The 134,574-nt window shown below is 34.3% G+C and overlaps 5 protein-coding genes across 12 annotated transcripts; 2 read left to right on the top strand and 3 right to left on the bottom strand.

The window, feature by feature from the left end:
* Positions 1-8,527: 8,527 nt before the first annotated feature.
* Positions 8,528-24,863, top strand: LOC119080322 (phospholipid-transporting ATPase ABCA1). 2 transcript variants are annotated; one of them, XM_037188600.1, is made up of 22 exons: positions 8,528-8,701; positions 8,765-8,858; positions 9,069-9,201; positions 9,275-9,501; positions 9,622-9,762; positions 10,564-10,703; positions 10,909-11,121; positions 11,849-12,742; positions 12,819-13,009; positions 13,465-13,603; positions 13,663-14,353; positions 18,251-18,423; positions 18,796-19,760; positions 20,463-20,643; positions 20,714-20,974; positions 21,648-21,749; positions 21,823-22,013; positions 22,093-22,255; positions 22,847-23,059; positions 23,491-23,979; positions 24,481-24,600; positions 24,660-24,863. In XM_037188600.1, the coding sequence occupies exons 1-22, from the start codon at positions 8,603-8,605 to the stop codon at positions 24,741-24,743; spliced, it is 5,904 nt and encodes a 1,967-aa protein (XP_037044495.1). In that variant the 5' UTR covers positions 8,528-8,602; the 3' UTR covers positions 24,744-24,863. The 2 variants fall into 2 exon arrangements, with proteins under 2 accessions (XP_037044495.1, XP_037044496.1); XM_037188601.1 differs by having other exon boundaries at positions 22,096-22,255.
* A 3,483-nt stretch (positions 24,864-28,346) lies between these two features.
* On the top strand, positions 28,347-120,780 carry LOC119080325 (calcium uniporter protein, mitochondrial). 2 transcript variants are annotated; one of them, XM_037188604.1, is made up of 8 exons: positions 28,347-28,675; positions 58,527-58,623; positions 104,977-105,205; positions 111,672-111,777; positions 116,436-116,537; positions 117,464-117,667; positions 117,740-117,998; positions 118,095-120,780. In XM_037188604.1, exons 1-8 carry the CDS (start codon positions 28,574-28,576, stop codon positions 118,112-118,114), a joined length of 1,119 nt encoding a protein of 372 aa, XP_037044499.1. In that variant the 5' UTR covers positions 28,347-28,573; the 3' UTR covers positions 118,115-120,780. The 2 variants fall into 2 exon arrangements, with proteins under 2 accessions (XP_037044499.1, XP_037044498.1); XM_037188603.1 differs by having other exon boundaries at positions 117,740-120,780.
* On the bottom strand, positions 60,684-98,409 carry LOC119080324 (protein javelin). Its single transcript, XM_037188602.1, has 7 exons — positions 98,354-98,409; positions 66,186-66,439; positions 65,926-66,124; positions 62,978-65,351; positions 62,377-62,916; positions 62,100-62,310; positions 60,684-62,035 (listed from the first exon to the last, which is right to left on the bottom strand). The coding sequence occupies exons 1-7, from the start codon at positions 98,392-98,394 to the stop codon at positions 61,077-61,079; spliced, it is 4,578 nt and encodes a 1,525-aa protein (XP_037044497.1). The 5' UTR covers positions 98,395-98,409; the 3' UTR covers positions 60,684-61,076.
* Positions 120,781-125,088: 4,308 nt separating the features above from the next.
* Positions 125,089-126,953, bottom strand: LOC119080326. Its single transcript, XM_037188606.1, has 5 exons — positions 126,823-126,953; positions 126,618-126,768; positions 126,362-126,553; positions 126,052-126,283; positions 125,089-125,267 (listed from the first exon to the last, which is right to left on the bottom strand). The coding sequence occupies exons 1-5, from the start codon at positions 126,902-126,904 to the stop codon at positions 125,154-125,156; spliced, it is 771 nt and encodes a 256-aa protein (XP_037044501.1). The 5' UTR covers positions 126,905-126,953; the 3' UTR covers positions 125,089-125,153.
* A 2,421-nt stretch (positions 126,954-129,374) lies between these two features.
* Positions 129,375-133,965, bottom strand: LOC119080327 (synaptotagmin-1-like). Of its 6 annotated transcripts, none has more exons than XM_037188608.1 (9): positions 133,857-133,965; positions 132,257-132,450; positions 131,978-132,187; positions 131,302-131,542; positions 131,051-131,136; positions 130,855-130,986; positions 130,009-130,143; positions 129,861-129,945; positions 129,375-129,793 (listed from the first exon to the last, which is right to left on the bottom strand). In XM_037188608.1, exons 2-9 carry the CDS (start codon positions 132,308-132,310, stop codon positions 129,705-129,707), a joined length of 1,032 nt encoding a protein of 343 aa, XP_037044503.1. In that variant the 5' UTR covers positions 132,311-132,450; positions 133,857-133,965; the 3' UTR covers positions 129,375-129,704. The 6 variants fall into 6 exon arrangements, with proteins under 6 accessions (XP_037044503.1, XP_037044502.1, XP_037044505.1 ...); XM_037188607.1 differs by having other exon boundaries at positions 133,515-133,868; XM_037188610.1 differs by lacking the exon at positions 133,857-133,965 and adding an exon at positions 133,588-133,850.
* Between the last annotated feature and the right edge of the window lie 609 nt (positions 133,966-134,574).

The following is a 134,574-nucleotide window of genomic DNA, read 5'->3' on the forward strand; positions in this document are numbered from 1 at the left end:
AGTAATTTGAACGAATTGCTATTCGGATATGCCGATGCGAGTTTTGCCGATAAAAACGCAAAGCGAAAATCAACCAGCGGAAGTGCTTTCTTTGTTAACGGTGGCCTGGTAAGTTGGTCGTCAAGAAAGCAAAGCTGCGTAGCTCTATCATCCACCGAGGCAGAGTTCGTCGCATTATCAGAGGCCTGTCGGGAGACATTGTGGCTACGAAAACTTCTGGAAGGCATGGGAAAAACGATCGAAGGTCCAACTGTTTTGTTCGAGGATAACCAAAGCTGCCTTAAGTTCATCGGCGAACAAAAGGTCTCGAATCGTACAAAGCACATAGATACGAGGGAGTATTTTGTGAAGGACTACGTGGACCGGAAAATCATCGAGTGCATTTATTGTCCAACGGAGCAGATGCTAGCCGACCTACTGATGAAACCTTTACCACCAGCGAGACACAAACGACTTCGGGAGATGTGTGGGTTAAATGATTGAGGGGTTGTGTTGAATGCAATCATTTAGTGTCCCCCAAAACTGCAATCGATAAGCACCTGCGTCAATACTAAATTCATCGCCACTATACACTCTTGTAATTTATCTATTCACTTTCTGTTTGACTGAGCTATAAGAAGCAATAAATTCTCTTTGTTCAACATAAAGATTTGTCGGTTATCATTTTCCTGATTATCATCATCGACTGAAGTATACCATTGTTTTTGCAGAGATGTTTACTCATTGACAGCCTATCATCGACTTATGTATACCATGTGTTGGCAGAGATGTTTACTCATTGACAGCCAATCATCGACTGAAGTATACCATTGTTTTGGCAGAGATGTTTACTCATTGACAGCCAATCATCGACTTAGGTATACCATTCTTTTGGCATAGATGTTTACTCTTTGACAGCCATTCACCGACTAAAGTATGTCTTTGTTTTGGCAGAGATGTTTACTCTTTGACAGCCAATCATCGACTGAATTTCCTTGATTTGGCAAAGATGTTTACTCTTTGACAGCTCATAAATGATTGAAGTTAGTTTATAGCATATCAAAAACTAAATCATTGTATCGGCGATAGTGATTTAAGATGCTTAGGAAGTTTAAGAATGAAAAATAAACTGATCAAAATTACATTGCAAAAATTGTCAGTCAAGGGACCTGACCCACCCAAAAGGTGGGATCTAGTTTGTTGCAATCATTTAGAATAGTTTTAGCTGATTCGTTTGAAATCAGTGCCACAACTATCAACTAATGACTTAGTCAACAAATTAGTTACAATTTTAACTTAAGTTGTTCTTTCTTGCTACTTGGGTAGAGGTTTTTCAAGGTTTCTCGCATATATTTACGGAAGTGTACACTGCACATCAATTAAATGCAAGTAAGTTTATAATGTTTCACCGATTTTCATTCTTATTTTTATTTGAATGGTGTATGAAGACTGAAAACGTATCCCATTATGGTAGAGGAGAAAGATACGAGAAAGTGTCATTATAGGAAAATTTTCTATTTTTGGAAATATATTTTCATTTTCTAGTAATAAGTTTAAGTTTAAAATTATGGTTTTATTCGTATTTGTCAATTACACGCTAGGCCTGGCATTTACTTTGTGCAGAAAATGGGCGATAACATACGACTCTAATTTACTGACACTGCCACATTCGTGAACATAAGTATAATGAGACTAAATGACAACAATGATTGTTGAACAATCCCCACCCAATTAGATGACAATTAAAATTGCAATTTAACGAAACCGGAAAATGTGAATTTCTTCTGTTAGAAAATGATAACTTAAATTTTAATTCACCAAAAATAAGTCGAATTTTAATTTTGTATAGGAAATGTCTCGGTTGATTAACCAGTGAAATTGGTGACTGTTAGTGCCATTATTAACTGCAGAGAAAATTATACCTTTCGTACGTATTAAAGTAACAATCATTCCACACACAAATCTGTCAAATAAAACTGCATTAGAAATTAGTATAGAGCGTATACAGAACATATTCACCTACATTATTGTGACAATTCTATCGGATACATGCCGGAACCAATGTGCCAGAGAGCGAAATCACTGTCATGTTATAATTACTTTCTAGTTATGCTTGATTTCCACTTACTAAAAAGTACTTCATGTGAGAAACAAAATTGAATTTTTTCAATTTTTGCTTTGTGTACTTGACGGCTCGCTCTCTCACGTAGTACTTATTGTTGAGTGGAAACAACGCACTTCAAGCATGAGTGGTACTCTAAATAGGGTACCAACAGCCAATCACAGACTAAAGTATGTCATTGTTTTGGCAGATATGTTACTATTTATGTTTAAAAAAAATGGAGAAAAAAAAATAATACCCTGAAAGCGACCAAGTTTTCTCAGCTGCCTAATACTTACCCTGAAAGCGACCAAATATTTCCAGCTGCCCGACATTTGAACATTGGACCTATAATCTTATTACACCAATAGTTTGTCCTAAAGTCCTTGCCGAAAATCTGTGTCCACAAATCAAATAATTTTCCTTGGTGCTTAATCACTATAGTTCTCTTCTTTCAATCAATTGCCCTCAATTGGTCCTTAAATATTAGGGGGGACCCCTGGGAAAATAAACCTTTATGGCCTCCTGATAAAAATTGTATATGGGGCCGATGCGATCCGAGTTGGTTTATGGGTCGCTCAAGGACGAAATGTGTGAAAAAACACTGAAATTTTCCACACATTTTTTCCATTACTTTGTATGAGAAATTTTTTTTAACGACAATATCAAACTTTTTTGGTCCAGACAACTTAGATTAGATGCAAAAGCAACAAAAATGCGTTGATTCCACTTTTTGGAATTTTTATATCGTCTGGGCACACCTAACAATATCGATATAGACAAAAATCGACATATAATTTTCAAGTAATACAAAGTCAGGCGAGGTCACTATTTAAATTAAGTGTTAGGTGTTGTTGTAAAGGTTATGACAGTGGCTTTCTAACGAGCCCACACACAATAAGTTTCAAGTTGGTGTCTTGACGTAACAGTCATTTGAAAATTGCCTGAGTTCACGACCCTGACATTTTTGCACCAAAATCGATTTCTATATAGCTTCAAAAAATTGTTTTCGAAAAAATTTCTTTTTGCAATGAAAGCTTATGTCATAAGCTCTCGTTAGACATGAATATATCCGATGCACATCCCATAAATGTTTTGGAAGAACCCAAAGACTGAGTGAACAGATTACGAATCTATGACTGACTTGGGAGCTGCGAATGCACTTACAAATCATTAAATCGGTCGCTTTGGATTATTCTGAAGTGAAATAATCCAACTCACCTTAAGAAGTGACCTCAGCATCTGTTAGTTACGTTCAATTTTTCATTAACCCTCATTTTCGTGGTTTTTCACATATTTCGTCATTGCGCGACCCATAAACCAACCCGGATCGCTTCGGCCCATATATATTTTTTATCAGTGGGTCATATAGGTTCGTTTTCCCCGGGGTCCGCCAACTTTCTCGAAACTTTTATTTTCCCATACGATTCTGGACCCCCCTATTAAATATAAATCACCTTTGGAATCGCCTAATATTTAAATGACTGAAAGTTATTTGTAAACTAAATTTTGGTAAAATAAACAATAAAAAGAATATTTCACTTTCAATTACTCATAAAATATGTTCTAAATTTGTCCTCGAAATCGAAACAGTTTTTAAGTTTCCGTTACATTATTTTAAAGCATGTCAAAGAGTAGGAGTGAGCATAAGTAGCTATCGCAAGCTTCATTTTAATCAACAATAGAAGTTTTACCAAAATCGGTTTAGATGATGTAAGTAAATACGTATGTAGGGAAAACCTCTCAACGCACAAACCTACGACTATATCTTATCGTCCGCTTCTAATGAGTGAAGCTTATTCAATTAATTTAGACAATTCAATGCACAGATATCTGACGATTCTCGGTACTTAATTGTTTCAGTAATTCGGAAATTTGTTAATGAAACTACTAACAAAAGAAACAATTAGGTATTCAAAGTTGCATGTACCAAGATTTATTACAGTCTGAAGTAGAGTTTCAATTAAAAACTATGCTATAATTACAGACGATAATTGTTGAATAATTAACATGAATTTTTCATAGTTTTGTGTAGTAACACCAGATTACTCTTACTTAATGTTCCGGTTTATATCATGTTTTCGATGCCATTCCGAAAGTTCAATGCTGACGCATTTAGTGAATAATTATTTTTGAATTTAATGTCAATACAAATACAAAGTTTTAAAATGTCATTAAGTATACTTTTGCCGGTGTCACAAAATTTGTCCGCTACGAACAAAATGCCGAAAAAAATATGTCTAGTATATTCAAGGTAATCATTAACATTCCCAAACGAGATTTTTACGAATATTGTAAGTGTGTAGTAATGTTGTTTTTTTTATCTATTTGGTTGATTAACATGAGATTCAATTGACATTAATCACTTTTCTCCTGAAATATCCACAAGTTATTACCAACTAGACTGTAAACTTTGCGGAGGTCACGCAGATGCAGATTCGAAGACGAAGATTGAGATAGACCGCACTTTTGAAAATAAATAATGTGGATTTCACAAAAAAAATTACCTCCCGCAACGCACTTCAAGCATGAGTTTTACTCTAAGAGAGTACTAAAACTTGACAGTGTATCTAACAAATTTTTGCACTCTAAAAAAATCTGGAAAAAATGTTCATACAAAATAGTACTCTATTTGGCAGCTGTCGAAGCACCCGAAGCACTTTTGCTTGAAAAGCGTTGCCTCCCGTGTATCTCGTCGTATGAAAATTGTGTATAGAAAAATTGTTTCTCTATCTCAATACTAATTTCTGACACACGTTAGAGAGATAATGTTCCAAAATTATGCTTTATGAAAATGCGTATAAACAAGGACGTAATTAATCTTCCATATCCTTTCAAAAGAAACAAAGCAAATCAGCAACAAGATTAAAAAAAATAGAAAAATCGTTAGCACCATGTCAAAACATAGTTAAAACACTCGGTACAACCAAGGCCTCCCACTTTAATAGTATCATCTGTACAATTCAATATGTTCAATAGATCCATTGAAGTGATATCAGTACGTGTACTCATCAGTACGTTTTTATGGTCGATTGCGATCAGGTGTATTTCACTGTTGTTTTTCCATTTTCCATATTTTGCTATAAAACGAAAAAGTAATTTTGATTCTAAGGTTTTCTTAGTTTCAATTTAAGAAAACGGACAATTAAATTGATAAAATTCGAATAATTCAATTAATGCGTTTGAGTGTATTTTCAAAGTAATTAATTTACAAATAATAAATTAAATATAAGGTAGTAAAGTGTTGAATGAAAAAGTCAACAAACAAATACGTTTTGTGCGTGTTCAAAGCAACTATGAATGAACATTCATTATAACAAAGCGAATCTCCGTAATAATATTCCGTAATTTAATACATAATTATAGTGAATCTATTCTTTCAAATTTAAATTAAATCACAACGACTAACTTTTTGTTCATATTTTTAAATCGATCTATTTAAAATATCATAGCACTGCTTCCAGCAAGTTGGTGAAACTGTTGCAGACTTTTCGAAATCAACTTTAACCACTGTAAACGAAAATTCTTTCAATCAATTACACATAAACTGTTCACTACCAAATTACACACATTTTCTAACTACACATTTTTCAATTTAAAAAAAGAAATGTCCCGAAATTTTAGTACTGACGGTGCTAACAATTTTATTAGGGGCCATTCATAAAGTGCGCAGATCTATTACATCTTTTAGATCACAGATTTTCGTCGATAGTACATCCGTAATTATAATAAAAAGTAAAAGTGCAGTGACCTGAGTGCATTTCGTATCCAGGCAAGAAGCGTAATTTTTCGGTTAACTATTATTTACGAGGCTGATTAGATTATATGTAAATTTCACAAATAAAAGTTTTCATCGCTATTTTCCTTTAAAAAAATGCCATCAATCATACTCACACTAACGACCTTCGTAAAACCGTATTAGCACACAAAGCAAGTATAATCGTATGAGTGGACCAGCTGGTAAAACACCTAGTGTTAAATTTAAAGTTTATTCGCATTGAATATCTACAATATATCTTAAAATTTGCCGGCAGCTAATTCAACGTGAAGTTTTTTTTTTGGCAAAGCAATTGTTCTAGAAGTAGATAACCGTCTGTTTTAGGAGTACATCCGACATGTATGTATACATCAATAATTTTTTGTTTTTACAGAAGTCGTACGAAAGTCTTGAGTTTGTTTGTTTTATGAATAACCAAACAGAAAGATCAGAGTGGCAAGTGTTTTCTTATAATTTTTTTTTTTCTGAATATTTCATCGTTTTTTGATCATTTAAAAATCGTGTGAAAATTGATAACGAATTTAAAATGTATTTTCAATACTTGTAGTATACATAAGTTGTATGTAGTAAACAACGAAAAGGGTAAACCATTATACTTTGTAATGCCCTGAGGTATGTCAATCATACAAGAACCAGATTAGGCGAGTGCCTAAATTCTTAAAACTCCTGAAATATCTCAAATTCTTAAGTTCTCAAATTCTCAAAGTTCTGAAAGATAGGTTAAGACAACCACGAAGGCTGGTGACACCAAATTTTATAAACGCACTCTCTCAGATAGTTTGAGAAATCAACTTGCAGAAAATATTTTATTGGCCGCTCGCGTAATTTGTGTGTCACCGCCTTCGTGATTAACTCAGGGGTAACCTGTTCTTTCACAACCTTGATTTTCATGACATTTTTTTCATCTGCTGGTACCTAGTAGAATTTGACCTTTTTCCGCAACACCAATTAGGTAAAAAAAAATTTTTTAGGAAAAGGCTCGCTGCACGCGGTGCGAATACATCACATTCTATTTGCACGGTGTGTAAATAGCCGAAGTATTATAAAGAGACTATTTGAACACGTCGCAATACAAATAGAGTCAAACTTATTTAAAGGAAACCAAATTCATTCCTTCTATAAAACTTAACAATAAAGAAGTGATACCTCCTTCTACAAAATGTAACGATAAAGAAGATACTTCCTTCTAAAGAATGTAACGATAAAGGAGTGTTACTTCCTTCTACAAAATGTCGTACTTTTTTTTACAAAATGTAAAGGAGAAATATTTCCTTCTACAAAATGTAACGATAAAGGAGTGATACTTCCTTCTACAAAATGCTGCGGTAAAGGAGGAATACTTCCTTTTACAAAGGGCCACGAAAAATGATGGATACTCCATTTTTCAAAGTGATACGAAAAAAATTCTCCATTTTATAAAATGCTACAAAAAAGGAGTAATACTCCCTTTTACAAAATGTAGCAACGAAGGACTTTTTTAGAATCAAAAGTTAATTAGTTTAAGGATTAGGTTAAATTAGAATAAGTGTGTGGAAATTATATTGCACCTAAGCCTCAGATTGACCTGTCGCATGGTAGTTGTTTTATACAAGATAACAACAGTACTGCTGTAGCTTTTATCTATTTAGACATAGGTGTCGCCACCAACTATTATTATTATTACTATTATTACAAGTCATGATTACGTCTATTTAGACATAGACGTCGCTTGTAATTGTGAATTGTTTCTTGATTTCTGGTCAGGATTCTTTTTTTTATGTTTTTACGAATTTGTTACAGTCAATAGGACCTATTAGCATACACTAATTGTAACCCTATAGATTAGGTAAAAACCTTTAAATATTTTCGACGCTGGGAGTTGATTTGAATCGGTTGCTCTATCGATTGAGCTATTTTGAGTCCCATTTTTAATCTGCGAAAGCATCTTCCCTCTTCCACCTCCTATATATTATAAAGTTTCCTGGCGACTTCGAATTAATTAAATTAATTGAGGTCGCGCGTAGAGATGTGCGGGCCGACCTATTTTCAAAACCCGACTCAGCCCGGCACAGACTATTTTTTAAGGCCCGAGCCCGACCCGACCCGAGAATTCGTTATCGTTATAATAATGTAGTCTCACAAATATATCGAACACTTGAAAGTAAGCTTACGCTCGGACTGTACTGCTTTTTCATTAAATTTTGCTAATATAAGAGTTCTCGCAGCACATCTTACTCTTATGGGAGATTAAATACATTTTAACTAAGAGTAATTATACCTAGAGAGGAAATTTCGAACAAAATTACGTAAAATATGTGGTCCCAACATCAAATACGAAATTTGTATTGGTATGTGTGTTTGCCCTCTTAATTAAGAGGGCAAATTGAACTATCAAAAGCGAACGTATACATGTATTGGTGTAAAATTATACGAAATGTGTATCTTATACAAACTGATGTTGGGACCACATTTCGTCGTACAAACTTCCTCTCTAGGTATAATTACTCTAAGCATTTTAATGTGTCGGGGCCGAAAATGAGGGATTTTCGAGATTTTTTCTCGGGTTTTTGACCCTTTACATGAAACTTTTTTTGAGTATCTGTTTTGGACGATTGATTTTAGGCAATTTCGATACACAAATAACTATTTGACATTCAACAATTAACACAAAATTTCATTTGTTTCAGATGTGTTGAAATGATGTTGAAATTATCTTATACTCGAATCAACTAAATTCGTTAAGTCGAAAGTCCACAAATTACCAAATGATGTACGGATTACAAAACTATTTCAAGAGTATAATAAATGCGAAGCAAATAAGGGCATTATTGTGGAAAGACTTTCTAGTTCGGATACGACAACCAGTATGAAAACATTTCTTTTAAAATGAGAGGACTGTCATCTAAATATTTTTCGTTCTTAAACAGTGGATGACTCTATTGCAGTACATGTGGCCACTTATTATATTCTTAGCGCTATATTCTTTGCGATTCAAATATGTCAGTGAGATCGTCGAAGATTGTAAGTTGCATTTTTCTGTATCTTTGTACGATGTACGCTTTTGAACCATGGGGTGGCGTTGGAGGAAAACGTGGTTCGAAGTCGAGTTACAAATTTACATAATTTTATGTAGTCCAATAAACCTCGGGAACCATTGTAGCGTACGTCGTATAAGAATAAGTATCATGGTCCATTTTTAAAATATTCAGAAAGTAAATTTGTTATTCGAAGGTCAATTTCCCACCAGACAGCTGCCCAGTAAATACCAAATGTTACCATTTGTCCAATCATACATCTGTACAATAGACAATAAGTGCATGAATGCAACGGAATATAAGGAAACATCCAAATTTGAAAATGCGCCGTTCGTAATTTACTTTTATTGAAGAAAAAAATTTCGAGATGTCAAAAATTCTCTCATCGACCTTTTTTCGTAGAATGACACCCTTACTGAATATTGTGCAGATATTTATCAATGAACCAATACTAATGGAAGCTGTGATCAATCTACCGCAAGAGAGAAACTTTATGGGAGCAGTAGCGAAAATTTACACGCACAAAAAGTTCAAAAATTTACAGCACAATATAAACATAATTAAAGATAAGGTGCCAATGTTTATGGAGTTAATTGGAACTAGTTTCGACATCAAAAAGTTGTGGTCAGGTAAGAGGAAAGCTGATTTTATGAGATGAAAGATGAATCTGTTCCGGTCGATTTTCGAAAGAGTGCCGACCTGCTACTGGCATGATGGAAAAAATATTATGAGAATATTGTTTTTTAAAGACGATTCAACATTAACATCAGCTGGCAAAATATTGTGTGGCAAACGATTTGAAATTGGGATTGATAAGAGTAGAATAGTTCAACGAATTTTTTCTAACACAGACGACAGTTTCAATCAAGATGAAGTTGATTCAATGCCAAGTAAGTGAAACTAATTTGATCATTACAGTTTTTAACATTCAACAGTATCGACATATTATAAATTTCTTATTGCTCCAACTTATCCATAACGAGTTTATATGGAGAAATGAGAGAAATAAGCAAAATAAGAGAAATGAGAAATTTATATGTCGACACTTTTGAATGTTCCGTGTTGGGCTGTATTGTCTGTATTCAAGGGAAAAGCTATCGTACCTATCTTCGTAGACGAATTTACAATTTGGATTAGTTGTTTTTACTTGCCTTGGGGAAGGCTAGTTATAATTAACTTGTCTTCAGTATAGATGACATCTGCTTTGTTCAGTGCTGCTAGCTGATAGCGGTAATGCAAATGCATATATATATCGAGTTATTCATGATTGAAATCTCCTGGCAGCACAGAAAAAGTGAACGTCATTCACGAACGAACCCTAATGGTGTAAGCTACATACACTTTTCATCTCATTTTTTAATTTTTCGTTTGTGCGAAACTAAACACTTATCTCGTTTTTTGTTTAATGTCCCCGCAGCAAATAAGTTATATCTGAAATGGAACACTCTATTAAGAATTAAAAAAAGATTAGCCTTACATACAGTGAACGACATCTCAAATGTCTCACTGTCTTTTTTTCAGAGAATGTCATTGTGAATTTGCAATAACACAATAAAATTCTCAGAAAAATTTGACAGTGAGACATTTGAGATGTCGTTCACTGTATAAAATTTTGTTTTTAATAAATATCGAAATTTCACTTTAAAAAAAACGAACGTACCCCAGAGACCTAACTATTCTTTATAATGCAGCGCCTTATTGCAAACAGTTGTATCGAGATGTGGCAAATTCAACTACTGGTAAAATGACTTGGAGTCAAGTTAAGCCTATTATTCAAGGAAAAATTGTCTATGGACCGGGTAATTCAGTAACAGATGAAATAATGTCAAGGGTAAGACACCGCCCAATTTTGTTAACGGGACATCCATAAAGTATGTACGTGCTCGCTCAGGGGAGTCAAAACCTAACGTTATTTCTATATAAAAATGTGTACTAGGGATTCCCTAGTAAGGAAGGGAAAAAACGACCGAAAACACGTACGTACTCTGTGGATATCCCCCACAAGGAATATATTTTTCACCAAAAAAATATTTTAGGCAACCGCTTTATTTGAAGATGTAACAAAGTTGCAGCATTTCATTGGCGCCCTCAACGAAATAGTCATTTTACTGCGACGTGACGATGATTTTCAGTCGAATTTTAAAAAGTTGCTTAGCTTGGCAAGATCACCCTTCGTTCAAAACATAATCGGAGACAGTATAGATATTGACAAAGTTGAACAGCTATTTCAGTCACTACTATTTGACGATGTGAGTAAATCGAGTTAAGGTGGCCTTTCATCCGTTTTGCTTCCGTGTACTTGACAGTTGTGATTTCAAACAATATGCTCTATGATATGAAATCCCAACTGGAACTAACACGTAGTCAAAACGGAGACGAAAACGGATGACTGTGTATTAAGACTTATTCTGTAAGAAGTTGTCAAAAATATTGGTATCTAAAGTGTGGATTCACTGTGGAACGAACCGTCGCGTCAATCGTAATCGACTTGAACATTATAATTTATTCATTGCTCAGCATTTGTTCACAAACCCACAAACTTACAAAAAATTAAAACTGATCAGGCCCGTTTAGTCGAAATTTCTGATATAAATTATCTTTGTAAGGTTGTAAGGTATAATGCTACCAAGGTTTTATAAGAAACGGTTATGCCTATCACTTGGGCCGTCATCCCAAAAATTCACTGAACTTTGCTGTAGTTTTCATACGTAACAAAATCGTAGCGCAATTTCAGTTAAATGCAGTTAGAGTAACTGATAGCAGCCATGTTTTTTGCGGAACGGTCAAATGGCGATCGGCGTAACCTCTTCATTATACAACATTGAATGCCCCTGCGTCGCCGATTTTTGTTAAAGAAATCTGTTCTAGTGCTGGGCTCAGTGCTACGATTCAATACAAACACAGCACTTCCGACGATTGCTTTCGATATTTTTGACTGGACTCGATCGAATTCCATTTTATTAATTAATTTTGTAGAAAATTGCATCGACCATTCAAACAATTGTCAACATTTTGGAATGTTTTTCAACTGATCGCCTTGTGAGAGTTACAACTGAAGCGGAAATGGAAATACGAGCCTATGAATTGAGCGAGAAAAAAATGTTTCACAGCGGCATTTATTTCATCAATGTCAGCAGAGTTACGGATAGAGAATATTCATACAAAATTCGCATGGATGTAGACAATATTCCAATAACTTTGGAAAATCGGAATCGGTACTGGTTTCCGGGTCCGAGCTCCAACTTTCAGCTTGACATGAAATATCATCGTGGCTTCATTCAATTGCAGTATTCTTTGGACCAAGCTATCATCAAGACAGTTCGTTATCATGAAACTGTTAGACTAAATAAGGAAAGAGCAGAAATGACAACTATAATGGCCGATTACGAATATAGTACTGATAATTCAGCCGAAGCCAATTCAACGGAAACAACGATTGTCGTAGAAACAACGACGACGACGGAATCGCCGCCAGCGGCTAATGAGTCCGGAACGGAGCGGAATATTAACATATCAACAGTTAACATTGAAACATTTGAAGGAGTCAGTTCACATTTCAAGGACGATAGCAGCTCAAATCATGAGAGCGAACGCATATCCCGGCGAAAACGTACTGCTTTAGACATTTTAGATTTCAATTTTGATGATTCATCGGAAACTGAATCGGAATCAGAACCAGAGGAATTTCACATGGACGAATTTGAGATTTATACCAAACAGTTTCCGTATCCAAAGTACAGAAAAGACACGTACGTAACTTGGCTTTACTTAGCTCAAGCAATCCAACTGGCCTTTTTTTTCGCTTTGATCATTCAAGTGTCAGCTTCGGTTCGTCAACGAATTTGGACAAAGGAGAGCGGTAATAGCACGGTAAATATTTAGTACTTTTGATGTTAGCCCAGAGAATAGGCGGATTAAAATTATCCTAATTTTTTGGTTCAACTAGCTGATGAGAGTAATGGGATTGCGTAAATCATCTGAGTATTTATCGTGGATTATAACGAACCTGGTCGAGATATTTTTGGTTTTCACGCTCTGCCTTATTGTGATGTACATTGGGGAGCTTGTAATCGTAACGAAAGTAGTATTCATGTACTTCTTCTTAACTGTTTTCGGCATTTGCTTGATTTCTTTTTGGTGAGTAGTTTCAATTCATAGTTTGAACATAGTTTGCCGTATACGAATATGGTGCAATTTGATTTTCTCCAACCATATCGAAATCGGTCTCCTTAAACACAATCGTATGAAAATCTCTCATGTAATGGTTTAAAACAACGCCGTTTTTGTTACTCCCATCGGAAATAATTATGAAAGTATGACAGTCTCAGTTTCAAAGAGCAGTAACAATATGCAGCGAAACGCGTTTATCAATATACTAGCCCCCAAGCCTTCGTGGGTTGTTAAGGAAGATTATTAATAAGTAACGTGTTTTATCTGCCTAGAACGATAATCTCGCATTTATTCTTCTTGTGTAAAACTGTACATCTCGATATATCTGTTCTCGACAGAAAAAATACGCCTTCGACTCGGTACATAACTATAACTAGCAAATTATCGAAATAAACATTTTAGATAATCTTTTACAATTTTAGTTACATGGTTTCAACATTTTTCTCGACTGCGACAATCGGTGCTGTATCAGGAGTTTTTATGTTTTTTTCTGCATTCCTTCCGTACATCGTCATTGTAGCCCATGATGCTCAACTAACTTTCGGAAGTAAATTTTTAGCGGTGAGTATTCCAATACAATAGTAAATGAGTAACAAAAATTTTACAGAAATTCTGTTTAGAATCTATCGATTTCGACCGCCTTTTGTTATGCTTGGCGGCATATAATGCGCTATGAACTGCAACAGATAGATCTATCATTCGGTAATGCGTTCACCGGATCGATAAGCAATAACGACCTTAAATTCGGCATTTTTATGTTAATATTCGATACTGTACTGTATGCGATTATTGGTTATTTGTACGAACGTTTCACTTATTCCGATTTTAAATTTTACAATGTGCCGGTTAAAGATATGGACAGTAGCATTGGTGGGTTTATGAGAAATGTCACAAAGACATACGGTGAAACTAAACCGGCAATAAACAATGTATCAATTGTGTTTCGTCGTGACCATGTGACGTGTTTGTTGGGTCGAAATGGTGCTGGTAAAAGTACGATTATAAAGTTACTGACAGGACAGATAAAAAAAACTTCCGGTGAAATATACTTGCCACAGAACTTGGATCGGATATCCGGAAATGAGAGCAAGGAACGGGTTGGTCTATGTCCACAAAATAATGTTCTTATACCGAACCTTACGGCGAAAGAACATTTGGAATTATATGCCAGCATAAAAGTGCATGATCATTACAGTGCCGGATTGAAGGAAACGATGAAAAGTTTAGATTTCGGAAAACATGATAATTTCAAATGTGATAACCTTTCTGGAGGATTTAAGAGGCGACTAAATATTGCTATCGCTTTTATTGGTAACTACTAGTTTTACACAAATAATAGGAAATGAGTTAGCCGAAACTAAATATTTAGTATTGGGCGTCCTTTTGTCCTAATACGGGGGTTTTCGGTGTTTCAAAAGTATAGGGCTCCATGTATCTCAAAACTTTTGAGCGGCAAGGTCACCAGTTGTCAAGATGTACAACATTGTTTTGGTTTGAAATAGTAAATAGTTAAATTCGGCGGACATTTTGTCCAATATAGATCAGTGTCAAATAGCGGTCTCTTCCAAGGTAAATATAGTGAGGAGGTAATGCCATTCAGACGCGCGGCCTGGCACATAAGTTCGATGCCAGTGACATCTTTTTTTAAAATGGTCAACTACGATTTTCTTGTATTTCACAAAAATATTTTCACTATCTCACAACAGATGGCCCGACTTTCTATTCCATTTTTTGCTTTCAACGAATGAATTAGATGGCGTTTGGATCGAACTTTCGTGCCACCGCACATCTGATTCGGTTATATATGTGGCATTACCTCCTCACTATGTTTACCTTGGTTTCTTCTTTCAAAAAGTGTCAAATGAAATGTCACAAATCTAACCTCAAAAGATGTTTCGTTCACAGATCCGCCCCTTGAAATGTATGAAAATTTGTTTTTACATTGGATGCTGCGGAGGTAGTTCATTACATGAGGGATCAATGTTGAATTTTGTGATACGAGCCGAACTCACAAATGTGGTTATAAGCAACAAGCTTTGGAAACGGTTATTTTGACAAGTGTAGACGACACGAGTCAAAATAACCGTTTCCAAAGCAAGTTGCTTATAACCACACGAGTGAGTTCGCGAGTTCACAAAATTTATTCCGAGTGTAATGAACTACCAAGCAGCATCCAATGTATGCTGTTTTATTGCCTGGCCACCCGGAATATTGTTGTTACGAGTACATTTTCCCACCCAAGGACCTGAGAGTTCAAAACCAAAAGTGTTCTTGGAAAACTGTTCCAGCAGACAACTGGCAGACTCTTGAATATCAAAAGATTATTCTAAATTAATGTACAATTTCACAACATTTATATCGCGCTATTGCATTCACTGCCAGTCTAATTATAAACATAAAAAATACCGATACAACAAGACCAACAAAAATGGCTCTAGGACTAAATAACCCCGGACAAAATAACTCCGGACAAAATAACCCGGACAAAATAACTACCGGACAAAATATCCCCTGCAAAGTTGATGATGACCTGCAAGGGGGGATACTCCCCCCTTGACCCCCCTTAGCGGGGGCTGCCGCCCCTCGACCCCGCTTTTTTATTTTTCCTTATTCTTCACGGCCTGCGGCGCTGACACTTTTGTCAAAATCATGATCGTATTCGCATCTGCGATTTTGTTATGATGTGTATTGTGTATCGACTAAATTCCAGTACGATCTGAGTCAATTACAGTCGATCTGAATTTGCTCGATATAGTCAATATACTCGAGTATAGTCAATACACTCGTATATAGTCGAGAAATACTCGAATATAGTCAAGATATGCTATAATACAGTGAAGATATACTCGATAAACTCGAATATAGTCGAGATATGCTGTAATATAGTCAACATATACTCGAAGGTAGAAGATATTTATGTCCTCGAATATAGTGGATGTCCTCAAATATAGTCGAAAAGTCCTCGAATATAGTCGAAAAGTCCTCGAATATAGTCGAAAAGTCCTCGAATATAGTCGAAAAGTCCTCGAATATAGTCGATGTCGTCGAATATAATCGATGTCCTCGCATATAGTCGATGTCTTCGAAGGTAGAAGATATGTCATCGAATATAGTCGATGTCCTCGACTATAGTCGATGTCATCGAATATAGTCGATGTACTCGAATATAGTCGATGTACTCGAATATAGTCGATGTACTCAAATATAGTCGATGTCCTCGACTATAGTCGATGTCATCGAATATAGTCGATGTACTCGAATATAGTCGATGTACTCGAATATAGTCGATGTACTCGAATATAGTCGATGTACTCGAATATAGTCGATGTACTCGAACATAGTCGATGTACTCGAACATAGTCGATGTACTCTAACATAGTCGATGTCATCGAATATAGTCGATGTCCTCGAATATAGTCGATGTCCTCGAATATAGTCGATGTCCTCGAATATAGTCGATGTCCTCGAATATAGTCGATGTCCTCGAATATAGTCGATGTCCTCGAATATAGTCGATGACCTCGAATATAGTTGATGTCCTCGAATATAGTCGATGTCCTCGAATATAGTCGATATCCTCGAATATAGTCGATGTCCTCAAATATAGTCGACGTCCTCATATATAGTCAATGTCATCGAATATAGTCGACATCCTCGAATATAGTCGATGTCCTCAAATATAGTACAATTTACTCGAATATAATCGAGGTATACTCGTATGTCGATATCCTCGAATATAATATTCTTCGGCTCTATTTATATTCACAATTTTTTTTTTAAATATGTGTTTGGTAGTTATTTTGTCCAGGGTTATTTTGTCCGGGGTTATTTTGTCCGGAAGTTATTTTGTCCGATCACCACAAAAATATCTGTTGGCAACACTACTGTTTTGGTGACATGTTGACAAACTACTTCGACTGTTTTGTTTTTGTGAAGTGCTAGATTCATATTTTGCGTAATACTTGTCGATTTTGGTGGTGTTACAATAAATTTTGCTGTGAAGTGAAGTGAACACATGATAATAAAAGTAAAAGTGTTTTTGAAAATAAGTGAAAAGTGCAAAAATAAAATTGTTTGGCCATTGGTGTTCGCCGAAGCCGAAAAAATTGAAATTATGAATTTGCTTAGATTGGTGTGCACTTAATTCAAGTGACAAAGTTTGTGATATCAAAACTAAAATAACATCGCGAATATTGTTTCGATTTCAGTGTTAAAGAATATTTCATGTGATAAGTAATGAAAATCTCCTGATATGTAATGAATTTTCCTATGAATATTCCTTCACTTGTGATGTAATGAAAAAGTTCCCACATGTAACGATCGCTTTCCGCGGGTGAGAAATGTACGTGTAACAACAATATTCCGGGTGGTAAGGCAATAATAGTATATTACTTCCGAGGTTCCAAGTTGTGTATTTGATAAGTGGGGTGTTACAGCCCGATCCGAAGGGGAGGGCTGTATTCCCCACTTGTCAAATAACAACTTGGAACCTCGTAAGTACAATGCTTTACGTGATTAGGCAATGTAAATGAAAATGAAACATGCCGTAACACGTAAAAATATTTACACAATTTTTCATAACCGACCATAATTACTTTTAGGAAATCTTTTGAAAAGCAGTGTAAGCATTGCACCGAAATCGGCTACATTAATAGAAATAAGTTTTTTTTTTTTTTGCACAAACAGAAAGCACGACAGAGTAAAGTAAAACAGGAGCAGGAGCAGACAACGAAAATATATTCAAAGAAGGGACCTAAATCCTGTCATAATTGTTTACGTATTTGTTTCATGCATTTATATTAGTTAGCATTTTGCACCAAAATCAAAGGCCTACTTATGAATTTAGGTCCCTCGTCAAAATGGACTGCTTTTGCCTGTGCTACTTTACTCTGCCGTGTAAAATACGGACAAACAGGGTTAGTGACCTCATCAGTGAACTTCTACGATTTCCTCTTTCTCGTCAAAGCAACTCAAAGATGAAAATATTGCCTTCCCTTGTTATAACTAGCCTCAACTTTTCAATGATACCAAACATACATGGCTAATAACTCTACTCTTAGAACACTGTCCAACGGTATCCAGGCTCGACTTTTAAGGCCAATTTTTTTAAAGTTTAATTTCGGCTCTCATTATCCTGTCAATGTTTTGATTAATGTGTAGACAGCTCGACATTAAAAAATACTTCTGTAACGTCCATTTTTATTGAAGGAGCGCCGAATCTCGTCATTCTGGATGAACCTTGCAGTGGTGTTGATGCTAAAGCAAGGAAAGAGATATGGCGATTGATTGGTGATTTAAGAAAAGGTCGAGCAGTAATATTGGCAACACATTACCTTGATGAAGCGGAAAACCTGAGTGACAATGTCTTGATTCTAAAAGACGTAAGTGTTTTTCGCAAGTGGTTACGGACCGGTGCTGTAGGGAAATTATAAGTATTGAATTGGCGGTATTTCCACTTTCGGATAAACCTGGATATGTTGGCCTCATAATCGCCCTTAACTTAATTTTCGTATCAATTTCGCGTCAAGTGTTTAAGAGGTGATCAAACATCCGTTAAATGATGTACTTGACGCAACATTAATGCCACGAGAGTGGAAGAGTCGCTTACCTGAAATTATAAAAATGTGCTTGATTACGCCGTTTAAGCTCCGTTTATTGATTAAAGAGTAAACAGAGCGTAAACGTCGTAAGAGGAAATCAAGCATAATGTATAACATTTACGAACAAAAAATCTCAAAAATTGTGTCTTTTAGGGGGAAGTTATATCGGAAAACACATCAGAAACATTAAAAAACCAATTCACCAAATCGTTTGACATTCAAATCAAACTTAGCGCCAAGGCGGATCACCAAAAAACTGTTGAAGCGATTAAAAAGGATTTGGAAAAGCATGCACCCAGCTTCAATATCACCCAACAGACCAATAACGACTATTACATAAACATACCGTATTTCGATGCGAATAACGAATATATCGATTTCGAGCCATTGATTAAGTCCATCGAAATACAACAAAAACAACAAAACATATTGCGTTTCCGTGTAATTAGTAAAGATCTCGTTGAAATTTTTAACAATTTATCTACCAAAGCCGAGTTGGAAACATTCACTTCCAACGGAAATGATCAAAATTCGATCGCCAATTGCGAAGAATTGGATAAGCCAGCGCAGGCAACGGAAAATGAACAGTTGTACAATGCAAAGAACTTGCTTTGGAAGCGCTTCACCCACTTTAAACGAAACTATCGTATGATCTTGCTCATCTTGGTTTTGCCAGCAATTTTTGAAGCCCTCGCAATGACATGCATGATATATCGACCACCTGGCGAATTTGATTCGGAACTGGTTTTGTCTCAGCAGCTGTACGCAAATTCCATTGAATTTTATACGTACCAAAATATGAATAAATTTGACAATAAAACGCGAAAACATTTGAAGTGTATGGATAAATGTGAATACTTCAGTTCGTCGGAGCGAGCCTTTTATTGGATTTTGGAGACGCACGACGATTTTATTGAACGCCGATACGGCGGCATTACGCTGAACGATTCGACACTGGCTGTGTGGTATAATAATAAAGGATACCATGCAATGCCAATTTATTTGAACGAACTAAATTCGGCTCTGTTTAAGTCGGAGATGGACAATGATTTGTACAAAATAACAACATCGAGTCACCCGTTAAAGCTAGGAAGGAAAGATTTGAGCGTTTCTTCAATGTGAGTACATTTGTTATATTGAATTTGTGAAATTCTGAACATAAGATGCATTGATATAAAAACTGAAGGGCTAAGAATTTGTCACATCGGTACTACCACAGCTCTGCTACTAGCATGAACATAAGAAATATTTGGAGGCTAATGCAATCAAAATAGGCCTTGCATTTTCTCGTAAAGATAGGAGTCATGATTTCTTTGTGTTAATAAAAACACACAATACATGCAATCGTACACGCATACATATTTGAAAATTTGGAGGCTTTTTGACGTTCCAAAAATGCGTGTTCGTGCTAGAAGCAGTGCTATGGTACTACTATAACTGTCTCAATATTCGGGACAAACTTTTATTTTTAGGGTTTCTTTGGTATAAGACAATCTATGGGTTCAGGTTGTCTTTCAAGCGCAGTGCAGTAGATTTCATTTTTTCAGAAACTATTGTCTCCTTCCAACGCACTTCAAGCAAAAGTGCTTCGAGTGACAGCTGCTATTTTGTATGAAAAATATTTACAGATTCTGTTACAGTGCCAAAATTTGTTCGGTACACTGTCCCGTTTCAGTACTCTATTTACAGTACCACTCATGGTTGAAGTGCGTTGCTCCTTCCCAAAGATGTCTGTGAAACAGCTTCACGCGTCAATTGTTCTGATTATGATCTAACTGATATGTGAGAGGCCTAAACAAGTATATATTTCTCTATTACAGATTGCAGCAAGTGGCTGATGCTGGAATTTCTATCGTTTTGGTTATATCTTTCAGTTTGGTGGTAGCAGCATCGTCCGTGTACATTGTGAACGAGCGAGTTTGTGGTGAAAAACTACAGCAACGACTGTGTAACGTTACATTTCGAACATATTGGGGAGTGTCGTTTTTGTGGGATTTTTCAGTAACTTAACACATTTTCCATTGCAACCTGTTTCGATTATTTATTTATTTTCTTAATTCATTCCATTCAGCTCTATTTTATTGCATTGCTGATAGCAATGGGAATTTTTAAGGCGTACGGCATTCCCATTTACACAGCTAGAGACAATCTTTATGGCATTTGTCTGTTGATATTTATGTTCGGATTTGCAATGATTCCTATGGTGCATTTGGCTGAAAAATTGTTTTACGATGCGAGCATGGCAAATATGTATATATTGTGCCTGAACATAATCATTTCGTTGGCAACTGCTATAGTGATAGTGCTCTTCGATGTTTTAGGAGAATCTGATGTGAGTAACGAAAAATCATAATTAATAGTACATTACTATGCAAGGGAAGTAAAGTGATATCTCGTATCCAGATGAGTAAAACATTTACTCATCGTGATACGAGATATCACTTTATTTTCCGTGTGTAGTACGACGTTTTACTATGCGAGTGATGTAAAGGCTATTGCCTATACATGTAATAGCCTTATTACATGCACCAGCATAGTAAAAATGATTTACCTGTTTCTAAATAGTTTATTATACTAAGGTGGAAACCACTAAAGGGATCTTGTAGGACAAATTTATTACTTAGTCGAATTTTAGGAGCAAATCCAACCGACGCATTTCAAGCAAGAGTGTTACTCTAAATAGAGCACTGAAACTAGACAGTGTGTCACATAACAGTAAAAACCATGTAAAAAACAAGTTCAATCAAATACTATTCAGCTGTTGACTATGGTAACTCTCGTTTGAAGTGCGTTGATGGAACCAGCGAAAATTATTTCAGTCTATTTGAGTCGACAGGGCATTAGCATTAATTAAGTGAATTTTCAATTATGCCCAACTAAATCAGAGTTTTCGTGGTTGCGGAAAATTATTAAGCTTGAATTAGTGAAACAAGTTTTTGACTAGTGGTTTCTCCCTTGGCATGCATACACGTTGCAGTTCTTCAATATCTTCGATTTACATTTAGGAATCGGAAAGAATAAGAAACTTCCTGAACAGACTGTTTTTGATTTTCCCTCAACATGCATTCGCAGACGGATTAATCGAAATTTGCAAGAATCATGTCATAGTAAGACCATAACATTTGATTGTTCTTCACTTATTTTCAAATGTACAACGTAAAAATTTTTATTTTCCTTTAGGCTGATATTTTTTCCCGATTTTACATACACATCTACAAATCTCCAATATCCAGCACCTTGTTATTGCCTCAAGTATTGTCGTCATTGATTTTCGGACTTGTATTTATGGCTCTGAATTATTTAATTGAAAGTGGCAATATGTATCAGCTTGTGCATCGAATACAACAATTCCGAAAAAAATTGGACGATAAGTATAAATACGTTCCCAATAACTGCCGAGTCACCGCTAGGTTTGACGAGTTTTTTTTTTTAATTTTTCTGAGTTTTCAGAAGTCAACTGCTAACTGTCGTTTCTAACAATCAAGCGACAACTGAAGATAAAAATGATTTGCAAAGACAAGACAATGTATTGGTGGTAGAGAATTTGTGTAAAACTTACAAAAGCTATCATAAAGCACTTGACAATGTTTCATTCAATATTGCCAGCGGTGAGGTAAGGATTCTCGTATTTTGTTTTTGCCTAGCCCAGGCCAAATTTGATTACTCGAGTACTTGAGTACAACTTGCAGAAATGGGAATTTGATTTAGAAGATTTCTCGATGATTTAAAAAAGGAAGAACAATAGAACTTGGTGACACGCACTGCACGCATGATTGGTACTCTAAGCCATTTCATATTCGGCAGCTATCGAATGATCACTAGAGCTCGAACTTATTAAAAATAGTAGTAAAAATGAGGGGTTGCTCACTTTGATTACGCAAAAATTGGATCTCGTCAAATCAGTGAAATTTCGTTGATTACACTTGATAAATTGCTATTACTAGTTGATTTATTATTATTAGAGACTGATTTAAGACGTTTGACTTGAGTTTTAAGTGGTTTATCACTTGATTAACAAATGGTTAATCATGTTAATCAGCTAAGTGAGCAACCCCTCGAGTAAAAATGTTTGTCATTAAATAGTTTGTGCCACTTTGATGTAACACTTTACTTAAAATGGGATAAGAAACAAAGGGTTTTAATAGGAAGAAATTTTGTTAGATTTGGTAATCCGTGTTGATTGATTATTTTCTATTCGATTTAGTGTTTTGGATTACTCGGTGTAAATGGAGCAGGAAAATCTACAATATTTTCGATATTATCGGGTCAGATTTACCAGTCGTCGGGATCCGTACAACTTCTAGAAAAAAATAGAATTTCTTACTGTCCACAAACAAATGCTCTGGATGGTCTATTGACTGTTCAAGAAGTCATTCACTTTTATGGACGAATGCGGAAAATACCAAACGTTGAACATGTAAGTACAGGAATATTCATAAAATTATACTGACCGAATAGGTCCCGTGTTCAAATCCGCGGCTGAGCAAGATGATTTTTCCTTCATTCCCTTTCTATGTAACATTTACTCGTAGATATTCTAACAGTCCGTTGCCAATTCGCCACGTTAAAAATATCGAATGTGCTATTTATACTCTATTTTCGAAAAGAATTCTTGAATTCGCAAAGTACGAAGTTTTACTATTAGCGATCCTCTCCCAAAACTAGTGCAGTTGCTAAGATGATTGATAGAAACATTTACAAGGCATCACCTGCTTCAATATTCCCCAGTAACTTTAAGACTGTGTTTTATATTGTCTTGTGGTATTGTGGTTTTATGTTCTACAAACGTACTCACAGCCGACAAAGCTTTGACCATGTTTATGTATGTAAAATGATTTTCACTTACAGCTAACAACAAAAACATTGAAATCGTTCCATTTGGAGCAGTACAGAAACATTTTGGTGAAAAATTTAAGTGGTGGCAATCGTCGAAAACTCAGTGTAGCTGTAACTTGTTTCGGAGATACTGGACTCGTGCTGATGGATGAGCCGACCAGCGACATGGATCCGGTCACCAGAGCCTTAGTGTACAAAACAATCAATTCTCTTATCGCCGCTAAGCGTTCGATAATACTAACATCCCATACAATTAGCGAAATCGAACAGGTGTGCCATCGTATCGGTGTGATGCGAGAAGGTAAAATGATTACAATCGATTCACCAGCGGCATTGAAACAAAGATTCGGTCAAAGTTATGTTGTGACGTTGTACTACGATCAAATTGAATCGTTGACCATTGAGCGATACTTATTGAAGAATCTGGCAGGCGTGAAAAATCTCACCATTCACAACAATTGTCTGCAGTTTAGCATAAACGTTAAAACTAGCCAATGTGAGGTAAGTGTGGAATTTAAAAATCGATTAGAGTATACGGCCAGCTTGAATCTCTGAGCAAGGGCAAAAATGGGAAGGGCAAAATAATTTGGGGAAAATTTCGATAATTCTTTTTTTATTTTCGTTTGATAATTGCAAAATAAAGGCTAGATTTGAAGATAAACTAAAACTAATCGAATCGGTCCAGATATAGGGTTGGAAAAGTGTGAGGGGGCTGGACGTGGTCAAGGTATCTCACATATCAATTGGTTTAATCGATAGTGCATTGACTATGGGTGGGCTCTCACACTCCAAGTGTGTGTAAATTTGTGTATATTTAAAGTCACTAAAGGATTCATTTTTGTCTTGGCTAACTGGTCGCTTATTTTTTATTAATGACACTATCGTCTGTTACCCCGTCTATAATGACAGCCGGAAATTAATACCCTACCCTTGCAGTTAGAAATAACTCATTGCGTGAAAAAACTCTAATCTGTACAAAACATTAAAAATAAATATTTTTAGAATTCTAGTGGTGCGAACGTTGAAAATCGAATATTGCTCAGTGATCTCTTTCGCAAACTTTATGTTTTCACTCTAGAACGAAGAGTTGCATACACAATATCTGAATGTTTGCTGGATCAGGTATTAAAACATTCTAAAGAAGTACACAACATTTATTTGCAATCGTGTCATTTTTACAGGTATTCCAACAAATCCTTGAAACCGAGGGCAACCATTCCTATAGTAATCCAGCATTCGCTTTTAGTGAAACTAAATTGGAATAGTTTTGTGAAAACAATTACCTTACCACAAACGATTTCTGTAAAAAAATTTAGTTGAACAACTCTGGCAGGCGATGCACATGTAATATGAACTGTACGTCTCAATAAAAAAAGTACTTCCGATTGCAATCTTTTAATCAAAGAAGATGGCGTTGCTTTGTCAAGTAACTTTAGAATCCTTTCGCTGTTGTCGTAGCTCCTCCCCACTCAACTGCGTACATATGTGAATAGGTCTGAAATGTAAGACTAAACATTGTTCTGTTAGACTGGAGATATTTATTGTTTTCCTAGTGATGCAGGTCAAGGCAATGTATATAAACCACCCAGGTCTAATGGTCTAATGTCACATTGGAGGACATAACGATTTTAAAAACGGATTCTGAGACACCCACTTTCATATTATTTTGACAAAAATAATGAGTGCGTTCAAGATAAATTGACAGATTTTAAAGAATCGGTCATACCTGGTATGTACTCTGCGCACTTTTGCATGTTGCCCAATCATCAATAGCTTTAATTGCCGCTATGATTACTTCTCAAGTACCGTTTCTGTGACTTTTTTATGTTTTTTTAGTGTAAGACTTAAAATTTCGATGAAAATCTATGTCCTTATAAGTACAGCCTTGAATTCAGGCGACAATATCATTTCAGTACATTTAAGTATTCGTAGCAGCAGATAGTGAGTACTTCGATTGTTTTTGGGTAGGACTTATGTTGAATAAGAGTAGAGGAAATAGGTGAGCCAAACACAAATTATTTCATGCATTGAAGGTCATATTTTTTTATTTTTTGGCTTTTTGAGTAAAAATCACATGTCATTGCACATTTTAATTTTATTATTATTATTTCTTCTCCTGATTTCACTTTCTGTTTTTAATTTTCAATATTCTTTCTCATTAACTGTTCCGTTCTTACAAATTTAATTTACAAATATATTATTATTTCATATCAATTATCTCCGTTTTACCTCCTCCTGCAAATGATATTTTTAATTCTATAAAAAATAATATCATTTTAAATTATTCTATGTATTTTCGTAGAAAAAATCGTAATAACAAAGAAACCGCAACTAACACTACAACGACTAAGATGTTGTTGTTAGGCCAATTATGCTTATAAAATACTACCTTATTAAAGGAAAAGTCCACTCTTATGCGGCAGCAAATATTTTTACACTCGCCTCACCATGAAAACACTGAATATCACGCGCCAAAAGTTATCGGAAACCACACTTTTTTAGTTCTCTCTCAGCAGACCTTGTAAACAGGTCTAGGGAAGTGAGCAATGTTTTACTTAATAGCGGCATTTCCTGTGGTTGGTTACGTTATTTGCCAAAGACAGAAATTTGATTTTAAATGAAAACGAAGGCGGAGCTTACTCTCCGTATTATAATAAACATCGAACGATCGACTCGTTCGGCTTTGTATCGCGTATTTTCGGTTTCGTTTTTATTCTTTTTCTTCTTCTACACATTTAAGTTTAACCTTGAAAGATGTGTACAAATGCGATAGAAATGCTTTGTATTTGTCTTTGTTGTTTGTGTATTTCATGGTGTGGCAAGTGTAAAATTTTTTGCATCACAGGATTGAAACCACTCAATCACAGTATATGTGTGAATTCTTATACCACGAGAATAGATTTTGCATACTGTAATTTCGTGGTTTTAATACGAGTGATGCAAATAACTATATACTATATACTACTTACATAGGCGAACATCGTTGTGTATTGTTGCAGTACTTGGTACTTCCTATAAAAAATTACACTAATAACACTACAGCTATCAAAAATTAGATATTATCACATTTTTGTTTTTTGTGGGATCTGATATTTCTTGTCCCAAACATTCTGACAGCTGTTATATTGAATGAAATATTTGAATTTTTTCCCAGTCTAAATTTTTGTCGCACACATGTAACGGCCAGTTTACTGGGATACAAACCAAAAAACCATTCAATATCTCGACTGTCAAATCTGTGGATCTAGAAATTATGTAGAATCTGTTGAAAACGAAAATGTGATAATAAGTAAATTTTTTTAAGTGTAATTAGAATTTTTTTAGGTCGCGGATCAACAAGGTTTTTTCAACAAACAAAATTTCAACCGCCAATATAAAATCAGCGGTACAATATAAACAATCCGTTTCTTCGCCAACTTACCATTATTTTCAACGGAGATTCTAAATAAAATATAAAATTAATTAAATAACGCGACACTTACGTGGAATTATCACCGAAATATGAACGTTTGCGAACTTTGTTAACGTAAGTACAAGATGCACTAAAGGATGATTCTTCTTCTATACGTCGGTTCTTCATTCATGCGTGCATTTGTACGATTTGTACATACGAATAAAGAACCGACGTATAGAAGAAGAAGATGAATCGTATTTTTCGCATCTGGTACCTACGTTAACAAAGTCCGCGAAAATTCAATTTTCGATGATGATTCCACGTAGATGTCGTGTTGTTTAATTAATTTTATATTTTATTTAGAATCTCCGTTGAAAATAATGGTAAGTTGGCGAAGAAACGGATTGTTTATATTGTACCGCTGATTTTATATTGGCGGTTGAAATTTTGTTTGTTAAAAAACCTTGTTGATCCGTGACCTTGAATTTTTCTAATTAGTTCAATTAGTTTCTAATTAGTGTTTTTTTGACTACTAATAATACTCAAAATAATCCCATCAAAACATTTTTTCTAAAATCCATAGGAAGGCAAATCACTTTTTTTGACGAAATGCCCCCCTACTATAATCCGACGGTCCGATGTTAACGCAACAATCAATTAGAACACCCGGTACCGACTGCTGAGCTGAGCCAGTTCTCTTGTAAGCCTTGCATAAATAACTTAGAAAAAGATAAGTAAAAAAAAAACTATGGTAGCCAATGAAAGTACAAACCAGGTATTATCTGTTTATACAAACCGAAGGAAATAGCGATATCATATAAAAAAACTCACCTTTCAATGATTTTCATTGAGAGGTGAAGTTGTTTCTATGAAATCGTTATTTCCTCCGCTACATACAAATTTTGACATTCGACGATACCTATAGAGTATACTTTCATTGATGGTAACAGCGTCTTAAAAAGGACAGACCTGTCACCTGTGGCACATGCGCCAATAAATATAAGTTAGGCTTACCTACGGGAGCAACATCAGGTATTTCTTTTAAATTTGCTGAAGAATTAATCTTACGCCCAAAACACGTAATACACACAAACAAAGGGTGAAACCCCAAGAAATATTATAAAAAGCCCTAACTCCGTCGAATTTTTCTTACAGATTTTTCTAAAAGACAATTTAAATGTTTTGTTAAACAGATTCATTACAGGTTGTGTGAAATGCCAACTTCATAAAAAAATATTTTTTTCTAGTTTTTTTTTCACACAGTTTATGTTTTTTATTCAAAAGCATACCCATACTGTACCTGTACAACTACCGAGTGAATCGTAATTTTCTGTAATTTTTTCGATTCGCAAACAATTTTAAGCAACGAAAGTCTCAAGCATCTCAAGATAACTTCAACGATACACCTGTTAACTGCACTGCTACATTAAATTGACGGCCTCGTTTTTGTAGCGTTTGCGCACTGGACTGCTGTCATGTCATTGTTTGCGGCATTTTCCATATGACAACACTATACTACAGAGCAAAAACGTTTCTCATCAAAACAATCTATTCGCGAATCGATTATACGGACCGTGTATTCTGCAGTTTTCTTTAAGAAAAGAGAAAATTCGTGAAAATTAGTGAGAGCCGGAAAAGTGAGAGAATTGTCGTGCAAAATTTTCATTTCAATTTTCAGTTAGAGTTTTAGTCGTGTTCAGAATGGCGGGCGTGTGTTGTGTTCGTAAATGTCAAGCAATTTTGAAAATTGATTTTAGGAATTTTGGATTAAAAACATTTGTGGCTGCTCAACAGAATTGCAACGTAAGTGAATTGAACAATTTTATTAACAAATCGGTCTGATTTGTCGTGTCCATTATCATCTAAGTTTTATATTTGAAAATTGGGGTGGTTTCGATTATGATGTTACGGGTTGTTCGTAGGTATACAATTTTCTTTGTATACTTAGCAAACCTAGCAGGTAGTCGGATTCAGTGCGGGATAATACACTCAGTGCGCTGAAGTGTTGCCCCCGGAATGATCAAACAAAATTAGTTTTTTTGTACGGTTATCAATGCTACGTGTCGGTCTGTTTACTTATCAAATAAACAAAAAATGGAAAAAAATAATGAAAAAACGAATTCGTACTTTTCGTCCATATCGTTGAAGCAGTTGATATAAATTCTATTTTTAATAACCGAAATATTTTGCAAGGAAAACTTTTTTGTGTGTGTTGTGTATAGTTCGCACACGGGTTCCTCAGTACTTAAGACGTAGTGACATCATGAAACGATAACATTCACCAAAAATTGTGCCAAAAATAACATTTGCCAGACTAGAATATCAACTAATAAATTTATGGTTTGGTGTTACGTTAATAAATCCGGTAAAATGTGTTGTTCGAATGTATTTTCCTGCCAACATAAAACTTCGTTCAGTTTTGACCTTTCTGCTCCGTCAAAGAGGAACGTAACAATTACCGAGAAGTCTCAGATGACACACTAAATGTTCAGTAATTTCATCAAAACTGATGAGTAAACTAAACAAAAACTTTTATTTGTCATAAATCATTGACTTCAGAGATTTGTTCCAACGAAAGTGAAACTTATCTAATATTTGCTTCCTTCTACAATCTACATCGTCCGTTCGTCTCATCGCACTTACCAAGTTATAATCGACTTACTCTACCGTAATTTACGAGTGAAAATTTATTGACCATATGAGACCAGTCTAGTATTACATAGATGATTTTATGTTATTATGACTGGTTCTCCATATCAAGGCCAACGATCGACGGAACTCTAAAGCTTTTCGTTTCGATTGTTCAATAATAATTTGGGGATTATATTCTCTATAAAAAAAGATCCATAAAGATGTACACATGACGATCGGTGAGAGAGTGGAATGGGAAAACAGGAATTCCAGTACAAAATATGTGTGAACTTGACTTCTTATCTCAAAGAATTATTTATTGAATGAATGCTTGCTTATCGAATTGAAGGTCAATTATATGGAATCGAATGTAATCGAGACACGCGATTCTTTCATCAGTGTCGATCCGGTCCATAAAATTTTGGGTCGGAATGACGAATTTCTCTGTTTATTTTTCGTTCTAACTATGCAAACAGCTGTTTGAATATTATGTTTATTATTTGCATTCTTTTAAAGTTCATAGTGTGTACGCTGTACACCGTACAGACATCTGATCTTTTTTTTTTTTTTTTTTTTTTTTTTTTATTAAGGCTAGTTGTTGCTCGTCCTATACCGGACCAGAAACGCGCACTGAGGCCACCGATGGGCCTATTGTGCTTACTAGTTATGGATTAGACATTTGCTGTTTGGCTGAATTTTCCTGAGCTAGCAATGTAACTCAAGATATCATGGGGTTGCAAAGTTCTAATTCTGTTGTAACCGATGGTGTAACCACCCAAGTGCTTCCTCCTTTGTGTGATAAAAGCAGGGCAGTTGCACAGAAAGTGTTCAGCCGTGTCCATGAGATCCCCACATAGATCACAACTTGGATCGTTTCGTTTACCAATGGTTGTGAGGTGTTTGTTGAATTCGTAATGTCCCGTCATGACTCCGATAAATCTTTTGAGTCTTGTTCTGCTTATGTTTAAAAGGTATTTGGTGTTTTTCTTGTTTATGCGGATACAATTTTTAGCTTGACGGCAGCCAGGTATATTTTGCCAGTAGTCGACGAACATTTTTGTTTTCAATTTGTTTATTCTATGCTTTATGTAGGACCTAGAAACTCCCGTTGCTGGTTCTGGGCCTACCAGATCACTTAGCGCCCCTATCTTTGCTAATTGATCCGCTCTATCGTTTCCCTCAAGGTTAGAGTGTCCTGGAATCCAGATCAGATTCACTTTATTTCGGTTGCTCAATTGATTCAAACTGTCGTAGCATTCTTGAGCCAGAGCTGAGTCAAATTTGGTGGATGATACTGCCTTGATTGCCCCCTGACTGTCCGAGCAGATTGATATTGTGTTGTTATCGATGTTTTTCTCTATAATTACGTGACATGCCTCTATGATAGCTCTTATTTCTGCTAAGTATATGGATGAATAGAATCCTAGTGGTGTACTTATTTCAATGTTTAGTTCTTTGCAATATAATCCTGCTCCAGCTGATTCGCATATGAGAGATCCATCCGAATAGAGCACATATCCTTGTTTTGGTGGTAATGCCCCCTCAAGCCAGTCCTTTCTTTTAGGAAATTGAGTTTCGAATTTTTTGTTGAACCTGAATGATGTGACTATTTTGTCTGATGGCATTCTCATGGAAGGTTCACTATTTAGTGCTTTTACCCAGACTCGTGTGTGGTCAGTCTCTCTGATTGGTGCTTTACCAATTCTATTCAACGTCGCGATAGCTTCATTAGTAATATGGATATGTAGCGGCGGTAAATTGAGCATTGCCTCTAGTGCAGCAGTTGGAGTTGATTTCCACGCGCCTGTTATGGCTAAACATGCCGTTCTTTGGAATTTACTCAATTTTTGTTGGATGTGCTTAAGATTACATCTGTGATTCCATAGAAATGAGCCATATGTTACTATAGGTCTAATGACTGTTGTATAAATCCAATACATGACCTTAGGCGATAGACCCCAAGATGCTCCATATGCCTTACGGCATTGCCAGAGAGCTATCAATGCTTTTTGAAGGCGTAAGTCGAGGTTAGCTACCCAATACATTCCACTGTCTAAGATTATGCCCAAATATTTGACCTCATTAACTAGAACTATCGGTGTGCCATTTATCATTGGAATTTTGAGTCCTTCTATTTTTCTTTTCCTGGTGAATATTATCATCTTTGTTTTACTGGGGTTAACGCTGAGACCATTTTCTTCGCACCACTCTGAGACTATATCTAGAACAGATTGAAGTAGTTCGCATAATATGTTTAGGAATTTTCCTTTGAGAAGCGTTGCTAAATCATCCGAGAACCCTTCCGTCTGAAAGTTATTGTCGTTTAGCTTTTTAATAAGTTCGTTTATTACTAGACACCATAGGAGAGGAGGGAGTACCCCGCCTTGAGGACAGCCTTTAGAAGCAATCACTGTAAGTGATAACGTACCAAACTGAACCGTAATCAGTCTACTCATTAGCATAGCTACTATCCACCCAACTAATCCAGGATTAATGTTGTGCCTCTGACAAGCTCTTTTTATCGCTTCGTACTTGACGTGATTGAATGCCCCTGAGACGTCTATAAAACATCCCAGCGCAAATTCATTGTATGAAAGTGAGTGTTCTATATTGCTAACAATGTTGTGAAGTGCATTCTCTGTAGATTTGCCGCATTGATATGCGTGTTGTTTCTCATGTATTTTAGTAACTTTGAGCGGTACATCTCTTAGATAACGATCAATTATTTTTTCGAGAGTTTTAAGCATGAAGGAAGTTAAACTAATCGGTCTATAATTTTCGGCAAGCGCGTAGTTTCTTTTCCCTGGTTTTATTATAAAGACAACATCTGATCTAGGTTATTTAAAAAAAATTATGAATGTGTGTAAATTGACTTCGTTCGATCACATGCCGGCATTTACATTGTTGAAAAGCTGGTTAGAGTCGTTCAAGGTTGTTCACAGTATTTTGAATTTCTTATTGCCGTTAACGAAGGAACATTTTGATAGTGGAATTAAGAGTAAATTAGGAACATCCGCTGAGAAAAGGGGGACAGGCAAGTGGATAAATTGAGCCTCTTGACTGGCTTGAATACATTTAAGTCGTCGAATTGAAAATAGTTCAAACAAAAAGAAAGAAGACGAAGCTTATCACAAGTTTTAGGTTGCATTTATTATGACGATAGTTTCAACAAAGAGGTTGATAATTTATGCATTTATTCGTCTAATTTTATCAAAAACTGGTTGTTTTAGTACGACGTAACCAGTTGAAATGAAATATTTTATCTTATTTGTTGTTGCTGTTCCGTATAACAAAATCGTTATTTTCTTCGACTCGGCGAACTTAATTCGTCTTGTCATTGAAGGAAGTCACAGAAACCATTTTTCATATTCAACAGAGAAATTTACAAAGAACCTCAGCGACAGATTCATTTCTTTGATACTTTGCCAATTATTCAGCAACATAAAAACATTATCACGTTTTCGCGTTCTTTCGAAACTAGTGTTGCATTGAATTCATTAACACATTCATCTAATTCACCCATTAAGGTTCGGTGGGTGCGGTTACTAACCCGAATCGATTACCAAAGCATTATGTATCTCTCTTCATTGCGTGTCTATGTTTCGCTGTATTTCAAATCCTGAGAAAAGATTTGAAAGTCTATTAGAATCTAGTACCTCGAAGACTGAGTCGTTGGACATTTTAGCAAAAGGCTTTGCATAGGAGAATCAATTTCCTTTTATAGACAAACGGTGTATCTTCATATGGCAGTGTTCAAAACCGTTATTTCCACTATCATAAATCTATTTTTCACATCAGTATGTCACTTTGTGACCCCTTTATGTACCTAATTACCCTACAGTAACAGTATACTTTCGAAAAATCAAGAATTTTTTTTTTCGTTTTTTGGGTTTTGGAGCCCATTTTTCCCTTGAGGAGTTTATAAATTTTCCTTGTTAAATATAAAAATCCTTAGGACGTTGCAGCTTGCATTGAGACACCTCAAACATACTCCTTATGGTCTTTTCTATGTTCCCCCACCTTTTGCCTTCACTTACTGCTGTAGAAATGTTAGAGACAACGATTTTATTTCATGAGGCTCTTTTGAAATTCTTTGGTTATTGATGAAAATGTGGATAAAGAGATCTGTTTTGCAGCGATTGGTGAGCAGCAAGTTTTGGGAACTTAGAAAAGACCATAAGGAGTATGTTTGAGGTGTCTCAATGCAAGCTGCAACGTCCTAAGGATTTTTATGTTTAACAAGGCAAATTTACAAACCCCTCAAGGAGAAAACGGGCTCCAAAACCCAAAAAACAAAACAAAAATCTTGATTTTTCGAAAGTCAACTGTTACTGTAGGGTAATTAGGTACATAAAGGGGTCGCAAAGTGACATACTGATGTGAAAAATAGATTTATGATAGTGGAAATAACGGTTTTGAACACTGACATGGCAGTTGAATTTATTAATGATCGGAAGTATTTTCACAATTTTGACAATACTTGTTAACTGTAACCTGTAACGACCTAGTTAACTTGGTTCAAACGGTAATCGTATAAAGACATAGTTATTCAATCTTTTACTTCTATTGTTCAAACTATGGTTCTATGTTTGCTACAAAATCTTGTACTTCACTAGTATTGAATTCATTTTGATTTATAAAAGAGAACACAAGTCAGCGTTTGACTCTTATTTTTGTTTTTGTTGTGGCTAACAGATGACTAAACGTTATTTTTAAATTCACTTAAGTTTTTTCGTTTTTGTTTTTCCAGCCGCTTCGTAGCCATTGAAAAAAAAAATCAATCGAATTTCGATTAACAGACCATTTCATTACCATTTTAATCATTAATAAGCACACGAAAATTGCAGTATATCATATACTTCACTGTTAGTATGCTCGTTATAAATTAAAGTATGTACGGAAATTGTAGATAGCTCATGGCATACTATCAGCACGAAAATACAACACAAAAAAAATTCGATAAAATTGTCGTTCCGAATGAACTCCAATTAAAAGCCACCAAAATGACTCAACATTTTATATCAGATAATTTCTAGGCAACTGTAATAAATCGGCTGTGAAACCAACACATTACAATTCGGAGTATTTTCCGTCAAGTGTAACATATGATGTGCATCCCATTATTCCCATCGAAATCATTTACGGTGTAAAAGATTAAAGAGCCACATTACGCGTCAAATCATAATAATTCCAGTGTGTTACGAATCTCGACGAATTTGTTATCAAATATTTATTGCTTGATTAAAATTAAACGACTTATTGGAATGTTACGATAAAAAAAATGATTGTGTTTTTCTTTCCAACGCAAACGGCACTTAGACGGGCTGTATTTACCTCGTATATTCATTGTACACATTATGTTTCTATTGTGATAAATTGATCCAATAAATAGAAGCCGGTTGTGGATAAGAAAACACAGATAAAATGCTCAAAAGGGTAGATTGTTGTTGGCGGTGTGCCTATATTGTCACATTGTCATGTTTGTGATTAAATGCCGAAAGCGTCTAATCATCACAATTAATGTTATTTAATGTCGCCATAACTAATACCAATTCGATCAATACTTTATTACAATGGGCTTGCCTTGAGCACAAGTTTTAGTTTACGTTAAAAAGTTCAGAGAAGTTTGGTTTTACGTTGATAATAAAGCACGCCGGACTCTGTTTTCTTTACTACAAATGTTGCCTTTAAACTTAAAAGCCTAACGAATGGATCGATTACAATGTAAACAAGGTTATCCATAGTATCAGAAAATTTCAAATAATTACATTCGTTTATTAATTGAAAAGATGGTGATTAGATAATGTCCATTCATTTTGGAATACGATAATGTAATCGAATTATGTTCAGAATGTTTTTTGACGATCGATTGAATCGATTGTTAGTGGTATGATGGATGGACAGTTTAAATGTAATTTTAAATCTTAATAAATGATTGGGTCCGCGTATTTACAGTTTATTCAGCTGTAAAAGCACTATAAAGGCATCTTGCATCTTTCGAATAGAACTTTTCTCATTAACATTTGAGAAACGGCATCAACCGAATCGTAACATATAGCGATTAATCTGTTACTTCTTTTGTTCAAAGTATAAGCTATCATTTGATACAAAATCTAATATTTCATTCGTTTGAACATATATTTCAGTATAACAAGACCATGTTAACCGGAAGTCATTGCTTATTCTTTTCATTTCTGTCTGCAACAGATGATGCTATATCTCAAAGGTTTCTCCCCTGATCTTTTTGATGAATGAAGCTATTCTAAAGAAGGAAGTTATTTTCCTTTGAAATAAATGACTGAAGGTCAACCTGGGTAGGTTGTTAGTCCAATTCACGAAGTGTTTTTCAAGAACCTGATTGATTTTTCACGTAAGTTCGTTAGGAAGTTTTTGTTGATTTACTTTTCAAGTGTCGGTGCTGAAAACGGGGGTTTTGCAGAAATTATCTCGGGTTTTCGGCCCCTTACATGTATACGCATCTGTTGTGGACGGTTGATTTTAGGCACTTTCTCCTTGTCGCCCTCACTTCGTTCGGGCTACAATCCGCGAAATTGCCTAAAATCTAACTTCCACAACAGATACTTAAATAACTATTTCAATTTCCGAGTCTATTAGATAACAGTGAAGAGAAAATCATGCGACTTTGATTGCTATTCCTACTAATGGATCCCATTGTGGACTTTAAGCTTATCTTAATAAACTTACATTTTGTTTTTTAAGAATCTTAGGAACTTGAATTGTACGTCATAACAACCAAATTGAGTTAATTTTCGTTATTGAAACCATGAACAGCTATTCTATCGATCATTATAAAATCCCATTAAAATGTACATAACAACCAGCCATTCATTAGACAAATAGTTGTTCAAGCTTTAAAGTTAATTAAACACAAAATCAGCTTACCCGATTATTGCAATATGTGAAGCACATTATAAGATGTTTTGTGGCTTCTAATTAAGATTTCGTCTTATCTAATATTAAGCTTTCATCCCAGATAATATTGTTCAAAACACAATATCGGAGAACATGCGAAGTGGAATATGAAAAGAGGCCCTTGAAGCTATAAAAAGTTATAGAGCCACAACGAATTCTTATGTGTGTAACTGAAAATGCGTTAAAATAATTAGAGGTATTCGGTTTACGACGATAATAAAATTATCTTACGCTGCCATTCTTAGCAAATCATGGAGGTGATCATGAATTACATTAATGCAAAAATGGATATAGAAAGAGATATAGATATAGAACCATTACGATGTTAAACGTTGTTGGTTAAAGTCGGTTTTGCTACGGGAAAAACGAATTTACCTAACTTTACAGTCGCTTCTCTCTCCTTTGGTGTTTTTAGTGATTTATTTATCAATTTGTGCAACCACCAGCAATATCCAATAGGAATTTCTCCTCTGTCCTCTTTTCGCGCATAACTGTTCTATCGGGCTAGCTGTTCGTTCCTCTGCGATGAAACAGGAATCATAAATAAATTAGAAGTCAGCGATGCAATATGCCTGAAATATTTCTGAATTTCTATTTTGGCTCGAAACTTTGATATTTGGACACACAAAATATGAAAAATTGGTATGCCATCGCGTGTTCGTGCATATTCTTCGGATTCATTATTGTACAACATGGTGTCGTGTGAGATATATGACAAAATAGTTAAACATTAAAATGTACGCATCGACTGGGTGTTTCCAACCAAATGTTTTCTTTTTTTATATTTTCTTTTCATTCAATTAAAATCACGAAAAGAAAAACAATCTTTTCGTAGAATTGAAAAAATAAAAGTAGATTTGTGTATATCGGTGACTGGGTTAGTAAATTGTCATAAAAATTTATTTTACTTGAAAATAAAAATCATGGAAAAACGTGTGTGGACTGCATACCGTATTTTGTGTGCTTTTTTTCAATTTACTTCTTCAAACATATTTTCGAAAAACTATCTAGCATCCATACACCGACATTCCAAAATGTTTGAATGGCAACAAGAAATTCCTTTTTTCGTTGGATTGTCGTTAAAAGTATGCTGCTGCTACAACCCACCTTACAATCCACCACAATGTTATCAGCTCCCTCAACAACTACAACAAATTGATTCGTATCACAAAAGGTGAAACGAATTCTCTGCGCCCATACATTTATTGAAACTTTATATTGACTATCACAATAATGAGATTTTTTTTTGTACACATAAATAGATAGGTACATTGGTTGGATATCGTGGGATAGGAAAACCCATTTTGTTTTTCTTTCTTTTTCTATTCTAAAATTATTGTGCTCGTGGGTGCACAAACAGTTTGTTTGAAATTTTTCTTCTCTCATGATTGACATAAACAACGCAAACATTTGAAAATTATTGCGAATTTTCGGAAAATGTGTGCGTTTGTGTGTTTGTTTGTAAAATGAGATAGTGTATGGTTGTGATTGTTGGAAATAGAGCATAGAATGACACATGAGAGTCTCTTGTTTACTGTTGACTAATTATCTGCATGAACAGAACACCCCTTTGATAACATTTGTGGCCATATTATCAACCTACTTTATGCAAACTTTTAGCGACATTTTCCATTGTGATTTTCGTCAAATTTAACTTCATGATTTTCTTTCAAAACTACAATGAGCAAAGTTTCTTTTTTGGGCAAATCTTGATGAAAATTCTTTTCATTTTTAAATTGCCTTTTAGTGTCAACACACTTTATACAGTTAAGAATCACATCGAGAATAACATGCTATTCAGAATTTCGTTTTAATACTACAATGAGTTGGTAACAGGAAGTTGGAAAAAAAAGAAACTTCACCAACGAAAACAGGGCATTTATCGTAATTCTCAATATTTTCTCATTCAATCAACACCATTGCGTGTTACAGTAATTAACCGGCAACAAGTTTTCCCCTTCTCCGCACAACAATTGTACTCTGCCATTGATTCAGCGATTTAAATCAAAATAAATAAAAAAAATCCGACCACTACAATACTCAGAGGCATATTATAGCTCCCCTGTTCTACATGCAATGAATACGATTATCATTAAAGAAACACGTAGTCCTTAACTCTTTAATTAAGAGTCTGAATTAACATCCATTTTCATTAGCCTTGCGTTGCTGTAGGTGTTTTTGTTGCGAACATTTTTACCATTCTTCCGTATTCGATGTCTTAATCTTCCACCTGATAGCAATCGGAAAAAATAGCTAAACACAACACAAGCTTTTATCCCGAATTGCTATCAGAATTTATGGCTTGATGTATGGTTCACATCATGGATTCCGATCTATTTTTTTCCTCCGGTTTTATTGAACAGAAAATGTTCCAGTTTGTTTAAGCGTTTGTTTGGGGTGGAGGCTGAACATATTTTGGGTATTTTGTAAATTCGGAGAATTTTAGATCAATTTGTAGATAAGTAAACGAGACACCTGTCATGTATGTGCTGCCGTATGGAGCAAAAAATATTGCATAACGTTTTGCTATACTGTGAGAGATTATATTATAGCGAGGCGACATAAGGTTTAATGTATTAGAAAATTTGACTTTTTGTTTTGAAGACGGTGGGATTGGGATGGGGAGATGATACAATACGTTACGAATTGTCAACTTTGTCGTTGAAAGTATTTGCAAACAGACCACGATCAGCTTTCCATTTTATCCCGTTCCAAGTTTTCACACGGTATCTTTTCCTTACTTTTAACCCTTCAGTAACCGCAAGTGTATTGCTATATAATAATTTAATTTATAATTTGATTTTATGTTGTAACAAATGGTTCTGCAATTGACTGCAGGTAGCTATTTCCTTTTTCACTCATAAAAAGGTGTCCTCTTTTTGATGCCAAATTTCAAGTAATTCTTCGCCAACTCGTGTATAAACAAATCGTTTTAATCGACACCTCTCCGTTGCCCTCAGGTTATTACTCCAAATTCACAGCCTCGCATACCACAAGACAGTTCACTTAAAGTGTAAATTTTGTAATTGCTTTCGAAATTCCCATAATTAAGGGATTATGTTCAAAAATGCATTAACGCTAGACTAGACAAAAGTTATATTTAAAGTCAGCCTTGATATACCGACGGCGAAATATTTATTGCAAACTGCACATAAATTCGGTTTTATTTCAGTCCCCGAGGAAACATGTATGAATAATTAATTGCTTTAAAATGGGAATGGCTTTTCGAAAACGTGTAATTGGATACATAGAAATTCTACGGAATCGGGGCTAGGATCACATATATATGACCGACATTAAATACGGCAGCTCCGACAACAGCATTATTATTAAATTGACCCAAATGTGTACGCTTTTAGAAAGAAGGAATATACAAAATTTACGAAAAGTTTATCTTTTTTTTATTTCTTGTGAAAATGTTATGCAGAGATAATATTCGAACACATAGGAAAATATCTGCATTCACTTTGCATAGATGGGACAAGAATACAAATATAATGTTGTTATGTTGTTCGGAAAAGTTTATTTTCACTGTTTCAAGTAAACTGATGCTTGGCATTCTCTATTTTTAATGAGAAAAAGTTTTTTTTTCCTAACATTTTCGGGCTCATGGGTCGGTCGGAAATATAGCTTGAGTATTGAATATAAGGTTGCTTGCTATTCACAAAACTTTTGCATTTACGGTTCGGTTCACTATTTTTCGTTCCGTTTCCATTCATTTTTGTAGATAGATTTTATTTGACTGGCTGGTAAAAATTGACGGTAAAACTTTTAATTTTCATTCTAAATTTTTGATTGATTTATACAAATGTACGAATAATTTGGACTGATCCCAAAAGAGGTACCTTTAGCCATCTAGGCGAGCCAATTCTTCGAAAATCGTGAGAATGTATGACCATACTTGTTGTGTTTTCAAGAGGATCATTGATTATAAGCTCCTAGCTACCCTGATACATTCAACAACGTAGATGGGATCAGAAGTTCAACAATAAATTGTTTGCCTGGTTTTCACTTCCTCTTCGTCAAACACTACCTCTCACTTATCATTCAAAAGTTGACTCTGAACGTTAACAGATAGGGTCAACATAGGGTCGGTAACAAATCCAGCATGATTTTCGTTGACTAATCCGAATGTAGATTCAAAAACATCCGTTCACTCATGTGTTTGTTATGTCTCGAAGTCTCGTAACAGTTGTATAATCCTGCGGCGTTATGGTGTTATCATAAACGGAACTAAACTCAAAGTCTATATGGGATATGGTATATAGCACATGCTTAGCATTATATTGGGTGTTCCTTCATCATCATCACCTAGTAAACTATGTTATCGGTTTTTGCAGTTAGATTTTATGTAAATTTCATATTTTGAATGCAAATCGTATTTGTTTATCTTCATGTTTAACCGTAATTGTGCACTGTGGGTGTTGTTACGGTCATTTTGAATGGTATTGTTGGGTTGAAGTGTAGATCCATTTTACAGCTCTTTTGAGTTAAATCAACATTATGCAAAACGTTCCAAATACGACCTATGTTCGTTGTCGCTAAACACAAACACTGATGGAATTATCACCAAGTATTAATTGTGTAAAATCTTGAAACGGCAACAGACCCATTTCATCCACCTAGGCACTAATTCAACGTCTCTCTTCAGCAAATAAGCAATTTAAATTCAATTCAATTTCAAGTGCCACCCAATTACACTTTCGTGAAATTCCTTGCTCAAACGTGTGTTTTATTTTATGTATTCGACTTGTAACAAGCCGCTGGATTAAAGTGTACTTTAACGAGAGTTGAGTCGACTTCGACTGTCTCTTGAAAGCATTGAAAATATGTGTGTGTGCCATTCGGCAAACACTCTCATTTTAATTAAGTTGTTGGTATACATTGTAGGGTTTTCAAACAACTCCGCGAAAAGAAAATTTAGGAAAATGCGTGCAGCTAATTAATGAGCTTAAATTTTCTTTTCGAGATGGAATTTGTTTACACAGAGAAATGTTGTGTTCTTGAAATAGAATTTTCCGTTGGGCTCAACTGCTCTCGTTGTTTATTTTGTAATTACTTTTGTCGCAATTTTCTATCGAGCATCGTATGGTATGTTTGAACAAGAAGAGAAATTTTGTTTTCCATCACAACAACTGTAGTCATAATTTTTGGCTCAACTGATTTGGTGTTGTTTTTGGAGGTTAAATTATCGATTACGATATACACGTCAGCGCTTTTGTTTAAACAAATTTAATGGTTCATGTGGCTAGTGCTGTAATTCAAGTGAACCAATTAACATTAAACGAGTCTGATGATCGTTTTTAGAGGATTGGTTGAAACTTAATTTAGTATGGTGAGGATAGGCAATCGAACTTACATTTTTTATGGAACACACGCGGCTCTAATTTTATAGAATTTTGCGATACGTCAATCTTGATTTCGTTTTCTATTTTTGATTCTGATTTTACTCTGGCCATTTAACTTGACCTAGTATTCTCCTGTAATTGCTAATGCAGTTTTAAAATGGTTTCTATTTTAAGTTCAAGTTGATTGCATTACGAAAACTGAACAGAAATGATATTGTATGGAAAATGCGAAAATGTTTTTCAGCTGATCCATTCATCCTTCCTTATAAAAACGTTTTTTTGTAGACCACGGCGCCAATCTGTTTGGACGCCACGGACACTTGCCCAAAATATACAAATACAGAAGGGGGTTCTGGTTACACGTACGCTATAAAACCGTTTAAAGACGTAAAAACTCTTTATTTTGTATGAGTGGATCAGCTGAAAAACAGGTGAACGAAATAAATCACTTATTTCAAAGCCGTACTTCATGTTGTCAAAATTGGTTTCTATTTGTTGAGTAAAATAGCGTTTCCAATCTTTTGTCGGACGTGGTCCGACTTTCATACAAAATATTTTTATTTTTTTTAAATACAGTTTGTTCTGGAGGTGTAACGGGCGGAAAGCGCTAAAGATCCGCCAGCTTTTTTGCTAAACTTTTTCATTTTACATTTTTTTTGTAATTTTCAAAACTCTGGCCTGGCGGAACGTTTGCAGTTTTCCGCCCATACAAAACAAATATTTTGGAAACGGTTCTAATACAGCGATTCTGGAAGAAAATGAATTTACTCGGGTGAAGTTGCCCCTCGCCCAACATCATAATCCCAGAGATACTTTTAGAATTAGAATTTCAGGTTGTAGTTTAGTTGTGTTTGAAATATCTGTGCCACAAGTCTCTGTGTCAAACATATCTCTGCATCTTCTGCTGTCAGAAAGGTAAGATAATTTTTACTGCTGGTTTTTAAAGTAAAATCAGGAAAGACATTAAACGATTGGTTAAAACTATTCGCTTCATTCGACCTTGGCTGAGAGATCAACCCAAAAAATCGCTTCGAACACCTTAAACCTAAACAAGACCTAAATTGATGGGCGTTTTCTATCATGGGTGGGTAGAAACACTACACTTTGGTTTAAATTAATCACTTAAAGTGCTTGCAAATGGGTTGTGGTTGTTTGTTGTTGCAAGCAAACTATTCCATTTTCAAATTAACATCCATATCACAGACATGTACTTAACAACCGACTGTAATTGTATTGTTAGAAATGCAATTTCTCAATGAGCAGTCGAATGTTGAGGCAATTTGTTGAAACTTGCAAGTTTTCTTTGTTCTGTGCTTTGTGTGGAAAAACTTTTCGTGAAAAGGTGATATTTTAATGAGAAATGTTGGGTTTCAGTATCATACAGAAGATCTAGCCAAGTACAGCGAATGATTTTATTGTAAGGTGTTAAACAAAGTTTAAATCGTTTTAATTGGAAGAACACAGAACACCCTTTATTGGGAATTGGAAACTAAATTGTATTTAAATTTGCTGTCTTGTCTGTTGCAACTTTATCTTTTTCATATTCTAGTCTACACCAGCTGACTAAATTCCAACAGTAAACGTTGAGAAAGAAAGTGACTTTTACTAATATCCGATAAGGGTATCTTCATTCTGCTTTCACAGTGCAAATTCAAACCATAAAAAGAGAATTTATGGAAACTTATTAGTTTGAGAAAACTTTTCCAAACATTTGCAAACTTAGAGAATGTCACGATGACATCTCTGCAGTACAGACTTAAGCTTAAAGTCTGCACATAATTTGGACAATTTATCCCTGTTACTCGAACGATGGATTAAAGAGCTTTTCGTCTTTTCATTCTCACATAAATGTTCTGACAGCAGATTTTATTTAACCGTTAAACTCTATACACACTGGACAGAGTCAGACTTGATATTATGACCTAATAAATTGCTCGTTCCACAGAGAATATAATTAGATATTCTGCTTGCAGCAGAGGTGGAAATTTTCGTTCAAATGCAAATATTCGATACCGATTGATTTTCATAAGAGCATTCAAACCCTTTCAATCGTGTTAATATTCGATTATGGATTATTCTATAGATTTTATATGCAGATGATTCTATATGCTAGTCTATGTTCCACATTGAAGGTGTTTACCGTTTTCATAAAGTTATTATTACGGCTGATTGGAACTTTTAAATGTGTTTAATCAGTCGAGTGTATTTCTCAAGTAAATATCGAATAAATTCGAATATATTAGCTTATTACATCAAAGTACACATCCCTTTTTATACCATCGCCATCGTCGTCATTGCAGATAGATAGAAAAAAAATCTACAAAATTGGGAACATACCACATGCATAATGTATGATGGTAACCCATATATTCGTATACTCATTCTTTTCAATGTTCACTGTAACCTTGTAATGTAACACCGACGACCATATAAATTGATCTGTTTCGTTCATGCGAACGCAAAATTAGAGCAAGATAAATGAATGGATTATGTCATGGTTCAAGTAAATATTCTCATGAAAATTCTATTACGTTTTTTTTTCTGTGGTCCTTCCGTCTGGTAAAAGGTATAGTCGAACATTTTGTTCATAAATTTTCGACAAAATTCAGTTCATGTTCGAATGTATATGAAATCAAAGCCATAAATAACAAAAGGAAATAATTTTAATATCAAATTGGATTCGTCGCATATGGCTGGTGAATGTCACGAAGCGCAATTTATTATTTCTTTTTCGTTAAATCATTTTTCTTATTTGTATAAAAATGTTCTTTCTACTTTCTGCATTTTCTTGCAGAAAAACGGAATAATTTTCTTAAAGGTATAGCTAGTCTAGTGTTGGTTTTAAAATGTTGTTTATCTACACTTTGTTGTACACTTTATCCATTATAATGTAGAATAGTTGTTTGGTTACCAAGAGGAGAAAAAAGGAAATTCCACCAAAAACGAAGTCTGCAATCAATGTGGATGATGAGAAGTTTTCATTGTTTTTCTAAAAACGTTGATTAAATGAACGGAGCGAAGTGAGGATTAAGCTTTATCCAACCTAATCGTGTACAAACTTCGCTCTTGTTCGAATTTTCTATTTTCCCATCTCTAAGCAAATAACTATTCTTCACCGAACGAAATCATCAATTAGTTATGACATTTTTTAAAACAAAATAAAAAAGTGTCAATTCAGGTGAGAAAATGTCATCCCATAGGAAAAAAAGATGAGAATGTAGAGTTTTCATTAGACAAAATGTCAACAAAATGACATTTTGCCAAGGCACTGTGAGTGTAGAAAATAATGGTATTCACGAGGGTATTCCGGTATTCACAAATAAGATAGTAATTTAATCGAAAACGTGAGGTTAACTTAACTTAACGGTGGCGAAACTTTGAGTAAGATACCTTGCTTAACAATAGAACAAATGGTGGAAATGGCACTTCTTGTGTGTTTCACAAAGTGGCAATCAAATGCAAAATCTAGTATTGACAAAAGGCAACGCAAGCGTCTCTTACTATACAGTCTCTTACTTCATTTGTTTACAATATCACGTTCAGTCTTTGATACAAATCTATAATTTCATTGGTCTACATCGCTTATTTTTGTGGGTATTTATCGATAACAGATGGATATCCGATCCGTTTAGAAACACAGACAGAATGGATATATATTTGCAAATAGTCTGATATGGAGTGTTTCCTACCATTGAAGGAAAGGGGAGGCAGTCAAAATCGGAACTGTTCTTCTGCCAATGTAATTTCGAAACGTCTTGAAACGGAAGCCTGTTTTCCTGTGATTTGATTCAATGATTCGGGCGAAAACCCACATCGCTGATAAGAAATTGCATTTTCTTTCTGAAAAATATTCCCACTTGAAAATCAGATCATCCAAAATCTGCATAACCACCACACCACACATATAGTTTACTGTACGCGTTGTTATTAAAGTAAAACAAAATATTGCACAATTTTCCTCAACAACAAGAAAATAAACTTAAAGTAAACTTGAGAGCAATAGTTGTTATATACCATACTCCTTCCGTTAGCTTAGATTTTTACGTGTTTTTTTAAGATTTTTCTTTCTGCACAAAGTTTATTATTTGGGATAATAAATCTGGTTCGTAGAGAGTGTGGATAAAATGTTTATTCAGGAGAGTGCAAATACGGTGTGGATTTGCTGCATTTTGTGGTGCAAGTGATTTTTTACACTTGTTTTTCTGCTGTTTATCAAACTATTCTACTGAAAATTTCTTGTTTATCGTGAAACGTAACAATAAAAGAAAACAATCCCAAAGTTGTTTAGATAAGTTGGATACATTCACAACCTCGTTCTTACTGAAAATTGAAATACGAACTATGTATAAACGAAATAAAGTCGCAGATGTAATGTATTCGTTTGTCTTAGCTATATTTACCTTTTATCAAACTAACGAAATTTATTTGTTTTTGCTCTTTGGGTGTACAAATTCAAAAACAATTTTCGAAATTGAAAATTCAACGATTCCTGTTGTGTTCGTCGTTGTCATCTGAATGTACGGATTCGAAATATTTTATTGCTCAAAACTTTCGACATTAGGTCTTGATAAAAAGAAGAAGAAATAAAGTAAATTCCTTTTTGTTTTCAAGAGATAAGATCTTGGGGATCCTGTGTTTGTTTTCGATTAAGTAAAGCAGGGGATTGACAGACGCCATGGATCAGATCAGCATAGTCAATTAGTGACACTTTTAGTGCTCCTAAAAGTTTGTTGAAACAATTAACACATCATGATAACACATAACGCGACAGATTCAAGTTCACTCTAACGACACTGTTACAATACTTTATCCATAATTCAATTTTTAACCGACGTTTGCCTTTCTGTTAATGCTCTTTCTCAGGCGTTCTCTCAATGTATCTTGAATCCGTGACAGTAACAACACTTTCCTATAGTCATTAGTAAGATTTATTTGGCTCCCGTACATTGTACATGTAAATTCATTTCGTTATGATTCAAAGATGCTTGGCAAAATCGTAGTTTATTCAGCTAATATTTGTGCTCAACAATATTTGCCTAACGAAAACACCTGCAGTGAAACGTGATAAATGTTAGCTTTCGGAAAATAATTGAAATACTCTCGACTGTAGTAATATTCGTTCTGCTTTAGATGTGATATATCTGCATTGGAGAAGTGGTGGAGCTAACGAGTGAGCTGACGGTTACTTTCTCAAGCATCTTAGCAGCGTTTTTTTTTTAATAGAAATAGTTATCATCCGACTTCAATTTATTATTGTAATTCAGACGCGAATGAACATTTCTTCCAGTCTACTACATCAAGGTTACCATCCATCAACTTCGTCAAATAAATGAACTTCTTCGCCGGTCATAATATATATCTAAATGATCCCCACTCACCCTTAAAGTCTGCATTAATTATAAATGGATCATCATTTATCCGGGCGATGATGAATTGTAGATTTTATATGAAAAAAAGGCAACTTTGCCACCATTTAAATCCGAATGAAAATTTTATTGTTGATTATCCTTTCCCTCTTTCCCTGTTCACATTTCACTTACTTTTTTATTACTACAAAGTTCATCATATTATAACACTATAAACCGGTGCTATAAACTTCATGACAGCATTTTGTGAATAATTTCCGTCATTTAAAAAAAATGAACGAAAATTTAAAATGAATACATTTCCTTAACGATTTCCATCCGATGCCATGTGGGACATATAGAGATGAAGTCAAAAATTCTAATTTAGTAAAATAGAGATTCGTTGAAGGTGTGTATATATTCAGGGAGACGTTAGCATGCATTGCTACAGTTCGAATTTTCGTCACAAGCCGCCAGTGATGCTTTTCCATTTTCTAGCTATCACCCAACAAGAACATTTGCATAATTTATTCTTGAATTTCGTTTGACTGAAAATGTCTTACTGAGTCTATGGAAATGAATTTTGAAAATCGCGAACATTGTATTAAGATTGGGATACACAACACAAACACATAGAGACAGTTTAAAGGTTGAATAACAATTTATGTGCGTGGTACGTTTTGTTATTGCTAACGTTTATATGTCGTGCCGCCACAAATATTATTCTTTTCCTGTCTCGTCTTTTTGAACGCTCTGAATTTTTCTTCACTCTTTCTTTCTCCATGCATACCATTAAATTATGTATGGAAAAACTGAAACTTATTTATGTTCACGTCATTATGATTTAGTCAAATTTCTTACGTGACAACCGAAAACAATTAAAGGGCTTTTTGTTAAAGGATTTTTTTTGGTTACAACTTTAAATTTCTTGTAAAGTTTTTCGACAAAAAAAAAATCAGAATTTAGTTGCCTTTACCATTGACGAGAGCATGCCAGGCAATTACACGATGAATAATAATTTGTGAAAGTGTAATTCATTTAAATACTTTTCATGATAAGAAACAAAAAGTGTTTGTTAGCGTTACTGCCCTTTTATGAAACCTAAGCACGTCATAGTACTGGACAAAAACGTTTATTATACCAAGTTCAAATGACTAGTATCGCCGACTAAATTTCTCTGTAAATAAAATACTTTGGCACGCTAATGTGCATTCTGTGAAAATAGCCAAGAATTTAAACAGTTACTAAAACACTAGATGTGCACAGGCAAGAGAGTTAAAGTAAACACTTCAATACGTACAAGATCATGTTAGCTTACTCGAAAATTTAATTGTAGTTTTCTAGACCGATAGCCTTTTTGCAGTTTGAAACCTAATGCCAATCGTTATGAGTTATTATTTGAGCGGCAGCCAGAAGGATCCTAATCAGGAAAGGACTTGTGCATGTGCAACTGTCACACATCGTGTTTAAACTTAACAACTCGCGTTTTTATGTGCTTATCGTTCTGCAGTTTTGTTGGTTCTACGTCGTTGTCTATGCTTTCATCAATAGAAACGTAAAGAGTGTAGTTGCACTCACTCTTACATGAAGAAATGAAAAGAGAGATGCTATTGTTATGTGTTGGAATGTATGTGGAACGAATAAAACGATGGAAGCAAACGAAGCGCACGAAAGTAAATTAAAAGATTGTCGTGATTATTCGACGCCATGAGTATCAAGGATTTCCTGAAGAAACGGCGAAAACTCATCGTTTATTCACGAACTCGCTGTTTCTTCAGAAATTACTTATGTCGTCGAATAATCAAGACAATCTTATTTTGAGCATAAAGCGCCATATAAAATAAAAATTTTATTGAAAAGTCAGTTGCGCTGAAGAAGCCTTTTATTTTTCTTTTATATTTTTTTATGTAAATGAAACAAATTGAACCGTTGGGTTAGCGAAAAAAAAATTATCACACAATCATCGACAAATACCACTATTTTCCCTTTTCTTCATTGCGTATCGCCTGCGAGAATCTAAAAATCGATTACAAAACCGTTCTATTCAAACAACTTGCTCCTTATTCGTAACAGTAAAACCGAATGCGATAAATATAATAATTTATTCATATGTCAAAACCACAGGAGTAACAGTAACACAGAAATTATAGAGAAAAAAATGCAATCTCGATGAATAATATTTTTTATTGCAGCGGAACATTGCCTTGTTTTTTTGTGGAAGTGTGGTCACAATAGCTAGCAATTTGATCACACAAATGAATAAATTACGGAATTGTTTTCGTCATTTGTTCGGGCTATAGTTGTATTAAAACGGGCGGTTTCTAAACGATTAACTTTATAAATTGTAATTAAACCCTTTATCAAACACTCACAGCAATTGTTATTTTGATAACTTTTGCTTTGTATTGTGAAGTTGCCATGGGGTGTAGCCGTACATGCTTACATTAGGCCTGTTCATTTTAGAGAAATAGTCTCAAATTCATCTGGCATGGTGTTTATCTGGTCTGGAAGACTAGACCCGTATTTTTTTTAGAATTTTAAAAAATAGTTTAGATCTGGGGAGCTAAGCATTTGTTCAAATGTACGAATGCGTTGGTTAGAAGAGTAAAAAATATATACACCATCATTCTCCTCTCTTCTAACCAACGCTTTCGTACATTTGAACAAATGCTTCGCTCCCCAGATCTAAACTATTTTTTAAAATTCCAAAAAAATACGGGTCCAATATTTTAGCCTTCCGGACCAGATAAACACCATTCCAGATGAATTTGAGACTATTTCTCTAAAATGAACAGGCCTAGCTTATATATTAATTTTATGGACCCAGTATGACGTAAATTCTATTTCAAGCTTTCAAGCATTTATGTATTTGTTACATTAATGAAAGCTTCATAGATTATCGAATTTAACATGTCAACGGTTGTAACGATAACGATAACGATGATAAAAATAATGACAAGTGTTAAATAATGACATGTTAAAAACTTGAAGTACAAGATTTGAAATCAACTGATTAAAAATACTTTAATCGATAGAAGTAATCGACCCGATAATAATATTGGTCAGATTCTTGCTGTCTGTAAACGGTTAAAACATACTCCACGAACATACGAGCAAGCGAATAAACATTAAAATCTCATGATTTTGACTGTGAAAAGTTTCTTATTATACTAGTTTCTTAAGGGCGGATCGCTTTGCATAGAATTTCCAATAAAAAATTGCAAATTAAATGTTAAAACTAACAGTGAACGTCAATTCACCAAGCACCAAAGTTATTGCCATAACATGAAAATACTGTGTGAAAATAACATCAAAGGAAAGTGTTGCATGATAATGAAAGATGTGCGGAAGCGAAAAGGTATATAGTCAGTTGAAAAGTTTCAGTCTGTTTGGCAAAGGAAAAAAAAATTATCATCATCATATTACACCATCGTGATGTTTTGTTTACCATGGCAGAATATTTTCATATTATATATTTATGTGTAATGTGAGCACTGTGTGTGTATGTGCGGGGGGATTTGCGCTTAAGGGTGTAAAGTGTAGAAACATTTTTATTACATTATTACATTATTACATTGTCTGTATCGTGATGTCATGAATATATAGGAACGTTAAATCTACCATCCTTTACGATACAACCATACATACCATTTTTGTGTAACATATGTAGTTATGATGGATATGTAGAGCTTTAAGTTGAATCTATAAGGCGCTCGCTCGCATGCGATTAATTTAATTTAATATTTAGAAAGGAAGAACAACATTTTTCGTGCCTTTTGATTTCAACACAATGAGGAGGATCAAAGCACTGACGATGGTGTGGTATTAACTTATTGTATGGTAATTTTAAACATTTTTGTTTGATAATTATTTTTTGATTACATTTATGTTGTACTACAAGAGTAGCTTGACTTAATATTTGTTTAAAAACTTTGTTTGTGTTGACAAAATGATAGAGTCAGTCAAATTTATTTTGCCAAAAAATCGTAAGACTTTTAATTATTCTGAATTAGTTCAATTATAAACGACGGCACTATTAACCCTATAAATTCATTTCTTTTTAAAAAAAATTTTTTGGGATGCAAAATCTTGTGAAAGATGCCTACAGGATGCAGCAAAGATGCAAAAGGATGCAAGCTGGGACAACAGGTATCCCAGTCGGTCTCATCGCATAATAGTTCTCTTGGGCAGGTAGATTTAGTCTTTGTTGTATGTTTTAAAGTGTGTTTTGATTAGAATATTGATCCAACTAAATACTGAATCTATTACTTCATCTGTCTCGTTTCAAAATGTTCAAAATGGTTGGTGTTATGGGGATATCTAGGGAAATTAATTCTATTGCATTTTTGGTGCATTTCGTCATCTATACTCACAAATGTCAGCGCTCTATTTATTGTGAACAGGCTTCACTGCATTTCATGGATATTCACGAGAATGAAGGTATTTCAACAGAAAATAGAGCGCAACGGAGGTTTTCTACAAGTAAAATTCTAACGAAGGAATTCAATGTTTACTTCACTCCATTTGTTTATTTAAAAAGTAAATCAAGGAGTCCATTCTTGCCATTCTTCACTGTGGAATTTTAATTTTTTCAATACATGCAATGACGTTCCACTTAACTATCAATCAGTCCATATAACAAATTGTGTCGCGTCGCAATCGCTCGTTGGAAATTACTTGGTAATAATTAATTACTCTACACTCTCAGATAGCTCGTAAACTTTCATTTCGCTTCTTCAACTTCCAAGAGTTGTTTCCTTTTGTCATTTTCACTTTCATGTTCTAGTTGGTACGTAAAGTTTCTTTATTAAATAGCAGCACTAAATAACGAAGTCATCTTAAGAAAGGAAATGGTAGAACAAAAACGAAGTGAAATATTGAAATAACTACGATTTGGTATCGGTTTTGTGACGCGGAAATGCAATGCATACAAAGAGATTCAAAATTAAAATTGATCACTTGATTGAGCACTCTAACAGCTAATCGAAAAGCTTTTTAGAGGTTTTATTAAATTCGATTTAGTGTTATATATACCAGCTTATGAGAATACCCATCCATTTTATATGATTTTAACGTGTTCGTTATAACGATAAATCAAGGAAAACTGTCGGAAAATATGAATTACGCTGATTATAGTAAACTAGTCTTTAGTACGAAGTTTACGCTGCACATCCATTTGAAGAGAACGGTTTGCTATTATCACCGGGTAAGCTTAATGGCGGCGCCATTGATAAAATTTCTTCCATAAATATACTCATAAGAACTAAACTTTTTGAAAGTATAGCTAAGTAAAGTCAGTTTAGATTTAGCGCTGAAATTGATGGCAATTTTTAAATTCCATTACGAAAATTGTGCGTTAGCTGGATTTAGTACAGCAAACCATCGTTCGCACGAGAAACAATTCAAAATGGTAAAACAATTCTTTTGTGAAATCTTTTCGTTGTAGACCATAAAACCAAATGGCTCAATACCTATACGAGAAAGTATTTTCGTTGAACCGACAAAAAAAGTTCTCCATCGGCATTTTGAATATGTTTGAGGCGTGCCTATCTCAACGGTAACTTTATACTACCGGTCCTTGCATTTCTTTTATATTTATTAAATGGCAAACGTTTTCCGAATTTTCTGAAAGTACTCAACAAAAAGAACCGATATAACGGTGTGTAAATCACACAGCGGAACGTATAACGGAATGGAGATGTGTTTTATCTACCATGCTAAAGCTGCTTCACCCGCTTTTGTTCAGTAAACGGTGGCTGTCTTGTAAATTTACCTCGAATGGGTACATTATTCCGAAGAATATTCTTTTCATCGTTCACCGACCATTGTATCAAATTGTTTCTTTTTGTGAGAAACACGAATCATGCTCCCTTAGACCCCATTCGTTTGTAAATATAATACAAGTACAGACAATGCAAGCAACGTTTCGGGTACTTCAATAATGGTTGCAAAAAGCATCCTCTTCCTTTGGAAGTGTTTACGAAACTTTATTCACGTAAACGAAGAAAATAAGCACAATGTTGGAAATGATGTAGGTTGGAGGTTCTCTTGTTTCGATTCTCATGTCAAAATCATTTTATACATTACCTCAAAGAGGAACAACACAATTCTGTTTGCGGCTTTCACAAAGAAAACATTTTCGCTTAGAAGTTTTTGCGGAAAAAAAGAAAAATAAATAGAAACGATGAAATTGTATAAATATTGCGGGTAAACAACTTAATTGGACGTTAATTCGAATTACGTAATATTGAAAGAATATCCTTTTAGGCCTGGTTTCGATGACATGTCTGTCGAGTGATACAAACTAATTTCTTTCGTAGTTATATTAAAAGTTCTGCTCATGACAAACGACTAACCAACCCATCTCATTTATAATGAGATAAGAAAGGGATCATTGTAAAAATAGACTCAGCTCACATTCTGATGGCGAGAATTTTTAATGAATTTTTTTATCGAATTATATTTGAGTGAGATGGCAAACCGTAGTCATAATCTCATCGGACTTTCTATCGCTGATACACTGATATATAAGACATTATTTCCCTAAAACATCTGACTGCAACGCTCATGTTCCATCTCTTGATTTACTAGAACAAACGGCTTCGTTTGTCAGGACTTAATTAACACTTCTCCATTTCGTTGTATGGCATTGATTGAGTGGAAAAGTTTCACGACCATGAAGTTGAGAGAATCACTCCCCTATTCATTTTTAGATTGATATAACATAACAAATTGAATAGCTCGTAATTATGCGCCAATTTAACAAGTTTCATTTGAACATAATAATAACAATCGACGGCGAATCTGATGCTGAAACTTTACATAATAACCGTAATAATAGAGAAAACGACCCGACTTTGAGCTAAAAATACAATGAAATTTATTCCAGTTTCGTTTTTTTTTTCGGGGATTTTATATGTTTCAACGCAATGAATAACGTGGTGGTTGCGGTGGTTATAATATGCCCAAAATTGCCAAACCAACGTTATTCATGTTGTAACATAAAAAGCTTGTGATATGATTGGATGGGAATGGTCTGGTCATTTCGTTGTTTCAAAACGTTTCGTTTCATTTCTTTTTAATTCTTGGACAGACAATGTTTTCCTGTAAAATCAACTAAGCTTTTTACGGATTGTGGTTCAGATTGTGCTTATCTCGGCTTTCTCTTTGAAATTAACAGAATTTCATTAATCGGAAAAATGCTGAAGTTGGCAGCATGTTTTTGATCATTTGCTGTACTCAAAAGTTGCGGTTTGTTTGGTGGTGGCGCCTATACTTTTATTATTCTACCTACATGAAGACGATACCATAAAATTACCTCGCTTGACCTAAATATAAAAAAAAGTTTGTTATACGACCGTGGACATAAAGTCCGATATAATTCTTTGACACGTAATTCTCAAGGGAACAGATGGATATATCAAGGGATATAATATGGATTTCCTTAAATGTAGTTATATGGTTTGTCACGCATACAGTTATATCGATTTTCTTAAATTCCGGAGAGAATATAACACAATTTAGGACACATTTTTGATTTGTTGCTTGAATTGATTGAACGACTATTTTCGTATGCACCGCGGAACGATATTAGCATTTTGTCGTATTCACAAAAATGTTTGCTCAATTTTATTACTGAAATTGAACAATCCATTACGGGTACATTATCGTTTTTTGTTACTTTATTCCCATAAAATCACATTGTCGTTTGTTAAATGGATGAATCAGATAATACAATCCTTACGTGCACATTTCCTCGACATCGTTTTTTTCTCTCTCTTAAAATCCTCGACATCTTTTCAAAATGTAATGATCATAACGTTAAATGGATTTCTAAAATACATGAAAGCACATTGGAAAATTTCTATAATACACTCACTCAAATAAACGATATCGAATTTTGTGTGCAACAATGGTACGGTGACGGAATTGAACGTTTGGGTTCTTTTTCATGTCAGCTCTGGTCTTGATATTTTCTTTAGTGAATTCAATTGTAGTTGATATTGTTCGTTTCTGGTGGTCGTCGTGGCTTGAAGTCTATTTTGTTAAGCTTATATATGTCTGGATTTGACCTACCTCGGATGCTCAAAGCAAAGTTAGTTAATTTAGTTGGTTCCTAACAGGATTTTAAAATCGATTACCTGAATTCCGAATCCAAGCTATGTTTTTAACAGCGTTTTTAGCAACAGTCACTACTTATTTAAAACTTTTAGAATCGGCGGTCATATACCTCCAGTTGTTGAAAGTATCGCCTGATGTTTTAATCAAAATCTAGTGGGTACGCACAACAGGCCCATCTGAGGCTTAGGTGCAGGCGTAAAAGCCACCCACTTATTCTATCTATCTATCTAATCAAAATCTATTACTTCAATAGTTTTAACGTAGATTCTGCTAAATAAATCCAATTGGCGGATGTCGTTGCATTTTTTATAAAACACTTGTCAGGTATTCCTTGATCTGAACCTTGAAATTCAAGTCTGAGTTTAAAGTTGCAACTATCTGAAATATAAAAATTAATAAAAGTTCAGGTAAGTCTGAACATTAGAGTTTCAGGTCAACCTGACTTGTTCCCGACCCTTATTTTATGCCACATCTGTGCCACCTTTCTCATTGAATAAAATGATGTATTCTGTCTTAAAAGTGTATTCAAAAAAATAATTTGACGACATTCCAGCCCTTTTTCCTTTCAGATGAGACAGATGGTTCGGTCAGTTTCTGTAGACATTTAACAAAAGCGGAAAAATGTCCCAAAATTTTTTCACTCAACCTAGAAATTTCCTTTGTGTATCACTTTGTTGTCATCGTTCAAAAGAATTTCGTTCCCATAAGCCATTTTCTTTGTATAGTGTAAAAGCCAAAATTAAATTCATCAAATACCAAGTGCAGTTTTTAACCACAACAATTTCCTCCAGAAAAAACACATTTAATTCAGCAAGAGTTCAAAAAGAGCACTCCTTTTCTAAATTAGTACAGAACTGCCTTGGGCAATTTGAAATAAAAATCCAGTCAGATTACATGAGTTCTTTTATCTTTCCGTTTGCAGTTATGTATATTATGTAGTTTAATGTGCATTCAAAGTTCTAACGGAAAGTTAATTTAACGGTAGAATTTACAGTATTATCCATCGTTGAGTTCCCCAAGGAGCAATCCGATTTAATCAAATACCCAGAGAAATGTTTAGATCTGGTCATCTTTCATGGAGAACCTTAAACTATGTGCAGTGTCATATACACCTCATTTCTCCACTATATACTTTGTTAACCATGGGTGAATTAAGTGAAATTGTTTTAACTCTGAGAAAAACTAAAAGGATTTTTTGTGACCGTGAAGACCCCTGCCCTTTCTATTCTTTCCTCCTGTCTTTAAATCGTTCTGTACCACATTGTAAGTAAAAACAATTTAAATAAGTGCAGGTGATACTAACATGCAGGGGCGTTTTACTTCAATGTATTTCTTTCCTAACCATTGTAAGTGGTGACTTGAACAATACTAACTTAAATTGAATTTACAATTGTCTAGTTGTTGCTCTCCCATAATGTACATTATCCGAATCCTTTATGATTGCTACGTGGTGCACAGTTTGTTTCATATAGACAGAATTAAGGTTGAACCGCAAGTTACGAAATGTGTTTACGAGTTAACCTATTTAACAAAGAAGAAAAATTACTTGAAGTTCAAGAGCAATTTTCCGAATCCTTAATTCTCATGATGACGATGTTGTTACGCTACTCTGGACCACTTTTTTCCTTATTTTATTTTGAGATTCATAAAATCCTGACTGCTCGCAGTAAAGTGTACCATGAGTGTTTTTCATATCGTCTTTATGGTGTTCGTGTGCAATGTCATGACTCACAACAATACCTTCATTATCTTTATTAAACAGCAACACAGGCTATATGAACATGAACAATGAGCTTTATTTTCTGGAGGTTTTTATTAAACATCAGGTACAGTGCGTTGAATGAGCATTCAGACTTGTGAGAATTGATTTTTTACCGAATTGAGTGAATTTAACATAGCCTCTGATGTGTGTTCTGTACGCTTTGTATGTACAAAGAAATCTGTTTTGCAGCACAGTTATTGTTCAGAATAACTGAAATTGAACTTCATTTATAAACATTGCTGAGAACTGACCCTTATTGAAACCACATTTAAATGAAAGCAATCGCCCTTGGCATTTGTTTCGGTAAACTTTTCCAATGAATTTTCCATGGGGATGCAATCAATTATAATACTTGAACATTCAGCACATTTACATACTTCAAGACAGTGTCGATTCCCGAAACCAATTTAAATCAAACGTTAATTCCACCGCATTGATAAATGGTTTGTTTAACCATGCAAACAACTTTTAATTAACTTTGTCTGTACAACGAAAGTATATTTCGGGGGCATCATGTGCGTTGCTGTACAAGAACCGAATTTATTAGTCAATTCATTTCGTAAACACAAATGGTAACATATTGCGCCTATGAGATTGCTTCGAGAAAATTAATCGTTTTCATTGAATTAATTATGTACCGAAAGACATCTGCCGTGTAAATGATGTAACTGATGACAACATGTGGTAAGAGATTTTAAATTTCGTGTATTGATCAGACATTTGTCAATTAAGGAAATTGAACATTAAGAAGATTAACTGTTGCGACGAAGATTAATCTCCGTTGTACATTTGACACTTCTATCATAATTCCTTGTCATCTTAGTTAAGCACATCGATTGTATCAAACAGCATGACATACACTTCGTAAAGCACAACCCATCAATGGGGTTTTTTGTTAGCTATCCAACAAACATCTTGTTTTATCACCCTTACAAATTTAATGATTCCATGAAATTGGGTAAAAACTCATTGTCTTTTTATGTGTATATGCCTGAGCACTAAGCATTTGGAAAACAAACACATTTTAGAGCGTCAAGATAACCAAAGTGATAATGACACAATCAATTTTAAAGCAGACAGTGATGGTAGCTGGTTACTTGATATACATTGTTAGACGGACGTTGTTTTTACGGGATACAATCACCTTCTGAGCTTTTGAATTAGCTATAAAAAGCGCAAACAAATTATTTTACATTTATTAGGCATTCGAATGAGCTGCGGAGTAAATTATGTAAATTTTTGTATTCACTCTCTCATAAAATAGACACCAACAGCGTCTGCTTCAATGTTTCAACCTGAAGCTATTAAAAATGAATTTTTAAATTTTATCTCTGTTTGGCTGTGGATGTACAGCATAGCTGTTATTTACCAAGTATGTTAACTCGCCTTGTTCCGGAATGCATTTGTACTGTTCGTATATTTAAGAACATAAAGGATCTGAATATTTTATCTGTCCCCCCACCGTATATAGATGGTGTATCTCGAATTAAAATCGACTTATTTGTATTTTCTAGGAAACATGGAGTAGACGAGAACGGCGATACTGTTCAACGTCAACTGCAACAACAACAACGAACCATAAATCCGACGGTGTAGTTAATTCTAATTCCGGTAAGTGGTAAAATCAATTCTATCGCTTAATGTTCATTTCCATCAATTGGAAATTTAAATAAATAAAATCCGGTCATTACGTAAGAACGGCTGTATGTGTATAAAAGTTGATCGTATTTCGATGTGAATTTAAAATTTGAATAATTGTTCGGGAATAATGAAAATATAAAGCCAATCAATAAGAAATAGACTGGAAGGTAGTAGATTTTCATTGAAATTTATGAAAAAATCCACTTTGAATTTGCATATTTTATTGGCGTTCGTAATTCAATTCTAAAGTGGTAATTATAGTCTTCATTAGAGTTCCCACAGAACAGTATTTTATGCAGGAAGTTGCAAAAAGTGGATGTTTTTGTCACTAGACGTGAAGTTATCAAACGAGCGAAGCGAGATTAGTAAATAAATCGTGTGATGAAAACAGCCACTTCCGCAACGTGTTTGCATACAACATTTTTCTCAAGTCAGTGACGAAAAGTGAAACTTTCGTTGTCTTTTTTGAGAAAATCGTTGTATGCACCTCGGGAATAAATAATGTTTTAGGCACGCGATGGTTATTTTCAAACTCGGCCTACAAGACACCTAGTGTTATAGAAACATTCATCACTCGGCTCACAGATCTGCTTCTAGCATGAAGCAATGCCATGCTCGGCGACATAAATAACTATTATTCACTGACGTTACGTCGCTCAATTAATCCTGTCAAAGTTAACTTGAGTTAGTTAATAATAATTGTAAAATGTTAAATCAAAGTTTCCCAAATAAACCAACCAACCAACTTTGAAGTTATATTTTTTATGTCCGATTTTGATCAAGAAGAATTAACTTGTCAGTGAAAGCTGTCATTTACCTGTTACAGACGGCAAGCATATGACCAACATTACTATCGGGTCTATTACTTTAATCGATCAAAGTATTTTTAATCAGTTGATTTGAAATCTTGTACTTCCATTTTTTTAACATGAATTTTACTGTATAAAGGACCATATTAACCAGAGCTTGTTATTTTTTTGTCGTCGTTATCGATAACAGATGAATAGCCGCATGTGACAGTTTAAAGATGTCAGTTTTTATTTTTTAAATAATTTTGTTTTGATCGATAAATAATTTGGGTGTCAGTAACTTAGCGCGTTCACTACGCGACAAAAAAATAGATTTCTTGTATACCCTAGCTAAGCTGGGTTGTTAGACGTTTTTAGGTCGTTTTTAAGCGAATGGCGCAAGTTTGTTAGTCATTATAGAGACACAAGACGCTAGTGGTATGTTGACACTTACCAATATATCATCGTATTTTTAGTCTTTAAGGTGCATGTAATGTCCGTACTTTTTTCAGCGGTCAATTAAGGGAACTAAAACAAAAGATATCATTCTACCCAACAATTTGGTATAATTGGTTTTGCCGAGACAATTTTAGTAGTTTCTTAAAAAGCTAGAAAACATCGAACATTACTTTTAACATTAAAAACCCAACGATTCAGTGGCACGAAACAGGTGAATTTCTTAACCTTACAGATGGCGATCGTATCACGGTTACTGTATCTGTTACTTCTGTTGTTTCAAAATCTTGTACTTCACTTAATTCAAGTTTTAATATAAATTTTGCTTTATAAGAGGACACTAGATGTAACTCATCGCTTATTATTGTCTCGCCGCTGTAGCTAACAGATGACTAAATTATGTATTGGCGTACTGCACCCTAAAACTTGGATGGCGGAGTAAAACCCCTGCGAAATTTATTAATTTACGAAAACCTAATTCAAGCAAATATAAATTATCTACGGTACGGTGCCTTGAAGTGCGAAACATTTTTATTCGGAAAAGTAGTTAAGTTGACTCAAAACGGAAATTGTTTTTCCTAATGCCGATTATTGTCGCAACAATGTCAAATATCAATTATTGTCCTTAACCCAAAGATTAATAAGAACCGTGAACGTTCGAACAGATAAAGTAAATGTCTATTGACATGCACGCAAACATTGTTTAACATTCCATAATATTTACCGAACCTCATTCACCATAATGCTGAACGAGACTGCAACAAGTAAATCGTTCACAAAATCCGATTCAAGTTTAATGATTTATCATTTATTTGTTCTGTTTCTGATTTTGACATCAATAAATAATTAATTTTCATTTTATATAATAAATGTATAGGCTAGCGTGATCGATCGATAACTAATGCATGCAAGAGAATAATTTCATTTATTGATTTACTTTATGTTCTATGAATAGAAGTCAATAAATAAACGAAAAAAACACCAACCACCAAAACAAAAAGAAAATTTTTTTCCGTTAAGCTCTACATAAACTTACGTGTAGAAGTACTTTCGTTTCCACTCAATTACATTTACTCTACGTTCATTACTACCGTTAGCATCCCTTTTATTAATTTAACGTTGAACCGAATACAATATTACCCGAAGCTCTATATATATTCAGAAACATTTAATTTCCATTCATTTATCATTAAGACTATCATAACACTCGTTGTTCGCATTACTCGGATCATAAACTTGAAACTCTTCGAATTCAATTTCGTCGTACTTTGGTTTCTGTTTCAATTTCACATCATTGGCAACATAATTTTTCTCATCAAACTGACTTAATGTATTCCACTTAACCAGTTGCCGTGGGCTTTGTGTTGATTGTTGTTGTTGTTCCTGTCCCCCATTTGCGTTAGCTACATCAACCTCCCTTTTCGTCGAGCACACTTGAATCGTCATTTGCGTTTCATTATCATCCGTTTCGTTCAGCAATTTTTTCGCATTTCTAAAGCTCGTCGCATTTACTTGCTGATTTCCATCCGGTTCCGATAACACCTCGTTCGTGTTAACCTTTTTCGTTTCGTCGGATTTTTCTTTTGCGGTTTTATTCATGGCAAAAGCTAAATCAACATTACGATTTCGTGGCACTTTATTGGTTCGTAATGTTTCCGGTAAATGATTATTTTGATGAGTTTGGTTTCGTTGTGCCATTGTGGTGGTGCTGGTAGATTTGGCTGTATCACCAACCACAACAGGTGGCGTAAAGTTAATGTGATTATTTACGGTGACTTGTCTCAGGATATCAACAGGCCCCAAACGGGATTGTTGCTCATCAATCATCTGGTTATTGATTGACATGGACGTGTCGATTAGTTGTTCCGTTTCTATTCTTTTGTTCGGATCAACAATTTTTTCAATACACTTCGATTCGATGATACGAGGAACTTCTTTCTGATTTATTGCACCGGTCTCCAAACGATGAACCATGCTGCGGACTGACTCTTCAGCGTCAAGTGGTGCTGGTTTTGAGCGATTTTCTATTGCTGATATGTGCTGTTTGGTGTTACGTAGCTGCTGTTCGTCGATACCTGTTCCAGCTAGCTCTAGTCGACTGCTGCAACTGTTCGACTTTACCAATTTGAATTTCAGACCTGAAAGGAATGGTTTTTGTTCGCTTCAATCGGTTTTGGACTTTCAAATGTTTCTCATATTTACCCATATTGTCTGGCTCTGGTGTTTTCGGGAATACTTTTGATTGATGCGGGCAATTGTGAGGTTGGCATACTCCACACATTCGGTTCTGTCCGCGTATTTCCTTCATGATTGCCTTTGTCATTGGACTGATCTCGGATGAATTCTTATCAACTACTCGTCCACCAAAGTATGTAATTGATGAACCTGATTCACGAATCTTTTCCAGAACATCCTAAAAGTCATAACAAAACCAATAAGTATTTGTCATCAAAAACATGCCGATATTCAAATGACCAACCTGACTAACATAGTACGACTCGCACATATCGTAGCCATAAATATTTTCCTCGCTCGAATAAACTTCTTTGCTATCATCGTGGTCATTGCATTCACATGGTGAGCTCAGTTCACCGCTGGATATACCACTGGATACACTGGAAGAATCCCACTTTTTAGCAGCATTACCGAATGATGTGTCTATGGTTAAATATCGTAGGGCCTTTCTCCTCAACTTCTCATTACCGCGTACACCATTGCCGGATGCGGCGTCGTCTTGTTTCTGATAATTCCGTAGTCGTAGAGTTTCCTCAAATAATATTCGCGCTTTTCGAACCGTATCTGGATTGGGCAGCTCCTCGTCTAACAGTTCTTTGTTCACGCGAATTGGATGGTAGAAGAAATGTCTTTTTATAGCACTCTTGTTCGAATCACTTTGACGTCCTGCACCTCCTGTTATTTTGCAATGAACTTTTTGAGATTCATTTGTTTTGGCTGACGGCTTCTCGATTTTCGTTCGAATTGGCTCGATGATAACGACATTGTTACTGGCTAATAATTCCTGCAACAATAAGAAAATTTGGTAAATTTGACTCGAGTCGTAAAGAGGATGATATCCATACCTGAAAACTGTAGTTATGTAAGTACTGTAGAAGGCCATCAAACTGTGCTTCCTTCCTATTATGAGCTAAGATATTCTTCTGGAATGTATCCGACTTCATCACTTTGTAACGAACATGATCGAAATCCTGGGTGTCGGTGTTCTGACTTTTCACAACAGCTGCATGCTTTTGACCATCCAGTTCGATGATTTCAACACTTGGACAAAAACTTGTATAGTCTTCGTTGTCACGTAACTCAATCTTGCTGTTCCGATTTTGGTACGAATTTTCCAGATTTTGTTTCTCAACCGAAGCTATGTAGTTACGAACACTTTCGTTACGCATATTACTCACTTCATGATCAACTTCGTCCACATCATGATGCCCATTTTCTTCGATCAGTTTCGACCAATAACATCGCACCGAATCGACTTTTTCTTTAAACTCTTGTTTAGCTTCCGGTTGGAGATCTGTCGAATTGTTAGCACATTTGTTTCTATCAGCTAGTGAGTCAATTGCTTGTCGGGGAGCAACTGAGCAAACATTACGTTTCGAATCAACAACTGTTAAAATTTGCGGTCGAGACATTTTTGTTTGTTCTTTAAATTTAACTTTGTATGCCAATGACGAGTTGATCTCGTATGTGTCGTTAAGTTTTTCAATATGTTCTTCGCTCGATATGCGAATGGGTCTGGCGTTGAAAATGTTTCGACTTTCTGCTATTCGTTTCCGTAGGGTGTCTGTTAAATTCGCTTTAAATTCACTTCGTAGGTCTCTCTGTTCGACTGAGGCGGCTTTCTTCAGTGCTGTTTTCGTTATCTGAATCTGTTTACAACCGACTGGCCGAACGCATGGGGTTTTATCTTTGGTTTCAGTTTGATTTGACTTAGCCGAGCTTTTATCTTCTTTTACTGTAACAATAACGTGGGACTCAGAAGACTTTTGATTATTTAGCAATTCCTGATCTTTTTTCGGTTTGAATAGAACTTCTGTACAAATTTCTTTTACTTCTTCAACTTCCTTATCAAGATCCTCTTGTTCTATAATGTTATTCTGTGCATCAGTAACAATGATCTTTATATCGGACAATTTGGTTGTCACTGATTCTGATTTTAACAATTTATTGTCTACGTCGTTCAATTGCTTATGATTTCTTGCAGCCAATTCATCGACGATGATTTTCTTCTTTTTCAAATTAATTATCGCTGGTGGATCTCCTTGCACTTTAGGTGGCCTTTCAGTTATTTCGCTGTCAATGTCTATCGGTTTGATTGGTGGCGTAACTTCAATTACTTCAGCCTCTTTCAACGGCTCTTCAGAATGCAATTTATTTTCCTCAGCTTCTACGCTCTCCACCCTTTGTCGCAATCGTTTATGTGCTTTACCGAATCGTGATATTGAGTCATGAATTGAATTATTCGTATTACTGGCGCTGCCTACAATTTTGCAAGATAGACGCAGCTTTTCATCGATTCGTTCCGATGTGTGCAAACTTAATCCAATACTGACATCCGGTAAAGAGCAGTACTGATTGTCAATTAGAGTACCGACAAACGGTTCGGATGAAAAACGTTTTCCCTCTACTTGTGAATAATCCTTCTTTCGTGAATGAGGTGTCGTTGAAATGAAGGTAAGGCGCTCTAATGTACCTCGAGTTGATGTATCGGAAAATGATGTCAAATTAGCCTTTGGTTCTAAAGAAATAATCTTTGGTTTGGTTTTGCTGCTTTTGCTGATTTGGCTGTATAAACTGTCTAGACTTGGTTGATCTTCGTCGGGGTCGTTATAAAATTCTCCGTTTTGGTTCACATTTACATCAGGTAGAGGATCTTCAACAGTCTCTTGAACAACTGTTCGATCATTACTGTCCTCTGATGACAAATAAATTGAATCGTACGACACAACACTTTTACCGTCTTCCTTAAACTTTGATTTCTTATCGGCTTCGTCGTCGAAATCAGTGATTTTAACACGAGTCAGTGTCAAAGTGTTGGTATTATAAGTAAGCTTACAGTTGTCGTAAGTACTATCACAATCGTCTTGACTCTTGACGTCTTGTGAATCGGAGGTGAGATCTTCAGATTTCGCTGATGAAGTTACTTCAGTTTCGGTAATAGACTTAACGTCTGTCTTAGTATCATGTACTTGGATCTCTTTTATGTAAAGTTTAGGAGCTTTTTCACCCTCCACCGGCGACTGATGCAGCGAATGTTTAAAGTAATCAGAGTCCAAACTATCCAAGTCACTTTTATCGTTCGCCCAAGGTTGATCGATGACCAGTTTATCGCTTGTATCAAGTTTCTTGAGATTCGCGTAATAGTCGTCTGATTCTCGTGTTTCCGATGTTTGAGTGTCAACGCCGCTGCCACTGTCCTCTTCTCGCAATCGCTGTTTTCTGCAAAGAAGAAAATTTTAAAAAAAATTTAGGTATTTTTCCTCAGAATTCGTCGAATGTTACGTCGATTTTAATGCGTTAATTGCTCAGCGTGCTAACACCATCTAAGTATAATCAATGAATCGTTTAGCGTTTTGCTAACAAATGCTATCTGCGAACTGAATTCAATTTCAATAGGTCTGTTTCGCTTATTTTTACCTGCTTTATGCATGCACATTGACGCAATTATTTACATGGTTAAAATTTTATTTGCTACCTGCTGCTGACTCAAGATCTTTATCGAACCACTTATGCATGCAAATAAAACTCTTTCATGACGCATTGTCTTATTTTAGCTTCGATCGTTATATTATTACATAAGCAAAACAATTACGATCAATCGTTATGGGAAATGGTTCGGTTATACATCTTGACTTGACCTTCGTCCATTTAAATAAATTTTTTTAAATGAATAATCGCTCAATTAAGAAATCATTAACTTTGTACCAAAATGCATTACAAGATTCTAATCGAAAACACAATAACAAAAGCGAACGTGTCTGAAAAATATGTTTTCATTATCAGTGTTACATACCTGTTTTTGAAGAAACTTCGATTAACAAGTTTAGCACGAGGTATGAGCTGTGATCGTCTCGTACGAATGCCAGTTATTTGTAAATCGTTATAAGTTTCCTCACGTATAACAGCTAGACTACGCGTACGACGTAGACTACACGAATCTGGACCAACTGGAGCATCCGACCGCACTTGATCATAAATTGACTCGGAATGTTCTAGCGAGTAAAATTTTATTAGAATTATTCCTCCTCTATAAACTTAATCAGCAATTCTTACTGTTATCAATGGAACGGTTAAATTTGTAGACGTTTTGATAGTCTTTCCGCGATTCAATCCGTGAATACAGGTCATACAATCCCGAGCTGTAGTCTCTCGATTGTTTGGTAAAGGAATGTCGAGTTTGAGACGTTAGGTCGATGTTCGACAAAGATCGTTGCCGCCACCCGGATCCTCGGCCTGGTCCACTAGATATATACGTTGAGTCTGGTACACGAACGCGATCGACGTAGTTTTGTTTCGAGTCTGAATTTCTGTAAAGAGTGGAAAATGAAAATTAGACTTACTTTATCAGTCGCGGAACGGCATTTTTCTTTTCATTTGGAAATAAATATTCATTGCACTTAGTCATCGTCACAGTACATCTTTAAGCCGAAAATATACTCGTGTCGCCTAATCGAAAGTCGATAAATTATATAATTTTTATTACGAAACATGTGACGCGACGGTACTAATTTAACTCTATACCTTTTACAATGAACAATGATATCGATAATTTATTCCAAGTAATGAATGTCAGCCATACATATTAATAATGAGACGCACATGACATTGACCGCAGCCGTCGTCGCATACACTTAAATTTTTTTTATTCATTTGGATACACTTTTCAAAATGATTAATGACTCTTGACATGGATATGATGCCAACGCACTTCAGGACACCATTTTCTGCACATTGAAATTAAGTTTGGAGCTAATTTTTTTGCATCAAATTTATTTCTGACTTTGTGCTATCACGGTAAATGTTGCTTTTTTGGCTGGAAATGTGTATAAATAGAAATGACCTAATGAAAATAGTTCTTTGAACAAAAATTAGAGCAGTGGTGCTAATTGACCAATATGAATTGTAATGTCTTGCTTCGTCGAGTCGACTAATCAGTCTTGACTTAATAGTTTAGATTTTGTCATTTTGTCAAGTAAAACTCAGGGAACAAATAATTATTTTCAAGGAGTTCTGGAATTTTTTTTTTAGAAATTATTGTTAATTGTGTCTTATTATTCGTTCGTATAGCAACAGTAGGATCAGAGTATTTCCGAGAAAATTAAAGTTATACAAAAGGTTTTCATCTACATTTGGTAAATTTAAATTAACTTTCCTCGAATAAAACAAGAGAAAAATGTAAAGCAAACGAAGATTTTTTTTTCTCAGAGATTTATAATTCGTTAGTTTCTTCCGGCGGTACATCAACATCTCAGACAGGCATAAAATAGTCGGGAGTGAGGAATGCTTTTTAAGCAAAGGATGTGCGGTGTCGACAGCCTACATATCTAGTGAAATGAGGATACAACGTTTTTCTCAGTAAATTCAGTGAGAGTTTTAGTTTCGTCTACTGGGTCGAGTGAAATTACTTGCGAAAATCTATAATACATGAAATTGTTATCAACTCGGAAGTATAATGAAAAGGCGTGTCTACGAGTGATTATTGACCTCTTCTTCGCCTCGGATCAACAAAAATTCACACGTAACCTTGACTTTTCACTTTTCCTCCCTAGTTATGTAAATGACTAATATCGTAGCACCGTCACTAACTAGTGCCAGTTGAGCTAGTTTAATAAATTGTTAAATATTCCACTTAATGACTCCTGAATAATACAATCACAGATCGTTAATAATCTGTAAATCCAATATAGGCCAGTCCCTTGTGTCAATCCGCTCACATGACGTTTTTCGAGAGATTCCGTTATCATATTATATACAAGGAAAAGTTGTGGAACCAATTTTCTTTTTCGAAAATCGACTTTTTCAGTACATTTTTGGCGAACGGAGCTTATTCTGACACGAGGTCTTAAACTAATAACTTTATTCTGATATCTAGCTCGGGATATTTGAAGGTTTGAATATTTAAAATTTATTCTCAATTTGCCAATTAAAATCTGTTCTATTTAACTAAGTCTCTTACTAAGTGCTAAGTACCCACTTTTCGATGCGAGATAAAAGTTACCTCACTTTTATGTAATTCAAACTGAATTTAGAATGAAAGCGTCAAAGAAGGTATTTTTAATTGGATTCGTTTCCATTCAAACCAGGGGAATGGAGGTACAGAATGTGTAAGCACAAGATAATAATTAACTTTTTGTTGCTACAACATTCGTTTAACAAACAAAACTTAAGAGTATATTCCACCAACAACAACAACAACAACGAAAAAAAGAGAAACATCGTTGTATGCTTTACTTTTTATTTCTTATCGTTTTCTCATATGACAAAATAAATTAATTTTAATTCGTGTCTGAACAACGAACAGTCAGACTCTGTATCAAAGTAAACATGGCACAACACGGTTTATTTGGTATACGTAAATCTACCTTTTTCTCGGGCGATATGATGATAACAATGTCTAAATATTAGCTTAATTATTCAAAATTTTATTATCACCGAGTGTGTAGTTTACTTTATAATTACATAGACCGGAGTTAAGTTTTAGTTCAGAGTTAAAGGATGGAAATATTGTGTGTCACTGCATATATCATAGTCTTCAACCACCGGCGATGAATAATTATGGTGTTGAAAACAGCGGCGAATATATGCAAATGAAAACGCCATTTAATTAATAATTGAAAAGTTAATGATGAAATTATTTAATTTAAACATTTTATACCGAAACTCCACAGATCTCTAATTCGATGTAAACGATTCGAATCGAGTATTAGCGAAACCATTCAAGCAATAAATGATTAGAAGTTGAAAGGTAAACATACATGAACGGGCAATAATAAATCATTAAAAATTTATTTCTCAATGACAATGGAAAACAACATCATTAAAATGTATGGAGCGAAAAAAAAAACATTGCTTTGAACTACCTGTCGATGTGTTAACATGCAACAACACACTGTCTGTACGTATGATGTTGTTTTGCAATGTATTCCGAAAAATTTCGAATGAAAATTAACTAAAAATTGATTTATTGCAAGCAACAGTGAAACGTTTTATGTTTCTTACTTTGAACTTGTCAGATTTTTTTATTTTTTGTTGTGCTTGATGAGGAAATCCTTAACTGTAGAATTTTAAATAACACAAAAGCGTTGCACGTTTACGTTATTAAAATAGTGATATGTTTCCAGAAAAATATAATTTTCTTTTCTACGTTAAGATACGTCATGCCATCAATCAAATTGAATGTGTAAAGGAACAATACCAACTACAACTAAAGTGTAACGTTCACGGTGCTTTATCTAACGAATTTAGGTAAAGTATGTCATGTGCATGCAGCATTTGTACTTGTAATTTCTATGCATTTTTCTTTTTTTAAAGAAGGTATGGAAATGTTCAAATGCACTGAAATGAAAATATTCTTTATTTCCATAATTGAAGTTTCAGAAACGGTAAACGTATGGCGTTAAAATCTGCTACTTCTTTTGATTAACGTTTTTGCTACAAAATCTTTTACTTCTTTTGTTTTAATATTCATTTTGCTATATAAGAAGACAATAACTATAGCTCATCCCTTATTTTATTGATCGTCGTCGATAACAGATGCTGTAAAGGGTTTTTGGAGTATTTTTCTTCGACCAGCAAATGGAAGATAGAAGAAATGTCACAGAAACTTCGTAATATGTTTAGTAGTCGGTAAAGAACCACATTTCAAAGTATAGAATGCCTGATATTAATGAATGGAATATGGAAAGCAAACTGTAAGATTTCATCATACGAATTAGCACTATAAACTCCATTGTATCGCTATTGTCTCAAAAAACACACGCAAAAAATGACCAACATATTAACCCAATATTAACCAGACTTATTGACTAAACAGCTTATTCAAGTAAAACAATTCTCGAATGTGTGTAATGTAATGAATGGCTTAATTCGATAGTTTGTCAAATTTTAATTTTTTTCTTTCGTTCAATATATTATTACCACAAAAGCACAAACAGAATTAAAATACAAATAGAATTACCATTCCAAACAAATAAATTCTTGAAACTCACACCGTGGAATAATCGATTTCTATTGGTTTATACAACATTTAACTCGATTAATTTACAATGTTAAGCAATTTGACCAGAAATAATAGCCGGACGAAATCGAAACATTTACAATTGTTTTTTACACCACCGCCGACCGTATGGTAATCCACTTACGTTTTGTTACACTCGACATTGTTTGTAGATATTTTTTTTGTTTAAAATTAACGAGCTAATCCTGTAACAAGAATAAATGAGCTCTAAGCTCCACTCTAGAGATTTTTGAATATTCTTTCATAAATCCACTTTCTGACACAAGGACCAATTATACAAGGAACTCTGAATAAAATCGTATGAATCATACGGATGATTTCATTAATTATCCTTTTTTTATTAAATACTCAGTCCTTTCACAAATTTTTCCCCTCCTTCACTAAATTGATGATACAAACATTTTTCGTAGCCTTTCAATACAGCAACCAAGGTAACTGCTAATTAAACATCACAATCAAAAATTCATATCTAATTAAAATGATTTAACCGTCCGGTCCTGCTGACACAGTCGCTTAGATATATCATTGAGAAATATAAATGAAATTGACGTTTAATGTTCCATCAGATTTCTTGATTGAACCGAATTAGAATTTCATATTATTTCTGATACTTTTTAGCTTTAATTAGCTATAAAATGTGACATGTTCACCGTTTTGATCGGATCTTGTCTTTCCGTAATATAAAAATGGACTCATTCAATCAATTTCATCAATTTTTAGATTTTAAAACAAGCGAATAATTGATCAAAAGAAGGTCACATTTACTTGACATTATTTCGCTGTAACTTTTTTTTTTTGCTTGTTGCTTTTCAACTAAAACAAATTGTCGAATTAACACAGAAAATGCAAGGTTTATGAAAAGAGTGTATGAGTAAACAAAATCAAAAGAAAAAAAATTGCTTTAGCAATGAATTTTTCGGTTCGTTAAATGGTAACCTTTTGTGTGTATTTAAACCCGTTTAAAATCAAAATTTACAAAAGAAAACGTGAAAAATGTTGTCGGTTCTGTTGAAGAAATCAACAAAAATTTCGGAATCTGTTCAAGGTTTCCATCCTTCATAGAACTATCGTGCGTGTTTCTGTAGAGGAAATTATATCAAAGCATAACAGCTGATACCCAATTTACCATGTTGGAGAACATTTCGGCTGTGAAAGTTTCCCGAAATATTTTTTAATTAAAATACAAATTTTTCGTATTTAATTCACTGCTAAATTAGAGTGAAATTAGTTGTACAAAAGTTCTAGTACAAAGTAGCATAACTGTACACAGGCACAGGCACAATTTCAACTTTCATATTAAAAAATGTTTGGAAATTCTGATTTTAATAAAAATGGAATTTGAGTGCTTCACTTCTTTTTAGCTGTAAAGAGGAGTATGAGAAATGTGCAAGATTTTTTTTTTTTGCGAAATAACACACCATTTGTACCATGTAGAAAAATGTAGCCTAAATATCAACAAAGAAAGAATTTTCATTAAAAAAAAAAAATCGCAGGAGATGTAATTTACGTTAGCACAGCTTTTCTACTTACCTACGCCCGGAAAATATTCTTGCAATTTCGTTTTAAAACATTTACATCTCTCGTTTCTTTCAGAAAAAAATAAACAAAACTTTAAACTATATCACATCGAAAACCATTCTTTTTTTTCCTATCCAAAATAAAAGTGAAATGTATATCATTCATACACACAAAACAGAGTTCGTTTGCAGAGTTTAGTGAGGTAAAAATATATGTAGCATAACTTTTGTCGGTTTTTCTATATAAAAAAATACCCATCCATGTAGCACAAAGCATATTAGCATAGAAGCGCTGGTAGGTATGTCAATATAATATATTTTATACAGACTACAGAGCTGTTTTGTTCTCTGGTTCGTTGTTAGTTGTTTCTGGGATGTTAAATAACATTTGTAAGTACCATGCTTTTCATCTCTGAGTGTTTGACTGCGAGTGTTTGGAATTGTTACATGATGATCGTAGATTGTGTTATTGTGTAATGAATTAATGGAGAAGGTTTATAACATATATGTCAGGAGTAATTATAGATGATTTGTGAAATTTATTTTTTTTTTTTTTTCAAAACGGAAATTGAGAGTGCAGAACTGAGTTTTCTGTTGAACGAATTTTTAGAGATCTTTGTATGCTCAGTGGAACGACGTACTAATTGTGTAATTATTACTTTAGACTTGCTCTTTTGTTCAGCATTTGAACACATTTGTAAACATTCCATCTAAAATGGCATGACAATACAATAATAAGGCACGCTTTTACAATCGTCTGAGTGCGTAGAATATATGTAATTGCCGGTTGTGATTGTATTTTCGACGCACCTGACATGGATGCATCAGTGCCAATTCTAACCGGGTTACCATTGAAGCTGTATACAAAAGCTAATAGTAAAATTCACTTCATAACGTTGTCGAGACGATAGTCATTTGGACTACAAATAGGGTTAATGAGTAAGTCACTCATAAGTCAACCGCGATTTTTATCTTTCGTCATCCTTTTATTTCATTTAAATCTTTCATTCACGGTAATGTTTCTCAGTCTCAGTCTGATATCAGACTCACTATGTATTCAATGATAAGACCTTTTCGGTATAAAAATAGTAATTGTCTCATTTGATACAGAGCTTGGCATACCTGACTGTAAGAGTGTTGTAATAAACCGCAATATTTCGTAAAATAATTGTGTCGCCTAATTCAACCATTCAACGTAAAAACATTTTGTATTTTCTCTAAATTCACATGGTGTGTGACCAATCAATGTTCACATCTAAACAAGCTCATATGATGGCTTTTTGTTTACATTCATTAAGAAGAGAAAAAAAACCGCTAAACAATTGCCTTATTTTATCGTCAGTTTTTACAATAGATTTGTTCAGCAACGAAGCAACAACACGAATTCATTTTCATGTTTTAATTGCTCTTCGACAGAATCGACAGTCACTAATTATAATAAATTAAACGATAAAAATCTCATTAATCACCTCATCACGATGCATATACGATATTTTTTTGTTTCAATACTTTCGCTATATCGTAGTGCAGAGCAAAAAAAAAATTGTTATCAAGGTACCTTCCATTTAGATCTTCGTTAATTTTAAAATAAAAAAAGCGCGAGGCAAAATTAAAAAAAAAAAGTTGACGTGTTCGTCAGTCTGGTAGAATAAAAAAATAATTAAAATAAATAAATTTATTGCCAAAAATATAAAACTTTCTCAGCTTCATTTCAGAAATTTATTTATTTTTTGCATTAATTTTTTCCTTAAATTACTAATTTACCGTTGAGCTTACTGGGGCTGTATCCGATTTAATCCAAAATTTTGATTGATTATTCCACTTAAGTCAATTATAATTAAGTCACTCAGTCAAAATTGCTCAGTTTAGTCCTAGCTCGTCAATTTATTTAATTCAAATTATCACTTCAATCTTTAATGATCTTATAATTTCATCACAAATTTGATATCGTTTTTTTCCATAATATGATGTAAATCCGCCCGCAGTCATTTGACTACTGACTATACCTCACAACGGAAACATTATTAAGTCCCCGGCACATGCGCGTACAGTTCAAACAAAACAAACAACAACAACACACCAAAACATTGTAGCATATATCCACTTCCACTGAATAATTTTTATTTTTCATTGTTGTCGTGTGTGATGATGGTGCTGTTGTTGTTGCTGTTATTTTGTACTAAACTCTATAAATTATTCACCGCTGTTTCAATATCAAATAGACGTGAGTAATGGAAGTAAGAATAATTTTAGAAAAAACACCTCTCTTGCTTTACAGCAACGTAATGGTGCAATTAAATGAACCACACGTTTTGGATCATGTATTTCGTGTGGACTGGAAATGGGTAAATTGGATTGTTTAAAGTTAGATGTCCAGTACAAATTACTGGGTAATGCCAGTGTCAACAATTAATCATAATCCCATTTCATTTTCAAAACTTCTTGACATTTCACTTTCTAATTATTACATTAACTTACTATAAGATCCTAAACAATACACTGTCTACTTGAAATGATAGGCTAGTGTTCATGTTGGCAAGATTAAAGACAGGAAAGTCAGTTATAGATTCCCTTACCACGAGTTGTGGTAATAGTTAATATCACAACTAGTTTCATGATGAGAAAAATTGATTCTTCCGATAGTACGTTAATGCTTGGTGTCTGTAAGAATCCTTTAAAATAAATAACATTCGCTATACAACGTCAGTCCATATTTTCTCCTTGTTCAAACAAAATTTACAAAGCAAAAAATAATACGAAACGTTCACACCGCACACCGAGACAGTAGATGAAATTGCAATGGTAATACTCTAAAAAAAAGAAACGGGTAAATAATAATGAGCCGTAGAGTAGACAAAATTGCTGCTTTTGACCTTCGTGTTATTCAAATTCACTGTAAAAATCGATTTCAATTTTTCGATATTCTTGTTATGAACCCAATTGCACAAAAACGACCGTGTGAATAAATGGTAGTTGATTTAGTCAAAACATTTTGTCGGTGTTATTATTTTCCTATGAATCGTTTCGTTCATTCATTTGAATTTTGTAAAATTTAGACAAAATACCTGACATGCATGCATAGCATATACAACTTGTCGGCTCGCCGGTCATTTTCATGTTATAGTAGAAATCGAGAGCTATTTCTTTTTGATGTGTAATTCTCTGTTTTTTTTATGTAATTGTAATAATGAATGAGTACAAACCACTCTGATGTGACTTTAGCCAACCAATAAGTGAGACAAAAAATTGTTTGTGTTATTACCAACTATTTGACATTGTGAGATTATATGGAATTGCAACAAGTTTTTCATTTTGTTTTTATGTTTCGGTTAATGGTCTATTGAGCAAAAATGTCTTTTCTTCTGAAAAATAATCTCATTTTTGTAAAAAAAATAAATAAATGAAAATGAAATTAGTTTTCATAATTTTCTTATGGATTTATGGTTAAAAATGAAATTTGAAATTTATGTGCAATCAATCATAATTTTAATAGATGTTTGCAGTTTTTCGATCCAATTTTTTCATGTTTTAGAAATTATTGTAATAAAAAGTTCCACCAAATTTTTATGTAAAAAAATAATTGAGTCTTGTCAAGGAAACAAAATTGAAGTAATTTAACATTTACGTGTGATTCTTATATTAATATTTAATGGACAACGTCGGCATTCATTGCAATAAAAGTTTTATGAAACAGTCATTATCTCTTCGTATTTATACTCGATAAAAATACGTTTGTGGTTCGATTCGATTTTTTAAACGGATACAAAAGTCAATTCTAGTACTTCTAAGTCATACAAACTTTTTTGGGTCTGAATTGAGTAGGGCCTGGAACATGTCCAATTCAGATCAATCGCATTTTAGAGACATACGCTATAAACAGAATTTAGTATGGTTTAAAATCAACCGCTTAGCTTTCCGTTGCGCATATCGATGCTGCAGTAGTGAATGTACTCGAACTTATCTCTTAACGTGACCTGTTTGGAGAATAATACAAGTCCATTTATTTTTGTAGTCGAGATATGTTAAATTCCGTTTAAATTCCGCTCGGCTGACTACAAATTTAACGTATCGCCAAATGTTGGATACAAAGTCTTTTACTTCAAAGGTTTAAACATACACTTTGTTATAAAAGAGAATGTGAGAAAGAGATAACCTCTTATATTTGACGCCATCGTTGATAACAGATGTCATTGTCGTCCGCAAAGGCTCGCTTGTTTCATCTGATCAGCATAATTTTGACTTCACTCACTGTAGATTTACCAAAAGATCTACCAAGTTTAGGGCTAGAAGAGCGTTGATACATTTTTTATATCACTCATTTTATAACAATTATAATGTTCCAACATGGCAACAAGCTTAATGTCAATTTTAATTGGAATTCAATAAAATCTATTTTTGAATATGAGTTTTGCGATAATTTGGAAAATTGTTCATGTTAACGTTGCAAATTAAATTACGTAATTAAAGTCTCATCATTCAAACGAACTTTCAACCAAATTAAAATGTCATAAATATGGCAAAAAAATCACTCAAATGGATTATATCTGAAAACACTTTTAATTGGTTTTTTACGAACAGTTCGAACCAATAATTATGATACTATGTACGTACATTGTATAATGCTTTGAATTGGGTATAGATAACAAAATCCTTTTCATTTTTGTTTTTTAAGATTTGCTAATATTATTAGATCTAACACAATTACAAATGATTACAAGGGGATTTTTACTTTCCTATTTGATAAAACCATAACTGTTGCTAGCTAAAATTTACTGCGGAAAATTGTAAGATTTTAAGGTTTCCAGTCTTGAACTTGTGTGACCTTCCTTGACTTTACTGACAAAATTTGTTTCCCACAATAACCTCCAACAGGCATTTTTTCCCTAATTATTAGTTAATTATTTAGTAAAGTTACTTAGAAAAAGTATATGACTATCTTGCTGGGACTTTCTTTGTTGAGGGCTGTGGCGAGATTGTATTTAGAGCTGAAGGAGAGGAATGCAGCCCACACACCTCAATAAAAAAAGTCAGTAAGACAGCACGGTACTTTGTTGGTTTACGACCGTCAAATGTGAAAAACTGGTTACACAGTAATGACGTATTTTCTGGTCGCAAGACAACCAAACTAATTTACACAAGGCCATTACTTGATGCAGATAGATAAAATCTTTATTTAAAAGACGTTCTGCTCCTATCGGAATTGCTATTTACACAGAATACTATATAATTCAAAACTTATTGAAAATATTTCGCTTGATGTTTTTGTTCTCCAATCACTTCATTAGTCGTAAAGGTGGTGATGTAAAATTCGCAATGAATCTTTTAGAATTGAAATTAAAATTTCGTCCAAAGTTTGTTTTTGACGAGGGGTAACCGACTGGCCAAAATGGTGGCAAATCAATTTCTAATTCCTTTCAATTCCGTTTAGTTACCTCAATTACCGGACCAACTCGTCTAATTGCCGGATTCGCTCTATTTCCTTTCAACTCCTTTCAATTCCGTTCAATTCCGTTCAATTCCTTTCAATTTCTTTCAATTCCCTTTCAATTCCCTTTCAATACCCTTTCAATTTCTAAAGGTACTACCTGTCAATTCCTTTTAATCAAGATAAAATTTGGAACAACTATGTTGTCCTACATTTGTGACTCATTTTGTTAGAATCTTTAATTTTTACTCATACTTTTAGAAGAGATTTTTCAATTTCAATTTAGATTAAACCGTTCAATTGACTGCAGTTTTGTTTAAAATGATTTCACATCGCACATCATTGTTTATTTTAAATAGTATTTTTCGTACCAAGCCAAGAAATGACGAAAAGCTTTTGTGCATCCGACAACTGAAATACGACATATTTTGCCATGATTTTTCATTAAGAAATGTCCGTTTTTCCCGAACTATATATCGTGCAGGAATAGTATTTTTCGTACCAAGACAGGAAATGACGAGATTTTCAGCACCAGTCCTAAGTTTTCCTTACGAGCGAAGCGAAGCATGTATGTTTTCAAGTAAATTGCTGTGTTTTGTCTATTTCAGTTGTCCGATGCACAAAACGTTGTTCGTACCTCGACAGGAAATGGATTTGTTCAGCACACGTCAGCAAAAGCCAAAGCACTCAATTTTTTGTTTCGTTCACGTGATCGACATCATAAGATTTTAGGCTTTTGAAAAGTTGATGGAATAGATGATATTGTCGGTGATGCATTTTTTTGTAAATTTGGTTTGAAACTGGAGCATTTCGCATCGGCAATGCCCCAGCCTAACATTCCCCCGACGAATATTCACTTGTTTGTTGCGGCTCAAACTCTTCCGTATCTGACTCACAAGAACCCTCTGAAGAAGAATCCTTCAGTGTGCATATTTTGAACATAAAAGGACGTTAGACCTGTTCTAAAATGGAACTGATCAACACTGTACACTGTTATTTATTGTGCGGGAGCTTTTAAAATTAAACAAAAAGGAAATAATGTGGTCTTGCATTCGCTGGTCCTTCTTTCCGATAATCACACTTATCAGCATTTACTCTCATTTACTTTCAATTCCTTACAATTCCACATATTTCCAGTCAATTCCGATCAATTCCTGCCAATTCCGATCAATTCCGGTCAATTCCAATTATTTACCGGATACTCCGGCAATTCCTTTGAGGGTGTGTAGTCAATTTCCCGAGTCGGTTACCCCTCGGTTTTTGAATTTTGATTTTTGATTTTAGAATGTTTGATGTAAATTTCGGGATCATTCCTCTCGCACCAAAAAAGATCCAATCACGTCCCAATGTCTGACATCACGCTTTTCTGCATTTATTTCTTCTGCTTGTGATAATGTTTTTTCCCATCTAATTGTAGGATCGAGAATGTATCCAGTTTTTCCGTTTTTTGTAATTGCTATGATGTCTGTGAATCTTGAATCGCCTTCCTCTGTTGTCACTCGATGCACTGTAAATCATTTCACTATGTACTACTTACTGCAACTGAAAAACAAACTAAACGGGTAGTCTGAAACAGGTGTGAAACCAATTAACATTTCAGTTCATATAACCCTCTCTCCGGATAGAAATTAATGTATAGAATGCAAACAATTATAAAAAGGATTTTAAAAGGCGACAGTTTGTTCCTAATATATCGTATTACAACTAATCAATTAACTTTAAGAAATGGCCGGTCTAATTGCCTGGTACACAGAGCTGAAAACATTTAGTGTTTCACTATGTACCTGCAGCTAATCTTTTTTTTTTATTTACTAGTGAAGGTGTGATAATCCTCTTTCTGACAAGCTTTCTAGAGTTTATGTAAATATTTTGTGGCTTGTAAAACTAACAAATATTTGAGAAAAAATCAAATGTTTGCATGCCAGACTCAGATGATGGAACCTAATATAATACTTAGGATCGTTGTAAGTTATGGAATTCCCTCGACAAGTTTTCATAGCCGATGATGTAACATTTCAAAAAGTTATTTTTGTAAACCGTCGACTGCACTGAGGTGATGATTTTAAAAACAATCGATTTATTACAAGTTGAGCTGCTCATGTTATACAAACGAATGATTTTAAAGTCAGTAAAAAAATAATTAGCCAACAAAATTATCCATCATTAACGAAGATCCAAAATTATTGCAACATTTTTCTGACTAAAATGAAAATATTTTTTAGCTTATTTGGTGTAGCCTCCTATTCGCACTACCGACTTCAATGAATAAAAAAAAACCGCAATATGCATGTTATAATGATTCCAAATAAAAAATAAATGAAAAAAACCTACAAATCATCTCTCATTTATCAATTTAATTTTATATGTATGTGCGTTGGACTCAGCCGTTTTTTTTGTTTTGTATTATGAACGAATTTTCTTCTGAAATGGCTTTTTTTACTGCCATTTTTGTGAGGTTGTAGAATGTTTTACGTTGATAAATGAAAATGATTCATCTCCTCCATCCACAACAACAGCAACAAAAAAAAACGGCTGTTTCTGCTGGCAAAACATTACAAAGAAATATATCTTATTTAACAATATAATTATTTAAATTATGAATAATAATAAAAACTGATTTTCATGCGGACGTTGTCATATTCGGATTCGCGATCATCAATTCGGTTTGTATAGGCAGAACATTTAACAGAATTATTGTTATGAAAAAGAATTTTTTTTAAAGTCAATCTTCGAATTCAAATCTTTTGAGTTTTTTTTTTGTTGTTGTTTTTGATTGCCTGTAGTATTTTGTATAAAAAAATAATAATAATTGGAGGTCACAGGAAGTATTTACGCTTCACGATTATGAACTAAGGTACACAGACATTTTCTGTCGTTTTCAGTGTACCGACTTTCGTTGACCTGTGAGCCTCGACAATGTTCTTAGAAAAATTAAATTTTCATTTGTATATCGTGAACTGCTGATAAAGTATGGTTTTGATTAGTGTAGTGTGTGTAGTCGCCAAGCACAATGAATGCACTTTTTGGTCATCAAAACAAAAATTCATAAAGAAGAAGAACGATACGGTCGTTTCTCTTTGCAAACAGTGGTTACCTCATTTGTTAAAAGGAAGTTCAAAACTGTATGTCCCGTCCCTGTTAGCCTGACAATATACATGTCCCTCCATCCACACTAAATTCGGACTGTTTTAAATCCCATGTAGAAAGCCGATTCTCTTGGTAACAGTCTGTTCTATAATGGAAGAATTACAACTTCCAGCATTGTACACGTTGCATTTTCAATTCAATTCAATTCAGTGCGTTCCATTCATTCCACAAGATAATCAAAATTAGGGTTGCATGGTACCGTCGATATCGCATCTACAAATGAATAGACTGTAAATTCATGGTAGTTAGAATTTTATCATAGAATTCTTGTGGGTGTAGTTCAGCACATTATCTAACTTCATGCGAACATTTACAAATGATGAGTGATGAGGCCTTTCTTTCTTACTGTTTTTTCTCAGACGACGACGTAGATTGTCTGACTTCATTAATCAATTATTTTTGACAAATTTCCTTCTTCATTGTGATCTATGGTCAGTGGTTTTATATGTGATAGTTCAAAGAGTTACACTAGCAATTTATTGGATTTCTATTATGTACATCGGACAAGAGCATAAAACTATATAGCCCCGTTAAAGTGGTTCACTAAATAATATGTAGTAAAGAAAATGACAAGCTTTGTGTTCTTGTCATAGCAATATTTTTATGGAGACTTCAAAAACACATTACTTCTCTTTTCTTGATGGTAAAAGCATTAGCTTTCACTAGACGTTTCAAATATGTGTTCTATGAAAAGACCAAACAAACCAAACTGAACCAATGAATACGTTACTAATTAAGAAAAGAGCCTGCAGTGTCGTTAAGGAACAAATTTATGGAGTGTCCTATAATATGTTGATATTAGCCAGTCAATTTGTTTGCACTGTACATTACATCTCTTAACGGAGTGGAACGACGCGGAGATACGTTTTGCCGCTTATAAGCGACATCCATAAAATTGTACCATTGATAATTTTTACGATCGAATTATGGTGCGCAAGTAACAGTTAAGTAGACTTTCATTAAAAAAGTTTTAACATAACATCCGAATGCTTTAAATTCCATAACTACGAAAAGTATGATTTATACGGAAAGAACATCAAACAGCTTTATCTGTTCATAAAAACAAAAACAAAAAATGCCACAACATCGGCACTCCGTCTACCCCCCAGGAAAAGTGTATTACATTTTCATATTTTTATCCTCATGCCGGCTGTATGTGCGCATATATTAATATCTTAGCGTTTTATATTCGAAACACAAGTCTCATTTCAGCTCTACTATACCTTTGTAACCTGTTACAGTGGAACCGAAAAACAAATTTTAAACGAATACAAACAATGTTAGATGGTAACTTTTATGGCAAAATTTATCGCATTTAATTTTTATTCGTATGTAATAGGATATTTATACGTAGGTCTATATACGCCTTGCGATCCACTGCTGGTTGTAACGTTATAGGCCATATGAAAACGCCACATGAACGTAAAAAAGGCGAAAGAAAAACTCAGAAAATTTCCATTGAATTTGAATACTTGAATACAGTAAACAATAAATATTCTTTATGCTCGAGAATTGTTTGGCAAAATAGAATAGGCTTGGTTCGGTGTTCAATTTAGCGTGAGTGAAGTGTATCTATGCAAAATACACACATCTACTCCACTTCGCATATAGACCAGCACTTTGTTTGATAATAAAATTCGTTATGGTACTCGGTATAACCACTTAAGCTACAAAAAAAATGCGACATATCGAGAGGAAAATGTTTAGAGTTCCTTTATGTTTGGGGAAGTGTTTCAATTTCTTTTTATATTTTTCTTCGCCGAATAAAAAGCGGCACTGGGTGAGCTTATCCTTATCGCATGAAAAATGATATCGCCGACTCTACAACACCGTAAACGATACATCTAATTGATTTGTCGGTTTAAATTTCCGCTTTTAGTCAACAAACACAGCAGCCACACTCATTATTATTCCCTTTGTTTGTGTTTAATTAATAGACGATTTGATCACGCTCCGTCTATTACAAACAAAATGAGAGAGAAAAAAAATTGTTTTTTAGCAAGGTTCAGCGATGGACATTGGTTGGTTTTTCGTGAATGTGCAAGCATCAGTAAAATTCATAGAAACGAAAAACGGCAGTGATGGCTTATGCATATTATATGAGCATTATGGGAGGTTCCACACAGATTGTGTGTATAGTTAGATAAATTGTGATAATCGGTTCAATCTTTTTGTTTTAGCATTTTTTTTGAAGCGATTTATTATAAAAAGTACAATGAAAAAATATGTTGACCATTCTGAGGGTCAAAGGAATTAAATAACTTACGGAAATACCATTCTTTATCATGGGTTTGACATACATTTCAATTGGTTCGCTTACTGTTCATGTAAAGTTTAAATAGAGGCGATTTTCTACATACATTCGGATCCCATAAGTGCTAACACATATTCACAACCTCTCCTTTTACTAAACCTCCTATATTACCGCACCGAAAACTCAATAAATCATATCCGTTTATCATACTAAATACGAATGTAAACCTGTCGTGGTGTGTGCTTACTGAATTTTATGCTTTACACAAAATATTCTTGTTTTTAAAGTGGCACAATTTTCACCTACAAACATAACATCACCGTGTTATGGGTGTGTTAATTTTATATACCATTGACCTCTCTCCATCCCATCGTAACGGTTTCCCATTTTATACATTTCATACCGACCATGCACCATTTTCACTTCCGGACACATGAATCAGTTCCAGTCATAAGCAAATTATTATTGAATTTGAAATATGCATTGAATCGCACAGAGAATTGCCCAGAAACAATTCTTCTATTGTTATTTTTCTGATTATAAATGTTGATGATTTAGTGAACTGTTTTTTGTGGATTTTGTGTATTTGCCGTGAATAAATTTTGTGCAGCTAAGAATGCGCTACATATTCCAAATTTTGTGACAGTTCTGTTGAGACGAATTATTTATTACTTTGTGCTGTTGCCCTACTTATCTTTCAACTACTACAATAAACATGTTCACAGTTGAGCGAGATATTTGGCAAATGTCTTAAGTAAACAACCTCGATATTGAACAGCTTTTTCGTAAGAGCTAGTAAATTGAAGCTATAAAGAGCATCCCTTAAGGGGACGTTATGTCTATGATGTCAGAATTGTACATTGTTGTCGCATAACATTTACAATACACTCTTAAGAATACACTAGTTTTAAGAAGTAGGTGATTTTATGATTTGTATCACTTATTTTGGCAACTGTCTAATAGGGTGATCCAAATTTGTATGAAATTTTGTGTTTATGGCTTGTTGGGCCCCTTACGGCTTATCCTAGATTTCTAGATTTCTTTTTATGCCGATCTTAGTTTCTCACCATGACCTTTCATAATTGCTAAGGAGACCCGAACAAGCCACAAAAGCGTTTTTACACCACCCCTAGTTTTTAGACCACCCCTAGTTTTTAGACCACCCCTAGTTTTTAGACCACCCCTAGTCTTACACTCGCGGAATTTTGAAAACCAACACATTTTTTTGTTTCGTGGTTTATAGGTTTTTGTAAATTTTGCAAGGATTTTTACATGGAGAAATCAGGGTTTTTTCTGACCCTAGAAAATTTGTTTGCTTTGCTAAAAATGCAGCCATATTTTCTAAGATGTGAAGGTTTAGTATTTCACCTTACTTTTGATGTCGTAAAATGATGTCGTTTGTGATGTTCATACTGCTGCTGGTATAATGGTTGAAACTGTAAGAAAATTAATTGTCGCCCATGTTGAATGGATTAAATGTCTGACATTTTACACGTCCTTGAACATCATGTTGAGGGTTTGAATAAGTGAGTATATACATGGTACTTTTTCATGTAATTTTCGTAGGTGGTTGACTCCAGCTTCCTAACCGACGACCCCGTTGAAGATAGTAACAATTTTTGTGCTAAAGTCGGAGCATTATAATTTGATCGATTCTACTCATTTAATTCATTTTTAAATAATTGTAGTTTTCGAAGAAATCATTTCGAAAACATTACAGTATAAAAGCTTAGACACGTGCATTTGAACGGATTACCCGCAGGTATACCGCGAGTAAACAGCTCTAATGCGCATGTGTAAGCTTTTATACTGTAATGTTTTCGAAATGATTTCTTGAAAAACTACAATTATTTAAAAATGAATAGAATCGATCAAATTATAATGCTTCGACTTTATTACAAAATTTTTGAAATTCGTTCAGTTTTTCCTTGTAATACAAATATTTGTGCCATCACGAATATTTAGGCTGACACAATTTTTTTTTAGTTCGGTTCAGTTTTATCCTTTTTATCCAAGATCTCAACTCAACTCTAACTTTCTTCTCGACGTAAAAGAGTTTAGTTTGTCCCTACAGAATTCATCTTTTTACGAAATGAATACCAATTTTATTGTACATAAAAAGAGTTTTACCACGCCGAGCGAAGCGGAGGGCCGCAATGTGAGCCGCTCGCCGGAACGGTGTTGGTAACTTAGGAGTTAATTTTTTTTTCTCGCATCGTCTAATATTCTGGTTCGAGTGCAGATTTAACCATAAAGAAACATGAAAGTCGACTAACATTTTCTTACGAAATCTTCTACTTGTGAATGTATTTCGAGTGCTGTAACTTTCTTATTTCAGGGGGGTCGGAAAAAAGTGTTCACTCAAATCGTTGAAAGTTGATTTGGTGAATAATCCGAAAAAAATAATCCGACGACTTTCATGTCACTCACAGGAGAGTCTCTTAAAGCAGCTAAATCTGCACTCGAACCATAAAGAATCATGATAATCTCTGATGTTTTCGTTGGAATGTGTGGACTGACTTCAGGATATTTCGGATAAGTCCTGATCTGGACCTCCAATAAAACACAGCTTTACCTTTCGGCTGTTTATTGAAAAGTGACTAAACACAATTTTCTTCTTAACTAGGGTTACTTAGTCGTTATATTCATTCGGTGAATTATCAAGTAGAATTACAGCAAGTGCATATTCCAACAGTTATCTCCTTCTCTGTAATTGTTATCTCAAATTTTTTATTTGTTTTATATCCAGAACCCATTTTTTATCATTCTATGGCAAACCAAATGCCGTCTATAATTTGGTCCTGTAAATTTAAACTGGTAATTGAGTTGAGATCTTGGATGAAGAGCTATTCACGCCGTAAGTGCGGTCGAAATTCAAAATGGAAAGTGCGGAGGTCTTTTCAACGTAGCGTTATTTTCATTCAGAGAAGCGTTGAAATGTATTTTTTGGTTAATTTTTTCATCCAATCGTTCACTTAAAATTCAAATCTTAGGCACACTTACGGCGTGAATTGTAAAAACTGAACCGAACTAAAAAAAAGTTGTGTCAGCCTAAATATTCGTGATGGCACAAATATTTGTGTTACAACGAAAAACTGAACGAATTTCAAAAAATTTTGTGATAGCAAAAAAAATTTGTGCCACCACAAAAATTGTCAACACAAAAATTGGCACTATCTTAAACGGGGTAACCGAAGTACTGTTTTATTTAAAAAAAATAACAGTCTGTAGCTTGTTTTTTTTAAATCGATTTCCACCCAATTCGTAGCAAATGTACAAGCTCCCCATTTCTTTCTCATTATCGAGTAAAACGAACTTGACCTTGTAGTGAAACTTTTTTACAGAAAAGAAAACATAAACCCATAAAAGATTATATGGTGATTGGAAAGCTGTAAAAAACGTTTCTGACATTGGAAAATAAATCTCCAGGTCAATCAAATATCCAAAAGAGAAAACTATTTGTAGAAGATATTGACTACATTCAAGTGAAACTGTAACGTTACATAAAAATTTATAACCCTACTCAATGCGATTTCGACACCCATTGGAAAAACAAACCTAAGATAACAAAATTCCCATATTTGCTTTCCCCTATTGTTGTGCGACGGGCCTTTTTGGAAACGTAATACATAAAAAAAAGGAAACTGAGTGACATGTGTCCTATGCGTGTTAAATAAATGGTGTGCGTAAGTGGGATTCTTTGTTAGAGGTTGCAATAAAAAAGATGTCTGTATTGTGTGGGAAACGCGACAATGTCGTCTTTAGACTCTTTACTATTTCTATGTTTTCATCGTGCATCCGATTGACTTGACGACGATGTGGAAAAGAGTTCATTTTTTATTTAACCGAATGCCGTCAGCACCGACTTGATACATGTGATATTTATAGTTTGGGAGAATTATTTGGAAATGTTTTAATTCTTACAAATTACCAGCTTTTGAATGGTCTTACCAAATTAAGTACGTTTTTATACAAGATGTTAATATGAATGACCATACCCATTATCGCTGTATAAATCATGAAAATATTGCACTAGAAAACCAAATACATGTGTTCTCATTATGCTGCTAAGTCTTTCGACAAGCCAACCAATTTTATAGTAATCGTTTTATTTTGCAATTTCTCACGTTGTTGCACGTAATAAAAGTGAAGGCTTATCATTAAATTGTTGTTTGTTTGAGTTGCATTGGGTCAGTTTAGTTGATAATTTGAAAAGGCTCAACTATTTGTGATTAAAATACAAAGATTATATCAAAATCCACTATTTTCATTTAAAACTAATTTAATTTATTCAAATTCTTACGATTCTTACGTTTACATTTCTGACTTTCTGTATCATCCTTCGATAAATTCTTTATACCACTCAGTATTTTCGCAGCGGCTGGTCAATGTCTCAACGTTGGCCGTGTCGTATGCCCTGAAAAAACAGTCAGTATTGTCGGGACTAATCCATTTGAGCATAATCCTTCATGAACTCCAGTATCGGTGCCTTCGATTTTCTGGAAACCACCGATTTCGTTTATCGATCAACCCCATATTTACTCCTCATTTGCTCCTGAATCTGAGGAAGACACTCCTGCTCACACATTATAACGCAAGCCCCGAACAACGATAACGTGACTTTTTCTCCGCATTCCGAAATGTTCGGTGAAAATCTGTCTTGGTCAGCGTTTTCCACTGTCATCGAACAAGCCATGATTTTGTTATCAATACTTTTTATTAGAGAATAAAGCTGCTGTTGATTGTTGAAGCTGTAAAACTGCTTGTTATGTTTCGTCGATCAATCGTTGTACAGATTTCCTGAAAACATTCAATTTTATTTGTATAATGATATTGGAAATTGTATTAAATGTAGAAAGGTAGCCGAAGAACAAAAAAATTTCGGAATGTTGGTCAGTTACTCCAAGGTAGCCAAGCGTTAATTTTTTCTTGACACAGTTCCTACTTCCTAAAAAGAATAAAGCGACCAGCAACAGGAACAAAGCAACCATATATAGGCGAACATTTAAACTTTTCCAAATTGACCAAATTCAAAGAAATTCCTTTTTATAATGAAAATAGGTGTCAATACGACTTTAACTAGCTAAACCAGTGCATTAGACCAACATAACGAAATGTTACACCAATACTTACGAATAGTAGGAAATAGTATACGCCAATACATTCCAATGGACCTGTCTATATTGACGACCATTACCATGTATTGCTGTACAATTTCCTTCTATTGGTAAGTATTGGTTTCTATTGACGTCTATCGGTTTCTATTGGCTGTCCCAGTATTTGCTCGCGTAGTTTCCCCCTCGCTTCCTACACCTAACTGCATTTCCCTGGACTCGATTTATACTAGGAAATAGAATGAAATTTCACATATTTTGTGAACGGGTCCCTACTCGTAAATGGAGGTCACGCGAAATTAATTACTGAATTTGCAAAAATAGTTACCAAAAAATTGCGGTCTGTTAATTTTCGAGAATATTCGGTAAACTACTGAAAAGCTTATTTCAGGTTTTAGAGTTAAGTCGAACAATTACTATTAAGGATAAAATAGACAATTAATGCTTACCTTTAGGAAATCCTGTGCCATCCAAATATCACTTTTTCGATTTACAGATGTCTACAACAATAATATCAAGTTTTCAAATCGTCTTCACTGGTTGACCTTCACGATCATAATGATTACAGACCCTTAAAACGGTGACGTTCTAACCTCTTATTAAGATATGTGAAGGTGCAAAATGTCAGGGTGACAACATAACAACCGAAATCGCAAAAAAGAATAAATTTTCGCACATTTCTTTCAGAGAGATTATAACATGGCAACTGGGTTTGGTCCCAGTTGCCATGTTATCATCTCTCTGATTTCTTTAAACAGTAAACTGACAAGGTGAGGTGCTATTTAGATCATTGGACTTATAAAGTCATACTTAATTATGCACAAATTTAAATTTTTATAAAAATAATTTAAACGTATAGATCGTCTTAAAACCTATATTTCGGATAAACAACTATTTAAAAATGAAAAAAATAGGTCGGAGTGACTCATTCTCAAATAATTCAACTAATAGAAGTAATCGGTTAACTTTCATTTTAGGTTCAAAGGGCAAAACCTTTTACCCAATCAATAACGAATAGCGCAGAAAATATCATCCTCATAAAAAGTAGTAATTTGCTCAGCACAAGACCCTTCTTAAAGTCATATTAAAGTTTATCAAGTCAATAGCCATCAAAGCGTTTATTCTTTAATAAATGCTGTATCCACACAGCCCAACAACAAACCGTGACTGAATTGAACCACCCCACTGATTTTATATTTGTGCATATCATGCTGACGGTTTATGATGACTATTCAGAAAACAAATTGTTGTGCAAATAGAAAAATCTCTCTATAAGCGACTTCTCAAGCTCTAAATAACGATTCGCAATGAGAGTTTTATTGCGCCATATTTACGTTGAACAGAAATGTATGCGGTAAAACCTTTTTATAATCATAAACATGAAGTTGTGTAGTGCTATGTTTGAGTTTCTAGTTAAAGAAGGGCTTTTATGCAAATTATTTTATGGTTTAATTTTCACAAAACAAAACTATTAATTTGACTTTTACGCGTAAATTATAGTATCACACTACACTACACTACATGCAACCAACAACAGTGGTATAGATTCATAATTCCTACATCTATGAGATGTTATTGAAGTGAAATAATCCTCTTTGTGAATAACTGTTCTTGCCAAGGCATGGATTTTGTGGAATTGAAAGAGGAAATATTTCATAAAAAGTTTTCTTAAGTTGGAAATAATGTTCTGTGTTATGAAGTTAGTCGTTTTGAAATGAAGGAATGAGCGAACATCATACCTTGCAACTTCTCATGTTTTTGGAGTTATTAAGTAACTTTAGAATTTATTAAAACTACGTCGTCTTACTCACAGTAACGTAAAATGAATAAAGTCGGAAAACTTAGGTAACGAGACATGGAGTCACTAAATTCTCTATGCCGCTACAAGCGAATCAATTTGTGTTCATCGTTTAATCATCTATACAGCAATCGTTCAGCTTGGTATGGAGAAATCATTAATTCACCAATAAAATGCATACTCACATTATTATAATCAATCAAGTCAACAAAGCTCTAACATAAGTACGTACAATCAAATATTCGAGCAAAGAATATGAGAATAATAATTGTTAATTGAAGCCTGCGGTAATATAAAAGGTTGCTCGTCGTTAAAAAGGGAAGCAATATGAATCGGAGATTATGCGTACACGCTTCAATACGAATAGACCTGAAGCCCACGACATTTTAGTCCCTCATAAGGTCCCGACTTGAAACCTATGCCATATTGATACATTATACCGGATACGAAAAACATTTGTTCCACGACTTTTTGATTCGAGCCGTGAAAGGGCCTTAGCGAGGGAGACCCTAGTGTACATCTCGGCCAGCACGCATCGTAGAAAATTCAAATTGTCGGCAAAATAAAGGTGTTGTAGCGAAATCAAGAATCCAGTTTAGAAATACAATTTTTTATTGAAAGTCCTATCGTGCCAGATAAGTCAAATATTCTAATTTTCATTGCGTCTGGTACGCCATGACTTTCAATAAAAACTTTATTTCGAAGTTGGATTCTTCATTTGGCTCCAACACCTTCATTCTGCCGCCAATTTGGATTTTCTACGATTCGTGCAGGCCGAGATATAGACTAGGTTCACCCTCGCTAGGGCCTCTTATGAGGGACTCAAATGTCGTGGGCTCCAGGTCTAGAAAATGAAATAATTTTCTCGTTGTGGAATGGTGTGGTAATGGTAGTATAAATCAACAAAACATCATTAGATCACGAAGACACTATCTGTTCGCGTCACAGATTGTTCAAAATTTAAACGAAAATGCTGAAAACACGCACTAGACGCGTAGAGTCTGAATACATGAACGAAAGTTAGTTACTTTGAAAAATGGAGATAATGGAGTTGTTAAAAGAATTAGTTAAGAACGACCATAGCGAAGACTATTACGCTTCGTTACGTTATTACTATTTTACAATACTCTGTTTCCATTCCAAAATTATAGATAGTAAAACGACTTTAGTGTCTCACCAACGACGAATTTTATTATAGTTGAATAACAACCACTGTTTCCATATTTTGATGCGATAAATATAAAATTTTATTAATGGTAAATCGTGAAAATTTTGACTTGGATGAAAATTTGCTGGTTATTTGTTTTGTGGTGACGTGATGTGGTTTTATGTACACATAATTTTTAACTCAACACGGCTTTTTACCCAATACGTTATAGCGATAACTATCTTCATTTCGTCTTTCATCAAACGATATGCGATCGAAACTGACTCCGCAAAACTCTCCAACAGTTTTACAATAACTAAACCTAATTCCATGCCGATGCAGACCACAACAATGGCATATATAAAACCAAGTTCTTTTTTGGCAATTTTTTTTTCAATCCAAATTTTTAAGTTCTGCTTGCCAGCCTCATAATACGTGTACCATAAATTCATTCTCCAAATTGTTAAATAAAAAACTTTTTTTTTTCTCTTCTTTGGTCTCGTCCCAGTTCCCAGTTTAGTGATATTCGAAGCGCATGAAACGAAACATATAAATTTGTTGGAATGTGACACAATATTTTTCTTCGGGGAATATTCATGGTCACATACACATTAGACATAAAGATGGAAAACCGAGAATAATAAATAGGTTGCAGACACGAGTTTATGATCGGAAAATGCATGCGAGAGGCGACGCGACAGTATGTCTCTCTTTGGTTTTGTAAAAACTTTTTTCGGAGATTATTTTCATTGTATTGTTTTGTTAATGGGCTCTTAGTTTGGTGTCATATGGTATAATTGGAATTTCCAGAAGTTTTAATGGGTTTGTCTGGTTGCGGTGAACATTAGCCGAAGAGAGTAAAATTTTATGATAATCGACTGAAAAGATTTAAAGGGTATATTAGAGCTTAAAGCTCATTAGTTAGATGACAAATTAGGTGTAATGTAAAGGACGTCGCTGGGTTTCATACCGAAATTGAGAAATAATTCCTTGAACCAGGTCAAAAATTATGTCGTTGTGCGAGGAAGTGAGAGTAAGTAATTGTTTGATGTAGACCAACGGAATTTCAACAATTTTGACGCACAATAATATTCTAAGCAGAAAACCCTTCTCTAACTCAACGTTAGTCGCAAATATTTTTTTATAAAATTAATTTTGAATACGACCCGAATTTCACAGCCCGCTTAAAATTTGTCTGATGCCGAATGCGTCTGCAATAAATATAAGTCTGTGCTCTCTAGCAAGGACTATATGACATAAATTAATTAACAAAATATCGTAAAATGGTGTACGATCAAAAGTAGAAGATGTGCCATTTAGTAATTTCCTTATGAGAGGCTGAACGTTTCGAAGTTTAAACAAACTTATGAAAAATGCGCATTTTGACGACATACAGTTGGAACATTTTTTCACGTTGAATAAAAAAAAAATATTTTCTTCTCCATTTTTTTAGATTGTCAATAATTTCGTTTTCTTATTTTTTTCTTCCAAGCGGGTTGTCTGAGTCTCCTCCACAACTGTTATTCTGTTTGTGTTTTCATGAATATATTGCCGATTCGAATCTCGAATTTCCAATAAAAGCATGCAGCGAATACGCAATACAGCCCTTGTAATATGACCGAAAGTTTGTTTTTGTATTTACATTGTCCTAAATATTCGAATAGAATATATTGATTGTTTCACTTTACCTCAGGCTTTGTTTGAATGCGTTCATTGAAAGTAATTAAATTGGTCGAATAACGAAATTGAACACCCTGCTGGCTGTGATAATGGAATTTGCGTGTAAATGGTCAAATGTTCAATAAATTAAAATTTATGGCAAGTGGAAGTCCATTCACACAGCTGCAATTTCATCATATAATCAAGGATCTCCCTTAGACTTCGTGTATTAAATACACCTCAAGAGGTCTTTTAAAATCTTTTTAATGAAAATCGTTTAGAAAGCACTTGATTTTACAAAAGTACAATTTCTGGTTTCATGTTATTTTGATATAGACCAGGCATGTATAACTGTGGCAGTTGGTTGCTATTCAGTGGAGATTTAAAAATGAAAACGAAATGTTTTGGCATTTAAAACAAAACTTTTCCAATTAATTTCGTTGACAACCAGAAATGGATTTTGAGAGTTACTTTTACAGTCATTGGAGTTTTAAAAGTGTAGACAGATTGCGGAATAAATCATCACCTACTTCCTGTATAAATGTGGTCTATTCATATTTTTTTGAAATTTTTAGATCAATTAAAAGTGGAATTTGAAACGAGAAGAAATGTACTGTGATTTGTGACAACTGCCCGCGTTGCTATAAAACGTAAAGGGGCTGAGCCAATTAAAACTCTTTTTTTATTTTAAATTGCACTTAAAACTTATTTATTTTTCCCAACCGGTTTCAATAGCTAAGCTATCATCATCAGAGGCTGGCAATTGACTAACATGAAAATTACATAACAGCAATTATATTATCTCTTATCTATATCTAACATAAATGTAAACAAACTTTACAGAAACTCTCGACTAGATAAGTTCGTCATACATGTAAAAGCATCTATATGCATCGATTCAAAATTTTTTACTCAAACAAACATAATGCAATGGTATAGAGATACTTAACGAAATGTTCCGAGAACTCTCATTCACAGTCATAGAAAATCTCACTCATGCTGGTATCTGGCGTTTCTACAGTCAAATCAATGACTCTCTCATCAGTTCGTCTCTTTAATACAAACAGATTTAACAAAGGCGATTTTACATTGCCGTCATCAACGTTGAGTAGGTTTTCGTGTTTGTGCTTATGAATGTGTATCGCTTCGTAGTATTCCACCTTCCAGAGTTGCTTGACGGGTTGTACGAGTTTTAGGTCACTAATGTCGATTTCGTGTTTGGTCATGAATATGTGTTTACCAACAGCCGTTTTTTGTTTCCAATTGGCTGATTTTATGTGCTCGTTAAACCTTACGAATAATTTGCGGATTGTCATACCAAAGTATTCTCTGCCACAGCACCCACATTGTATTTTGTAAATGCCTGACTTGTGCAAATCCAACGGAGCATCTTTGATTGTACCCAACAAGTCCTTTAACGAACCTTCGTTTCTGTGGACCAGTGCAATGTCGAATCTGTTGTATACCAGTTTCAACATTTTCGTTACTTTAGGATAATAACGGAAACTGACTCGTTTTGGCGGTTCGGCAGGCTTTTCGTACAGTGTCGTAAACTCGTTCCGGTGTTTTTTCTTGATGTGTTTCTCAATGATTTCGTTGACAGCTTCATTCTTAAACCCATTGACACGGCCTATCTCTAGGATCTTTGCTTTCTCTCTCTCGATTTGTTCTTCGTTCAATGGAAGACTAACCATAAAGTCAGCCATCGAATGGTATGCTGCCATTTTGTGTTTCATATCGTGGAAAGAATCGCTGGTGATTAGTCTCATAGTTTTGGTTGGCTTCCGGTAGACATCAACTCTCACTTGACCGTCGACAATTTCGCACATCACGTTCAAAAAAGGGAGCTTCTGTTCGTCTGATTGCCTTTCGATTGTGAAACGTATGGCTCCTTTCTTCACCTTGTCCATCTCATCTTCCAACAACTTTCTGAATGCGTCGTTTTTTGAACGTGATGTGCGAAATTGTCGACGGTCAAGTGAGAGTTGATGTCTACCGGAAGCCAACCAAAACTATGAGACTAATCACCAGCGATTCTTTCCACGATATGAAACACAAAATGGCAGCATACCATTCGATGGCTGACTTTATGGTTAGTCTTCCATTGAACGAAGAACAAATCGAGAGAGAGAAAGCAAAGATCCTAGAGATAGGCCGTGTCAATGGGTTTAAGAATGAAGCTGTCAACGAAATCATTGAGAAACACATCAAGAAAAAACACCGGAACGAGTTTACGACACTGTACGAAAAGCCTGCCGAACCGCCAAAACGAGTCAGTTTCCGTTATTATCCTAAAGTAACGAAAATGTTGAAACTGGTATACAACAGATTCGACATTGCACTGGTCCACAGAAACGAAGGTTCGTTAAAGGACTTGTTGGGTACAATCAAAGATGCTCCGTTGGATTTGCACAAGTCAGGCATTTACAAAATACAATGTGGGTGCTGTGGCAGAGAATACTTTGGTATGACAATCCGCAAATTATTCGTAAGGTTTAACGAGCACATAAAATCAGCCAATTGGAAACAAAAAACGGCTGTTGGTAAACACATATTCATGACCAAACACGAAATCGACATTAGTGACCTAAAACTCGTACAACCCGTCAAGCAACTCTGGAAGGTGGAATACTACGAAGCGATACACATTCATAAGCACAAACACGAAAACCTACTCAACGTTGATGACGGCAATGTAAAATCGCCTTTGTTAAATCTGTTTGTATTAAAGAGACGAACTGATGAGAGAGTCATTGATTTGACTGTAGAAACGCCAGATACCAGCATGAGTGAGATTTTCTATGACTGTGAATGAGAGTTCTCGGAACATTTCGTTAAGTATCTCTATACCATTGCATTATGTTTGTTTGAGTAAAAAATTTTGAATCGATGCATATAGATGCTTTTACATGTATGACGAACTTATCTAGTCGAGAGTTTCTGTAAAGTTTGTTTACATTTATGTTAGATATAGATAAGAGATAATATAATTGCTGTTATGTAATTTTCATGTTAGTCAATTGCCAGCCTCTGATGATGATAGCTTAGCTATTGAAACCGGTTGGGAAAAATAAATAAGTTTTAAGTGCAATTTAAAATAAAAAAAGAGTTTTAATTGGCTCAGCCCCTTTACGTTCGACTCAATTGCACGGTGTACCGCGAAACACGCAAAATGCGTAAATTTGAAGAATTGCTATAAAACATATAACAGGAATGGAAACAGCGGATTTTGATTAAAACTTTCACAAAGTTTTAAGTTATATCCAAATGTATATGTGTGCAATGGAATTCAATTTACATACTCATACAATCGCACAATGTTCATATCGCAAAATACACAGTCAACGGTCACAAGAGTGACAAATTAAAATCTAAATTTTCCGATCGAAATTCGTTCAGATTTTCTTTAACGACGATTTAATATGCTCATGCCATTGCAAAAGATATCCTCACATGGAAATCGAAGTGAAATTTACCTCGAAGAATGATATTTGCTTTCGGGTTGGTCTATAATCGAATATTTTCCGTAGAACATTGTTAGTACATGGATACAGAACATATATCGTGTACATATAGCGGCTGTACTAGTATATATTATCATGGAATAGAATATCCGACCGAGAACATTTCCAACTCTTTCAATGTCGATATGATGAATTTTCATTGCGAATTTGCTGCATGATACGATCTATGTTTGGGTATTATAATCCCGAACAGAAATATGTTTTGAATCGACTTAAGTCTTGCTCAAACTTTTTGTGGCTGCTAAAATGTGCTGTTAGTCGAAATTTTCTTTGTTTTGTGTTGCGAAAGGTAAATATTTTACCAGGATTAAATAGAAATATGAAAATAAAGAGTTAATTCATCAAAGGAGTCGTAAGCGGCGGTACTTTATCACTGGAATATGGATCAAATAGAATATTCCGTGGCATAAATAACAAAATTTCCGAAATTTATTCGTTTATAATACGATCAAGGTATTAAAAGCTCTTAATTTTGTATTACTCAAGCGAATGAATCTCTTTTCCCTTTCGGATGAAGTTTCATTAAAAATACCCGGGGTGTAACTAACTTACCGTGCGAACCAGCGCTATTGAACAGGCTTTCCACCGAGAGAAAAGAAAAATGAAAAATCAAGTCCAACGCAGCATTGGTGTTCTAGTCTGTTCATATTTCCATTTTCTTTGATTTCGTTAGCAACAGCAAATGATTTACATTTATTCTAATTTTATTCCAGGATATCGTAGGTCTTCCTATTGTTTTCTGTTTCCCCTACTCCTCAAGACTTTCGAACATTTCAGGCATGTGGGAAGTCTGTCTGTGAGAATATTACATTTCATGTTGCAGCAATCCATCATAATAAATTTGGCGATATTAATTTCATCACAGACTCCGAAAATGCCACCGGACTCTATCACAACGCCATGCTGTAATACATTATACTTTCTTCATAATCCCGAATGATATGACAAATTCACAAGGTGGTTTTGTAATTTCCAATGGAATTGACAGCCGACATAGACATGGTAAACCCTCAAAATTATCGAATGCAGTCACTTCATTACGAAAAAAAAAAACAATTTCAAAAGTCGATTTTTGCAAACGTTCTACCAGAGATCATCACATTGATTGAACGACCGAATTTGTATTAAAATCGGCGACATCGTATCTGTTGTCACTAAAATACAACCCGTCACGTTAAGCCGAACATGATGATGTAACGTTTCGTGGAAAATTAGAATTCAAATCATGACCTTTTTCATGTAGCTTTTTTTCCTCGTTGCCCCCAATATTAACTCGGATGCTTTCACATCGGAATTTATTTGTTTATGCATATGACGAAGGTGCTGTCTGATATGCCGTCTTCGAATGAAATTTATAAGTGTATTTAAAGGTACGACCGATAAATCGTAAAGACGGAAGCTCTGTAAATATATAGTGATAGTTGATCGAACGATATGAAAGAGAAAAAAAATTTAATGTGAATGAGGGTACATTTATGCTGAATTTGAATTTAGGGTTGTATGTTATACGCTTCCGCTTTTTTTCTCTTCTTCTTCTCCGAGATTTATTGTTACAGCTTGTTTTAAAGGCGTGCGAAAGGATGTGTGTAATTTGAATATAAACAGGAATATCGCTCTTAATATCGTAGGCGTTAGGGTATTTTTTGTACTAGGCTGTCATGTTATGCAAAATATGCAGAAAAATAACTCAATTTGTAAATTTTTGAACTCGCATAAATCATCGCAAAACGATGGTAATCCGAGTATACCCATATATTGATAAGTTCGGAAATCGTGGATGTTTTTTTGTGCTTTATGGTGTAAATCGGGTATTTTGTTTTGTTTATTTGAAAGGCATTCGTTTCTGTGGTGAGCGTATATATACTGATAAGTCCAAGGGGAGAATAGTCGAAAGTATCAGACTAAATATTTCAATTATCATCTGAAAATTACTCTCAAGATCAGGCAGTATAGGATCAACAGCGCCTGAATTCTTTTAGAGTCATGTCACCTAATCAAAGTTATATTGGATATAGCTTGATGAGTCTGACAAGCCTTGCAAAAGTATCAGAAAAATACATTTTTCATCTAAGGTAATATAACATCACAAACATGTGAGAAGCTTCAACAAGTTATATGAACTTTGTCAGACAAAACTCCATATGGTAACACCTCAAAGGTAATTCAACATTTGTAATATGAGTAGTTGCAGTGTGTTTGGTGGATGCAACTCGTATGATGTAACCCAAATATTAACAAATGTGCACCCTAGATTTGGGAAAGATATCAGTTATGTTAAATTTCCTCAGAAAATATTTCCATACTCCGAGCGGTCGTAGGCATGGGAGACATTCAAAACTATCGATAATATCGATCGAAAGAAATTATCGATAATTGATTTATCAAATGGTTATCGATAATCAAAATCATTAACGGCCAATGCTTAGAGCGGTGGTTCGAAAGTGACGTTAAGCCACCAGTCCAAACTGAGCTTGTTATTGGCCGTCAAACGGTGTTAATTCAAAACAAACAAACAAGTTTACCATAATTGGTTCATTCTGACTTCAAATTCCCTCGTTGCATTTATTAATTATATTTTATTCCAAATTGATGCAAAAATCTTACCCACCACAAACTTACCGATTTTTTTTCTTCGTCTGCGAGTCGCGTAGATATCCCATAGTACCACCATGACACAGACTATGACTCTGACCCGAACCTATATTGAAGTTTTCACTAAAATGGTCCAAAATGGTTGAAATAATATTGAATCAGTTTTCGCTTTAACTTCGTTCAAAAATTGTTAATGGTTTCGAAATAAAACTCGATTTGTGCACTTCGGTAATTAAAATTAACAAATATTTTGCATATAAAATGATAATAAAATCAAAGTTTAAAATTTATTTTCGTTTCAATTAATTAAAAACGTGATTGCCTTACTGTTTCATTTCAAGTCAATTAACTCGGTGAATGATATTTTGTTTTAATTTGAAAAAAAAAATCGTATCCAACGTACACCACAATTACATTTACTGTTATTGTACTTATCGACGTGACAATCTCATTCACCCCTATTTTTCTACCGAAACCATATCAATATATGAATGATAAATGAACTTAATCCATCTTTGTCAGCGACATAAACATAATACGTCGTTCACAACACAATAAGTCTTTAAACACTTTACAATTTTTACCACTTTAGATAAGACGAGTGCAGAACACAAAAAATGTGTTTTACAATTTATCACACCACAATAATGTAAAGAACGGGATAAATATCATAAGCTATCAATTTCGTTGATACTTTTGAACAAAGAAAATTTGTCATCTCTTACGAAATTTGTCGGGAATTTATTTGTTTTTCAACAAAAAGTTTTTTTTTCTTCTCATCAATTTCTTTTAAAACTCAATAAACGATCAATAAACGATTACTCATTTCCATGAAATCAAACTAATTTCTTCATCCGATTTCGATCAGCGGTTAACAGAAACTGAACAACGAAATCATAGTTTCAAGTTTCAACGAAAATCTCTCTTTACTTTGATATCATGTGTGAAGTAATGTAAAAAAAAACTTCATTAATTAAAACGCCGAGTTTTTTTTTCTTCTTCTTTCGTTTCATATTTTGTTCTTTAATAATTTAGATTGGACTGGTGTGTTAATGGGCGATTTCAATTTTGTGTATGTTTTTAATTTACAATTGCGTTTAATTGTTAAGAAAGAAGACTATAACATGAACATTTACTCGCAGCGTGGTCCGATGGTAACTACCGGGGCGTAGGTGGAATATTTGTTTATTGTTTTTTGCGAATAGAATTGTTTAATTCATAAAAATGTGGGCATTGTATCTGTTGTTTCTACCGAGGGTTCTACATCACTAAATAGTAGATTAAGTTACCTGCTTTCAAAGTTTACTTTTTGACGTCCAAAAGAAAAATTACAGTCTAACCAACAGTTTGATAGCAGCTACGCACTTTATTTTATCAACTAAAATACTCGTGCTACAAACGAGACTTGATATAATCTTCATTTATTGTGCATGCGATTTACAAGCCGACAATAACAGTTTTTGGATAACAAGGATAAAAACGTTGAATAGTTTTCGTGTGAGCTTTGTTTATCCGAGGCAAAGCCAAGGTCCATACACTCTTAAAAAATGACTCTTTACTTTAATCCTGAGTAAAGGATTTTCTACGAATGAACTGTCGATATCTTATGAAATTCGATGAAAAGTGCGACTTACAACCTGCAAGCATGTCAAACGTACGTTTTATCGGAGACGGCATCGATGTGATGTCAATATTATTTACCTCGAGGTCAGAAATCCTACATTATTATATCGATAAGTTCATCGTTTGTTGATGGGTCTGCGCGTACACAAAAATATCGTTTGGTACTGTGTTTAAAATATCTCTGTTTTATCGATATTAATGCTCGATTTAAAACACAGTATCAAATAACAGTAGGTTACCATGCCAGGGAAGTACATTGTGTTCCACGCAGAAATAATGGAGATGAATTAATGATTTAACTATTAAAAATAGTAGATTATTCACCTCTGTCCACATGTTTATTTAGACACTTGGGGAGTTATTGCATGAGCCGAAGGCGAATGGTATAACCCCAAGTGTCTAAATAAACATTTGGACAGAGGTGAATACGCTATTTTATCTACCGACGGCGAAATAATAGCACTTTTTCACTGCTATTATTTCACCTAGGTAGATAAAAAGATATATCGTATCCAGATCGTGATACGGGATATCAAATTATTTTCCTTGTGCTGTATGCTATTTTACTTTACGAGCGAGGGAATGGGTTTTTCCCTAGGGAGGCAATGGCCCTATTACCTCCCTAGTGAAGTAAAATACTATTAACCTCACTCTAGTAGATGGACGAGTATTGTCATTGTCAATCTACCAATTACGCAATATTCTTGTCTTTACAACCGAAACTTTTGTCTAGAACAAATATTATTGTGTATAGATGTAAGCAACGACCACATAAAAACGTGAAAAAAAAATTCAACAGCTTTCATCATATTGTGTTTCGTCTGTCTGCAGTACCGCACCCCACGGGAAAATCATCGAATACACACAACGAATTAAATTTTCATCAGGAAAAAGCAAGACTGTGTAAAGTTGCTATTTTCATTTTTAAATATTTTTTTGTTTCATTTCATATTCTGATTTACGACAAAGCCATGAACATTCATTGAAAAAATATGTAATCGACCCATATAAATTCAGATAATGTCGAAACGATAAATTTTATTTTCGAATAAAACTAAACTGTTATTTGCGAGTGTTATGTTATTTGGCCAAACACAAAACACAAAACGTAATAAAATGTCGGTCTCTCGACAACAAGAAATAATTCGACGAAATTGCAAATATATTGGCACTAGAATCGATTGTAAAATTAGTGTACGTATACTAGTACCATTAACCTAATCCTGTTATGCTAATCTTGGACAAAAAAGTTTTCTCTGGCTGTTCAAATTCAATTTCTTCGTTAATTCAACACAGTCCCTAACTTAACAGCAGTTCTTTGGGAAGTTGAGCTTTATTTATGTGATCATAAAACAAAAGTTTTTGTGGTAATGAGTTTGTTCATTTGGGTGTTTCTTTAGTTTTCCGCAGAAGAACCTTGTATCGTATACGTACAAGAATTACACTGCACATAAATGATGTTGAAGAGTTGAAACTACACATAATTTCTGCCCACAATGTTTCTTTTCATAAAGAGACTAAAATATGAAAATATTTCATGCTCCACAGGATTTCTGGAGCAAACAAACCTTTACTTATGATATGGATATGAAACAACAACGTACATCATACATACATCAAAGTAATGCAATTAATAATTTTTCGTAATTAACAACATCGACAGTATAATGAAAAGCGTTATGCATGCACATTACTATGCAGTTATTTCAAATTAAAAGCCTCGTTGTTCAATGTAAATACCGGAATTATTTCGAATGACAAAGTGCAATTTATTTTTCTGCTTTGAGAAAAGAGGCAACATCACTCTGGGTTGATGGGACAAAATTAATCCAGATTCGAAAGATGTTGTGTGCATGGGTGCTGCTTCGCTGCTTGTATTTTTATTGTTGAAATTTCTCATTTTGTCGATATAAATGTTTGTTTGTCTCATTGAACTGTGTTCACATAAAATCGAACATCGAACGAAAGAATATTGTACGAGGGCGCCAATACCAAACACCATAGTGTTCGATGTTTAGTTATTGAATATCATGGCAGGTGGTTGAGGTGAAGACATTTTCACAGATTTTATTTAGAATTGAAAATGGCACAGTTAGAGTTAGCAAATTTTCACGGCAAATTTTCGTTGAAAAATCTACAAGAATTGTATTGACTTGGTGATAGAAAATATCAAGATTTGCATTTTACAAATTGTGTTTTACCCAGCCGTGAAATGAGCTAAGAGCTAACACTCAAATTGTTGACATACTCCTCTGCGAATTGCATCACACTTACGGTACTAAATATTTTATGCCGCCCGACTACATAATTTCGGATGTATCGTGCAAATTTAACCACCGATCCAACCGTTTTGTCACTTTTGCATAGTTATTATGTGGCTCTGTTTTACGGTGCTTTAAATCTCTTTCCTCATCCTCCAGTTATATGGCTCCACATAAAATTCGTTATCTAATTTTGCACAGAGAATTTAATCTGATGAATTCGTCCTAATGAGAAATGATTGCATAGAAACGGATATTGGTAGAACAAGTGATTTTCCATGCGTGGAACGAATGGAATTTAAAGTGGCAGAAAATTGGGCTCTGTCATTCAATTACAGTTTGTATGTGATTGACTGTTTGTTGGAACTGTTTGTAAATGTTGTTTAAGTCGGAAAACATCAACAACTTTCAAATAGAAAGGATAGTCTCGGCTAGTAATTAAAAAATAAAATAAAATAGATTTGCAGGGCGTGTCTGCAGTACTAATACACTAGTATTCGACAAACGTTTGTTAGTACAGGTCGATTTGACTCAAAGGCATCATCAATCAATAATGTTTTTGTGTTTGTCAATCACATCCTTTGCCACCCAATTTGAAAATCGTGTGACCATTGGAAATTGTGTGTTGTGGGCTACTCTATAATGGAATACATCTTCGCATCAGCACAATAGAAAATCGCAATTTAAAACAATAAATCCATCTCTATTGTAGAAAGTGTTCATATACCCAGTCTCAGCTAGATCTACTTGATCATCAATCATAAAAGTATTGGTTTAATTGGTTAGTCGGTTATTGGGTCCATATTTCACAGCTTGATAATTAATCAGCACATTAATCATTTGAATAAATTAATTACGTTGCATTTGTTGTCGGTTATTTGTGTGCATGTCGACATTATAACTGAGAGAAGATTTACACCTCAAATAAATGGAAGCATTAAACATTTAGGTTTTATACTCAAATCAACAGAAATTTCTTGCTGCAGTCGGAGTATGAACACCGTACACTTTATGATGTATCTAAATTGGTATGCTAGCATGTGATTCGGATATGCATCGACAAGAAAACGAAATTGTTTCAACCTAATGAATGCCTGAAATGTTGGAATTTCTATTAATTACAACACTGTAGACGCACACATATTCGCAATTCGCATCATTCCAAGCATTTATCGGGAATTTTCCCTAAATAATTTTCGATAACCTAAAACAACCGTCGTCGATGATTTATCATCACTTCTCGGTTTATTATACTTTCTGTTTTACCAATTTCATCGACTACAATAAACTGCAAACATAACGTAGTGGTAGATTCCTTTGCAAAGGTACGCAATTTCATTAGGTTTATTGCATTAAATGGTATATCGGAAATAAAAACAAAATATTGATCGGATATATGGAGCAGAACGTCCAATCAATATTTATTACCCCCAACGGGGTATGTTGTGTAATGAGGTTATCGGTTAGTGAAAGAAAGGACGCGTCTTGTGAGCTTTGTCTATATTAAAGGGAAAACTATACACAACAGTAAATTGTCGTAGAAAACAAATTGCTACGAATTGTGATGGAAAGTAATGACTTGACCGAACTGGTCTATTGCATTATTGATTTTTAGGCGAAACAAATTAATTGCGGTGAAAGCATTATGTATTGTAATAGGGGTACATTTCGGTTTGGTAGAAATTTTTAATTGAAATTGAGTTGGAGCCTAAGTGACGGGCAATAAAGGATGTCTGTCGTGCGAAAGAGATGTAACATATGGTTGAAAATGTGATAGATAGAGATGTAAATAATTGTCGGGTTGAACTCTTTGAAAATGATCTTTCAAAGAAACTTGACATTCGTCCCACTATTCCTAATTAATTTCACAATTTTCTACAATAACGGCAAGTTGATGAACTTACAAAACTTCAGAGTTTTACATAAAAGATTGGCTCCAATATATATAGCGATCATTCCAAAGTTTTCAAGTAAAAATGAATTAGATTAGCTATAAACCACCCGATGGCTGTAATGGTAAAATAAACTGGTTTAATGAACCGTTTAATTTTAAGACATGTAATTAGAACTCTATGCCGATTGCAAAAATGGCGCCATTTACGATTCAGATGTAGAAATTTTCCATTTTCAATTCAAAATTAATTTCGAGCAAAATTAAATTAATTTTCTCATTCAACATCGTCCTCATTTATCGATTGAATGCCGTCTTGGGAATATTATCTGTATATACACAAAATGCATCCAACGCTATTGCTATTAGGATAATGCAGTTCGCTTAAAACATTTGTGGTATGCTATTACATGGCTGAAAGCTTTTCGTTTTATTGCATTGGAAATATTCTTTTTGTAAATTGATTCGTACGTAAACTCTGTGTTGATGGTGCTTGATATTCGAGTGTACAACATCATTTCTAGTGTTTAGAAGCCGCAACGTACGAGTCAATAAAACTGAGAATGATTTCGATTTTACATGAGATTTTACAAGGAAAAAAGGTAGTGGAAAACGCCTTGTATATACATACATCATTTATATGACTGTGGATAAGTTGATTTTGATATCAATTCCTTTTTGTATTCGATTTGATTTGATTAATGGTTTGGTGGAATACTACATGACGACTTTACGTAAAATACGTTGAATAATCAACGAGGAAGTAAATAATCCTCTTTCTACCACATCAACTTCGCTCTTAATTCCTTTGTATGCTCACTAATTCAATTGCTGACTTCTCAATTAATGACGTTTTTTCATTTATTTATTTACAGATGTTACAGTTAAATACATACGTGGCTTACCACATGTAACCGTGCCATTGCCAAGTCGAAATGAAAAATGCCAATTCGCTTTAAGACCGGTATCACATAATGTTGGCGATTTTTTGCATATGCTACGTGCAGAGGATAAAGGAATCGATCGTGCGGCTGTTTTGAATAATGACGGAATTCGGATAGCAGCCGCTTGTTCAATAGAAAATTTAATGGATGAGGATTTTTGGTAAGATTTTTTTTGTCCATATATTGCTGGTTTATATAGAGATATGCCATTAAACGGATATCAAAGGACGAGAGATTGATTTGTTATGTCGTCGACTTCGATATTTTTTTCTTCTTTTCGTATTATTATACGTATACTTCAATGCAGTAAAATGTTAACAGCACACAAAGTCCTGTTTTTTTCTCCTATTTTTTTTTTTGATGAATTTCACTCTATATACTAAACTTCATCCGAACGTCGTCGTCGTGTTTGACATCATTTTATGACATATTTGTTGACATCAATAAATTCCTTTTTCATAACAAAAATTTTTATAAATACCAATAGGCGATGTGTCTGGAATATAAACTCATTGAGTGCGGATGAGGAAAAATGTGATATTTTTTTGGTTGATGTTGGTGGAAAGCAATAAATCAGTGATGCTGTAAACTTTTGCGGAAAAATTCTGAATGAACTGTATCAAAAGGTTTTGTCAAGAGATAAACGTGTATCAATACGTATAACGTTAGTGTTATTGAATAGACAGTGCGTTGAATTTTTTATGAGATTGAGGCCTTTTTGCGGGGAAATATAATTTAAAATAAATTAAATGCTTCGGTCGAAACGGCAGTGTTGTGTGTTCATCAGCTTTGAAATGATATTAATTACAGAGCTGGGCAAAAATAATTTTTTATTCCGGTTAAAATGGAAAATATAACGATTTTGGTAACATAAATGATAATGGGAAACGAAGTGCACAGTAATTGCTTGTGGTATATCATGTGATTGTGTATTTATTGAAGCGGAATTTTACATATCAAATAATTGACTATTTTTTGTGGCGAGGCCTATAGAAAATGGAGCTAAACAACTGAAACAAATAGAAGTTACAGTTGTCCTACGGATTTTTATCTGATATGGGAGATAAAAGTGAAATTCGACATGTTTTCTGATTTGGGAGTTGTTGTGGTTTGGAATTGATTCCACAAGAATTTCGTTGAACAAATGAAAATCTAGATTTTTTATTTCTAAAGCGTTAGGCACGCCCTTTCAACTAAAATAAAATACTAAAATAAAAAATCAAAAGATTTTCCTTTACTAGACAAATTTAGTATGTATCTACCACAGCCACAACAACTGCCGAATCAGAAAACATGTCGAATTTCACTTTTCTCTGTCAGTACTAGATTTTTTTAAATGAAAATAGAGAGTTTAAGGGCTGTATCTGTTAATCAGCGAAATAAGGCTCCATCGCTAGAATTTGTTTTATATTGTCTCATCGATTGAATGAGTCAAAACGGGACAACATATCATCATGTAACATACAGTTGCGATTTGTCCTATAAGATCGTGTGTTGAAAAATAGCTGAATGTAAAATTAGGGAAGTCTTTTTGCCAATTACAAAAGTATTAAGTTGCACTACACCTTAACGTGTTACTAAGAAAGTAACGAGCAGATCAAAGATGAATTTAATTTTCTATAATTCAAGTGCTCTCTGACTCAAAAATGGTGTCACGTACTTGGACCGGCCGCAAGTCGAACCTGTTGTGCATTGATATACGTAGACGAAAATTTCCTCAAAAAGTTATTTAATCTTTTTTCATCAGATATAAAGGAGTTCATAAATTATGTCACGCAAAACATGAGACAAAACATAAAAAACGTCATACAAAAAGCATCTTTTGTCTCATGTTTTTGCATGATATCATTTTTGAATGCTACCTAATTAGAAAGATGAATTTTTAGTAACTAATCGGATCCAATGTTAAATTTTTAGAAGCAGCAATCTTTAATCTTTTGATCTGCTACTCTTTTTGTCCGAAGTATTGCCTAGTACATACAAAATCTGGTACTTTACGAGTTTCGGCATACGTTTTGCTATAAATCATTCCATTAACAGGAGATCACCGTTTACTTTTCTAGTTTCTGTCGATAACAGATGACTATGCGCTGAAGATCTTTTTTGGCATGGTTACTTTTGAACGCCATTTAAGGGATGGACAGTCCCACAAAGTTGAAAGCGCAGTCAGATCCTTTCAAACAATCTGATTCTCGTTGATGGCTGTTTTCAGTTTTGCCCAACAAAATTACACCGCAAATGTTTACCTGTATGACACCTGCCTATATCACAAAGATAAAATGTCTTAAGTTGTTTGAACACCCCAACCATAATGTAACCAGAAATATGTCGGGTTACCAGAAAAAACTAATAAAATCATTTGAAATATTCCATGAGCAAACATGGAAAATAATTTCCTTTGTCTCGCATATTCTAAAGCACACAATCTTGTTAATATTGAATTTAACCTAAAGGTACACTGCCTCAATAAATTTCTTTTTATCGTCAGTTCGGCTTTGTTGCCACCTCTATGGTTGCCACCAACGCTTATGAATCAAAAAAAACCTCATCCATTTGAGCATAAACGGCAACATTCATCGTCGCTGTATGTCCTGAAAGTCAAAGAAATTTTCCTTGCAAGGAATCAAAAGTTTTATGAACCTAAAACAGTGTTGGGCCGTCGTCTCGCTCGTTATTAATGTAAATAAAGCATGTTATGCACACAGTGGAACATCGCTGTCAGTTATATTATGACCATAACAATTTTTAAACTTGATGTCTTCATTTGTTATTGTGTTTCTGGACTGGGATAATGTAACAGATTGACCAGATGTTTTGCCATTCTGTGCGCCCGTGGTTATAACATTTTATTGTTGGGTGTTTTGTTTTCTTCTTATTAAAAACTTTATTTCGGATTATGGCATGTTGTAAATCTTGGCCATTTTATTATGACCCAGTTAATCGTCGTCAAACGCGGGTTGAGTTCGAATTCGGTATAAATTACTGCGTTTCAAGGGTTTTTATTTGTTCGTAAGTTGTCCGTCATTAAATTTTACAACTTTAATGGCTCACGGAATGTCTACTCCGTTCCGTTCCAAATGAGTATGCAAAGTAAATTGAGGATTCAAAAAATAAATCGAATGTAATTGGCTGTGTGCTGAAATTGCCTTTGTTTAGACTTCTACTTTCCGTAATAATTTTCTCGCGTCAACAAGAAGGAAATACAACTTTTATTTGCTCAATAACCCAGCGTTCATATCTTGAAAATCTTTCATACAAATAAGTTTCCTTCAAATACGTATCGGAATGTGAATAAGGCAACATTGTCGCCAGAATCACAGTCCTTGTCATTGAGATTGACAAAGCCTGTGGTTTACATTCCGCTCGATATTGACCTGATCCAGTCTCATATTTCATAAGACTAACCCATTCGAACGTAAGCTTTCTTACTCCTCTTAGGTAACATCGCACAACTTTTTTTTGCAAAATCTTTTACTTCATTTGTTCAAACATTTTGTTGTCGGTAACAGATGAATATCAGTTTCTAAAAGGATACCACGTCGTCTTTTGGAAATATACACAAACCAACTAACTCCATTTGTAAACGGGTAACAAAATAAACAAAAATCTATGTTTTGTGTCTTTGAATACCTATCTAACCTCTGAGCTTCCCTCACACTCTCAATCTAATTCGTATTTCATAATGAACCAATTTAGAAACAGAAGATGTTTCGCGCTATACAAAACTAAACCATTTGATAAATGACACCACCACGTTTGGTAGACTTCTTCCATTCCATTCAAACCGGGATTTTCTCTGCTCATAAAATAATAGTAATTTGTTATTGCTACTATTATATTGTGGATTCGTTGTATTGGGTGTATTCGCTTAATGCCATTCAAGAAGGAACGAAAGTGTGTACGAGGAACCATATGCATAGCATTATGCTAGTTGTGTGTAGTTGGTGTAAGAGGCCCCAATGCGAGCATAATTTCAAATTAATTGGTTGAGGTAGGTTCGGTTGGTTCGGTTAGTTCGGTCATAGTGTATAGTTAACGGAATTGAAGTTGAATGTGTTTTGATGGCATAAAATGGGTTTGTAGTCTGTTGCGGCTTATTGCGGAAATTTATTTGATTTTTCGAGTACAACTTGCCATACAGTATGAACTCTGAATGTTTTTTTATTCAAAGAAAATGTTGAAATACATCCGCAATAAATAAGCCCTTGCCAACGACCCTATTTTTTCCCGCTCGTAATATTACAAAAATGGTGAAAGTAAAAGATATAAATTTCGTATTTTAATGAAGCGGATCATTATCAACCATCTAGAATAACTTAACCTAATTCCAAAACCTTTATACTGCAGAAGACGAAGACCATATTTCTTTTCACAGCGAAATGATATCCATCAAATTAAATGTAAGTTTCAGTGATTTAAAGGGAAGCCTATACCATCCGGATTCAAAAGATATGGTATTGATTAAAGGTACAGATAAAACGGAAAACGTGAAATAATTTTCTTTTTATTTCTCCAGTGGGTTTTCCTTTGATAGGTGAAAAGTCGTCAGTTCCATTTACTTTATTGGACTTTTTGAGATTGTGTTTGTTTTGCATTTTACGTTAGAAAAAAACCGTTTGGGGAATATGATATCTCTTCGTTATGTATACAGTCCTAAGTCAGTTACTATTAACAACGTCAACCCTCTGATAAATGGAAAACTAGTTCACAAATTGTTCATCATCAACCAAATGAGACTTTAAAAGAATCAAAAAAGTAAAATTACCCTATAATTGTTGTGGTTAATAAACGTCTACAATTACGACCACACGACAATATTAATACCTTTCCAAGTACAATTTAATTAGAACATAATTCACGATCATTAACGTCACCAAATTAAGCAAATTGGAATGATTCTCTGTCATACACCTTCCTTCATTGCCTTTCACCTTTTGGCAAACAATTTAACAAAAAAAAGTTGGTCCAAAAACTCTACCTTTTCTGGTTTAAAATGTAACTAAAGAAGAAAAAAAAGTAAATTTTCCATCATCACATTTAAAAGCTGCCGGCCCATCATTAATTATTCTAAAGTATTGTAATCAATGCTTGGCAACTCTGTTTCCTCGCCATTCAACATTTCCTCCCTCATATTTTTGTTTGACTTTTCCTCTTCTTCCGTCCCTTCTATGAAACCAATTATTGTATAACAATGTAAAGAGTGTAAACCGTATTTACAAAGTCTCTTTTATTCGTGTATCCATTACATGTTAAATTTGTTGCACAGCGGACGCATTATTGCTGTTTTTAATATTTTCTGTAGCCTTTGAAACAGAGAATGGTATGCCGGTTTTTACGTATAATCGCATTAAAAACAGTATCATCCCTCATATTTACATTCAGTCTAAATTAAATTCCAAACGACTAAAGAAGGGATGGGTGTAGATGATGTTGTTAGAGTTAGACAAATAAATAAAACGAGCGAGATGATTTATTTTCAGAGTAAACAATTTGGTTTTTTGTTCGTCCTTTAGATTTTCATAAGTTTCAAAAGAAAAATATTCTTCGATCCAAGCTTAAACCACAGCCACAGTGACATAATAGAATAGCCTGTGTTGTCAGAAAAAAAAACGTTCAAAATTAATGGCTTTTTTCTTTGGGTGGAGCAAGAAACAAACAAATACTAGCTCAATACACAGAATTCGGAATCAATAAATGTGTTTTGTCAGCGATGTTCGTTTCGCTTTGGTCTGTTGAAGTAGTCGACGTCTGTCTGGAAGCCAAGATAACGTCTACGTGTTTTTTTTTCTCGTAACATCGAGGGAATGATTGATTAAGTCTATGGCCTTTACATTAGGAACTGGAACGGGTATGCACACTGTGAAATCGGTACGAATCGTTTATTGATATAAAATTATTCGATCAATTTAATTTTGTACATTCGGTTGAGGTTGGTTGGAATTTGTGTCAATTGATAATAACGTGAATGTCATCGTAAAACTTTTATGGGTATTAGTGTCTCGACTGGAATTGGAATTGCACAGTTAGGCAAATATGTTGTCTCCCGCTACTTGATGATGAAAAACATTCGTCTCACGCAGTTTCGTTTTCCTTTCGAGTTTTTTTTTTTTTTGTAAAATAGAGTACTGTTGATTCTATAATCAGATATTTCATGACAATAATTTCAAAACTCTGCATCAAGATTCTTGATTCAAGAACCATAACGTTCAAGCACAATAACAGTTGTCAGAATTGCAGTAGACATATAGCTTTACTTTATATGCATTACCAAGTTACCAACCCGTAATAGGAAAGTTGGAGCTAAACGAGCAAAGTAATTCGTTTCAGTTACTGTAACATTTGTACCAGAGATTTTTTGTCGATGGAACAGCTCTGAAATTGCTTAAATATGATTACATTTTATGAAACTTAAAACGTTTGTTTTGTTTGAAATAGTGTCGAGGTACAGTCTGCATCAGTGCATCTACCTCATTTCTCCTGACGAAGCGTTTGTTATGTTTGAAATAGTCTCTAGTTCTCTAGGTGTAGAGCAGTAGATCTTCTTCACTTCCCCTGATAAAATATATTTACAATTCTACAACATAACATACACATAAAATAAAACCAAATTCATTTTAACTTTCCAGGTTACACGTGAATGACAAACGTTACCATGTACACCCTCCTGAACGCACAAAATTGAACTTAGAAGAATTATCAGCTGTAGGCGATGTTAAAGCTCTTGTTGCACAGGTAAGCATTTTGCCACATTTTTTGGTGTTTTGTAATTTTATTTCTTATCGGAAGAGAGACATTGCCCTTTTGCAGAGACGAACACTGTCCTTTATTTGCTGACTTTGTTTAAAAAAAGGACGTTCATTTAACAGGACAAATAAAATATTCCCAGTACGTATACGAAATTATTACTTTCGATTCAATTATAACGCAATAATTCAAACGATATCTTCATTCTCAAGCGAACATTTCGTTTCCTCTTATCAATTTGCTGAAGTCAGCTTTGTGCAAAAGTGAGACCAATTCTTTTTTCTACTGCTGTGTGACCATAATAACGATAATATTTTCTAAATTTATAACGGTCTGTACGTTTCGGTATTAGTCTAACGGGAATGATGTACACAACAATGAGAGTTTTTTTTATAGTACGTAAACCCCATTCTGTACCTTCCTATTCTCCATGAATAATACGAGTCAGCAAGAGTTCAATTACTTACATTTTTTCTCTCCAGAAATTGTCTTTTTTATAGCAGACAAATTGTGGTGGTGCAAGGGAAAAGTTATGGAAATAGAGAAAATTTTTTGTTAAATATTTAAAAATGAAAGAGAACTGCGTCTTCATGAAAAAAGTTAGCTTTTTATTTATTCGAAATTATTTCCTGTGAAAACAAGGCGCTTCATAAATACCTCATCACAATTTATTGTCAATTTAGTTTTCATCAGAGTTATTGCAGTGTCACAGTCCGACAGCCAGATATATCCCACGTGAAATTGAATGATATTTGTCCATTTAATAGATTACATAGAATACATTTCTTCAGATGAATCCATTATTTACGTCTAGTGAGAAGAGAAATCTCCAAGAGTATTATGCTCTCCCTATTATGTTATAATCTACAAACTCCAATTCTGAAAAAAAAAATCGAAGCTACCCATTTCTACTCTTTGTGCTCTTTTCACTTTTGTCTCGTGTAATTTAATTTTTGGGAACGGCATAGCACCTCGCTTTATAATCATTATTATCTATTACTTCCTCTGCTTAAAGTATTGAGTGGCGTTTAACACGAATTCTTTTAGACATTTTTGAAATACTAGAATCGAATTGGATTTCAAAAGTTATTTACATAACAAGAGATCAGTCAAAAAACCCTTAAAGCGAAAATGTGACGCAAGTCCTCGTGTCTACTTACAAAATAACTGATATCGCTGAGGGTGACGCATTCTGTGCCTGTACGCAAAAGTCTTATAAACAAAAAATTTACCCAAAAAATTGTAGAAAGAAAATTTTACAAAAAAAAATGCGTCACAAAGTGGTATCCATCGCAACCGTCATCACCAAACACACATCATTTTGTATGTTCACACACACACACACATACACTCACACAAAACATGCTGTTGTATAGCATTTGTATGGAAACTTCCGGGAGCCCTAGTTCCCAAGATATGAGTTTTTTCCAACTTTTGAAAATTCCATTCTTATTTTTGGGTCATTATTAGCCTATAACCAAAATTTCAGGAAAATCTATAGAAACGTTTAGGAGTTCCTGGATCCTGGAACTAACTAACTAACGTAGGCGATTTCAATTATGTGAAAAAACGAAATTTTACATTTTTATATGGAAGAACCAGGATTTCTAAATTCAATATCTCGGCCAATTTTGTAGCTGCAGTAACGTGTGATAGCTCGTATGGATGCCTAGATTCCTAATTCCAAGTTTGGGAGCCAAGGGGAGGAAGTCAAAAAGTTGCTAAATGCATGCTCCGCCGTCCTCAAATATTTTTTTTTTCACTTTTTTGGTAGTGGACACGCCCGCTTACTAACGTGAGGCATGATAAAAAGTAAAAAAAATAGAGTTTTCGTGTTAATTTTGTTATACTGAAGCGAAGCCACAAACAAAAACAAGACTTTTCAAATTTATGCCGAGTTTTGTAGTGGATTTTACATGCTTTTGAAATCTAAACCAATTTTTTTGTTTTCCCTAGATAATAAGCCACTTAAGACCCTAGGGAAAACAAAAGCATGTGTAAATAAAAATTTTGTATGCGCACGGGGTTCTAGTACTTCAAAAATGTCTAAAATTTAGAATTCGTCGCGGAAAGCGTGCATCTCACAAATTCTTTTACTACATTTTCATTGACATTCAATTTAACGTATAAGACTTACGGCAAAGTCATCGTTTATTCTTGTCGTTGCTGACGATAACAAATGATTAACATTTATGGCTTATGTATGTGTGTCGATTGCTCTGCATCCAAATAATAAATTCTTAAATAATATTAAATTAAGGGCTGGATTTTCGTTTTCCAGTAAAATCCTTATTCTGTCTCATACTTTGTTGAATTAATTACGTATGTTTCAAAACTTTTTTGCACACAACGCAATTACATACACAATTGCTGACAATTTTGTCAATTGCATTGACCATTTTCTATAACAACGCGGAAATTGAATCGCCGTGAGCTTGAAAAGTTGCATAATTTTATTATTTCATAAATTATACAGGGAATTCAATCAAATAATAATAATTCTGAAATACATTGTCGTTCATGCTTCGATTTCTATGTGTAGATAGTTTAACAGTTTTAAGCTGAGACGCTATAAAAAGGAATTCTTATTCCCCAATTCCTTAAATTCTAATGAATGTGCAATGTACAAATAGTCATCTGTTATTGAAATGATGACAAAAATAGGCGCAGGGCTCTGGCTTGCACTCTATTATATAGCGAATGAAGAAAAAAATGTTGGTTCCACAACACTTTTCATTCATATATTTATTTTAAATGCGACAAAAAAGACTGCTCACAATTATGGCGCAGCCGGTAAAACATCGATCTTTTCTCAAAAATTAAAAACTACAGTAAATAAATATCATCGATCTTCTTCTTCCCTAATGTTCCCAAAATACAAGCAGCGTTACCACGTTGAATTGCGATGGAAATTCTTTGCAGAAGGTATTCTTTTGATTTTACCTCACCCGTTGCCTTTTTCATTAAAGAGCCCAATTTATCAATAAATTTCTTCGTTTCCGGGCCCATGCAACCTAAAGTCTCGAAAGCAAGTGGGGTTAGCAAATAGTTTTGTTTCAAAGAAACGTAATGGTTATGCTTATGTCTCTCTGCTTTTTCAGCAAAATATAGCGAATTGTATATTAGAGCAAATGAAGTAATAGATTTGTATCAAACACTAGACGACACCTTAAACAAAAGAAATAATTGTTCCAATAAATCTGTCTGTCCTAAAGTCCATCTTCATTGTTTAAGCTATCGATTAATATCATTCAACGTTCCTGCATTGTTATGATATCATTTTAAATCTCAATTCAATTTTGGCACAATTCAACAAACCAGAATACAGAGTAAAAAAAAACACGAGAACGTCTCGTTGGTTTCGAGTTTCAATTTTCAATGAAAACGGATTCAACATTATTGAATATTTCATAGTCTCAAAAGCTATGGATTTTTCCATCAGGCGAAAAAGATGTTAGGATAGGGTGAAATAAAGTAACAAAAAAATCACACAAAATATTTTCCATTTCCGCTTTTGCGAAATTTAATTTCGAATTTTCCGATTTTCTTTTAAATATTATGAAACTGAATAGTCATTTCGAAAAAAAACCTTTGCTGTTATAATATCAAATCTAGATACCATCCACTGGTGGGTAGCGTTTTGATATTTATTTAGTTTATCGACTTGGTAGGATGGGAGAAATTGGGGAAGAAAACCTTCTGGATAAATGTGAAATTTTTTCTATACTTATGAAAAACCATTTGCATTTCACATTTGCAGCCGACAAAACTATCGTTTTTCTTATTCGATTTTTTACGTTTCGTTTTCTTAACCCGTAAAACATCGAGTTACGAGGGTCCAAGTGTCAGATCCAAGTGAATGTCGCCCGTTGTAAATAGTAAATGCAAAATCTAGTAAATCAAAGTCTCAGAAACATTAGTAAATATGATGTGATTTTGAACCAAAATGAAGATCTTGTAAAAGTATTGTTTCCGTAATGATGGCATTGCCGGATTATTGATTTCTTTCTGGGCTATGCATTAAAAAAAATTGCGAGAGGAGCGAGCGAAAAAGTGTTGAATTTTGTAAGGAAAATAGCTATTGTCCAATGATCATTATTAAATTTTCTCAACACCCCAGCGCCCGGGGTAGTTAAGTTAGCCCATAAATAATTATAGTCCTGAATGATAGGCAATCGAACACTGTAGTTTCACATCAACTGATCTCTTAAAATTATATACACAAAGGAATGTGAAACTATGGATGTTGTTTCCTATGCGCTGCAGGATAGATTGTGTTGTTTTGATGTTATGGGTTAATATTACCAGCAGATATGTTGTAGTTGATTCAATAGCCCACACAAAGTCGGTCATTATTCAAGGCAATGCATTGATGGTAGTTTCACCAACAACAAACTTGTGTGGCACCCTCTGTATAGCCTGAATGGTTTGAATAAAAGCCAATGAAATTTACAAAAGACTTTCGAAAATAAAAGACGGTCAAAATTTATCTATCATATGTTGTCAGTGTCAGTCAAGCACATTCATTTTCTTTGTTCGTTTTTTTATCGCCCCACTTTTAAACTTTTAACTATCAAGCGAATGTACAGTTTTTTGGCACTTTCCGTCCAACATTTTTTTACAATGTTTTTTCTTTCCAATTTCAGTTATACGAAGCACTTCATGTTGGCGAACATCAAATAAAAAAGGAACGGGAATTGTACACTAGACTAGAAAAACTGAACGAACAACTAGGGCCATATGAACAGGTATGTATTGCGCAAAGGGTTGCCGTGGGTTTTTCCAAAAAGAAATTGTTTTTCTTTCACAACCATAAAGGATGTCTAATGTGACTTAATTTTGCAAAATTTACATTTCCACCGATGATTATTTACTGTAGACGATGTCATATATCTTAAAATATACAAATTAAATCTCTGGGTAAAAGGTGCGATTAAATGAAGGCAGTGAATTTATGATAATACTGAAAATCAAGCATCTATCGCCCACCGGGTAGTTCATTTTCGCGAAAGCGGTTTTTATAACGTAATAAACTCATCCTACCGAATGGAGAAGCTTACTGGCGTCTACCGTTATGGAATTAATGTTAATGGAATTTTTGTTCACAATGTTGGAAAGAATGCTGTGTTGTGCCGTTAAATCTAATTGGTAAATCTAGTTACAAAGCCCAAGAAAATCGAATTCGGTCACTGCCGTTGATGTACAACGTAATTTCGTTGTTTTACTGTTTCTCGTCCTTAACAATGAACGAAATACGGTGAGCTATTGCGTATTGCGAACTCAAAGTAAAGATAAACGTTGTGAGATGTAGATGATAAGATGTGTGTAAAATTTATCCGTAATCTTGTGATGATCCCAAATAAAAAGAGAAAAAGAAAACCAATTTGCAGAGGCGTCGGATCTTCTCGAATTTTCTCTAACTTTTTTTTAAATTTCATGAACTATAGCAAATATCATGAAAATTCACTTAAATATGCGCTGGTCGGTCGGAAGCGCGTAGCTTTTGCGATCTATTTATCATTTTTGACAAAATGTGCAGAAATGACAACTCAACCCATTATTAGATGATCTGGAAATATTATCCTAAACTGTACTCCTCCAGCCTGGCATTTTTATTTGAAAATTTAAACATTTTTCTATTCGATTGGTCTAACTAAAAATGCAAAATTTTCAGATTAAACATGAAATTGCCGATACGTCAGAACGCCGAACTAGTTCACTGACATGGGTGGGCTTAGGTTTGATGTCAGTACAATTTGGAATTCTTGCAAGACTGACATGGTGGGAATATTCCTGGGATATTATGGAGCCCGTTACTTATTTCGTAACATACGGTACCGCCATGGCTGCCTATGCATACTATTGCCTTACAAAACAGGTACCGATTATTCTGTCAATATCAATTTCGAATAAAATTTGATGCCAAAAATTTTGTTGTTGAAACCCAAAGGAATACAATCTTCCCGACGTTAAAGACCGTCAATACTTAATAACTCTACATAAGAAAGCGAAAAAGAAGGGATTCGACATCGAACTGTACAATCAATTGAAACGTGAGGTTGCTGAAGTGGAACATGATCTGCGTCGTCTTCGAGATCCGCTGTACGTACGTTACTCGCCAACATCGGCACCAAATCTAACCGATAATTCATCGATTTTATCCAAGCAACATGGCTTTAGTAACACGACCAAACAACCTAATACCCTAAGTAAGTACAATATTCAAGATTTACTCAGCAGAGCAGTAAAGTCGTTTAAGAAATAGAAGTTTTTCTTTATGATTTCATTTTCATTTTTTTTTTTAGAATCTTTAGATAGAAATTAAATATAAAGGAAGTGAAGGAAGCTGGCGAGATGTGAAAAAAATATGAAATTTAATTCAACAGCAAGAACATGTAGCACTAGACTTGTAAAAAGAGCAAGAAATTGTTATTCTGTTTCGTTTTCTGGTTTTTGTATTTTTTTTTTTAAACTGAAACTCTTTGATTAATTATGAAATTCTTGATTGAAATTAGCAAACTGAAAAATGAATGAAATTTCAAAACAAAAACTATAGAGGTGCTTTAAATAATTAACATTTTATCTTAAATAAAAAAGGATTTAAATTTAAATAAAAAAAACCGTTTTTAGAGCTTCTTTAGAATAAGAAAACTTAAAAAGTTGAAAAAACAATTTAAAAACAAACATTAACAAATCGTTTGAAAACATGAAATGAAAAAAAGCAAAAATTGTAATGGGACAGTCATAATTGTAAATAATAATTTAAATTTAGGTTTCCTATAAAATATACAGAGTCTTATGCCATATGTACCAATTGAAAAACAGAAGAAGAAGAAAACTAAATTGCATTCGCCATTAACAAATTGCAAAGATAATACAAATAAAAGAATCTCATTGAACAACATTGAATTGATATAATATTGTCAAAATGTAATAGTGTCGGAACTAGCCTATCCTTTTACTTTGCTATCGAAAAACATATCATCATCAGTACACACACTATCCGCTTGCCTTGTGTTCTGAAAACTATTGTGATTCGGTTACTATTACTGACATTTTCATAGTTTCCGCATTTCAATTTCATATGACTTCATTGACGATAAGTGGTTGAACTTATACAATTAGACCCAAATCACACTTGCACAATTAGAGCCAAATCTCACGGACTTTAGCGTATCTCACTAGGTCTCGGATCGGTGTAATATTCTTAGACTCTTCAAGGTGAACCACATTTGTTCTACGACTTTTGTTTTTGAGTGTTAGATTTGCCCTAACGATGGAAGTCTTACCTCAGCCGTTGTATAATTAAGATATTGGAACCGCAATTTATGCAATTTAAAAATAAAAATTTTGTTCGAAGGTCTGACGTCTTCAGTTTTCGAATTATCAACTTGTATGCACACCATACCTTCCACCAAAAATTGTATTGCATTTTTTATCGGGCTGCAGTACTTCAATTTTCACAGCTTTAACTCCAACTTAGATACTATTTTCTACAAAAACTACCCTCGTTAGGGTCTTTGTGACGCTCAATTCCAAAAGCAGTAGAACAAATGACATCTATCCGTGACTCGATGAGAGACATTTTATTAATCGCTTGTCGATAACAGAATGTTTGGTTTCCTGTATACGCCAGGTACTCCCTCTGGAAGTAGCTCCGTTGTGATTTATTTGTCACCTGGAGCTGCGTAGTTTCAAATGTTGATTGTTTTGAAATTATTCGGAGATTAAATTATTTGAAGTGAATTTTTCCTGGTTTCCCGAGGATCTACATAAAAAGGACACACACAACTGGTGTTTTTCACGATTTCGAAATCCGGATGATTCTACAAACTGGACATTCACAAAGTATATTTTGTTTGCCTCATTTGTCGTTCAACAATAAGAAAAATGCGCATTGCGTTTCCGGCTATTCGCACAAAAAGAAGTCGTCATAGGTAATATAATTATCTTTGCAATAACCTTTTACAGACGGTGATGACATCAACTCTCTACCGACCTTCATAACTATTGAAGAGAATTGTCTTTAATCAACCTGCTGAGCTGAAACAGCTTACATTTAATGAAGGGTCTATGTACATATTAATACTGATGATATGTTTGCTGTCTGTGAAAGGTTAACAATCACGTTCACGAGAAATGTACCAACTAAGTTGACTTAATCAAAATGAAAGGCCTGACTTACATTAACAATCTCATTTAAGTTTTGTTTCGTTTCGTTTTGTAGTAATTAATTTTAAAAAATCACTGCAACAAACGCACAAAAGTTGCTTTTTATTTATTGCATTTTTTGGGTAGATTTTGTTGTTTGAATTGTTTATTATTTAAGTTTGTAGTTAGGTAAATAATTTAATAAAATGTTTTTTAACTTTACACGAATTTAATTGCAGGCAGCGGTAATCTATCGTAGGGATCGTTTGCATTAATTAGTTTTCTTCATCTGATCGACGTCAGGCCAGAAATCCGATCAACGCTATAACTGAGCTAGCAAGATTAGCTAGCAAGATTTCGAGCCTGCTCAAATGAATCTTTGACAATTTGGCAGGACAACTTTCGGGGAAATGTTTTCCAATATTTTCTTTTTCTAAAAAATTTCAGAAAAATGGTAAATTTAGGAAAATATGAGAAACAGTTTTCCCGAAACTAGCTGCTGTAATTTCGGATTGACGGATTTTTAGTCGTTTAGATGTACAGAAGAAAACCGATTTCTGCAGGCGAAACTTATGAAGGACTTGCACTGTAATATATTTTCTTATTTTAAATGAAAGAACGGCGAGTTTGTGCCATATTTTTATTCTCTTTGTTATCCCTTTCACATATTTATTTCATCTTTAATCTTCTCAAAGTAAAATGTAGTTATTTCATCATCCACAGCATTTTCATATTTTAAATGTTCTTGCTGCTAATTTCACTATTTTTTGCACGTTCCTCATACAATATTTGTGCATTTATTACATCACACAATAATTACCTCACAGATCAAAAAAAAAAGTTTTCCGTTCACAGATGTATTATGTGCTGACTGTGCCGAAGTTATAACTATTCATTTTCCTGTGGAAATTTATGTTATCTTCATGAGAAAAATGCACGTGCTCTATTAAGTTGAAAACCAGTTACACAGATTCTGTCATAAGGGATATAAGAAATGCCACCGTTAGTATTTTTAGTGTAGTAGGGAGGCCAGATGGGAAAATTGAGGAAAATATTATAAAATCTTGGAAAATCTAGGAAAATTGATAAAATATACAAAAAAATTACAAAAATAGTCCCTGTCCGTTAAAAGTAGGAATACAGAAGAGAAGACCTATGAATGCTCGAGAGATATAGGTAAATCCTCGAGAGTTAAAAGAGTATAAAGTTACGAATGCTTGAATTATTCCAGTCAATTATTACCTGACAATCTGATTACAATGGAATTAGGAGTCGCTGAATACGTTTTCTTTTGTGCACTTCAACCAAGACCTCATTAAAAGCGCCGACATAATCTTATTCACAGTTACTATTTGGTAACCCTAGAAACAAGGATCAGCCAAGCAGAAGGTTACACAAACACAATAGTGTATGAGGATATGGAATGAAATTAATATATCAACAAATGTGTTACAGCAATGAAAAGAGAAAAAATCCAGTCGCTAAGAGAAAAGGATTTTTTTCCCTCTGCGAACACAAATGATTTGCAAATTTCATTTTGCAAATTAGCGCAGCATTTTTCTGATTTGTAAAGTCGTGAAATATGAAAATCAAATCTTTTCGTGATATTGTGTGTTCGGATAAAGTAATTTTTTTCTTCATAGAATTTAATTTCCAACCGTTTTTCATACCATTGCCACTTATCTTTATTCCGGAAAATTGTATGTGCAAATATTTTTTTACCCAAATGAGAATTACCATCTTATTGTTCGTTATTCTCCTTTTTTTTCCCTTCATACCTACCCTTGGAATGTTTTTCACGAAATTTCATTTAAATTCTACATCCATGAGTTTTAATAATTCAAATTTTCCAACAGACAACTCTGTATATATGCGTTTTTGTATGGTCTTGAAGTGAAGTTAGGGAAAGGAGTGATTACTTCCACGCATAATTTTATACGTCGAATTTTGTAACATAATACCATAGGTAAGGGAGTCTAATAGATAATAAGATTTGTCAAAAAGCAAATTCATAACATTTACGTTCTTCTCTTTCCTGTTGTTACTATTGCTATGATTACTACAAGATGTCGACTGTCAATGTTTTCACGAAGTGGTTTTACGCTGCGACGTTTTATTTAATTTTTGTAAGAAGACCTAGGGGCCGTTCACACTTTCGCAAAAATGTTCAAACTGTCACGTCAGCGTGTTTTTCTTCTCTCTCGTTCATCGCATATCGTAGTCCGAATCATTTCAAATTTCATAATTTTAAAAGACAACAGACACCGTCAACGGGCTTTTCGCCTAACTGGACTGAATGACATTACCAACGAACAATTACATGTAACACAAAGAGACGTTATCGGTACTAAATCCAAGACGCAACCTAATAACCGATTCAGATGTCATAAGATGTAATTAATGTGGACAACAATTATTTGTGTTGCGTTTGCGTTTCGAACCCACAACTGGCAATTCAATAATTTAATGTGAAGTCTTGACCTCGGTCTCGACTTACACACTGCACTATTGAGTTGTAATTTGAGCCTAGACTACCGAGGAATACAGTTGTGCGTCCCAGCAGTCATGAACTTACAAGTTTTAATAACACAGCTTGAACCCTGTATGAACAATACCAGAATGTACTGTTCGTAGCGCCTTAAAAAGTTTTCATTGCCTAAGTTGCTTATCTCTCCTTAGTATAGTGAAAGTGGTACAGAGTTGTTTCTAATAGATAACATGATTCCCAAAAAGAAATGTACTTAAAACAGGATCCCAAAGGGACTCTTTAACGAGATACTTTTAAAAAGAACTTTAGACGCCAAAAGATCCTTGGACCATCAGATGGAACAAATCGAATTCAATGTTAGCGATCTGCGTTTCTCAATCAAAAAACCACTTAATCATTACCATTGTTTAATCTAAAATCTAAAGTCTTCCATTTTCTTTCAAAACTCTTTCAGTTGGTCTTCCGTTCAAATTTGTTTTTTGTTATGTTCAAAAGTTTTATTTCGTTGTTTCAATTCATTGGATCAAGCTTTTGGTTGTCTAATTATTTTTTTCTCGATATATTACACAATTTCGATGGACAATCGTTGGTTTGCCAATGGTAATTTATCATTTTGTGTGTTAAAAATAAAAAATTTTGTGATTGTTAAATAAATAAATAAATTGTTTGATGTAAATAAACAAAAGTAACATTTAAAGAAAACGTCCCCTTTCGACTGAATTTGTAATCTTTCCAGCCCAAAATTTTCCTTTTTCAATTTGCATTCGTTCCACTTTCGCTTTCCAAAATATATGCACAAAATACTTCGGTGTTATATTTTTTTTACAAATAAAGTTCTTTCTTCGAAGCGATTATAGAAATTGTATATCAAACATAAACTTTAAAGCAAACAAACAAAAAACTTTTAATATATTCACGAGAGAAAACAAACGCCTATGTATCCAAACATTTAAATCGAAAAATATTTACTTGCAAAGCATAAATTCTAATGATGTAACCACATTAATCTGTTTTAAAACATTTTATGAATTTATTAAAAAAAAGGAAAATTAGACACAACAAATTTCTACCTTATAAAGAAAAAAAACTACAAAAATAAAAATGAAAATAAAAAAAATTCTTTGAACTCTTTGTATAAATTCTTCTGTATAATCACGCATTTTCCAAAAAGTTTTGTAAATAAATTCAATTGAAAAAACAAGAAAACAAAAAATTATTTAAAATAAAAAAATATTTAAGGAGAATAAAATTATAGGAAAAATTAACTAAACAAAAAAAAAACATTTCGCACTAAAAACAACTCGTTACTATTTTTTGCGTTATATAATGAAAACAAATCATTTTATTTTAGTGTTGTAAAAAATGAATATTTCCTACAAAGAAGTGAAATTGTACGAAAACATGGGCTGTTAATTAAATTTATTTATTTATTATTTAAAAATGTTGCTGTTTTCTTCATCTCTTCCATCGTAGCCCTGAAACCCTTCGATAGATGCCACACTTTCTAGATTAAATGGGCTAAATCGTATGCGGGATTAAATGGTTTAAATTTGAAGCCATAGATGGCTCATTAAATCACACTCGATTTAGTCCAGAAAGTGTGGCACCTCTCGATTCACTTTAGAAACTTCCATACAATCGCCATTTCATCAGTAATCACACAACAATTCTTTGGAAACATTAGCAAGATTTTTATTTTCAACCGAATTTGATCACTTCTTCAAAAACCTTACGCAAAAACATTCCATGAAATACGAGTTGTCGATAGCTAACTTCACAGGTCTGGACTGGAGGATATCGTTGGAAAAAAAATTAGATTTATATATAAAAGACGTTGTTGCTAATCGGTAAAAGGCGGAAATGCAGCAGAAACTCATGATTGGTAGTTGGAAAAGATTTTGACAATGCTTTATGACTGTGAAATAGAGTTCCATCCGAAAAGAGTTGCAGATGGTAAATATGTGACCAGTATCATTATCGGGTCTACTACTTCCATCGATCAAAGTATTTTTAATCTGTTGATTTCAAATCGTGTACTTCAATATTTTTAGCACGCATTTCACTATATGACGGACAATATTACCCAGAGCTTGTCATTATTTTTGTCGTCGTTATCGATAACAGATGAATAGTCGTATATGACATTTTAAGTCGGTCCTTCGAAAAGCTGAAGGATCGCGTTGCGGAGTTGTTATATTGTAATTGTAATTAGATCTTACAGTTGCAATCTATAGTATCGTAATACATATAGCTTGAACGAGAATCGTAGTACATCTTGTGCATAATATTCGCAAGCTCCGTACAATGGAAATGGAACGGTAACATTCCGCTCTATTAACAGTCCTTAAGAAACTAGACTAAATCCGATTGATATCGGTTGTGTCGGTCAAAGTCAATAATATTTTGGAAACCCCAAACACACCAAATAAACGCAAAGGTCATAGATAATTCAAGGGCTCCATTGAAGGGTATTATACTTACATGAATAAGAATATTGTCACATGTCGTCAACAAAACCACTCTAGAAACGTCTTACTTTCCAGACCTTTTACAACAATTTTTTCACCAGTAGCACAGCATTAACAGCTAGAACGACAAAATTTACAGAAGAATGAAGGTAAACGAACGATGTTAAGTCGATAAAAATTATTCTAAAAATATCAATAAACGTTTGGTTCCTATGCATCAATGGTTTTTATTTAAGTCTTTCTTCGGTCACATTTTTTTAAACATTTAGATGTAAAAGTTGCTCCTCAACATCTGGCCAGTTCAGCCCATTTCCCGACAATAGACTAATCAATTCAGCTATTGTCATTGAATTTACGGCGCCTCCGAGGAGCTGAAATTAAGTTATTTTATCGTGATGAAAGGCTTTTTGTGCGTAACTCCAAATTTTCCTATTTGAATATGAAAAGGGAAAATGCTTTCTCGGCTTTCCGATACAAAGTCATAAATCAATCGTACACCTATCCAATGTAACAATACAAACTTCTAAACACCTCGTTAGAATACGAAAAATGAATGGAAAAATCGCACAAAGTGTTCTTTTTTGTACGAAACGAAACAACTTCGTAACGGATTTAAAAGAAAATTATTTTCACAGCACAATAACATTGTCCCTACAGCAAAGATTTTCGTTTTTATTCTGCACAAGTATATACATAAAGAATAGCACACACCACACACCCTTCTGGTATTCATCATAATGCTTTTTCGATTCATTCATGCGTTTGCAGGTAAATGAATGAATAGCATTTTTCAACGGCTTCATTGAATATTGAGCGTACACGAATTTCAAATTCTGTTATTGTTATACGAAGCAATAAAAAAAATTTGAAAATGAAAAATTCGTCAGAAGATTAAAACATAATTTAAGCTAGCAGGTTTGTTGCCGCGTAAGCTGATTTGTATATCTCTATATGACGACACAGCTACAAATATCTTTCTTGTCAGTGTAATTTAAATTTAAGCTTTTACAGACTACAAGCATATCATTTTCATAGTTATCGAATCTGTTACTTTTTCAACAGATTGGAATGAATCTTTCACTTCATTTGTTTCAACATTTTTTGTTTAACATAGACCATAGATAGAAGACGATGTTTAACTTGCTCGTCTCTTACCCCATAAATCATTTCAATAACAATTGGCTCCAAAGTGGGCCATGCTGATTCCAATAATGCAGGTGCTGACAGTCTCAAAAGATCGTTTATCAATTCACTAGTTAGTCCTTCGAATCCACCTTCAAATTGACTGATTGCAAAGTTAACTCCCAAGTCATGCATCGTCCACGAACCCGTTTCCGTCAACCCTAACCGTCCAACTATTCTAATGGTTGGATTGTGTATAATTATGCTTAGAAGCGAAATAAGGAAAAAGCAACAAAAACACATTAGTTACGGTAATAAATTACAACGAATTCGATCGAAATACTTGAATGGCCCCTCGCCGATAAATGGTATGACGCCAGATACGACTCCGTTTGCAACATAATCTCCACTCAATGTTAGTGTCGGTGTCGTTAAATTGAACAAAAATGACAATGCAAATATGTTGAAGTCCAGCTCATTCACAACGAACCGGTTCAGTCCAACACCACGAACATTAGTCATTTGTAATTCGACACTACTCCGACCATTTTTTATTAGAAACAGTTTTGGTTAGTTATGCAACGTTCAAATAAACTAACTCGTTTAAAATTGGCTCCAAGTCCAATTCCTCAATCAAAAATGGATCCAGTCGAGGTATGCCTAATTCTTCGCTCATATCCATATGCATCCGAATCCGTAGCTCTTCGAGAAGTTCTAACAGATTGTTGTTGATAAATCCTCGGCTAAAATCTGTCACGAGTAGATTAATGATAATGTTCGAAGTTATCCAGAAAATGAACTCACTAGGAACCAGCTTCATTGGAGGTTTCGCCTCATGGGAGAGGGTGAAAAGTGATAACAATAAAATTACACAAATTACACTCATTGTGCTCTATGGTCACTGTTTTAATGGAAGCGCACAAGGTAAATTTATTAAGAATTTTGACTATATTTAAATCAAAACGTTCATTTTATCACAATAATCGCTGCTGTGTTATGATAAGATAAATTTTCGAAAGATAAATCGATTTTTCTGGTATTGTTTTTGATTCGGAATAATCGTTTGAATTTATGATTTAATCCTTAATTTTGTTTAACAAAAATTGTGGTCATGAAGCAAGAAATAAATGTCGCTATCTATAAATTCTATTCAATCAAAAGGACATCTCTAATTCTAATTGTACTTGAATCGTTTAATATTTAGGAAGAAACAAAGGTTTTGCTAGTAGCGCAGGTCACTACGAAGAGTTTATCTATTGTAAGAGTTAACTGTACTGGATACTTATCTTGTCGTCATTTATGAATAGCTTCTATATTAAATTTTTAGGAGGAGTTAGCGTGGCACAGTATTAGTATATTACTGCCGAGGTTCCAAGTTGTGTATTTGAAAGTGGGGAGTTACAGCCCAACCCGAAGGAGAGGGCTGTATTCTCCACTTGTCAAATAACAACTTGGAATCTCGTAAGTACAATGCTTTACGTGATTAGGCAATGTAAATGCAATTTTTTGAGTACATTTTTCGCATTTACCGACTGAGGTTCCAAATGTTTATTTTGACGACTGCGAATACAGCTCTCCCCTTCGGGTCGGGCCATAACGTCCCCGCTGGTCAAAATAAAAATTTGGAACCTCGGACGTAATGTACTATTACTAGGATCGAAAATTACTTACTACATCACAGCCTGTAATAGTAGATTATTACGCGATGGTTTGCCGATTTTTATTTTGACTAGTGTGACGTCTGTAGCTCAAGCTGATGTCACAACACAAGGAAAAATACAAAAACTCCAAACCATTACGCATTTTCAATAGAACGTTACACGCAAAACCTTTTACTTCATTAACATACGCTTTGTATTAATGCAATTTGTTAGAGTAACTTTTAGTACTTTGAAATGCATTCAGGCTTACCTTTCATACATTTTGTATCATTCCTTTCGATTCAGTTCATCGTATGGGACCTACAGCATTTTCGGTGGTATAAGTTTTCATAAAAAAATTTCTTTATCTTCTGCAGTCACCGTCACCAATTTTACTATCAAATCTATTACTTCATTTGATAAAGTTAATTTCAAGATTATAAATCTTTTATTTTCATTGTTTGACATGCTTTTTGCTGTATATAAGACCGCATCAGTCAGAACCTGTTTAATTCTATCGCGTTCATCCCACTTTTCATTTAGCTCAGACGAGATCCGCATTTCAACGGGATATGTCGCGTAAATTCCATTTTAAATTTAAACCTGACGACACACTTGATTCAAACATTTTTTGTACCGCAAACACTAAATATTTCAATATTTACAATATAGAGGTACAACCGTTTGCCAGTTTGCAACCAAATATGTTTCGCTGAGGTTGGTTTGCAGCCAGCAATTTCTACATCGGTCAGTTTTAAAACGCATTTTTTCCTATTCAGTTCGAGTTGAATCGTCTTAATCGCTTATAATAGTAAAAATGAATTATTTTCTTCGCAATTTTCGTGATTTTTGATCACACATCCAGATTTCGGGTAAATTCAAGAAAATCTGCGAAAATATTAAAACGATTGTGGACGCTCCTTATTCCTGTCATTTATTGTTGTATCTAAATGTGTTACACTGACAGTGAAGCTAGAAATCACTGCAGTCTTCATTCTGCAATGAAATTCTCATACATTTTTTCACACGAGCTGAACGTTTTGACAGATGGCCCATACATTTTCTGTCAAAATTTTGTTTCACCAGCCATGGTTGTATACTTGGCTTTAAGCTAAACTGAAATATTGCTCTATGGGGCGATTCTTTAAGAAAATTCGTTTCATAGGTTAAAACACGAAATGCACTTCACTCACCGGTTAAGCTATAACAATGAAAAGAGTTTTCATTGTTGTGTTGAAAACGACGACCAAAACGGAGTGACTTAGAATCGGCACTAGCTCTATCGCATACTCAGATAAAGAACCTGATTCTTCTTATCGGTCTAGCTGAGACATCAATATCCACTGTTGTAAATAACTGAAACTCCGTTTCTCGTCGAAGAAGAGCTAAATCGATTTTCATCCATACAAAGAACATAAAAATTTAGTTAGATAAGAAGAGAAGACGTAAGATATGTGTTGACAGAATAAATATAATGACAAAATTGAGCAAGGGAAGAGTCAAAGTTGTTGTAGTGTTGTAGAGTATTTGAAGTTTATAGATGAAAGATGAAAGTCAATTTAAAGTTTTTTTTTGTTTAAATATTATTCATTAAACTCCTTTAAAATTAGTTCATCAACTGTTTATATAAATTGGTAAATTAATTAATTTCTTTATAGCCGGGTCACTGCTAACCCAGCGATGATTTGAGTCCAATAAAATTATTCATTTAAAATGTTTTTTTTTTGTTTAAATTTTTTGAAACTTTTTTTGTGATTTAACCGTGAACTTTCATGCATTTTTGACTATATGTATGTATAATATATCGTAGGCTAGACTCTCCCGTCCATAATAATATGTTCCTGATAAGTGGGTTTTTTTTTGTTTTTTTTTTCTTTTCTTTTTGATAATGTATATACAATGCAACCGCATCGGCGGTGTCTCAAATCAAAGAAAGAAAATGAATTTAATATTCGTGAATTTATGCGCGTATTTATCGATTTAACATGTTCAACAAATTTCTCTAAAATTAACAATGAAATATTTTGTTTTTTGAAGAAAATTGATTTATTTCTTATCGTCTTCAAGTGGCTGTAACGGATGCCACTTAGTGATATTTGTTTTTGGCTGGCTGATTGCCTCACGCCAATGTGTTCCTGAAACGAACAATTAACGCCAAAAATTTTAAACAATCAAACCACAACAAAATATCAATAAATTTACCCGCAGTGGTCTTATCGGTGAGCGAAAAGCATAACCAACCAATAGTATCGTTGCCGCCGAATTTATCGAAATCGTTAACATAAATCTGAAAATTAAATTTTTTTTCTTCGATTTTTCTTGGATTATTTCATTTGAATCGTAAACCTACATGCAATTCAATATTTTGTATATCCACCGGATTGACGGGAATTTTGAAGCTTGTGTTCCAATATGGATTCAAATTGGACATTTGTACAACTGTCTTATATTTCTTGACTCGCTTGCCGTTTAACATATGGTTCACCTGTAACGTAAACAATGTGGTGTAAAAAAATGGGTGCGGCTTCACGACTGTTTTTAACAGTTTTCTAAGAGATAGATTTCTGTGCAGTTCTCAATATCCTTTGATTTTTGACATACATTTAAGCTAATGACTCCTAATTATGCATTATACTGGGTGATACTGGGTGGTAATTTATCGTTTAAATCCGCAAGTGTTTCGGCCACATAATCATTAAATGTGCTACTTCTTTTGTTGAAAGTATCGCCCAGTGTTTGATACAAAATCTATTACTTCATTTTAACACAAATTTACAACAAAATAAATAAGACCATTCAACTCAGAGATCTTCACTTGTTTTTATCATTGCTATTGATAACAGATGATTATCAATCCCAGTGATAATATAAGTTTTACACTGTATCGAAAAACCTTCAAAGAAAAATCGTTGACGAGGAGGAAGGTGATCTTAAAGTCCACAAAAATAGTGATTTATGAACGGTTTATTATTCCCAAACATTCTGAAGGAAACGTCGAAAGCTTCCGCTGTTTTTCATCTCACTCATACATACAAAACGTGCTGTCCTTATACGGTTTTACCACACTCGCACAAATACTTTTTTTTTGTATGAGTGGACCAACTGAAAGACAGCTGAACCAAATTCATGTCAAACTATCACTGACATCAACTGTATGAACCCACAATAATAAAATGTTAACACTCGAAATACCAACCTTAACGTAAGGATCCGATGCACCACCCAAATCCATTTGCTTTAAATTTCGACACTGAACAATTTGACAAACTAACGCTGGCGGTTTGCTTGCCGGTTTATATCTAAGCGAGAGACACAAATCACCCAGTGCCTATGATGACGCAAAAGATTAGAGTTTTTTTTAGTAAACTTTACAATATATTGACGCAACTTACATCAGCACTTGGTGGCTCCTTTATGTCTTTCCATATTGTTTCCTCGCTCGCAAGATCGACAGACGACAGTGGTAATGTCACTTCACCTGCATTTAATTGACTTTAAATTACTATGTTTCTGTAAGGCGTCAACACATTCCTCCTCGCGAGAACATGTTATTGGAATTAGTGACGAACAAGAGCGAATTTTCCGATAAAATGTTACACGCGGGAAAAAGTTTGTGTCAGAAAAAAGTTTTAATCAGACATACCGATTTGATCATCGGATCCTAATGCATCGTGATCATAAATTGCCATAATTAGCACTTTTCCATCCATTTCATTGAATGGCAATTTTAAAAATGTAAAAGTTTCGTTGTAGACCGGATTCAAGGTTTTCTTAAGCTTTTTTGTGCAGAAAGCTTTCTTTTTGTCGGGATTCACCCATACTCTAACGTATGGATCTGATGTGCCACCAGCGTCCATAGCCGGCAAATCTTCGCATTTAAATATCTGTGACAAGTCATTTTAAAAATTAAATCTAAGTGCAAACCAGTCCACGGGTAAGGCCCCTTCGAAGTCGTAACAGCAGAATAGATTCGTCTGAGATTTAGGACCATAAGTCCTCAACGGATGCACAAACTTTGTTTAAAATTGAAATATTTTGCTATCAACAAATTTGTTGATGGGATCATTCCCTAAGTGCGCACGGGAGAAATGGCTAATTTCACACCTCTTCCTATGCCAGACTCGAAAATTTATAAATTTTTTTTAAAATGTAAAAAGAGCGTGTTTGCTTCTGATCCCCATGATGAGATAGTGCATTTTATGAATGAACCCGTAATTAAACACTTAAAACTCCGATTCGAATGATTTAGCGTAACAAATCTAACTGTACGACTTCGTAAGGGGCTAAAAAACATTTAAATTTAAAAAACGAAAATCTACCGTAACAGCCAAAGTGGTTTTATCGAAATTATAATCCAATTTGAATTGTATTCGGCCAAATTTACAAGGCTGTTCCTCTTCCTCCTCTTCTTCTTGTACTATAGCCGATGTAGTCGGATTAACAGCTGGATTAATTACACTAAACGAGGATGGCATTTCAACGCCAGTTGCTTCGGACACTTTGGCTGTCAGTGATGTTAAACCGTCAGCCTGTTGCAAGAAGCAAATTGATCCTTAAAAGTTGAACGAACCACACATTTTAAAACTGTTTTGTTTTACCCCCTTCTCCGCGGCGACTTTCGCCATTGCCATAGCATTGCTCAAGAAATTCATTGTGTACTGTTATGTCTGTCTGTGAATGTAACTCGAATTTTATTTTTGTCGAAGGCACCAAATCGAACGATAAACCGAGCCTTGATTAATGAATACCACTAATTGATTTCGAACGATGGCCACATACGACTCGTCATTGCCTGAAAGCAAATTTGAATTGAAAACGCGGAGTAATTTAAGCTTCTCGCTTAATGATGTGGGCGAGGTAACATTAGGCTTATTCCAAAAGAAGCGCAAAAAGGCTATTAATCGATTAGAAGTGTTGCATTTCTATAAATAGGCATAAAACAATATTGAAATAGATCCGCGGGCAATTTATCCAGTTTATTTCGTTGCGTTACAAAACGGATGAAATTAATGTTAAGCATTCAAATACGGATACCATCTGTTCAACCCATCTCTTCACGTAGTCTGAGTCGGTAATCCAACACTTCTAATCGATTCGCCCCAAGTTCAACTTCATTAGTACATAGAAATCGCGATGTTCACCGCTGTGTTGAACGGGTTTGCCTAATGAACCTTATGCTAACTTCACCCACACACATTATAATAAGCCTTTGTTATATAGCGCAAAACAGATTATTTGAAGAACACTGTACAATGTACAATATATGTAACACTTATAAGCAGCACTTTAGATGTAGAGATTTAGATAGCAATATGGTGCAATGTATACACAACATCGGAAACACATTCGTTGTTTATTAAAAGATTTTGAATTAATTTGAATTTGTAGGCACTCCTTTCACTGAGCCCAAAACCGTTACTACGTTTCCGAAAACTTATCGACAAGCATTCACCAAGGTCACGTAATTTTTTCCGTGCCACCACCACTTTTATTGTCAAGTAATTCCTTTTTATGTTTCAATTGATTACACAAAATTCCATATACCAAATATACGTATAAAACCATCAAATGAACCTAATAAAACCGTCGCATTCGAAAAGTTTATCGGATTTCTTCTTCCTGGTGTTCGCGTGAAATGTCGCGAATTAATACACCGATCCATTGTTAGACCATTTAATCTACAGCACTGTGACACGGAAAAACAGTGACCTCGCTAAACACCGGTCGGTCGTTTGCAAATCCCTCTGACCCACAAAATTGTATTGTTGGTGAAAATCTGTGACCAAACTAAAGTGCGACACATGCGAATGTGATGGGGTTGTTTTCTGTACGTGTGAAATGTATAAAATTATTGACTTTTGCCAAACAAACGTTTGTCGTTTTGTATACACATCGAAAATAACACAATTATAATCCATGGGTTAGTCACTTGGGTCACTCAGCATATTGTATTTTGAATGGTAATTTGATTCCTCGACACTTTTTTTTTCTTTGCACTGTGCAGATTCGACAACAGGGTCGTTGGTCACGATTTTCTTTATCCTTTTAAATGGTCGCACACAACGCGTCGATGAACAGAATGTTTGTCAAATTATAGAGAATTTTATCACAGTCAGAACGGAGATGTCCCATATTTTGTAGAAAGAAAATAAAATGCAGGAAAAGTGTGAAAAAGTAAAATTGAATTTTCAAACCCACTTTCTACGTTCGTACGTGTTGGTGCAATAATACAAGAAATATAAATGAAATTGAATTCAATACTTCAAACTGTACGTCTGTGTGTATTTCAGAAAATGTGCTATAGCGTAATTTTATAAACAGCAGCTACACGCTTGCGCCCAATTCATGAGAGTTGTGCAACCGGAACTGTTTCACCAATTTTATTTGCCATGCATTCGAATATGCCCGAAATTGGTCAATTTTGTGGCTACAAAATTTGTTCCAAATTACTGTGGTACTGGGTCCCGGTGAATGCGAATGTTACAATTGGTCGTTTGTCACAGAAAAGAACCTGAAAATTAAATTTACGCTTTTCCATACAGGGTAGAGAGTATGTGGCTCTATAGTTTTTGTCAATACTTTTTTTTTGTCTGCATAATGGAAGATAAAAGAGTATGAATGAACAACATTGCGGTCGTTAAAGGATTTCCGATATTTACCTTTCAGAAACGGTAATCGTATCGTGACATAAGGATTGAATCTGTTTCTGGTTTTGTACAAAATCTTTTACTTCTTTTGTTTTAGCATACATTTGACTATATAAGACAATAAGATCCCCAGCTCATTGCTCATTCTTGTCATCATTTTCGAAAACAAATGACTAGCCGTTTCTGTGAAGAAAATAAGTTTTGTGTCTGATTCCTCTCTAGTATACAAACATTGCGTATTATATGTTAGGGTTGAATGAAAAATGAGG

This window comes from Bradysia coprophila, unplaced genomic scaffold (assembly GCF_014529535.1).
Source record: "Bradysia coprophila strain Holo2 unplaced genomic scaffold, BU_Bcop_v1 contig_350, whole genome shotgun sequence".
Taxonomy (NCBI): Eukaryota; Metazoa; Arthropoda; class Insecta; order Diptera; family Sciaridae; genus Bradysia; species Bradysia coprophila.

What these genes read in the sequence shown, in the direction of transcription:
- LOC119080325 (XM_037188603.1), top strand. Translation starts at nt 28,574, where the DNA reads ATGGCGGGCGTGTGTTGTGTTCGTAAATGTCAAGCAATTTTGAAAATT. An exon ending in CTGCTCAACAGAATTGCAAC is followed by an intron (nt 28,676 to 58,526) that starts GTAAGTGAATTG and finishes TGTATTTTCTAG; the next exon opens with GAAACATGGAGTAGACGAGA. An exon ending in TGTAGTTAATTCTAATTCCG is followed by an intron (nt 58,624 to 104,976) that starts GTAAGTGGTAAA and finishes ATTTATTTACAG; the next exon opens with ATGTTACAGTTAAATACATA.
- LOC119080326 (XM_037188606.1), bottom strand. Translation starts at nt 126,904, where the DNA reads ATGAGTGTAATTTGTGTAATTTTATTGTTATCACTTTTCACCCTCTCC. An exon ending in TTGGAGCCAATTTTAAACGA is followed by an intron (nt 126,554 to 126,617) that starts GTTAGTTTATTT and finishes TGGTCGGAGTAG; the next exon opens with TGTCGAATTACAAATGACTA. An exon ending in ATCGGCGAGGGGCCATTCAA is followed by an intron (nt 126,284 to 126,361) that starts GTATTTCGATCG and finishes TTCGCTTCTAAG; the next exon opens with CATAATTATACACAATCCAA.
- LOC119080322 (XM_037188600.1), top strand. Translation starts at nt 8,603, where the DNA reads ATGATGTACGGATTACAAAACTATTTCAAGAGTATAATAAATGCGAAG. An exon ending in TGAAGTTGATTCAATGCCAA is followed by an intron (nt 9,763 to 10,563) that starts GTAAGTGAAACT and finishes TTTATAATGCAG; the next exon opens with CGCCTTATTGCAAACAGTTG. An exon ending in ATGTTTTAGGAGAATCTGAT is followed by an intron (nt 20,975 to 21,647) that starts GTGAGTAACGAA and finishes ATTTACATTTAG; the next exon opens with GAATCGGAAAGAATAAGAAA.
- LOC119080324 (XM_037188602.1), bottom strand. Translation starts at nt 98,394, where the DNA reads ATGGGATATCTACGCGACTCGCAGACGAAGAAAAAAAATCG. An exon ending in TACATAACTACAGTTTTCAG is followed by an intron (nt 62,917 to 62,977) that starts GTATGGATATCA and finishes TTATTGTTGCAG; the next exon opens with GAATTATTAGCCAGTAACAA. An exon ending in AGTCGTACTATGTTAGTCAG is followed by an intron (nt 62,311 to 62,376) that starts GTTGGTCATTTG and finishes TATGACTTTTAG; the next exon opens with GATGTTCTGGAAAAGATTCG.
- LOC119080327 (XM_037188608.1), bottom strand. Translation starts at nt 132,310, where the DNA reads ATGAATTTCTTGAGCAATGCTATGGCAATGGCGAAAGTCGCCGCGGAG. An exon ending in CATCGGATCCTTACGTTAAG is followed by an intron (nt 130,144 to 130,854) that starts GTTGGTATTTCG and finishes TTTACGTTACAG; the next exon opens with GTGAACCATATGTTAAACGG. An exon ending in TACAAAATATTGAATTGCAT is followed by an intron (nt 129,946 to 130,008) that starts GTAGGTTTACGA and finishes TTTAATTTTCAG; the next exon opens with ATTTATGTTAACGATTTCGA.